Consider the following 144,179-nt stretch of genomic DNA (forward strand, 5'->3'; position numbering starts at 1 on the left):
TAAGGCTTTTAAATAAAGTAGGCAAGCAATTTTTTGGACATGTAGCAAGGTGGGGTTGGGAGTTCTTAGTATATATTGCGGTGTACTAAATTGAAAAGTGATTTCTGACATGTACTGCCAGTTGTGTCGTTAAGGAGGTTTCCCTGCCAGATGTGATCAAAGTTTGGTTAGCCATAGATAATTCAAAGATCAAGGGCTGGTGCAAGCCCACAATAAAGAACTGCTCAAAATTTAAGGAATGTGAGAATGCACCTTCGTGCCATGTGTCATAGCAAGGCACTATGAAATGAACATGTGGTGGGACCTCAAGCAACGTGGAAAGATGACTAATATTAAAAAGGGTTTTGCTTGTTGCCGGTAGTGTAGAATTTCCTGCATCATCAATGCCTTGGACCCACCACTCATTTATAAAGCATATAAGGGATTCTAAATCGTCAGATCAAGCATAAATCGACGATACTCGCTAACTCGCTATGGAAAGATGTGTGAAAGTTATGTATAGCGAGGTAGCAAGTGAGGGACCCACCATTGTTCTCTCAAGGGTTGTATCAAATGTCTACCACAGGATCAAAGTAAAATCAATGGTTATTGGTAGCTCGCTATGAAGAGTTTCTCAGAGGATATGTATAGCGAGGTAGCGAATAAGGGCCCACCACTTTTCTTCTAAGAAATGTGGTAATGTGCCATCCATAGGATCAAGATCAAATCAATGGCTGTCATTGCTCCGCTATGGCAAGGTGCTTGTTCTATATGTATAGCAAACTAGCGACCTGTCAATACATGTCCTCAATCGCCAATGGGTTCAGATGGAAATGTCATGATCAAAGGAGCATGAGGCCGCAGTCAAACAAATGAACTCACATATTGAAAGTGTGCAAACTGTCTCCAAAGAATAGGGAGCTCCACTCTCAAGCAAAGATGTAGGTAAAAAAGAGAAGGCATGAAAGAGGAAAAAGCCAGCAATCACCAATTGAAGTCATAGGAATCAGCTGCAAACAAAGTAGGAATCTCATGTAAAGAATGGAAGCAGGGAAAACCCACTGCATGAAAACAAAAGGGAACAAGTTGCAGGGATGACTTGACCTGACAAAGAAACAAGTTTCCATGCTGAATCATAGGGCAGACCAGCGTTAAGCAGGAACCCATGCATTAAAAAGAAGAAATCCACATTGTGACCAAAAAGAAACCACACATCAGCATGAAAAGATCCATAGGTGTCGAGTGAAATGGTAGGGTTAGAGGAACTAGTATGTTAAAAAGCAAGAATGTTATGCTATAAAAGGCCAAAACAAAGACCAAGCCATGGATTATAAATAGCGGAGTTTAAAATGTCGAGTCAAAGTTCAATCTCATGTAAAGAACAAAGGGGAAGTCGTTAAAATGCAGAGGATGCATTGCAAGAAAATCTCCCCCAAAACTAGGTGAATTCAATTCATTGCATTATATTCACAATGATTTAGTAACTGGAGCTCAGTTCCCTAATAACAGTATTTGGGATGCAACTGAAATTAAACAGATAAGAGAAGACTTTAGCATATGGATGCTAGATAGTGAGGTATAATCTGTTGATCACTTTTGTAGAAGGATAATTGAGATTTTATTTCTATTTTTTTGGAATCTAACCATGTGAGGCAATTTACAGGCTGGTATATTGCTTGTAAGAATTGGAATAAAAAGGCCACCAAGAAGGTTTTCCCTGAGACTAGCTGATGAAACCAATTCCCATGAACTATATGAATTAGTGATTGATGCCCAAGTACAAAGGATTTCAACAACACTTTTTGATGATTTTGGGGGTTTGGTAAGCATTTCATGGGCAGGAATGTTGCGATGTGACACTTCGCTTGCATGTACTCTCACAATTTAGTGATGAAAATGGCTATGTAAATCTTATATCTCAATAGTTTTAATCTATATGATGATGTTTAAATCAGGGAATCCATCAATGGTTTAACATTGGTTTTCACCTTTCATTTGTCCATGCAGATGGTTCGATTGTTGAACATTTGTTTCACTGGCATCATGTCTAGTTTACATGGAAGACTCGATTACTTAAATTCAATAGTAAATCTGCCATTAGTGACAAGGTCATACAATGAAAAGCATGACTTTTGGGAACCTCTCATTGAACTTGTGGATGGATTTTTGAGGTATGATTCTATCTATCAAGAATGAAAAAATTCTTTAATCATCTTGCTTGCATGTCCTTAGAAGCCTTTTTCACCTTGAGCTATCATTTCTACCATTAGAGGACTGTGTTCCCTGCTATTTACCAATGAAATAAATGGTTTTCATTTTAGTTTTGAATATTGTTTTCTTTCCTTCATAGTGAGGATTCTGAGGAGTTCCTTAAAAATTCATTGAATGAATTGTAGAAAAATATCAAACAACACCACATTTGCAAAATATGGGAAGTACATGCTCTCCTAAGATAAACTAATACTAAAAATTCCTAACTATAAAGAAAGAGTACAAATTCCTAACTATAAAGAAAGAGTACTCAAACAATGGTGGCTCTGTCTATTGCATTTTGAAAAGAAAAGGTGTATTTTTGGGAACTAGGGCTATAGGCTAGAAAACAAGTATAATGTTATTTTGTGTCTAGGCACACAACATGCCCTTAAAGAGACTCATCCTCAAAGCTAGTAAAAGTCAAAATGTTGAGTAACACTTTTAATATACAACTTCACAAATGTATAAAATGGGGCTTCTTTCTTAAAATATTGGCTCACATGAATGTTTTGCCACAATTTTTGAAGTCTTGGCAGATACTTCATAATTGAGTAGTAGATCATCTATTGCAATCGCTTTTACTTCACCTTCCAAAATCAGATTGTTATCTTTAGCATTAGTTTTGCCTCTTCAGTAGCAATCCTTCTAGGTTTTAATATTACTATACATTATACATTTGTTATTGGGATTTTCTTCTAATTTACTGTGTTCCAACCTCTTGCAGACTTTCCTAGGAAGACACCACAGATCCTTTGTACTACCCCACCAAGGAACACTCAGAACATAGGGTCAAACATGCATGAAAAACTATTTCATTTTCTTTTAAATGGGAGAATTTTTTTTTCTTTAATTAGGATTTTTGTTTGGAGATTGCAGGGTGGAAGAGTGTGCTCATTACTTGGAGATAATCAAAGCATACGCGAAGAAGCCAGTTGATAGTATTCGAGAGCATACAGACAATGACTATCTATCATGAGTATTCTTCATACCTCTGTTGAATAAAAGTTGTGCACTGTTCATGTAGATTCAAAACTTAGAAATATTCATTTCTTTTAGCTAGGAATAATAAAGATAAAATGATTGAAAGAAGAAATAGATTTTGAAGAACCTCTTTAAATGAATATAAGACATTTGTGTTAAATTGTTTTGTGTTTTGAATAATTTGTATTGTATTTCTGAATGATCAATGGAAAAGCTTTCTTATATCTGCATCCTTGAGTGAGGAGTGCCATTGTATGGGACATGTCTCGTGTCCCTTCATTTCCTTTGCTAATCGCACCTTTCCATTACAAGTCTTCTAACAATAAGATCAGTTAGTATAACATTTTTTAATAATGAAGATTGTATCCCTTCATGATCATTTCTAGACGCACCTTTTCCTTGTTAGATTTGCATCCTTTCATTCAATAATTAATCATCCTTTACTTATTGATTATAATATTCTCCTTATTGGATGCCAATAGTAATAATCTCACTAGTCAGTGTGCATGAGCTAGTATAATAATATGGTTCATTGGTTCAATAAATCTGAAAGTTTGTCATTTTTTCACTTAATCATTATCATAACATATTGTTGTTCCTCCACATTGGTATTGGTTATGAGTGTTGTATGCTTATTACTGCTCATTCATATGTTGATTGATGTCCTCTTGATTATTTATGTTTATTGATACATCTTCTCCTAATTTGTGTATCATCCTATTGCATAGTAATCATGGACCATCATTGGATATACATATGATCATTGATCAATTATCACTTGGTTTTTGGTCTTCTTAGTAGCTATCATACTTATCAGCACTTGGGAACCAGAATACCCATTACAAATTCCTCATTTGCTATTCGATATCACTCCATATTGATTTAGTAATCAGTTCATTAGCCAAATCACATCTTCTCATGATGTTGATGTGTATTGACTGCTCTTCAACTTCTTCCATGTATGATGCAAATTGATATCTTAGCTACTAGTGAAAATAGTTCTAAATGACGATTTATCCATAGTTGTGATTCTCTAATATGAAGATTTATCCATAGTTGCGATTTATCCTAATGGTATCTATAGACCATTCTGTTGGTCAGATTTTTTACATATTAATTTTTCTTAGAATCATGGTGAAAAAATTAGATGTGAGTTCTTTTGTTAGGTCCTAGGGTTTTAGGTTTTGGTCTCATATTTTTGATATCTTTTAAAATCTGTGTAAAACCCTAGGTCTTGCCTTTTAAATCTTATTTTGGCGTGAAAGTCTTAATAGAAACTAAATATTCTTTCCCACCTACATCGAGGTCATTGTTGAGTCCTTTTGAAAAATCTTATCCCACTGTTGGATCTTGTTAGAATCAACAGATGTCACGTACTTGCTATAAAATGTTGCAAGGTTGTTTCCTATAGCGATGTAGCGACCATTGGAGAACTATGTCCTGGTACTGGAAAATGAAGTCCGACACCAAAAAAGGTGTGTTAATATCAAGACATTATGATCATGTGCTATGTCCCAAGATTGTCAGTATTAAAGAAGGCTTTAGTGAACTGGCCTAGGATTGTTAGTATCAAAAAAGGACGCACGAGGAGGAATTCACAAATGGTGTCACCAGAATTGAAGTTTCTCTAGCAACTCACTAAGTCGCTATCAAAAAATCTATGCGACCTATCGGTAGCGACATAGTGAGTGCCCAAATTTTAAAGGAAGCGACAATTTGTTTTAAAAACTAATGTGATCACAAAAATTGCCATGCAAGTTCATAAATATGCATGACCACCTTCTCTGACACCAGTATTAATTGACAAATTTTCAAATAATGTGTTTTTGTTCTCCATCACCAGAGTTTTGACTCCACTGGAAGTTACTATCTCACTAGCCGGGAATTGGTGTTTTCACCAATAGCAAGGTAGCAACTAGTTGGAAGGTTGTGATGTAATGGAAATTTTAAAAGAGATGGGCCCCGAACAAGCGATTCGTCAGAAATGAGTTGTGCAGATTAAATGACATGGTGGCATCCTACTTAGCATTTATAGGTCGAAATTTTTGACCCTGCTGGAGCTCGCTATGTTGCTACCGGGAAGTTTATGTTTTTCCCTAATAGCGACGCAACGACATGCCTGAAAATGACAAACACAGCAAAGTCAAGGAAAAATGATGTCATTCAAAATTAAATAATAAATATGTGTATCAGCATGTTAAGCCAGCTCAACGAGAGCAATATCTTGGACCCACTCCCCATGCATAGAACATGTAAATGATTCTAAATCGTCAGATCAAGCATAAATCGACGATACTCACTAACTCGCTATGGAAAGATGTGCGAAAGTTATGTATAGCGAGGTAGCAAGTGAGGGACCCACCATTGTTCTCTTAAGGGTTGTATCAAATGTCTGCCACAAGATCAAAGTAAAATCAATGGTTATCACTAGCTTGCTATAGAAAGGTGCTCGAAAGTTATGTATAGCGAGGTAGCGAGCTGATGACACATGTACTCAGTCATCCGTGGGCCCATTTTGAAATGCCAGCATTAGAGGAAAGGTACAAATGGAGTTATTTTATTGGGTTGACTACCAGCGTGCTAAGAGGAAATGTGAGTCAGCCCATTTTTCATTTCGTGATCGTAGGAGTTTTCGAAGATCAATGGCACAAATTTAAAAGGAAGTACGGTGCCACCCTATTTCTCTATTTTGTGCATTTATGATGAATGAAAGCTTCATGTGTGAGAAAAATAGAGTACAATACAGGAGATTTCATCACTTCCAATCTCACTCAAACAAAGATTTTGCATTTTCTAAGCACAAGAGCCTGTTGATTGTATTGTGTTAAGCCTAGTAAAGATGTGAGGCGATTTCTTATTTGTTCGAAGAACAATTGCAGAGGTTCAGAGAAGAAGTCTGGCAAGTCAAGTAAGTATTCACATACAACCTCTGTAGAATTCTAGTTCCTATTATTACAATCAAGATGCCTCCTAAGAAAGCATTTTCTAGGAAAATTAATTATATGGATAGAAATGTCCATGATGATTTGCTAGAATTACTCCCATAATCCACCACCGAGCCTGCACAAGTCAAAAGGTTAATTTCCTTAAACCCTAGGCTTAAGATTCTTGATCACCTATATGACAAGGGGAACTGGGTTACGGATGCAACAACTACGCAAACTGGTCTTTTCTTTTTTAAAAAGTGGTTTTTAGAGAGGAATTTGTTTGCCCCACATGCTAACGTCTGGAATTTTGATTTGGGAAAGCTAGTAGTCCCAAGTGTTTTCATGGATTATGATTTGCTTGAAGCCATTGCCAAGAATTATGACCAAGCTATTAGGGTGGTAAGAAGAAATGATGGTGTGCCTCTGATCTCGATTAGTCCTGAAGAAATTAGAGAGGTTTTTCACCTAGAACCATTGTCAGATTACCATGTGCCAATAAATCTACCAGAACTAGAAAATGAATACAAAGCAAAGAAGGATGTGATTAGGGGAGGTGCACTGAGAGCACACATTGGTACAATAGGAACTCTGTCGCTAATTACCATAGCCTCTAGGGAACCTTTTAAGAAGAGTCTTTTCACTTCTTGGGCTGTAGAAATATGCAAAACCTTGTGTCGTGTATTTGGTGAGGATGAGCAGGATTTCTTGCCCATTGGCCTTATATATATGATGGTTTAGATTTCTTCTTTCGGTGTAGATGTTATCTTTGATTTTGCCTCCTTTTTGGCTAAGGAAATTCATAATAGCTTAGTTGGAATTGTGAAGGGCAAAGTGGAGAAAACTTTTGGCCACTATTCTCTATTGATGCATATGTTCTTGTTCAAGAGGGTGACATATTTGGGTAATGATATGGAATTGAATAGAGAAGAGAATGGGGAAGCACTGCCAGTCCAGTTGTGGAGTGCAGATATGACCTGGGATGCAAATAATGCCAATTTTGTCAAATTTGATAGGTATTTTGCTTCTAAATTGAGATGTCTCATATTAAGAGACAATCTCAGAATCCCTAAGGTATTAATGGACCTCCTCAGACCTATTGACAAACCCCATAACTTGAAAGTTTCACATAATTGGGGAGATATCATTTCTTATCCTATTTCTACAGTTTTCAAAATCTATGGTTTTAAAGGGAGTCCTTATGTCTTGCCTTACCAAGTACCTTTGAAGGTAGGAATGGCTGAAGTTTTGTGGCAATTAGGAGTAGGAGAAATGTTTCTTTTGAAAAGGCAACTAGGGTCAATTTTCCCTACCTGTACAGTGGCCCATCAATTTGTGATTACCAAAGGGGGTTGGCTCTTTTTGCATAAAATTTTGGATTAGTATATGATGGTTGTCTCCCATCCCCATTTTTGTGATTCTGAGGGATTTTTTAATCAAACCTTGAGGCATAGAATTAAGTTGGGATAGGTCAAGCATGATTCATATTATCCAGAGGACATTATAAGGAATGAATTCTCATTGCAAGAGTAGGAAACTCAAAAAGAAAAATGGAGAGTTTATTCCTGGGTCCTAGAATTCATTCATTGTTTTGATCAGAGATATAGTCCTTTAGATAATGCTAATACAGAGGCTAATAGAATAAATAAGCTCATGAATAACTTCCCTAAAATAATGGAAGCTATGAATGAGAAGAAAAAATTTTATATTGATTCTTATCCTGATAAAGCCAGAGAAGTCATGAGGAGGTTGGCTTTCACTCCTAATATAGGAGCTGGTCAAATAATTGTACAAAAGAAGCCTGGTTACACTATAATTCAAAATAATAGGGCTCTTGTAGATAAGGGCAAGCACATAATGAGATCCACCAGTACAACCCAAGAGGAGAGACCTGATGAACCTAGTCCCAAGAGGCAGAAGGTAATGAAAGAAGAGAGGCCTCAAATTGAGGAATATTCACCCACTCAAATCCCCTTTGAGGATTGGAGAAGAACAGCTCACTGGTGAGCAGATTGAACAGATGGGATCACAAGGAGATATTTTTATTACTCAAGAAGAATTAGATGAGGGCAACCCTCCAAAACCTCCCCTCCCAAGTTTGGATCTAATAGTAGCAGACTATAGAGGCAAGGAATTGGACCCTGTGTCAGAATAGGCAAGTCATCAATTTTTGGCTGATGATAGTTTCGTGAGATCTCAGGCTTTCCAATAGTTTGCATGGAGAGAAAACATGGATATTTTTTAACAGAGATGCAAAAGCTTAAAAATAGAGCATCCAGAAATGGATGAAGCTTCCATCTAGAAACAAACTAAAGAAGAAATGATGAAAGAATTTCAGAATATAAGCCCTGAGGAGGGGAGGAAAATGGTGAAGGCATCTAACATTTTATTGTTACCAAATTGGGATATTATTGATGCCTTAGTTTTCAGTTCTGTTTCAAATAAATTGAATTTGCAAGATCACGATGAAAAGGATTTCAGGGGCATTGCATTTGTTGAGGATCAAGCTACATTGGTCAGTTGGTCATTAACAAGAGGATCTAGAGCCACACCATCAAAATTAAATGAGTCTGGATTGATGGGAAACATAATTGTAAGAAGGGTTGTTGATACTTCACATGTGTAGGCAGCACACTAGAATGTGGATTCATCCAAATTTCTTTTGGCCATTACTACGAAGGAGGAACAAGCTATGTTCAAGTTACAAAATAAATATGAAACAATTCTTGAGGCCTATAATAAGGAGGTAAAAAGGAGAATTGAGCTTGAAGACAAGTTAATGGGGAAATCTACCAAGCCAAGAATAACATACCCCCGTCCTCCAGTGGAACCTTTTAAATCCACCCCCCTTGTAGAAATACTAGACACACCTCAAAGGCTAGAATATTACATAGCTAAGGATTTTGAAGAAGAGAAAAGCAAGCTATGGGCCTTACATATAGAGTTAAATATGCAATATGAGGATAAGTTTAGAAAGGCCCTAATGTATTTAGTAGATAAAATTGAATGGCCCTTGTTCTATGATCAGTTGGCAAGAGTAACAAGTATATGGCAGGAACTGAAAACCCATGATGAAACCCTCAAGCCTATTGTTAATAAGTAGGGGAAAAGGGAGAAATAAATCACCCTTTTATGTTATTCAATTATAAGGTCTTCCCATGACCATATTGAAAAAATGTATGATGTTGCTAATGACTTGTCAAATTTTGATAACAGGAGAATTGCTCTACAACTGAAAATTGTTTCTTATTTAAGCAAGTACAAGAATCAAAAATTTGATTTGTTTCCTTGTGCCTTGGATAGAAAAAGTAAATTGAAAGATAAAGATGCATGGAGTAAAGAACTAGATGACTTGTTATGCATAAGGATAAATAAAGTTGTAAACAAAAAAGGACATGCCTAGTGGGCCATCACGATAGAGGAATTGGTTAAAGTCTAGTTATTTTTTGATTCTTTGAGACAAGAGGTTGTTGGTCTCAAAAATGAGGCTAACTATATATTAAAGAAGAAAGATGATATCCTGCAATTCAGCTAGCCTGATGATGCACAGTTTAACACCTAGATGAAAGATATTACTTCTGATGAGTAGTTAGAAGAAGGCAGTATAGATGATGATGAAGAACTAAAAGGTGAGGTGCAGATCATTGACACATCAGCACCAGATCTGACAGAAGAGGAAGGTGAAAAATTAATATTGCCTATTCAAAGTGAAAGCAGTGAAAATCCACAGGAAAAAATTGATTTGGAGGCACCACAGGATAACCCTTCATTGGCTAGTTTGGTAGCCACATATTCTAAAGATCCAGAATAGTAGGGGACAAATCAAAAGTTGATGATTTGCAACAGTAACAGAAATGGGCCTACCCAAAGAATTTTTTATGTGCTTGGCATTCTATTATGCTCGTTTTTGTCTCTTGTTATGATGTTTTGTTTCTTGTTTGGAAGGACACTTGTCAATCACAATTGCCCTTTCCTTGTTGCAACTCATGTCTATATATATGAGTTTTCAAGGCAATGTGATGGTCTAAAAACTTGTATATTTTTTGTGTTTCTCAAGAAAAGTACAAACAGTCGGTCCAATAGTATGTAGTTGTTTTGGGTTTGCTTCCACTTGTACTCTCTAGTGATATTGAAATGACAGAATCAGCAAGATGTTCTGGGCTTTTCTTTGAATTCTATTGGTTATTGTATTAGTCATTCAAAAGGATAATACAAAGGGGTTTTAACACTATATTTGTGTCACCAATTTCTGTCTCCATTTTATGAATTTGTTTACTTTGAAGTCACTTAAATAAGGTTTAATTGGCTAAATGCAATTTGGATGGGTTGTATGTTGGTTTTATTGTTGCTTATAATTCAAGGAATTATGGAAATGCTTCAGTGAATCAGTAGGGTTTGTGAGCTTATAAAAGGTATATTTCATAAGAAGGGAAATGGGTGATTACAATTGATTTATTCATTTGCAAGTTATTTGAATTAGATCTCCCGCCAATAGTCAATTTTCTGCCTAATGGATAAGGCACTGGTCACATGAGTCAGAAATGTGCAAGGGTGAATTTTGCTACTACATATCAAATCACTTTTAAAAAATCAAAATTATTTCATTCCATTTTGTTTAAAGTTACAAATGTTGGTTGCCACTTGTTTGCATATAGTTTTCTGAGTCTTAGATAGCCACTAATTCTAGGAATACTTGTAAACTAATAGGAGATTTATAACCAGATCTGCTTATAGGGGATGCATATAGATTTGAGAAGCTTTTAGAGAAAATTGATAAACTGTGTATGTGCCTGAGGGTAAAAGATGAGAATCAAAATGAAACTAAGATAATTTCATACCACAATTTGCATTAGAATCATCCCTAGGTATACCCGCCTTGGTTTAGTAGAGCCTAAAGAGTAGAAAACAATTTTTGGTTTTGTTGAAGTTGGGTCAAAGTGGTTTATTCATGTAATTGCTACTAGGAATTGGCTAATCCTTAGATTGTGTGAGTAATTTCACTGTGATATTGAGCATTTTGTTGCTCATTAGTTTCAAACACCAACACATTCAATTGAACTATGTATTTGTTGTAGCCTTCCTCCAGGAGGAGGATTCAATTGAACTATTCATCTAGGATTCCACATTTTGCATGCATGTCTACCAGGGTAGTTGCAACTTAAACAAATATAGTCTCTCAATATATCTATTTTTTGCATATCCAGCAAACATGGCTTTTGATGACCACATTACGTTTAGGCATCTTGTCAAACAGTTCACATGACTTATCTGTGCTTCCATTTTGCAAGCATGTCTCCCAAGACAAATGCTACTACTTCATCTACACCATCTGAAAAAATCCTTTATGCTTTGATGGATGCTCATAGCTTATCCCAAAGCTCTCATTCAACAGTTATGAGATGATCAATCAAGAGGAAACAATTGAGAGCTTAGAGTGACACAATTTTTAGATGATCATATGAAATGAAATGGGTGTGCGAGTAGAAAGAAACTAGAAAGACATTGTGTATAGATGAAGGCATGAAATGGATGGTTTTGGAGCACTCAGCATAGACACTCAGCATTCAGTACATCATCATTCGAGATCAAATGGGTGTGTGGGATTATACGCATAGTGAATAATAAAGGAGGAAATTGAACCCTCCCAGAGGCTCACACTTGTGGAGGTCCACTTCAGCAATGGCCCTTCCTGTGAAATTGTTGTCTAAAACCTTTCTAATGAGATAATGTGTTATGAGCTCTTCATCAGTGCGATGGAACGTGAATCTAGGAGGCAGTTGTGCATCACCCATATCATGACTGTAACTAAAGTTAAGAGCCTCTATTATTGAATTTTCTTCCTTATTTCCCATAGCAAAGGAAATGAATATGGGTGATAGGGAAGAGAATTCAATAATAGAGGCGCTTAACTTTAGTTACGGTCATGATATGGGTGATGTACAATTGCCTCCTGGATTCACATTTCATCCCATTGATGAAGAGCTCATAACACATTATATCGTTAGAAAGCTTTTAGACAACAATTTCACAAGAAGGGCCATTGCTAAAGTGGACCTCAACAAGTGTGAGCCTAAAAATATTTTCGACCAATGCTTGGATATTCTCGACCAAACACTGGTCAAAATTTTGACCAATCCTTGGAATTTTCAACCAAGCATTGGTCAAAATTTTGACCAATGTTTGGTCAAGAACATCCAAGCATTGGTCGAAATTTCAACCAATGCTTGGTAGAATTTGGGCCAACATGTTTGAAAGTTCTCAACCAATGTTTGGTCGAGAACTACCAAGTATTGGTCAAAATTTTGACCAATGTTTGGTCGAGAACTACCAAGTGTTGGTCAAAATTTTGACCAATGTTTGGTCGAGAACTACCAAGTGTTGGTCGAAATTTAGACCAATGCTTGGCAGAACTTGGGCCAACATGTTTGACAGTTTTCGACCAACGTATTGGTCAAAATTTTGACCAACTAGTAGTTTGGTCAAAATTTTGATGAGAAAAACTTTGACCAATGGGTTCGTCAAATTTGGTCAAACTTTGGTCAAAAATTGAGTCAAAATTTCAACCAATTTTGGTCAAAAAATGGCCTCAAATGTACTAGTGCTTGGAATTGTATTTGGAATTTAGTATGTTTTCAGATTCGAGATCATTTACATCCTTCTGTGGTTAGTCGCTTTGGTTGTGATCTTTGTGATCCTCGTATGTTGTATGTCATGTGCATCCATACTTGTTCAAAAAAAAAAATATCTTAACTTATATTTATCCTTGTTCCAAGGATCTCTAGGTGGGGCATTACATAATGCATCTAGTGTTGTAATTCACAAAGCAACCCCTATCGTTATTATTGAGGAAATACAACTTGAAGAGCCAAAATAAGATGTGCACAAGAACTGTGTTCATAGGAACTTAGAAGAGATTCTTATGTTCAAAACAAGAATCATTTTAAGAAAGTGTGATGAGATATATGAAGGTTTTGTATGGTCAACCACATGTTGTATTTCTTTAAGAAGAACAAAAATGTGTTGTCATAACTTGAAAGGGAGTGGAAGCCTTCTAGATTAGAATTGGGTAGGCTCTATGAAGTGACAAAGAGAGATCCAGATTCCCCCTCCCAAATTAAGGTCATAGTTGATATCCTTGACGCAATATCAAAAATCTAAGTTGCTTGGACCAAGAACACCAAAAATAGAGCAAAAGTTGGTGCCTATTATTTCCTCTTATTGTTGGGTCATTCCTTCTATCAATGATAGTGATGGGAAAGTTAAGGATTTAGAAAGTTGGAGGAATGAATTGGCAATGCTACCACAAAAGGCCATGGATAAGTTCAAAGGGGAGGATGATTTATAGATAGATGCATTCCATAAACTACTAGACAAGATGATTTCCATGGAGAATAATTTCACCAAATTTCAAATGACATAAGAGTCTAAAGGGAAGAAATGATTGAACTTGCAGACATTCATCCTAGAAGTGTCCAAATTGATATGGCCAACACATACCCAAATTGCAAAATGGGTAAATGTTTACATTACTATCCCCGGGGTGGCATCAATGGACATAGTAAACAATAAAAAAGAAGACATGGATCGGGTTGAATAAGCCATTACATGTTTTTAACATTTTAGTATGATTACCTATGTAATTAGATAAGATATTTTATTTTTCCAAAATGTATTTACCTTTGCACCCTTTCATTTTTATGAGAAGGGGTGCCAAGACCTACACACACACACACACACACTCATAGCTACATGTGTGTGTGTGTGTGTATACATATACATATACATATATGTATATATATACCTATATGTACACACACACACACACACACACACACACACACACACACATATGTATGTATGTATATATGTGTGTGTGTGTGTGTGTATAAAGTTAGTAGATGTTATTTAGACATAGCAATGAAAATACTTTTGTAAATGAAGCTGAATGAATTGGGATCTTAAGCAATTTCTTGTTGGTATGTGCAACTACTACCACTTTATTGTACTTCCTTATATTAAAGGCAATATAAAAGACACTTTCTTTAAGTTCTCAACTTATGCATTGGGCTTTATAATTGCTTGTATTCTTATTTGTCCTCTTGGATTCATACTATTTTTTTACTGATTTGAATTAGTACATGATCTTGATTATGAGATATTTCACACAATGCAGTATTTGTCTAATTGGTCTCCTTAAAATGGGGTCAAAGTCATTTTGACTAGGGTTTGTATTTTGAGTCTTTTGTCCAGTATTTGATGGTGTGCACATTGTCTCTAGAGGGTTTTGATAATAAGATCATGCAAGTGTTGACTCCATTTTACCAATGTTGGATTAGGGACTAATATTTTCTTGTAAGTTGATATATAGTTGTAGATGGCGAAGTTCATTGCCCAAGATTTGTGTAGAGGCATACTCATTGACATTCTTCAAATCACATCTCATAAAGATTTTTTTCATACCCTTGATTTCTCCTTGAAAGATCACTTGTCATTTTCAAGAGTGTCATCTAGAAAGCCTGCATTTAGAAGTATTTAAGCATTTTGAAAGGTCATATTGAAGGTACACCCACCTAGGTTTTGCAGTGCCTAAAGATCAGGCGTATTTGGTTTTTGCATGATCAAACTCATTTGTTGGCCAATTTTGTTGAATATCCCAACATTGAGCGGCAAGCTTGTAGGATTTCAACTAGCAATTTAAGGAACCAATAGATTGTGGACTCTACTAGAGAAAGTTTCTCGCGATGCTATTGTGTAGTTACCTAGAGATTTCAATTTTATTGTATAGAAGAAGTGAAAACATTTTGTTCAAAGTGTACTTTGTTGGAGGGAGGAGTCCAAAAGACCCAACAATAGTTTCCTCGAAAGGGATGGTGACTCTGTAATGATCCGTGACTCTACTAATGGAAGAGATTTGGAAAAGAACAACATATTCTCTAGTTGAAGACTTTTTTTTTTTAATGCATTATCCATTCTAGGGGAAACCCCTAATTCCTAATGGCATTAGGCCATTGGACCTTAGAAGATTCAATTATAAACCAAAAAGTTAAGTTTAGATTTATTCAACATTGTACCTAAATTATATGGAGAATGACACAAATCACCAATATATCACCTAGACACATTCTACACCTTTCTTAAATAGAATTAGGTCTATGAGTAACATAATTTGATGATACTTGTTTTTAAAACCTTAAAGGAGGATGCAAAAGGAAGATATGAAGCTTTACCCTCATGAGGTATTTCATCATGGAAACAATTTTAAATATGGTTCCCACAGACCTTTTAGGATAATTTAAAAGGAGATGGTTACCATACACAAAGGTTTGACTACATCAACTCTATATACCCTCCAAAGACACCTTCAAATAAGAAGAAAAGAAAAAAATTATTTACATCCCATGAACCCACGAAAATGGCACAAGTTTGGCTAAAAAAACTTTGGATATGAAACCACACTCAAAGGGTATCCATATGAAAACCACACTCTAAGGGTATCCAAAAAACATTTATGATCTTGAGGTTGGAAATGATTATGATTTGAATTGCTTGAAGAGACAAGTAACACTTGAGAAAAGGGTAGGTACAGATATCAAAAGAAAGAGGGTCCTGGCCAAAGTATAGTAGAATCAACTAAACTAAGGGATAAAGTGAACTAAATTTTAAATAAAGATGAAATTTCAAAACTATTGGAAAAGGAATATCAGAAGGACATCAAAGAAAATCATCAAAGCTTTTTTCCAAATTTGTGTTCTAACAAAGATGCACCAATATATGAAAAAAATATCTTAGATGAAGGAGGGGAAAAGATCCTCACCCTAGATATCTCAAGATACACCATGAGTCTTACAAATAGTCTCATTTATGATGTTAAAAAACATGGGACAAGGAGTGAGGCATATCCTACAAACAAATATGCAGAAAATAACCCTCACCATATAGTTTTACATAAGGAGATAGAAGTGTTCAAACCATGGCAATGCAAAAAAAAAAAAAAAGTCCTTAAAAGATATATAGCACAAAATCCAATAGATATGGTAGAAAATATTGTAGATAGTCAGAAAAGAAACATATATAACACCATGTGCCAAAATAATATGGTAGTCAAGAAACACAAACCTTGTGAGAAGGAAACTAAGCCAAATTTCTACAATGGGCATATAAAGATCTCTCCCTTGTTATGTGTAGCCAAAGAAGACAATTCGTAGAATCCGCCGTGACATCTAACATATATGTCTTTTCTGAGGTACATAGATGATCAGGAAAATGTCTTTGTAGATACTTTACAGACTAAGATGAAGGAAACGTTGAAAAGTAATTTGTGTCAAAATCCCAAGCATCATCAGAATAGTTGTGAACAACATTATTATCTACACATGAACTAGATACTACTTGTGGGGGAATATCTGTAAACAATATTTTCTGAAGATGGGAAGCAAATATGATATTCCTAGGATAGGCATGTTTCTGCATCTACAACACATAATTTTTTATAGAGGACGAAGACAGTGACACACTTTAACCATGATATTGGGCTTCTCTTCCAGAGAAAACTGAGATCTTTTTATGCTTAGAATAAGCATATGTCCCTAAATAGAACCACTGATAGACATTGAAATTTCCTTGCTTAAAATTGAGATGAGTTTAAGATTTCTCAACCAAAATTAAGGAAAAGTTGTATTTTTCACCATATCGTAGACCAAGTTGAAAGGTACTTGTGAAATAGAAAAAATTCATCGTTTAGGGAAAAGCAAATTGGATACCATGTGAAATAGAGATTTTTCGCTATTTTGGAAGAGGTGATTGGTAGAACATGCAGAGTAACTGACTTTTTCGCTAAATTGCGAGCATCATTGTTGAGCGGTTGTGAACTTCCAAAATTTTTGAGTTTTGGAAGGCACACCAAAGACGAGTGACGATAGTGCGAAAGTTGTTGTTTTGGATTTCCAAAAGAGTTAAAATAAATTAAAACATCAATTTAGAGCTCTTGAAGTATGGGATATTAATTAGGAAGAATGTTTGAATTGATGGCTTAAGGAAAATTGTGAAGTGGTTGCTCGTGCGAAAGCCTGAACTCATGAATGCTAAATTAATAAGAAAATTAGTGTGACTAACTATTAAAGAAGTTTGTTTGTTTCATTTGAAGTGGCATTTAGAGTTGAAAAGATCTCAAAAGGCAAGCAATCTACAACAAGGAGTTTTTTGTGATTTAGGAAAACATTAAGTTCAATCCTCTACCTTACATTGAATTTCTCTTTTTTTTTTAAGACCAAAATGCCAATTAAAAAGGAAATTAGTGTGAGAAAAACCAAGGAAGAAAACATGAAAAAGGTTATTCATAAAATGTTCCTTGATATATTTCTTGGATCTTCATCTACTGGCACCATGGGGGCTTTTACTGATGAATTAAGGGGATGTAAAGATGCTAGAATTTTAATTTATGGTAGATCCCTATTTTGGTATTTTTATGCTAGTAAAGTTGAGGAGGGTCCTATAAATAATCCATGGATGTTAGATTTGGGGAAAATTATCGTGCCTAATGTGTTTACAGACATTGAGCTCATGAACATTTTAGCACAACACTAAAAACCAGCAACCATAACCATAAGGAAAGCGGATGGAATGCCCTTGGTACTTATCACCAAATCATGCATCGAATAATGCTTAGACTTGAGTACCTAGGCACTCACTAAGATTGACATGACACAATTCAAGGTAGAATATGAAAGGGTAATGAAGTTTTCTAGATATAAGGAAATTGCACATTTCATGAAAAGAGGCCAGAATAATAGGTTGATGCCAGTTCACCATATGGGCCCTCATCCAATTGAATCTTTCATGGGTTTCTTTAAGAATGCCTATTATGCTTGGTCTTAGTTATTTGGTGAAGATGGAAAAAAAAGATCCCTTTGGACTACATGTATATGCGCACGAGGACTCAAAACCCTCATAATTACCTAGAGTTTGACTTTGCCAATGAGATTGAGAGGTCACTTCATGTGTCTTTATCCCAATGGAAAACCTCAAAGACTTTTGAAAACTATTCTTTATTTTGTCACTTAATTCTCTTTCAAAATGTCAACCAATTTAGAGAATCCCTAAAGTTGACTGCTTGTAATGAAGGAGGCAACAACTTGCTTAAATGTGGTGAATGGATTGGCATGTACATGGTAAGTATGGAAGTTGTAAGATATTCAAGGATGTGTATGTACCATGGATCACAAGGTTACTTGGGGGGACTATTATCGGGATACCCTAGCAAATCAACTTATACTGAAACCTAAAGATTTTATGAGTTCAACTTTGGAGACTAGATATGCAAGCTAGATTACACACTAATCATATTTTATGGGTGTAGACATGCACCCCATAGGCTCCCATAGTTTGTGTCTGAATAGGTAGGTTTTCTTAAACTTTTTTGGCAATTATTATGGATAGAAAAGGATATAGCTTAACCAAGAAGGAAAGGGAACAAAATGCCTCACTTCATAAAGTTTGATGGTTTCATGGTGGGATACTCTATGCTACGGAAGTCAAAGAGTATATCATGAACAATTTCTAGTTTATCAGTGATAAAGCTAGGCAATATGATCCTAACAGACATAGTAAGTCTTTCATTACAAGCTATACTCATCAATTTAACATGGAGGATGATAATATCTGAAATTGTGATGATGCCTTACATATAATCTAGAGGGTGAAGAAACGAAGTGTTCTCTCAAAGATAGAAAACCAAAGGTTGAGTAAAGGCCTCCCTTGTTTCTATAATGCGAAAAAACCTGAGGTAGTAAGGGTTGACAAATGTATTCAAGACTTTGACAAATTGTGTCAGGAATACATGAGACAAGAGAAAGGAAAAGGTATTGAAGAACCTTAGCCCCCACTAGCAAAAATGAAGACAAGACTAGTGCTAAAAGAATTCAATTCATATTCCTCTCCTAAGCCACAATCGGATGTACCTAAAGTAAGTTGTACCCCTCTAGTTTCCTATGAGGATTTAGATAATGAGGGAGAATCATAAGAAGTTTTTGACATTTTGAGGAGTCTAAAAGAAAACAAAGTGACAAAAGAAGCATCACATCCCCCAATCTTCCAAGAAAAGGAACACGGCTACTATGCACAAACTATGGAGAATGATGAACCTATAAACACTGAGGATGAAAGAGACTCTCTTAGGTTCATTGAGAAGGAAAATTTCACATAAACCCAGGAGTTCCAGAAATTCAAGATTAGATATAAGATGAAAGAATTTGATGAAAGGAAAAAGAAAAGACTATAAGGTGTAGATTTATCTCAGCATGGAATAATTGTACTGCAAATGATTGATGAGTTACACCTGGATAACATTTCTTGTACTAAGGAGGAAGCAAGAGAAATTGTATAGAAAAGTGATATGCTAATTTTTCTTGTGATGTCCTTGAAAGAATTGTTTTTACTTGATCAAGTTAGAAAGCAGGAAGATACTACTTTTTTGCCAAATCTTGAAACTCTCGAAAAGGTGCACAGATTAGGGTTTGACCCCAAGACAGAGACTCTTACCACCTTGGTTATCTTCAAAGGTAACAAATCCAAGTTGACTGATATTTCCAAAGTTGCAAAAGGCATGGCATTGGTATAGACCATTAATAACACTAATGCGTTGATCATTGCTATTGAGATGACACATAAAGCAATGTTCAACCAGGCCCAAGTTAGACATCTGAAGGATATGGTTCAAGAATTGCAAATGAGGGAAACTGAGATGAAAAAAATAATAAACAAAATCCATATGAAGGCAAGAAGGTTAGAAAAGGAATTGCATGAGTTTAAAAACCACTGAGGCGTCTAGTGTTGTAATTCGCGAACCATCCCTTGTCATTACTATTGAGGGAAAACAAAATGAAGAGCCAAAACATGAAGATGTGCAAAAGGATTGTGTTTGTGGAAACTTAGAAGATGTTCTTATCTTCAGAAAAAGAATCATTTTATGCAAGTGTCATGAGATATATGAAGGTTTTTTGATGGTCAACCATACGTTGGATTTCTTTAAGAAGAAGAATATTGTGTTGTCAGAAATTGAAAGGAAGTGGAAGCCTTCTGGATTTGAGTTGGGTAGGCTCTATGAAGTGACAAAGAGAGATTGAGATTACCCCTCCCAAATTAAGGCCAAAATCAATATCCTTGATGCAATATCTAAAAATCAAAGTTACATCGATCAAGAACACCAAAATATAGAGAAAAAGTTGGAGCCTTTTATTTCCTCATATCGTTGGACCATTCCTTCTATCAGAGAAAAAGATGCGAAAGTTAAGGATTTGGAAAGCTGGAGTAATGAATTGACACTATTGCCACAAAAGGCCCTGGCTAAGTTCAAAGGGGAGAAGAATTTCCAAATAGACACATTCCATAAATTACTGGACAAGATGATTGCCATGGAGAATAAGTTCACCAAATTTCAGATGGACTTAAGGGTTGCTAAAGCGAGGAAATGATAAGACTTGCAGACATTCATTCTATAAGTGTCCAAATTCATATGGACAACATGTGCTGAGATGGAAAAATGGGCAGATGATTACATGACTATCCCTAAGGTGGCATCAATGGACACAGTAAACAATGAGGAAGAAGACATGGATCAAGCTGAATAACCCATTAAATGTTTTTAATATTTTAGCATGTTTTTAAATGTTTTTAATATTTTTAACATAATTACCTCTTTGAAAAGGTTAGTTGCACCCTTTCATTATGTGTGTGTGTGTGTGTGCACGTGCATGCGTGCTTGCGTGCGTGCATGTGTGCGTGTGTGTGTGTGTGTGTGTGTGTGCGTGTGTGGGTGCGTGTGCATGTGTGCATGTGCATGCGCGTGCGCGTGCGCGTGTGTGTGCATGTGTGTGCGTGTGCATGTGTGTGCGTGTGTGTGTGCGTGTGTGTGTGTGTGTGTGTGTGTGTGGAGGCAAAACAAGTATGTACAACTAGATAAGGAAGCCTGTGTGTGTGTGCGCACATGCATGCATGCGTGTGTGTGTGTGTGTGCGCGCACGCATGCATGTGTGTGTGTGTGTGTGTGTGTGTGTGTGTGTGTGTGTGTGTGTGTGTGTGTGTGTGTGTGTGTGTGTGTGTGTGTGTGTGCGCGCGCGCGCATGTGCGTGTGTGTGTGCGTGTGCGTATGCATGTGTGTGTGTGTGTGTAGATGTTATTTAGACATAGCAATGAACACATGAAGTAGAACAACTAGGGGTTTTAAGCAATTTCTTGTTGGTGTATGCAATTGATACCACTTTGTTGTACTTAATTACATTGAAGGCAATATAAAAGATACTTTAAGTTCCGAACTTGAGCATTTGGTTTTACAACTGTTTGCATTCTTATTTGTCCTCTTGGATTCATACTATTGTCTGATGGATTGAACTCAGTATGTGCTCTTGACTACTACATATTTCATGCAATGCAATATTTGTCTAATTGATCTCCTTAATTTAGGTTATAGTCATTTAAACTAGGGTTTGTATTTCAAGTTATATGTCCAGTAGTTGATGGTGTGCACATTGTCTCTGAAGGGTTTTTATAATAAGATCATACAAGTGTTGACTCCATTTGTCCAATGTTGGATTAAGAATTGGTCTTGCACATTTCTTTTAAGTTGATATAGAGTTGTAGTTGGTGAAGCTCTTTGCCTAAGATTTGTGTAGAAACATGCCCATTAACTTTCTTCAAATGACATCTCATAATTATTGGTTTCATAACCTTGATTTGTCTTGGAAAGATCGCATGTCATTTTCAATAGTATCGTCTAAAAAGCCTTCATTTAGAAGTATTTAACCATTTTTGAAATATCATATTGAAGGTACACCCTCTCAGGTTTTGCAAGGCCTAAGAGAAAGGGTATTTGATTCTTGAAGGATCAAACTCATTCGTTGGCCAAATTGTGTTAATTATCTTAGTATTGAGTAGGAAGTTCATAGGATTTCAACCAACAATTTGAAGAACCAACAGGCCCCATCCAAGACCTTATAAAGATGCCCGATTAGAGTTTGATCCCCCTCTACCAAGCAAAGAACTCTAAATGAGAGCTTTGAGACCTAGAATTGAAAAGTAAACACAATATATTAATCATTAGAGTTACAATTAGTGGTGAAAGACTTGCATTTAACCAAAAAAAAAAAAACCTTTTGAAATTTTTATCTTCACATTTTTTGTAGTTCTCTATGCAAATTAGTTATTGAAGATAATGCATGTAAAACTTTATCCATCAAGCTTCTTCAAATAATTTGAGTCTAACTATGTGTGCCTCACAAATATTTTCTTCAAATCCTTAAAGAAATAAGAATACTTTGTAATGTTAAAAAAATTTATTGCAAACCTTGTTACTTTTGCTCTTGCCAAATCCTTCCCTTGGTTGTGTTCTCTCATCACGCGAGGAACTCAAGGGAGATTGTAGATGTATTTTGTGATCTTTCTTACATCCTCTACAACTGGTCTCAGTCAATATCCTTGATGCAATATCTAAAAATCAAAGTTACATCGATCAAGAACACCAAAATATAGAGAAAAAGTTGGAGCCTTTTATTTCCTCATATCATTGGGCCATTCCTTCTATCATAGATAGGGATGCGAAAGTTAAGGATTTGGAAAGCTAGAGGAATGAATTGACACTATTGCCACAAAAGGCCCTGGCTAAGTTCAAAGGGCAGAAGAATTTTCAAATAGACACATTCCATAAATTACTAGACAAGATGATTGCCATGGAGAATAAGTTCACCAAATTTTAGATGGACGTAAGGGCTGCTAAAGGGAGGAAATGGTAAGACTTGCAAACATTCATTCTATAAGTGTCCAAATTCATATGGCCAAAACGTGCCAAGATTGCAAAATGGGCAGATGATTACATGACTATCCGTAAGGTGGCATCAACGGACACAGTCAACAATGAGGAAGAAGACATGGATCAAGTTGAATAACCCATTAAATGTTTTTAATATTTTAGCATGATTACTTATGTAATTGGTTAAGATAATTATCTTTTTGAAAAGGTTTGTATTTTTGTTGCACCTTTCATTTTTATGAGAGGGGTGTGTGTGTGTGTGTGTGTGTGTGTGTGTGCGCGCACGCACGTCTGTGCGTGTGCATGTGCGTGTGCGTGCGTGCGTGTGTTGTAGATGTTATTTAGACATAGCAATGAACATATGTTTGCCCATGAAGTAGAACAACTAGGGGTTTTAAGAAATTTCTTGTTGATGTATGCTGATACCAATTTGTTGTACTTACTTACATTGAAGGCAATATAAAAGATACTTTATTTTCCCAACTCGAGCATTTGGTTTTACAACTGTTTGCATTCTAATTTGTCCTCTTGGATTCATACTATTGTCTGATGGATTGAAATCAATACATGCTCTTGATTACCAGATATTTCATGCAATGCTATATTTGTCTAATTGATCTCCTTAAATTAGGTTAAAGTCATTTAAACCAGGGTTTGTATTTCAAGTTATATGTCCAGTAGTTGATGGTGTGCACATTGTCTCTGAAGGGTTTTTATAATAAGATCATACAAGTGTTGACTCCATTTCTCCAATGTTGGATTAAGGATTGGTCTTGCACATTTCTTTTAAGTTGATATACAGTTGTAGTTGGTGAAGCTCTTTGCCCAAGATTTGTGTAGAGACATACACATTAACTTTCTTCAAATGACATCTCATAATTATTGGTTTCATAACCTTGATTTGTCCTGGAAAGATCACATGTCATTTTCAATAGTATCATCTAAAAAGCCTTCATTTAGAAGTATTTAACCATTTTTGAAATATCATATTGAAGGTACACCCTCTCAGGTTTTGCAAGGCCTAAGAGAAAGGGTATTTGATTCTTGAAGGATCAAACTCATTCGTTGGCCAAATTGTGTTAATTATCTCAGTATTGAGTAGCAAGTTCATAGGATTTCAACCAACAATTTGAAGAACCAACGGGCCCCATCCAAGGCCTTATAAAGATGCCCGATTAGAGTTTGATCCCCCTCTACCAAGCAAAGAACTCTAACCGAGAGCTTTGACACCTAGAATTGAAAAGTAAACACAATATATTAATCATTAGAGTTACAATTAGTGGTGAAAGACTTGCATTTAACCAAAAAAAAAAAAACCTTTTGAAATTTTTATCTTCACATTTTTTGTAGTTCTCTATGCAAATTAGTTACTGAAGACAATGCATGTAAAACTTTATCCATCAAGCTTCTTCAAATAATTTGAGTCTAACTATGTGTGCCTCACAAATATTTTCTTCAAATCTTTAAAGAAATAAGAATACTTTGTAATGTTAAAAAAATTTATTGCAAACCTTGTTACTTTTGCTCTTGCCAAATCCTTCCCTTGGTTGTGTTCTCTCATCACGCGAGGAACTCAAGGGAGATTGTAGATGTATTTTGTGATCTTTCTTACATCCTCTACAACTAGTCTCAGTCAATATCCTTGATGCAATATCTAAAAATCAAAGTTACATCGATCAAGAACACCAAAATATAGAGAAAAAATTGGAGCCTTTTATTTCCTCATATCATTGGGCCATTCCTTCTATCATAGATAGGGATGCGAAAGTTAAGGATTTGGAAAGCTAGAGGAATGAATTGACACTATTGCCACAAAAGGCCCTGGATAAGTTCAAAGGGGAGAAGAATTTTCAAATAGACACATTCCATAAATTACTAGACAAGATGATTGCCATGGAGAATAAGTTCACCAAATTTTAGATGGACGTAAGGGCTGCTAAAGGGAGGAAATGGTAAGACTTGCAAACATTCATTCTATAAGTGTCCAAATTCATATGGCCAACACGTGCCGAGATTGCAAAATGGGCAGATGATTACATGACTATCCGTAAGGTGGCATCAACGGACACAGTCAACAATGAGGAAGAAGACATGGATCAAGTTGAATAACCCATTAAATGTTTTTAATATTTTAGCATGATTACTTATGTAATTGGTTAAGATAATTATCTTTTTGAAAAGGTTTGTATTTTTGTTGCACCTTTCATTTTTATGAGAGGTGTGTGTGTGTGTGTGTGTGTGTGCGCGCGCACGTCTGTGCGTGTGCGTGCGTGCGTGTGTTGTAGATGTTATTTAGACATAGCAATGAACATATGTTTGCCCATGAAGTAGAACAACTAGGGGTTTTAAGCAATTTCTTGTTGGTGTATGCAATTGATACCACTTTGTTGTACTTACTTACATTGAAGGCAATATAAAAGACACTTTATTTTCCCAACTCGAGCATTTCGTTTTACAACTGTTTGCATTCTAATTTGTCCTCTTGGATTCATACTATTGTCTAATGGATTGAAATCAGTACATGCTCTTGATTACCAGATATTTCATGCAATGCTATATTTGTCTAATTGATCTCCTTAAATTAGGTTAAAGTCATTTAAACTTGGGTTTGTATTTCAAGTTATATGTCCAGTAGTTGACGGTGTGCACATTGTCTCTGAAGGGTTTTTATAATAAGATCATACAAGTGTTGACTCCATTTTTCCAATGTTGGATTAAGGATTGGTCTTGCACATTTCTTTTAAGTTGATATATAGTTGTAGTTGGTGAAGCTCTTTGCCCAAGATTTGTGTAGAGACATACCCATTAACTTTCTTCAAATGACATCTCATAATTATTGGTTTCATAACCTTGATTTGTCCTGGAAAGATCACATGTCATTTTCAATAGTATCATCTAAAAAGCCTTCATTTAGAAGTATTTAACCATTTCTAAAATATCATATTGAAGGTACACCCTCTCAGGTTTTGCAAGGCCTAAGAGAAAGGGTATTTGATTCTTGAAGGATCAAACTCATTCGTTGGCCAAATTGTGTTAATTATCTCAGTATTGAGTAGCAAGTTCATAGGATTTCAACCAACAATTTGAAGAACCAACGAGCCCCATCCAAGGCCTTATAAAGATGCCCGATTAGAGTTTGATCCCCCTCTACCAAGCAAAGAACTCTAACCGAGAGCTTTGACACCTAGAATTGAAAAGTAAACACAATATATTAATCATTAGAGTTACAATTAGTGGTGAAAGACTTGCATTTATCAAAAAAAAAAACCTTTTGAAATTTTTATCTTCACATTTTTTGTAGTTCTCTATGCAAATTAGTTATTCAAGACAATGCATGTGAAACTTTATCCATGAAGCTTCTTCAAATAATTTGAGTCTAACTATGTGTGCCTCACAAATATTTTCTTCAAATCCTTAAAGAAATAAGAATACTTTGTAATGTTAAAAAAAATTATTGCAAACCTTGTTACTTTTGCTCTTGCCAAATCCTTCCCTTCGATGTGTTTTCTCATCATGTGAGGAACTCAAGGGAGATTGTAGATGTATTTTGTGATCTTTCTTACATCCTCGACAACTAGTCTCAGTCAATCTAGATTGCCTTTGTTCTCCAAAGGTCAAGCACATGCATTGCACAAGGAGTCCAAAAATGAGTACAATATTTTTGTTCAAAGATCTTACCCACTACCACATATGCTGCTACATTGTCGATTATGATTTGCACCACATTAACAATTCCCAGCTCCATTGCAACTTGTTATAACATTACAACCAAAGTTTCAACAATCTTGACCCAGTTGGAGGCATCCACAAATTTCAAAAACACCACATCATCCTTGTAAGAAAGTATAAAATTAATGATGGTGTGGTTTTTGCCTTCCATCCGTCGATTTAAAAGAATGGTGCAGACACATGTTACCATTGTAATTTTTTCTTTTCTACCGCTTCTTTGGCCTCCAAAATTGCATATTTGAGAAAACTACAAGTAAAAAGTAAAATTAATGTTAAGTACACAATTTAGATCAAAAAAATATCTTGCATTAAAAAAAATTACTATAAAACTAGAAAAAAATATAGCTTTACATTCTTAAAAAAAGTCAGCATAAGATATCAAGATTCAAATCTAAAAGTTTAAAAAAAAAACATTTAAAAAATAGAACAAGTGAACTTATCTCACTCAAATCTACACGCAAAGATGGCTTTTAGCCTTTTCCCATGACAGTAATTTGAATAACAAAATTCAACCAATATGGATTTTCTGCAGCATTGAAGAGGATATTGTTGAAGTACTAGAAATCAACACAAGCAATGTCTACTTCCCAATGTACATCACTATTCCATGTAGCACCCTCCATTAGTGGTTGTGCTCCAAGTGTGTTTCTATGCACAAAAAATCTATCTATAGAAGACGATTGCAGCACTAATAGTGGTGCTCTACTAGAAGCAACACAACTGGTGGTCGAGGGGATACTGGATTTGTGGATGCATGGGCCACAAAGAGAGCACACTATGCCCTTAGCTATTGCTTCTTCAAGATTGACTAATGCCTTGAGATTCAACATTGATTGCCCTCATGACTAGTTTTTCCCTTTCCCTTTGCATTTTTTTATCTTCTTGGGCAATGAAAAAGTCATCCATTTCTTATTTTATTTCTTTTGTGACTACATCATGAAGTGGTATTTCAAGTAGTGTATGCCTCCACTAATTAGTTTTTCATATTTTATGTAGATTACACTATTAATTTTAAGTCCAAATGCATACTTCCAAGTCTTATCTCTAGTCCTTTTAGGGCATGTGCGTACACATCTAGATGAACATGTGTTCTTTGAGGCATTGATAGACCTTGTAGCTAACATCTAACCCATTTAAACCTAGATCAACAAAGAAAACAATTTCAAATACCTCTTCAACTCTGCTTCAAATCCCCTAAAAATTTCTCTAGATCCCTACATATTACCTTTCAAAACCTTGGAAGCCTTTTTTTTTTGCCTAAACTCAAACTGCATAATAGGATTTTGTTTTGTTGTTTTCACCTATTATGCAAATGTAGCCAATAAATAAAGTACTTATTGCCAACTTATTGACGATACATTGACAACTCTAATTAAGTTAACGTATTGGCAATGAAGTGGCTTTTATCCCCACATAGAATTTATAGTGATAAATTGACTTATCACCAACAAACTGGCGATACATGCATCTATGATATATGCAACATTACACTTTAATGGAATAGACCGTGAATGATGGCATCAAGGGATTATACGATTGGACATTCCAAAATCACTTCCTTTGTAGAGTTCACAAAAAGATTAATAAAAAGGTTTGATAACAAAGATTCCAAATTACATTTCAAGGAACTAACTCAAGTCAAACAAAGGAGCTCAATCAAAGAGTATATCATGGAATTTCAAAAGAAAAAAAATGTTCTTGTCATTGACACATCGGAAAGAGGCTTGGTTTTCTCTTTATTGATGGTTATTGGATCCATTGAAAGTTTCAATTAAGGCACTCAATCCCCAACTCCCTGTAAGAAGCCATAAAAAGAGGCACAAGATATGCAATCAGGATACACCTAAAGAAAACCTACATCCAAGGAGATATCAATCCCCAATAAACCAACTAATGTAGATAGTAAGAAGGAAACCACTAGTCAATTATAGTTAGACTTTGAGACAAGACAAGAATTGAGGAGAAATGTTTTCTTCACAAATAAAGAACCTCAGACACTACAACATTGATGCTTATATTGAGATAAGTCCTAATAGTGAGGATGAGGCAATCGATATCAATAGTGATGACAATGACCAATTAAAAAAAACCACCCTTAGGTCCAAACAAAACTGGGACCTTAGCCACCTTAGAAGGGTCTCCTCAAATACCTTTCAAAAAAGTGGCAACCTAGAAGGAAAGAATATAAACATCCTTTTGGATAGTGCCTCCAACCATTACTTTATTAGTCAAAATCTTAGTGACCTCACATGACATACCAAGCCATGAACAAGAAGTTGTTGAGATTAAGATGGCCATGAGTTTAGTGTATTATAATACCATAACACCCAAACTAATAATCGTCATGGGAGACTATTCTTACACTAAACATTTTAAGGTAATTAAGCTTGAGGATATTGACATAATTCTCAACACTTAGTGGATGAGACTGATGGACATCTTTGAACAAAATTTTTGGACTTGACCTTCACTTTCAAGAGACAGGACCAAAACAACCTTTTACAAATTGCTAGACAAGGATGTCCCAACAATCACAACAAACAAAAGATAAGTTACAAGCCAAAATCACTTCCATTCCTCAAAACTAAGTACGGTAACATCCTTCCCTCTCAAAAAGACTCAAGGAAAATATGATAAGACATTCAACAAATGGAACTACCAACCAGCCAAGAAATCAATACCACAAATTGAAGTTTTCAAGGAGAAAGATGGCGGAACTAGACAATGTCTCAATTATAAGAATTGTCTTATAGGGGAATAAAGTCAAATGCTTATGGGCAAGCATTTTGAAGGAGGGGAGAGTGTAATCTCCCTAACTTTAAAACATCTACCTTATGCATTAAATAAATGCACAAAGGACAAACTAGACCTTGTCTCTTGTAAGTAAATTTTCTAATACATTAGAAAATAAATGAAGTATGACAAGGTTCCCAATTCTCTAAGTGATTGATGCAGTTAGACAATCACCATGGCATCGATGCTCCATGCAGCTAGTGTTGGAAATTAAAATTGGAACAATTGTTATGTGGTCATTGACGTCAAACCTATTGGTGAGACATTTACTAACAATGTAGAGTGTCATATTATTTGATTGATGAAGAGGATTTGAAAAGAGGAGATAGCAAGGTGAGTTAGTCAAGTTGTTGAAGAGAGAAGTTAAGTATTATGGAATTACAATGAGCACTTGATAAGCTCATCATTGACAAGATAATGTGTTGTTTAATCATTATATGAAGTAAAGAAGACGAGTGAATTGATATATGAGAGAGATGACAAGAAGTTGAGAAAAACTCTAAGCTTGATTGAGTATCAGTGTTGGTCGGTCAATGAAGCAAATGAAGCATAAGATTAAGAAACTTAAGAAGAAGCTAAACAAATAGTATAAGTTGACTGATAGTTATTGTCGAGTAAGTTGATGAAGGAAATGTTAGTATCGACCGAGTTCCAGTAACGAACGAGCAGGATAGTGAATGTTAAGTGAGACAGGACAATGACTGTCAAGCTACATAGTGATGAGAGAGGAGAAGAAATTAGTGATTGTCGAGTGATAAAAAAAGTTACACTTCATGAAAGAATCGAATTTGAGGCCAAAATAGTTGAAATTTTGAACTAGTTAAAATGCGAGGATGATTAGGATTGATTAGCTGGCATATTTAATGTATGAAGAGAGCTTGTTATGCAATCAAAGGCAAGGATTTGATCAGGAAGTTTCTCGAAGGAGAAGGAGAACAAAATGATGGAAGGATTCAATTAATCTAACCTAACCCTAAGATTTATGGTGAAAGCGGAAAAATATCAAAATTACCTATTTAAGGAGGCATAAGAGATGTTTTCTAAGGTTGGTTCATTGTTGATTGGTCATCTTAAGGAGAACTTGTGAAGTGTAGAGCAGTAGAGGAGTAGTGAAGAGATTAGTGAAGTGTGATTACTTGAAAGGATGTCAAGCAGATCAATGATGGAGATGATAATGGAGTTCAATCAATGAACCAACATATGAGTGAATGGAGATCTGAATTTGCAAAGTGAGTTGTATTTTATAGATCAAACCTATTGTTACATTCTAACCATTGTGGCAATCAAAATCCTTTAATCAAGGTTGACCTAATAGTCATTTTGTAAATCATTTAATCAAAGTGACATTCTAATGGAACGATCCAAAGTCCTCTAACTAGGCCTCTCCTAACCTGGTGATTAAATCATTTAACAGGGTCACACCTAACAACGTGTTTTGTAACCTTTAATAGGGTTGGCCCTTAACCGAGCTCACTTCAGAAGAGTGAAAAAGCGGTAGCATGTTACTTGGTGGTTTTTTCCAAATTGGGTTTCCACGTTAAATTCTGGTGTCAAAGGGTCATTTATAGACTGAGTTGTTTAATGAGATTGTTTATGTTGTTTGAAGTTGTTGAAAGTTGAATTGGTACATCTAAATCATTCTAACAGCCAGTATTGTTATGATACAATCCAACGGGGATCTTTACTACGATCACTCTAAGATGGCATTGTACCATCCTGACTTCATGAAGGTCACATGGCATGATGGTTAGTTGAGTCCACCCATCATCATGTAACCATTTTTCATTTTGCATCAAGTAGCTAAATAGTGACTGCATTCATATGTTGTCATTCATAATTGCACCACACAACATCCCATATTTCATAGCTGCATTATACATTTATATTTCATTTCGCGGTCATTCATTATTATACAACACTACCACACCATACCACTTTGCATTCACATCTAGCATATACACATCAGCCACATACCTTACATAATTGCATGCATACAATGATACTTGTGATCAACTAAGTCAATTAATATCAACTTAGTCAATAATGATATTAGATAATGTCAACAATGATTATTGTAATTATGATGGGATGCATCTCTTCCCTGTGCCTTGTCGTTTGACAAGCAATGAAATATGGAGTTCAAAGGCATTGCGTAGATATTAACTCTTTTCTTATTATCCTTTGGATATGCTCTATTCAGAGCCAGCCACTTAATTGGCCATTTGGGTGCAAGTGCAAATAAAAGATATCAAAGAAGGCATCTAAGGTAAGACCAATTTTATATTGCTCATTGAATACAGCAGTGAAGTGCAAATTATCATTGTTGATCAGACACAGAACTAATTGTTTCAAACGATCAGTACCAACTGCACATTATCCATTGATATATATTCAGACATAGCTGCATTGTTGATAGCACATTTCAATTGTAAATCAGATATAGTCTTCGATCTATCACAATCTGTTATAAAATCCATTGCGCACAGTGTACAGGTCTATTGCATCTGGCAGTAAAACCATTAATTGTACACAACTTGATTGTATAGATACATTCATACATATGTTCCACTACTTGCTTCAGTACATTCATTTAGCATGTAGGAAGAAAGTTAGAGTAATTGGTCCAACATCATTTCAATACCAAAATGGGGCCATTAGACATCCATATTCTGGGATTGTACACAATGGCATGGATATATTACTAAGATTTACCTCAGTTGCATGATTGGTATTTTGGTAAAAATATGGAAAGGTGTAATATGTTGTTTTAATTGAATCTTTTGATGCAACACTTTACTTGAACTAGAGATCAATAATTTTCATCACATGCTTTTTCAAAGTAAAAACCAATCCAAGGTGGACAGAGTTAGAGACTTGTAGGTTCTTTCTCATTAAACTAAGGCTCATTGTGCGGTGGCATTAGAATCAGTAGACCTATCTCGAAGGCCCTTCCCAGCACAAAACTTCTACCAAAGAGTCCACTAACACAATACCCATCAACCTATAAGATGGTGTATTACATACTATCTTTCAATCTATAGAGTAATTGAGCTCCTAGAGGACTTCATAGTTTGATCTGTCGCTTGTAACATATTTGGATGCAGAATATGAAATGATGGTCCCATCTAACATACAATTCATTTATGAAATGAAAAGTTTGAATTTTTGTCTACTATTTCAAAATTTTTAATTGTAAAAGGGGATTATAATAAGCACACTATTTGACTTCATATAACTTGAATTACCCCTATAAATTGATCAAATTGCTAGTACAGTTTTCTTATGCCTCTTTACAGGTCCAAAGATTCCTGACCATGTAAAACTCAACATCAGAGCAACAGCATTAGCCAACATGGCATGTCTAAGATATTGCTATAAACACTAAATGTTTGATTCCCAACTCTTTTTGCAAAAAGACATACGTAGAATATTTGGTCTCAATTAGATTGCTTATCCAAAATTTCCCCTGATTTTATGAATCACTCAATCAAAAGATTTTGTTAGTCCAACAATTATTAATTTTTCTCTACATACTTTGTTGCTACAGAACTATCGACTAATTCACGCCATTGCTTTTGAAAAACTGATGGCTGCCATCATTCTCATTAAGGTATTTAATTTCATTTTAGTTCAAACTATCTTGCCTGATTATTTGATGTAACAACAGGTGCAAGCAATTTCTGTAGGCATACTGGCAGCAGGATGTTCGTAATCTTATTTCTTAAAATCCTTTGTATTGCAATGAATAATGAAGATCAATCAAAATACTAAAAGCTGAATTTGTTATGCACATCTGATTAAAAGATGAGGATCAAAATCCAAAAGAATGAATAACAAATCCAAATAGAGAACATAATATTTTTATAAGTCATATCAAATGGTGTGAATTGTAACAATGGTGCCAATTTTTTTAAATTTTGAGATATATAAATAATAAAGTTCGCATATATACAGTTTGTTGAAAATGGTTAAGTCAAGAAAAATCTCAATATGTTGATAGCAGAAACTATATGACACCACCTTATACTGCATATGATGATATATATATACAGTCACAGCAACGGACCATAAAACTGATTTCTTATAGCTGGGTCAATGGATAACACCAAGTAAACCCATGCAGTTCCAAATGGCACTGTTATGCTTACACAATAAAGGAAACAAAAAATTATTAGTTCAGAAAACCATTTGTACATAAATGACGATTTGATCTTTTATTTTACAAAGATTCCCAATTTACAACATAATCTGCACATGCACTGGCTAAGAGCACAGAATCAGGTTGGTCCAAATTTACAAGCTGCAAAATTGACAACTTGGTGCTTGGAAATGTACTGCCCATAGAACAAACTCATTCCAATCTGCGTCGATACATCAAAACCTAGCAAAGCACAATGACATGTATTAAACTCAAACTCTGCAATATAAAGAAAGCATTTTCATTACTATCACTTTTGCAAGTGTTATATTTTTTTTCAAGGCTATGAACCTCACTAGTTACGCACAGACAGACACATAATAACTGCTGCTTCTATTCATGCGAGTCACTTAGAGAGGGTGAAACCTCCAATAGAAGCTACTTTGAGGGGCAATCTTCCCAATTAAATAAAAAATGCATACAACGCATTATGTTCTGAGCAGTATTTTTTTGACTTTGGTACAATGGAGGAATGGCCATTAAAACTAATATTTGAAAAAAATATTATGAAAAGAAGCTGAAATTTATACACTTTTGTAGTCTGACAATGACTTAATTACGTAATCAACAAATATTTATAGTCCATCAAATTCAACATAAAATTACAAATTAACAAACAGAACACAACAGCTGGTATGACTGATTGTCCAATGCAAATTTCATTGCATAATATTCATTGAAACTGGTACTCGTCCACTCCTACAAATGAGCCATGACCAACCTTATATGCACAGCCTGATCCTCAGTAATGTGTTCTCAAACTCTACATTCCACCATGTTGTTGGACTCTTCTTGTATTCAGTTGACTTGTGATCCATGAAGAATAAGGTACAGTGTTCAACGACAAGCTTGACTACTCTCTTGTAGATAAGCCCATTCTGCTTGCTAGTGTGAATGGAGTATGCAGATCAGTTACTCTTAGCATCAATGATGGAGGTCCATACAACTAGAATCAACACAATGGTTTTCATATGTGAAACTTTTCCTATATATCTTTTCCAAACACATGTAGCTCCTCTATTTGGTAAATCTGGTCCACTTGTGTCAGATCAGTGTGAAGTCTTATGTGCTAACATTGTAATTGCCTTCAAAAATCCCTCTTCACCTCCACATCATCTATAGGGATAAATCTACCAAGCCTTTGCATGTATCACTTTCAGTTCAATGCATGAGTAGCAATGTGCAAAGAAGTGTTTAGCTTCTCCCACCTTCATTTGGTTAAGTATCCTATTAATGCATTCATGCATCTACCCAAGACTGAGAGTATGAGAGTCTTAATATTTGATCACCATGAAAACTAGGGGGATACAACAAAAGCTATGTACTTGGCATCTAAGAGAAAAGTGTTCACTACTTCCCTCACCCTCCAACCCTTGCTCTATCTTGGAATCAGTGGGCAGTTCCACTCTTGCGTCCTAATCATTAATTCAAGGACTCTTGTAACTCAATCATTCTCTCCAATAAAATGAAGTGGGATGCCTATATGGTTTCAACAGGTTTGAAGACAACTCCTTGAGCAATCAATTATCCAGACAAACATGTTTTTTTATATTTGCAAATTAAAGTAACAGTTCCACTCCCTCCATTTTTTGGCAATTAGATGCTTTTAACACATTTGGGTCACATTTTTCAAACCTAGACACATTGTGACACTAATGTGCATGCCTTCACCATGTATGAGTGTTGGTAAATACTAGCATGCCACAAATAGCATTATACTACCATATATGTTATCCTCTTATGCCACAAAGGGTTTTGTGTTGACACAATAAAGTACATCTAACAAAGAGATACAAGAATGTAGTGTGATATCCACACAAAAAGTTGGGCATTGCACATAAGGTTGTGTCATATTGCACACTACAGTAGTGGTCTTGTTGTACCACACAAATATTTGACTCTTTGGTTGGGGGGAGTGGGGTGGGGAGAGGATGGTGGAGAGAGTTTTGTAATACCTCATGAGACTCATTTCTTGACCCGCATATGAGTTATATATAACTTAAATGGCTTTAAATACACCATAACATGCCTACATAAGCTAAGAATGGGATAAGTATCAGCAAGTAAAATGTATAATTGTGGAAAAAAGATGGGAGGATTATGAAAAGGCATAAAGAAGTCATATAAGGGAGAAGTCAAGGGTGAGACTAAAGTGAAAGATATATGAGAGAAGCCAAGCTTATGGTTGGAGAATATCGGAAGAGCATGAACCATAGGAGCAATAGGGATGACTAGAGTGCAAAATGAATAAAAGCGTTGTCTTAACAGATGCAATAATGATGAATAAGGTTCGGTGCAGGTTTGATGACAGGAAGATCAATTATTGTGTTGTATTGATGATAAATTGGTTACTTACTTGTTGACTGTGTTCTTGATATACTGCTTGGTAGTAATTGATGTTGCAGTTTGTTTACAGTATGAATTTGTTGCTATGGTCATAAAGTTTGGTAAAGGGATGTGTTAGTGATGTTCTGTATGATTGCACATGTTTATGAGAAAGTTGGATTGAGTCATGATTGATTAAAGTGTAGCAAGATAGACTGGAAGCAGCACAAAGAACACAAAGTGATAGCTAGTGAATGATTTGATTGGCCTATCAATTCCTTATCAATTAAAGTGATGTGGTCATAGTATGTTTATCTTAACTTGTTTGTCTACGACATTCTATGATTGTTGCAGGAATGATCTACCACAACATGTCTGTTTTCGTTGTAGAAGATCAATGAGTGAAGAACAACAAAATGTTTGAGCAAGTATGAAAAGGTGATGCCAAATCGATGAGCAGTCATGATTTGATTGGTTGCAGTGGATGTTTGCAATTCCCAATTCACCTAATGACATGGCTAGATGATCTTTGGTGATTTTTTATTACTACAATGATCGAGGGGAATGGATTTTTGAAGGTTCTGGGTGTGCATTGAAGAAGTCAGCAAAAGACTAACTATTTATGTATTTGATCGATGTGCGATGGAATCTATGGCTGACTCATGTATGAATCAATTGTTTTAGAAGTCTAATACATTTTAGGGTTTGTTGATTGAGCAGGAATGATTGCAAATCATGAATTAAGGTGGTTGTAGCCTATTATGTAATGAAATGTATAAATAGGGATGTAGGATGAAACCCTAAGTGTAGATCATGGGTGAAAGGATTGCAATCAAGTGTAGTTATAGAAGTGATTGTGTACTCATTGGAAGTCTATTGGGAAAGTGAGATAGTGAGAGAGGGGGGTGAATCGAAATCTTTAAAAACTTTTATCTCCTTGAAAAAAATCAAATGCATTCACCTTTAACCCATCTCATATCAGCATCATGAATCATATAACCATAAACTGAAATAAATCTAACTATTCATCACATCCATAAACATGAAAGTAAATGTAAACACATAACACAAAAGATTTGGTTACCCAGAGACCCTCCAAGGTGAAGGTGATGACACCCACAAATCTTCACTACTACTGCAATAAAGTGTGCATGTTAAAGCTACAATGTTTGATCACTTCCGGTGATCTACCCTGTAAAGGGTCTGCCCTGCTAAGAGCTTACAAGACTTATTCAGTCTACCTTGATTAAAGGATTTAAACTTACAACTAAGTAAGCACTCTATTAGGAGATTTGTATATGCCTATTAGGACCACTCTGTTAAAAGATTTACCCTGATTCACTTGCTAGAATGTATCAGTACTTGATCCTTTGGTTAGCACTCTGATGCTTGAATACGGATCTCCTCTCTCTAATTCTAATATGATCTCCTATTTGATAAACTCTATTATGTCCTTCACTACTAGGTTGCTCTGCCTGATCTTTGCTTCTAATCATCAAACATAGCCTCTTTCGCACATACACTTCTATCTTCGCTCTCTATCTGTCTCAATGATTTAGGGTTTGGATCCTCCTTAAATAACCAATTGAAGAAGGTTTTAGATCATAATCAACGATCCAGATTTCTCCCTTTTGCCGCTTAATCCTTCCATTTTTTTGATTGGTTAGTTTGCCTTGCATAGGGATTAATGATCTCTAACAAAATGCGTAAACAACTCCTTAGCTGTCTCAACAATCATTAAATCGTGTATAGAAGTCGGCCAAAACGGTTTACATAAGTGTTTGTGACATTCCAAACACATATACCAAAACTGGTTTACTCGGCATATGAATATTCTGATGTTGAGTCATGACTAAGACTCATGTTGTCACTCGGCTTCTAAATGCTCAACACTAATTGTGTAACTCAGCATGAACTAACTTTGTTTAGCTCAACGTCTGCTGACTTCTTCACTGAATCGGCATAAACTGTCACTCGGTACATACTGGGGTGCTCAGCAACCTAAGACTTGCTTGGCTTAGAGTGAAATGTGAACAAGTCCAAATACATCTTTTGGCCTTCATTGGGTGGCTCGGTCACAGTGATTACCGACAAACTCTGCCTAGGAAATGACTAATTGTTTGACACTGATAGTCAACATGACTTGGAGATCAACATTACTAGTGTATTGTTGAGCTAAATTGGATTTGATCAAGCAAGGGAGTGTTTCTATTCATAGATCATTGTACTTGTTGATCCCTAATAGTTTCTACAAGAGAATCCTGTAACTGGGTAGATCCTAATAGATCTTTCTTTTAAATCCTTTAATAAGGCAACCCATTAACTTGGGTTTATATCCCTATATTGGGTTGATCCTAACAGATCAAAACTTCTAAGAAGACTACGGTAAATCCCTTAATCAAGTGGCTCCTAAGAGGGTTTGTTCTTAACCGAACATTTTAGTAAGCTCCTAATAGGGTCAATCCTTTTACAAGGTGCATTTCAAAAGAGTGCATATTCATGGTACCAACTCTCACTGTGATTTTTCCCTTATTCCCAAGGTCCCACAAGAAAAATAGTGGTGTCATCTTTGCAATTGTGTGGATTGTTGTTTAAGTTGGTTTTTTGTTGATGTTTTCATTTGCAAGTTTGTGTTGATGGCGAATGATATCAGTTAAGTTATTAAGTTTGGTTTTAATCTATGGATTTGATAGATTATTGATTCACCCACCCTTCCCCCCAGTAATCTTAACCTAATCGATACTAACAATTAGTATCATAGCTCTGGGCCTCTTTGGTGGAAAGCCTAACAGTTGGAGGAAAACATCAACATGATGAGGAAGTAAGGTCCAAAATTTTCAAAGGATAACTACATGATTTAGAGTAATTGCATGAGGATATGCCTAAAAGGTATGTAACCACAATAGTGGAAACATGTGGAGAATAGAAATGAGACACCTAAAGGAGAAATTGATGTAGATGAGATAAAGGAAAAAAACGATATACAAGTAATGGAAGCCATTGTAAGTACCCTATCTGATTTAGAGCATTTTAATATTCGTATGAAACTGCCTATGATGTTTGAGAAAAGTTAAAGAAAATTTATGGTGATAATAAGCACGTACGAAAGGCTAAGGTTAACAACTTGAAGGGAAAACATGATAACATGAAGATGGTAGGAGAGAACATTGCTTAGCATGGTAAAAGGATAAAAGAGGTTGTAAGAGCCATAAGGAGTGCTCATGATGAAATGCCAAAGGATCATGTGGTAAGCAAGATCTTGAGAACTCTACTACCTATTTATGCCATTAGAGTTTTTGCTATTCAAGAACGAGGGACACATGATGATGTTGATGTTACCATTGACTCACTGGTTGGGAAACTTACTTTTGAGCTTATGAATTTTGAAAATAGTGTTCCTAGAGTTAAGGAAAAAATTTCAAGAAAGCATGACACCATCTGATAGGAGAGGAAAGCAGAACAGCCATGAATCTTCTAGCTTATTTAGTTATGCTAGAGAACTTGAAGCCATTTTGGAAAAAGAAACGGAACAAGAACTTGAGGCTTTATTGGCAAACAGACTTTGAAGAGGTTTTGGTGAGTAGAAAGGTAAATTGCCTCTGAAATGTTTCACTTGCAACAAGATTGGACATATTGCAGCCAGTTGTCCTAATCAGAGTAACGAGAATCGCCATAAAATCGCCTGAATCGGCGATTCAGGCGATTCAGGCAAAAAATCGCATGAATCGCCTGGAAAAATCGATAGGAATCGCCCGCGGCCAATAAAGTATAGAGTTGTAAAATTTTAAAAAATTGCTTGTTTTTTTTACTTTGTTTTTGACCTATTCTCTTTGTTATAACCCTAAAGGGCCTTCTATTTGTTTAACATGAGTAGAAGAGAGGAAAAGTGAGAGAGAAGAAGAGAAAAGAAAAGCCATAGGTTTCTAACCGACAAGAAGAAAGAGCACAAAAGAGATCAGCAATCCATTTGGGGAGGCCATCAATTGCATTGGGAGCATTAGGGAGCCAATCTCAACACTCCTCAACTCATTTGCAAGAGTTAAGTGCTCTTTTTTTTTTTGCATGTTAGTGTATTATGCATTTTTTGTTAAATTTTTATAGTTTTCAAGATTTTTAGTTTAGATCTTGAATGTTCTTTATTTTTACTAAGTTGCAAACTAGGGTTTGTTGTTTTGTAGCTTTTATTAGCTTCAAACTTTGATATTTTACATATAAATTTTTATTGCAGCAGCCTTTGCTTTCATTTTTTGCAAATTCGCAATGGGTAGAAAAGATGAATGTTGGAAATATAACGAAGAGTTTCCTGGAAGAACCAAATATCAAACAAAATGTATTTTTTGTAAAGAAAAAATAACTTCTGGGGGTATTTATAGATTGAAATACCACATTGCTGCTATACTTGGACACGATGTTACAATTTGCACTCACCAAACTCCTGAGGTAAAACGCACTTGCTTAATGGCATTAGAAAAAATTGAAAAAGACAAAGCCAATAGGAAAATGCAACTTGAAGGGTTATGGGGTATTGGCTCCCATGTTCCCGCATCCGCATCTGCAGCCGCATCCACATCTGCATCTGCATCAGCTTCTGCATCTGTAGGTTGTGTTGGAGAGGGTTCTTCTAGGCCTCCTTTTTATCCTAGTTCTTCTGCTCGTGCTAGTGCTAGTCGGTCACATACTGAGACAGAGTCCCACACCAACCTATTGCAGCCTAGAGTGCGGAAAAACAGAATGGATAGTTACTTTGTGCCCTGCACTACTCCTGGTTCCCAACCCACGCTTGAGGGCATGGGTTTGAACAAGGAAATTCATGATGCTGCCAGAAAGGAGATATGCAAATTTTGGTACTTTTGCAACATTCCATTTATTGCAGCCAGGTAATTGATTCTTTTTTCGTTGTTTTCTTTAAAGTTAAAATTAAAAGTAAAAGTAAAACTTTAATTATATTTACTTGTTTTATAATTTGAGTCTTTGACATCCAAATTTTTATTTGTGACAGGGCTCCTTATTGGCAGAACATGATAGACGCGGTTGCTATTTGTGGTCCGAGGTTTAAAGCCCCAACTGAGGCTGAGTTGAGCGGATACCTCTTGGATGAGATGGTAGAGGACATGAGGGCTGAGCTCAAGGAGAACCTAAAGGAGTGGATTGCAAAGAGTTGCACCATCATGACTGATGGTTGGACAGATAGGAGGAATAGAACACTCAATTTTCTTGTATCCTGTGGAGGTAATTGATCATTCTACTTTCCTACATACATAATTGTAAATTTTGATTTGTTGAATGCTAATTTGTTGATGATCCATTTAATTTTAATATTCTAATTCGTTGTTTTGTTACTTGTAGGATATACCATGTTCATCAAATCCATTGATGCTTCCACACATGTAAAAAATGCCACATACTTATGTGAGGCTATTGAGGAAGTCATAGCAGAGGTGGGAGAACAAAATGTGATCCAGGTGGTGACGGATAATGCAGCAAGTTATGTTGCTGCAGGTAAACTTTTAACTTTTCAAGTTTTGAAAATAAATTTATTTGAATTTTGAAATTTGAATTTCTAATTGACTTAAAATTGTTGTAGGTAAACTTTTGATGGAGAGGCACCCCACCATATTTTGGTCCCCTTGTGCAGCACATTGCATTGACCTCATGTTGGAGGAAATTGGCAAACTTGAGTTTGTCAAGTCATGTGTGGAAAGGGCAAAAAACATATGCAAATTCATTTATAATCATTCATTTGTCCTTAGCACAATGAGGAAGTACACAGAAGGCAAAGAGTTAGCTCGCCCAAGTATCACGAGGTTTGCCTCGAATTTCATCACCTTGCAGTCCTTGTTGACATCAAGGGATGAATTGAGGAGCATGTTTGTTGGGCGGGAGTGGATTTCCTCTTCCTATGCTACGACCACTGTAGGGATAGATGTGGCGGATTGCATATTTGATGAGGATGGTTTTTGGAAACCCGCTAGAGAAATCCTACAGGTAAATTTATTGCAATTTAACATTTAGTATTTTACTTTTACTTTAAGTTATATTATTTTATATTTAAGTTTTGACTCAAGTTTTTTGTTTTACTTTATATGTAGGTCACTGAGCCCCTTGTAGCTTTGCTACGAACTGCTGATGGGGAGAAGCCCTCTATGGGCTACATTTATGAGGGCATGGATAGGGCCAAGGAGGCCATCAGAGCCCAATATGCAGGAGTGCAGGAGAGGTATGGCCCTATTTGGGACATCATCGATAGGAGATGGCAGAATCAGCTCCATCGACCCATCCATGCAAGCAGCTTACTTTCTGAATCCGGCATATCGTTTCCATCCTGAGTTCAAGGCGGATGCGGAGGTTCTCACTGGCTTATACACAGTGATTCAGAGGTTGAGTAGCGATGAAGATAGCGCTGCTGCGATTGTTGAGCTAGACCAGTTCAACAATAAAGAGGGGCCACTTTTCTCTAGCAGGATGGCCATAAATGCTCAAACAACACTACAGCCAGGTAAAAATTAAATAATATATTCAATGTTCATGAATCTAGATTCTAATCTTAAAGTTGATTATGTAATTTTAGAGTTAACTTGTAATTTGTAAATGAGACTAATTGTTTCTATTTTCAATTTTTCCCTTATTGCAGATAGATGGTGGCAAATGTTTGGGGCCACAACCCCAAAACTTCAAAAAATTGCCATTCGTATTCTGAGTCAGCCAAGCAGTGCTTCTGGATGTGAGCGCAGTTGGTCCATGTTTGAGCACATCCATTCGAAGAGGAGAAACAGGTTGACAGTGCAGAAGTTGAATGATATTGTCTTTGTTCATTACAACCTCCGTCTTAGGATCAGACAGATTTTGGGCACTGACTCCACTCCGATCATTCTAGAGGAGATTGATCCAGAATCAGAGTGGCTCACAGAGGTTGTGGATCCAGTCTTCACTGAGGAAGACCGTGTGTGGGTTGACCAGGTGGATATAGAGGCTGAGGCAGCTAGAGCACGTTCTTCAGGCATTGGTAGACGCACACGTGCACGCACAGGCACAGGCCCTAGCGACGTTCATGAGCCCATCTTACATGCGGGAGATATGGCTCGGCAGTCCTCTAGGACCTACATTAGACGCCTTGCTACTAGGCAGACTGGATACTCAGAGGCTGAGGCTGAGGCTGCAGCCGAGCTTCAGGATGATGTTGAGGATGATGATGATGACTATGAGTCTGAGGCTTGAGCTGGAGCCTTGTTTTTATATTTTGTTTACAGATATTGATACTGAATCATTGATAGACATATGTTTCAAACTTTCATGGATCTTCATCTTAGATTCTTACATACATTTATGATTTGATGTCTTATGGATCATCTTACATACATTCTATGATTTAAATCATTGTGATCATTTGATTTCTATTTACTTCAGCTAGCCTACAATTTACATTTTAGATAACATAGTTACATATGTGATGGATTTTATGTTCCATGTTTATGTATGTTAAGTTTTAACTTCTATTTGATGATGTTATAGTGTGTTTAAGTTATATTCAATAAAGGGTGCATGAAATAAGTTTTAAATTGTTAAAATCTTTAAATTTAAAGGGTTTTTTCAAATTTGCCGATTCATCGCCGATTCATTGCCGATTCACGATTCGATTCGGCCTTGCCGATTCCGATCCGATTCCGATTCTTGTTACTTTGGTCCTAATGGTGAACCAAAGGAGAACATCAAGAAATTCAAAGGCAAAGGACAGAAGCAATGTCATGTTGCAGTTGATGAAGGAGTAACTAATGATGAATTAGATGAAAAAAATGAAGAAGTTGTGTTTGTTGCAGTCAAGGAAGAAGCCACTGAAGGTGAGAAAGCTCTAGTATCACATATGGAACCAAATAACACATGGGCTATTGATAGTGGTTGCTCACACGGTATGACCAGTGACAAAAGTAAGTTCACTAAACTTGATGAGTTGGACAAGTTAGATTTGGTAATAGTATTCCTTGTATGGTGAGAGGAAAAGGCACAAATTCATTGAACAGTAAAAGTATTGATGATGTTTACTTAGTTGATGGTCTCACACATAGTTTGTTGAGTGTTCGTCAGCTAAATGAAAAAGGTTATCATCTTGAGTTCAAAGGACTTTGCAGGATACTTGGAAAGTCAAGACAAACTAGAGGTAACTTATTCCATTTGAGCAGTACTGTAGGAAATTGTTTGGTTGCTACTTTTGAAGATGGTTATGGCATAGAAAATTTTGTGTATGTAAGGAATGTTGATTGGGTAAGATGACAAGCTCCACATTTAATAGAAGTCCCATTCTTTTGAAAATATCTACGATCTAGTTCAACTAATTTCTATGGGCCCATCAGAACTAAAAGCTATCATGGTGATACGTACTTTATGTTATTTTTTGATGACTACTCATGATTTACGTGGATTACTTTCTTTAAAGAAAAATGTGAAGCCTTAAGTAAGTTTAAAGTATTCAAAGCTCATGTTTATAATGAAATAGGGAAAAGTCTAAAAATTTTGAGATTTGATAGAGAGGTGAGTTTACATCTTTGGAATTCATTGAATGTTGTGAAGAGAATGATATTAAGAGACAAATGTGTGCACCTAGAACTCCACAACAAAATGGAATTGCTGGATGGAGGGAAAGATCCATAGTTGACACAGCCAACACCATTATGATTTAAGGGATGTTCCTAGATCTTACTGTAGAGAAGCAATAAGTACTGCAGTTTACACACTGAACTAGGTACAAGTAAAAAAATATGAGTTATGGTATGGGCGCACACCTAATGTTAATTATTTCAAACTTTTGGAAGTAGGTGCTATAAAGAGAGATGATTTTACTAGAAAGTTTGATGCAAAAAGTGATGAAGGTATCTTCTTAGGTTATTCAACTAAAAGTAAGGTATACGAGTGTTTAAATATAAGGACTAACAAGATGATTGAAAGTGCCAATGTGAAAGTTGACGAATACCCTTGGATATCTGATGTATCATGCAAGGAGATTGACAACATGCAGGAAATCTTCTATGTTCAACCACAGGAGCATGGGCCACTTGAGCTAAACAATGAAGTGAGATCTGTAGAACCAATTGTACAATTGGTTGTACAACAAGATGAGCAGCAAGAAAGGATCAAAATGAATCAAGCTGTGAGACACTGATGCCAAGGTATGTGAAGTTAAATCATTCTACTAATCAGATTATTGGTGATAAGAATGCAGGAGTATAGACTAGAAGGAAGATAGAGAGAGTACCCATTTGATTTCAAAACTTGAACCTAAAACAGTGAAATAAGCATTGAAGAATGATGATTGGATAATATCCATGGAAGAAGAATTGGATCAAATTGAGAAGAATGACACTTGGACACTTGTTCCCAGACCACCAAACAAGAATGTGATCGATACTAAGTGGGTCTTCAGGAAAAAACTCAATGAAGAAGGTGAAGTGGTTGATAACGAGGAAAGGCTAGTGTGCAAAGGTTATGCACAAGAGGAAGGACTAGATTTTGGAGAGACTTTTGCACTTGTTGAAAGACTTGAAGGGGTAAGAATCCTACTTGCTTATGCAACTTACAAGGAATTTAAGATTTATCAAACGGATGTCAAGTAAGCTTTTCTAAATGGAATACTTGAGGAAAAAGTCAACATTAAACAACCTGATGGTTTCGCATTGACCAAAAACAAGAACATGGTATGTAAACTTCATAAAGCTTTGTATGGTTTGAAGCAAGCACCTGGAGCATCATATGAAAGGATACACTCTTACTTGATTAAAATTGATTTCATTAGAACAAGTGAGGATAGTAATGCCTACCTAAAAGCTGGTGGAGAAAAGGTACGCATTGCTGAAGTGTTTGTAGATGATATCATTTTTGGAGGCAATGATAGTATGAGTTTAGCCATTGCAGAGGAGATCAAGAAAGAATTTGATATGTTTATGATAGGAGAGATCAAATTCTTTGTTGGCTTGCACATATCACAGTCAAGAGATGGTATCTTTATCACTCTATCAAAGTACATAAAGGATATATTGAAGAACTTTGGAATGGAAGATTCAAAACCAATTGGAACACCGATGGTAATAAGATGTACATTGTCCAAAAATAATGAGTTAAGTGTAGCAGATGTGACTCTCTATAGATCAATGATTGGTAAGTTGCATTATGTAGTGCACAGTAGACCAAATAGTGCACAAGCAATTGGGATAGTTGCAAAATTTTAGCCTAAGACTAAAGAGTCTCATATGGTAGCAGTGAAAAGGAGACCAAGACATCTCAGAGGGACTGCAAATTATGGTTTATGATATGGCTCAAGATGATGATTTCTCTTTGAGAGTGTTTACTGATGTAGATTGGGCAGGAAATGTTGATGATAGAAAGAGCATTACAATTTACAATAGAGGCAAAATATATGGCAATAGCAACAAATTATACACAGATTGTTTGGATGACGCAAATCTTGGAAGGTATTAAGGAGAAGGTAATTGGACTGGTAACCATTTACTGTAACAATACCAATGCAATAAATATTTCCAAAAATCTTATTATGCATTGAAACAATATACATATTTCAATCAAATATCATTTCTTGAGAGAGAAAGTATAGGAGAAGGCAGTGAAGCTGGAATACATACCAATCAAGAAGCAGCTTGCAGATATTTTCACAAAGCCATTCCCAATAGATACTTTTGTGTAAGAGGTATGTTAGGGGTCATCCCTCTATCTAGTCAAAACTAAGATGTTGTTGATGGCATCAATCCAATGAGCTTAATGCATAGCTCAATAATTGGGTTGATGTTGTGGGGAGCACTCCTTAGGAGGAGAAGTCTAGAAGAGGTGTTTTGATTCTGCAGTAGATGGTGTTTTTGCATCACCTTTGGCATCATTGTCAAAGGGAGAGAATAAGTAAGAAGACAAGCATTACTTCAAGGGGAGAGAATTAGTAAGTGATAAGAGAAAGAATAAGTAAGAAGAACAAGGATGTACCAATTAAGGGGGACCGGTTCAAATCAAGGAAGGTATCAATTATTTTGGTGTTGCCACCAATGCCAATGGGGGAGATTGTTGGCATAAATGATGCGGTACGGTTTGATATAAGTTTGATGACAAGAAGTTCAGTTATTGTGTTTTCATTTATGTCAACTTGGTTATTTACTTGTTGACTGTGTTCTTGATATATTACTTGGTAGTATTTGATGTTGCAGTCCTTTTACAGTAAGAATTTGTGGGTGTGGTCATAAAGTTTGGTAAAGGGATGTTTGAAGCGATGTTTTGTATGCTCACATATGTTTATGGGAAAGTTGGATTGAGTTATGATTGATTTAAGTGCAGTAGGACAGACTGGAAGTAGAGTGAAGAACACACGGTGATAGCCAATGAATGATTTGATTGACCAATCAAATCCTTGTTTGTTAAAGTGATGTGGACAGTATGTTGATCTTGACTTCTTTGTCTATGACATTCTATGATAGCTGCAGGAATGGATTACCACAACATGTGTGTTTTGATTACAAAAGATCGATTAGTGAAAAACAAAAAAATGTTTGAGCACATATGAACAAGTGATGCCAAATTGGTGAGTAGTCGTGATTTGATTGGTTGTAGTTGATGTTCGTGATTCCCAATTATCATGATGACATGGTTGAATGATCTTTGGTGAATTTTTATTACTGTAATGATCAAGGTCAATGGACTTTTTTAAGGTTTTGGGCACACATTGGAAAAGTCAACAACTATCTATTTATGTATTTGATCAATGTGTGATGGAATCTATGGCCAACACATATATGAAATTGATTGTTCTAGAAGTGTAGTATGTTTTAGCATTTGTTGATCGAACGAGAATGATTGTAAATCATGAATTAAGGTGATTGTGCCCTATCATGTAATGAAATGTATAAAAAGGTATATAGGATGAAACCCTAAACGTAGATCGTGGGTGAAAGGATTGTGGTCGAGTGCAGTTACAGAAGTGACTATTTATTGGTGTATTGTTGAGCTAAATTGGATCTAATCAAGAAGAGGATTGTTTCTATTCATAGATCATTGTACTTGTTAATCACTAATAATTTCTACAAGAAAATCCCATAGTTGGGTAAATCCTAGCAGATATTTCTTATAAATCCTTTAACAGGGTGACTCGCTAACTTGGATTTAAATCCCTTTGCAGGGTTGATCCTAAAAAATCAAAGCTTCTAACAGTGTTGAGGTAAATCCCTTTACTAGGTGGCTCCTAACAAGGTCTATTCTTAACTGGACATTGTTGTAAGATCCTAACATGGTCAAGCCTTTAACAAGGTGCATTTCAAAAGAGTGTATATTTGTGGGTACCAACACCCACCACAATCTTTCCACTACTCCCAAGGTTTCCACAAGAAAAATATTGGTGTCATCTTTGCAGTTGTGTGGATGGTTCTTTAAGTTGGTTTCTTGTTGATGTTTTCATTTGCAACTTTATGTTGATGGTGAAGTATATTAGTTAAGTTGTGAAATTTAGTTTTAATCAAGGATGACATGCTAAAACAGTAAATAGTTTCATGAAAATTAGGAAACATGATACAACCTGAGGACTCTATTTCTAAAATATCTAGTCTATTGAAATTCATTTAGAGAGTGTATGCCATATATGGGAGATGTTAGAAGAAAAAGAAAAAATGAGTAAGTAAAGGACAAAAAACTAGAACCCCTAACTTCAAAAATGGATCAAATGGTTTGTTTCAAGTTTGAACTGTTGTTACAAGGTGAGAGTTGATGGAAAGGCATTCCCAATCTATAAGGATGTGAAAGAGGGGGACACCAAAATTGAGTCCTATTCATGGAGATGAGGAAAGTCATCAGATAAAAATGAAATTGAGAAGTTAGTGGTGGGATTAGGACAATGAAGTTAACACAATAGCTACCTGCATATGACGATAACAAAAGAGTGTCCCCTATAACAAGAAGAAATGTGATTTGGTGTAGCCACTATTCTATTGCATTATATTGATTCTATTGGAGTTTGGTATGAAACCAATAAACCTAAGACTATGTGGTATAGACTTTGCAAAGAATGGGATAATCATATTGGAAATGAGTGCTCGCTGCTAACAAATGGTGGGAAAATAGAAGTGATCCATGGTCTGATGGGTAGCCTTTGAGTGAGGTTGAACATTGACAAAGATGTAGCAGATCTCCAAATAACCTAGCAATATTTCTCTAAGGAACCACAACTTATCCCCTACTTGAGAAGATAAATCAATGAACAACGTGGTGCTATAAATTCAAAGATGCGAGGCCCTCTACAAGTCATCATGGAGAACTATACATATAATAAACAAGGGTAAATATCACATCATTAGCAAAAAGGGTTACAATAGAGGAAGAGGCTAGAGAGGTGAGAAGATTTTATTTAATTTTTTCGATTGCAATAAGGCAACATGCATAGGGAAGATTATGAGAAAGAAATCATGCAGGTTTTGTAGTCCCAATTCACATGTGAACTTAGTTGTCTAATAGTAGTGAAAATAATACAAGAATGGACCAGCTCCAAGTACAAAAAATGGGGTTGTCTAGACTTAATGTAGCATGTGATGCAAAAGTGATGATGAAGATCCCCAAGAAAGGTCCTAATGCCAAGTGGTATGAGAAGATGAGTGGAGAAAGAACAACGAAGATAGGGAAACCCACATAAAGGAAAGAATATAGAAAGGACATATAGAGAGAGAGGAAGGAGAGCCTTAGAAAGAAGACCATTAGAGACATGTAAAAGAAGGGAAGTGAAACTACGAAATTCATTTGAGTACAGATTGACACCAATGAGAAGCAATAGATGTAGAAGGTATAAAAAGAAGATGATGAAGAGAAAAATAAGCCAATAAAGGAAGAGATGGTTTGGCTATGACCAAATCTAAGGAGATTATTGAAAAGAGTAGAAAAAGGAGGGGAAAAAATGCTTTCTTTTCTGCATAGGAGGTATAGAGATTAAAGGATTTGAATAGTATAGTGGAAGAAGAAAACATGGAGAAACTTAATTAACTACAGAATTTTGGGGTTGTTGGTGTTAGCATGGTATGACCTAACTTATTTCATATTAGGTCCTATATACACTTGTATACTTAAGCTTACTAAGGTCAGTTACTTATTGTTTTTCAAATCATAGGATTAAGAGACTTGCCATGATCTTAGAATATCCTAGGGTTTTATTCTTGTCTATATACCAAGAGTATCCTCAATATAGATTGCATCAATTTATTTATACATCTAATGAATTCTCTAGCTTTATAACATTTCTATTGCTTCTCTCTTGTGTGAAAGGTTGTTTAGGTTGCAAGTGATCCTTGGCTCTTTTGGCATTGATCAACAACTCTTAAATGGTATCAAAGCACCATATCTGTTGTTCCCTTCCCTCTATTTGGAGAGTTTTAACCAAGACCTCCACTCATGGTTGAGCTCAAAAGGTCCAAAAACCAAAGAAATGATATAACCTAAAAAGAGTTGGTGCTAACAAAAAATTGAACTTTATCCAAGGATTGTAAAACTTGCAAGAAGATTTCTATACAACTATATGGATTCATAGAGTTCCATATGGTAGTATTACCATCGCACCCACCATTATTGCACCAAAAATCAGTGTTACCAAGAGATGCATCTCCCCATGCAAGAAGTGTCTCTGAGACTTTTCAAGTCTCTAGAGTCTTCAAAAATGCTTTGAGACTTCATGTCAAGGTCTCCTGAAGTTTCCGAGTCTCCAGTCACAAAATTAGAAGTCTTTGGTATGTCTCTAGAGAAAAAGGCAAATTAAAAGTAAATTTTTTTATTTTGACCATTATTTTAGGCATCTGGAAGTCCAACGACTTTCCATTCATAGCACAACTTGCCTTCTCTCTCATATTGACCCCACATACATTGAGGGTCCCGATGGTGCTCTAATTTTTAGCCTCCATTTGTGAAATAACGTTGGAGATTTATGATGAAAATCTGAAAGATGCAAAGCAAAGAGGAAAGTGGAATCAAGGAATCAAACTTCTATGATGCTGAAAAGGCAAAGAATCTTCTCGTTAAAAAAACCCCAAATGGTTCAATATGGTAGAGCAAGATATTATCAATTAACCTATTGTTTCACATGTTGAAGATATTGCACAAAGCAGATATTGGATATGGGAAGATACAGAAGTTTGACACAATTAACATAAAGTGTATATCCTGAAGTTAAAAGTGCCGTAAAGAAAGTCAACCATGCACAAGAAATGCATAACAGGTTTATATTGCTGCTAATGAGACATGATGACTCTGAAATAGAGATCAATAATGAAAAAGCCATCCCAGATTCGTGCTACACATTGTCATGACCATTTTAATATGAAAAGAATGTTACAAACCAGGTTAACAGATGCATAGTAAGGGCAGAAACTAAAGGCACATGAACAGCAGCATATGTTTGTCCATACCTCTGCAATAATAGAGAGCAAATACAGATTTGTATTGTCCGATGTAAATTCACAGCGCTGCACACCTGATAAGAACAAATGAATCCGTCAACCATATTTAGAACATGATCAGTTTGATGATACTTTGTCAAGATGGTACAACGCAGTTGATGATTTTTTTTCTATACTAATCTATGTTACTATCAAGGAAAATCCTCCTCAATTACATTCGAGCCTTTTGAACATCCAGCGATAAAAACAACTACTGATTGAGTTGGGAATTAAAAGAGTGATGCCAATAATATCTTGAGTGCAACATATTCTCCTGTTGTTACTGAAGAATTGCTATCAAGTTGTGGCATGTTGGTGGAATTATACTTTAATACTGCAGAGTCCATTCAAACTATTATATGCAACCAATCCAAGTCATGTTCCAAGTGATGGCAATGAATGAAAAGATGCCTAGTAAAATTGAAGGATACTTCAATCACACATTTACGAGCAATCAAGAAGGCGAGGCTCTTGGCATCAATGATGAAAAGAGACAAAGGAAGCGGCATAAAAGGAAGAAGCTTCTAAGTCATTTGCCGTGGTCAAGATTTCCATGAATTTTTCTGCACTTCCATATTGGCTCACTCAGAGGAGTATCTGAGTTATTGAAGACTACAAATCATCGGGTATGTGAGGAAGCAAAATTAAAGCCCTATATGCAGATAGATTTTCGATAAACTTTTGAGAGCCAAATATCCCACTCCGGGCATTCCAGTAACGCAGGATGAAGCTTCAGACTTGTGTTATTAATAAAAATAAGGCTAGAATGATTAGAAAGCCCTTGCAATATCGACAAGATGGTATAGGAAGAGTATACGAATGAAAAGTTAAAGACACCCTTGCAAAATCAACAAGATGGTATAGGAAGAGTATACGAATGGAATAAGTCTCCAGTCGTGGCACTATACAGAAAGGAATCAATATCTTCAGGCCCGTGTAGGAGAATGAACTGATATGATATGATATGATATGATAGATTTTAATGACGTCCACAAGACTAAAGTAGTCTCTGGGACCCATGCAATCACCCTCCCGAGTCAGGAGCGAAACTAGTCAATTGCAAAGTTTTGGTTAACTTGTCTCTCCTTCTCTGAAGTTTGATAATCAAATCCGCTGTTCTCTTCACTTGATCTTCCTCGAATAAATAGTTGAAGTCCTTGTTCTGCAGTATTTTTGTATAACTAGATCTGATGTCGTTGTAAGACAGGCACTCCTTAACAAAGTGTTTCTCTGTCTCAACTGTTCCCATATTACAGAATAAACATGTTCTGTCTACCCACTCTTCCTTTGGAACTTGCCATCTACCAGTTTCACATCGCAGCTAATGTGAACTAGTTCTAAGTTGTGCCATCAACATTTTTGCTTTCCAGTTAATAGGTGCTCTTATATAGGCCTTTTCATCATGACTAGAAGTGGGATTAAATTCTTTAATGTAATAAGATTTTTTTTGCCCTATGTGTCTTGTCCACAGAATATTGCAGAATTTTTCATTGGCAAACTTATTTATTTCTTTAACGTTATCCGGGCAAGTTTGGCTGTTGATATCCCATTTTCGCATCCATTTGTCATTTTGCTTCATCCATGTGCTTTTCTGCCTCACAAGTTTTTCCTCTATGACCAACTTGGGCCAACGATGTGTTTCCAAACCTTGGGTTTTCTTTAAATAGCTTAGCATTCGAACCAATGCGACAGCTTCTAATGGAAAGGAACCCACCTCCGCCAAAAGAATCTCATACGGAACTGTGGTTTTGACTTTAAGATTGCATGTGATGAAGTGTTTTTGAATTCTTCCTACTTGCCACCATTTATGTTCGAACATACTACCGCCCCACACTTCACATCCGTATAGAATAACCAGAGTGACCAGCAAACCAAAAAGAGTTTTCATGGCCGTCCAATCCCATAATTCTATGTTCCTACACTTGTTTTGTAAAGAGTATAACACCTTCCAGCCCCCTTGGATCCTTTTTGATCTGCAACTATCCCAATTGAGTTTGTTATGAAAATCGATGCCCAAGTATTTGTACTCTTCCACAATCTCAAGGGTCGTAGATGAGGTTATATTAAAACGAGAGACGCAATGCCAATAGAAAGGGAGGATAGAAAGAGAGAATGATATGTTATTATAAGGACAAATAAAGGTAGAATGATAGATAGAGTTTAAGTAGATAGAGTTTAAGCGAATTTTTAAAAAATTAATAATTATATTATTTTAATAAATATATAAATAACAATAGAAATTATATTATAATGAACTACTCATTTGTACCAATTCAATTATAAGTCGAAATATTTAATTTTTAAAAAAATATTGTTAATTACTTAATTCAAACTACCAAAATCTCTAGTAAGCTTGAGGGGTAGTATTAGTTTTACAATTTGTAAAATGGTATAAAAAAAATAGAGCAAGATTGTAAAACAGTAGCTAGTAAATTGTCAAAAATAAACATCAATGTAAAATTAATAAATATATTTAAAATAAGAAATATAAAACATTTAACTCTATATTTGAAAAAAAAAATTGTGATAATTAATAATGATAAATTTTTGTATTTTTGTTGAAGAAAATTGAGTTTTCTTCCTACCAAAAATAGTATAGTCCAATAGAGTGAATGGAAAAAGTGATTTATAAAATAATGAAAAAAATAGAAAAAGATATAAACATTTGAAGTTTCTTTTAATCTTTTAAATCTTATGAATTGATTGGTCAGTTGAATTGAAAAATTGAATTGAATGAAAGCAATAGTAACCTGCCTTTCGCAGGAACCAATAATAATAACAATAACATGATAAAAGATTCGATTATGTTTAAAGATCATGGTATAATTTATTTAAAAGGAGCCCTATAAACATGAAATAGATGAGATGCGAGGATAAGTTTTAATTATTATAAGTCTAATCAAGAGAAGCGGTGGTTTATTTTAAAGGGTAATAATAATAAAGTTAAAGAGTTATGATTTGAAATGATATAATGTTTCATTTTGAGAAGCCACATCCTTAAGAGAATAAGGATAGAACATTAAAAAAAGATATATTCGACATTCACATATTCTCAACAAGAAGCATTTTATATTTGTTTGTATGGAGGAATAAGGGTGCCCTTAAATATGACGTGTAATATAAATTCATTTATTTCATTTTAATAAAATAAAAAGGTTCTTTGTTTTTTATTTATTTTTAAATGGCACGGAGATTTAAATTGAGATGAATCGTCCTTTGTAATTATTTTTTGGAATTATGTATACAATTTAAATGTCAGATAAGTGGACACGGTCATTTAGCATATTAAACTCGATCATCACAAATATTGTGAAATATCAAATTGTTTTTGTATCTGTGTCTAGTTTGTCTCTTCAAGAGTTAAAGCACATTCTAGACTAATTTAAGATTGCATATATATTTGATCTGTCGCATCTTGATTATTTAATTGTTGACAGTATAAGCGCGTAGGGTATTATAAAGTTGTACATGAAGATCTTCACTGAAAATGCCTCTATTGCCCGAACGAGCAAAGGCACTAGTATTTTTATTATTGAAGTCAGAAAATCTATAACCTCCTTACAAGCATCAAACCCATTGTTAAAACCTTGTACAACTCATTCAATTCAAACACACAACATTCAATTTCATTTTAATTGAGTTCAAGGACTTTGCCAACCGGAGAACTCCAAGGCTTAAATTCGCTATAGAAAAGCTATGAACCAAGTAATCAAGTTTGAGGAGAAGGTCTACCTGCCTAGGTGTAGGGAAACCTAAAGTGTAGGGGAATCGAGGTGATTCTCATTCGTTGGCCAGAACTGATTGCAGAATCCTATCGGAGAAGTGGCAAGCTTTTGAATTTTCAATCTGTGATTTTGGGAACCAACATGTCCTTCAACAAAATGGGATCAAACTGCACATGATGGAGATGTTGCAACTATGGTGGAAGAAGCGGTTGAACTAGATGGCCTTAATGAATTACACCCAATTGTACTAACATCAAAAGAACCTCAGTTGGAGAGTGATGATTTTTTGGACAGCATCATTGCTGAAGAACTTGAGATGGATGATTACAATATAGTGGAGTAGATGATACTAGATAGATTTCTGATTTTTGTTTCCAATTTTGAGTTCTTTTTTTGCATATCAGCGATTAAGCATCAAACAATATATATTTGAATTTAAAATTTCAATATGTAATGATAATCTCAATGAGTAATCTGATATGCTCATATGTGACACTCAGAAATCAGATATGAAATGTGAGTTTTGAACTATTCAACTCTATATGACACTATAAAATGAGTAATGACATTACTATTCTCTAACTCTTTAGTATTTGTCTTTGGTTTTGATTGTCAATGTTCATATATAAAACTTCCATTGTTCTTTTTTTCAAAGCAGTATGTTAGGAATCTATGATATTTCTTCATTATTATTAAATAATATTAAAAATAATTGTCGTATCCAAGTACCACTATCTCCTATTTTTGAACAAACAATCACACTAGTGCCAAAGACTTCAAGTTTTCCCATCTATAGATGACCTTGCCAAAATCAACATATTTTTCAAAATATTCAGCTTGCACAGTCATTACATTATCAATAGTGTGAGTAGATTATGGTGATAGCATGGCTAGATAACACTGAGTGTTATTGGTAGCAAAAGGGATATTTATACTCCTGGTCATGTTAGGGAGTAGAGGTTAAGTATTTTTCCACAATATAAAAGTGATGGCCTTGGTCCCATGGGGAGCTCCAACCACACCAAGGAGGTTGTGTTTGCACCTCCTCTGTCTCTGCCAAGGAATAGCTTAGCTCCATCCTACCCATTCCTACCATTGTCATTCAACCAAGACTAATAGTTTTGCCCATACCTAATTTTTCCCAAAGTAACAATCCTACAACACAATGTGTTTTATATTTTATATTTTATAATTAAATCATATTTTATCTATTAAGCTTTCGAACGTAAATAAGCAATCAAGTTGAATAACATCACATACTTAAACCTATAGCTTCATTGTTAATAATCAAACATAATTGGGTTTGGAGAGGAATCGACGATAGCATGCCCAAAACATTTGTTGTAACTAAGCCCAAGGGTGTGATATAACACCCCTTGGCCCACAGGTGGCAAGACTTTTGTCCATTTGACATCGGGGTGGCCTACTTAGGGGGAACCTATATTCTCTCTCCTGGTCATGTCTCCATATTAACCCATACAAAATTGCTTGTAATCTTTAGTTTCACTTCCAAAAACCAATCATCATAGGGATTGGATAGGAACACACTATAGAGTACCTAGAATATTCACCAAAACTAAGTCTTAACATGTGATATAACACTCCCTAACCCACAAGTGGAAGGATCTCTTATCCATCTAACATTAGGGTCGCCTACTTAAAGAGGGGACCTATATCTGCTCTCCTAATCTTGTCTCCTTACTAACCCATACATGATTGCTTATATTCTTTAGTTTTGTTTCCAATGACCAACTATCATAGGTATTGGAAAGAGAGGCGTGATAGGATGCCTGGAACATTCGCTGCAACTTAGCCCAAGGGCATGATATAACTTTTAACACCCCTTGGCACACAAGTGGCAAGACTCTTATCCGTCCAACATTGGGGCGGTCTACTTATAGCAAGAGCCCGCATTCACTCTCCCAATCATGTCTCCTTAATAACCCATACATGATTGCTTGTAGGAGAATAAATAAACTAAATCGACAATTGAAGAACTGATATAAACTGCTAGCTCCTTATACTATTTTTTGTTTGGTTTAATTGATTTTATCTTTGAGAACTAGACAGAAGTTGTAGAAAGGGTTTTGTGTGTTTATTTCATAGTGCTTAAGTATATAACAATATTTCTTGCAAGACAAACAGTTCTGAAATAACATCAACTATTACACTACTAAGAGTTGAAAAAATTCAGATTTCACAAGACTCCCAAGTTGCAAGATTTTTCAATAAAGAGAATGGCTTAAAAATAATACAATTCAAAGCTAAGTCTACCCAGAAGATATCTCTTGAAACTTCATGAAAAAGGGCTCCCAATCTGCTAGCTTGTAAGTCTGTAACACCAAAATAGCAGCTACTTAGACACTCCGAAATTTATTTGCAGCTCCTTCAAATCTGTCCTCTTCAACCTGAAAACTGTCCCACCCAAGTTTGCTGACCTAGGAGCCAAGAAAGGACATAAATAATGCTTCAAGGACTGGGTGCTTTCTCCTTGGAAACCCACGGCCAATGGGTGAGAGCTGTATGGTCCCTTGAGGTCTGCAATTTGCTGGTAGAGATCTCTTACACCCCTGAAAACTATCAAAAATACTATCTTCTTCACTATCTAAGGAAAAGCATGCAAAGTACACAAACCATGACAATGGATTCTTCCAATGAAATATTTTTTTCTCTGCTCTTTTCAAACTTACGAAAAAATCTTCTATTTATTTAAAAGAAATCGATTCACACTAACAAGATATTGAAATCTCAACTCAATAGATAAAGACCAGGGCAAATCTGATCATTAATTAATGAATTTTCTATAAAATTCAAGGAACTAGCAACACAGGCTGGATTTATAATTAATCAACTCCGGATTGAACATACCAGAGAATTCGACCTGTTATCTATTACAAGGTTTGTCTCAGACATTTATAGTCTTCAGAAATGAAGCTTTTTCACATAGACCCTCATGCTTGCTATAATTTCCAATACCAAGTGCTGCGATAAATACCAGGGCCGCTACCATATAGAATAGACCAAGTGAGTACTTCAGACTGCCAATGATTCATTTGACTTTCTTCCATACCAGACCCATGCTTGCTTTAGTAATTTTTCAGAGCCTCCTGGGGTTGTGTCCAGAAGGGTTCTTCACAAAGTGAGTGTCCTGAGAATGTTTATTGAGAAAGGAACTTGCGGAGATAAAAAAATCAAGCATAATAACATTATGAATGGGTCTCAAACCCCAGTTGAATCATATATAAAATTCTCCAGCCAAAAAGTATTCAATCTCCTTATTTACTTCCTTTGAACTTAGGCATTTTATGATAATGATATTGCCTTTTATCAATTAAATGGCCACGAAGGTAAACATTCTAGGAGAAGCTAGCCATAACTTAAATAGGCCCCCTTTTATATTATAACTGAATAATTAAGTAGCACAACTTAAGATTTTTGCTCTTTGTACTTAATTACTCTCATTATTCCCTTGTTAACTTAATGCTTTAGCCTATGGAGAATAAAATAATAGGCTAGCATTATTATCCATTTGTTTATTAATGTGCTAGGAGAAAGGGGACATTACATCCAAGCTCCCAAATGATGCCAAGATGGGTCAGCCTGGCAAGGAAGCACCTCACTTAGAAATTTCTGCAAAAAGACTTTAAAACTAATACTTAAGCACAAATGAAACCCTTGCCAGAGTATTTCCTTCCACACCCTTAATAGATATTTCACTACTGCAGATGTGATGACCTGTAGAGGATTCTATCTCCACAAGCTACTCCAAACTCTCAGGCTTAGCCAAGCTCCTCTCAAGAGGCAAAGAGATAATAAAGAATGCATATTTCTAAAATGACTTCAAATTGCTTTTGTAAGCCTCCTTTGGTTTTTCTGCGCCCTAATTCAAGTTTCCTTTCTTAAGTGCTCTTCTAATGGTTATCTAAAGTTTGTTTAGCTTTTAATCTCTCTTAATAGCTCGTCTTTCTCTCTTCAAACTCATATAATAAGTGCGTTTTCTGAGAGATTATTACTTGGCCTAATATATTGGTTTAACTTGGCAACTTAAAAATCACAAAGTTGTAAGTAATACCTACCATTCCATTCTAGCAAGATGTTTGAGGCCAGAGGGAACCAACCAATTCATGGATCCCCTATCCATCCTATTAGTCCACGAGGACCTAGTGATAAACTAACTCTAATGAACTAATGCTAGCTAAGAAGGGGACATTACTCTCCTTGCTAACTATATCAAAATACATATGTGAGAATATATTAGACAATAATTCAACTCAAAATTCTTCTGTTTTTCTGAACATAGGTTTCTTATATCAGATCTGATCCTTATCAACGCCCTCACCAAATGAAGCTTCCTCTGTTTATACCTTCCAAAGTGGGTAAGGTCATAACCATTAGCCTTGAAAAGATAAATCTATTGTAATTGTCGCCCTTTCATTTTATAACTGCTTGCTTTCATGATAGAGATATTATGGATAACAAGGGCCAGTGCTTAGTGTAATCATTAAACACCCCTAAGTATAAAAGATAATTAATATTGCTCAAGGGATATAGCTGATCAGTGATGATTAATTTTTTTTCCTCAGGCACTGTTTGGAACATGGTTTAACTTAATCTATTCATATACTCTTGATCAGCCTCCCTCGGAATTTGTCACCTTGGAATTCTTTTATTCTTTTCTATTTAACCCGGTCAACTTCTTTTGGAATGTTTAATATGAGTTGTCTGTCCTACCCTAGCTTATCTATTTATGACTGTAATTTGCATTAATTAAGGGCTGCTAACACTAATTATGATTGGAGTATGATACTAATGCATGAGAATTATACCCCCTCTATCTCCACCAAGGCATAGCTTTGTTCCATGCCACCCATTCTTATCATTGCAACTCAACCAAGGCTAGCAGCTCTGCCCGGGTACCACCTAATTTTTTAAAGCATAAAGGAGCCACCTTTTTCAACAAACATCACTTAGACATATGACATCATATTTAAGTGCCAAAAAACGGTTTTGCATTCTTTGCTATCAGATGTCTAGTTTCTCTTGATTTTGCCCCAAGAACTTCTTATTTTTCTTTGAAGTCATTTTCAGGTTTTGAATTGTACATTTGATATCTTGCAAAATATGGGACCGATTTTTATATTGCAAGGATTCCAATTTCACCTGTTTTGATATATAATCCCAAGTCACAAGGTTCAAGTTCAAGTTCGAAGTCAACATAATGAAGTTCGGATGCGACATTAAATTTGCCTAATTTATTATAATATGTTCTAATAATTTGTAATAATATAAGTATTGATGTGTTTATTTATTATTAAAATAAAAAATAACAGAAAATAATATAAGTACTGATAAATAATATAAATAATATAACTATTGATAAATAATATAAGTAAATACTATTCATTATTATATAATATAAAATAATATTGACATGTTTTAATATTTGATAAATAACTATAATTTATAATAGTAATAAAACATACAATAATAAAAGTTTAAAACTTTTAACTAAACCTAAAATAAATACTCTCAAAACATAGAAAATCAAGCTGCCAATAGTTTGCTGAAAATGAAACTGCTGACAAAGAGAAATGGAAAAGACGGATAGGAATGAAAGCGTTGCAAATGCCGTTCGAAGGAGATTTTGCAGGTTATTCAGGAGACATTGAGTGAACAGAGTTATGTAGGAGAATGAGCAGCAACTCCTAGCAACTCATTTCTTGTGACAATTTACAACTTTGCAGCGACACATGACCCACAGCAACCCATGGTGATTCACAGGCAAGATCGCAGATAATGACCACCACAGATCGACCTAAAATCTTTACAATAAAAGACATTGTTTTCAGAAACGACAATTGTTGACTAGCTGTATGAATTTGTGACGAATCTATACAAATTTTTTTTACACTTTTTTAAGTTCACTGAATTTCAAACTTGGAGCCAAAAATTCAGAGAACCTTGTGACTTAGCTATAATCTATCTATGAGACTCTATCATTGTAAAATTATTATTTTTCAACTCATCCTACCATAATCACTTGAAAAATGGGAACAACAAGTCTAGCCAAGATTTGGCATGGTCTACAACAGCTAGTAAGTTACATGGGAGTTTGTGGAGACATGACTTCATGTTAGATATTGCACATCAAACAGATATATCCTATGTATGGGAATGGTGACACCTTCAACATCATTCTTATTAGTAGCATATTTTGTAGCAGCAACATTTGGTGACCAAATGAGTTGATCTTCATACATAGTGGAGTCATTTTTGGCATCTTTTGGGTGGACTACTTATCTAGATGGCTGTTACAGGAAGATGGAAGAATGATAGCCATCTATTTCTATCCCATGGTAGAATGGATAGATTGGTTTGGGATCTAGATGTTGACAAGAAGAGTGCTTTGTTTCTTATGGATCATGATGAGTTGCTTCTCAATCTGAAACATAGTGCTCTTATTTTTAAATTGGCACAACAAAGTGGTGAAGTGGTGCTTTCGAGATTGCCTTGGGACCCAGGGATCTTATTGATGAATGAGTTGCATCCGAATATTTTGTTTCATAATGTGTCGGGTTTTGATTTCAATTATTCCAGAATGTGTCATAGAGTTGCTTGCAAATTTATATAGGATCTTGGTATAATATGCAGATTCCTGATTGTTTGAAGACAAGCTATATCTAAGGAGGGAGGACTACAATGTCCCTTTTTTGGGGACATTAGAAAATTAAGTGATAACTTCATAAAGCATTGAAATGATTCATTTGGAGCTTTATGAAAATTGATGAAACCAATTTAACTTCAAAAGGGGACTTAAAAAGGGAAAAAGAAAGGAAATGAAGATGCAAGCAGTTAGAAAACGAAGGGTCGCTGGGATGTAATGTCCCCATTTTTTAGTGGGTTCCTACAGTTGGCCAAGTCAGTTCACCATCACGACCCTCGTGACCTAATAGTGGGATTTGAGGGTCTCAATTGTGTAGTTATAGGCTTTCTAGCAGCCTATGGTGTGTTTTGGCTCCATTTGAGAGACTTACTATGTATAGTAAGTCACTATGTTGGTTCCAATGAGCTCAACTGAGATAGAGAAGTTGGGTGATGCTCTCAGTTTTTATTTCGAGCTTTCAGTTTGAGCTCCAAGAATCTTCGAGGGAGAGTCTATTTATAGTAAGTCACCCCGTCAGGTTCATTCATTGTATTTCATCATCAGAATCACTTTGGTGTTGTCAAATTTCAATTCTGATGCTTCTTCAGTTGTTTTTGCAAGATGGGTGAATTTTTATTATTATTTAATATTCATTTATATATACGCTAAGGTTGCTATTTTTTGTTGGTGTTGTTGGTTGGTCACCTCAGTATCATAGCTCGTTGGAACAAGGACGAAAAGTTGTAAATCGTTAGAATAAGAAACAATGGCCTTGTGTGTCAAAACATTAAGTTATGGTGGAAAAGGTCATTTTTGGAGCCAAAGGCAATTAATAAACTATATTAATGACACTTTATTACATTTTAATGTTATGTAAGTGGAGTTCTTTTGGGAAACTAGTGTCATTTGGAGATTATAAGTATGAGGACATTTGATGAGAAAAGCATCCGATTATTGATTTGTCTATTTTATTGTCGTCTTTGTGACGTATTTTGAGGTTGTTTCCTGTGCCCTTGCTGAGGTATAAGGGTTTGAAGCTGAGAGATACACTGAATCACTGCTGAGGTGTAGTGATTTAATTCTGAAAATTGTTTTTCTCTCCTTACTGTTTTGATTGTGGTTGGGAGTTAACATTGTAGTCGAAATTGTTTGGAGTTGTTTACAATTTGCTGCTGCCTGGACGTTCCTATCATACATGTTGTGGCTAGGAAGTTTGTTGATGACTGAAGAAATTGAAATTGGTTACATCTAATCTGGACACTACTATTGTTTATTTCTGGGTGTGATTTCTTGAGAGGAATTGGTTGTCTTTCAGAACTGTGATTACTGGCAAGAGGAGCCAGCTTATGCAAGTGTAATTGTCTGATTTGGAAGGGTTTGATAACAGCGATTATAAGTTTCAGACCTGCATTTTTGTTTGGGACTGCTGTGTATGTTTGGAGGCTCCATTGTGGCAAGCAGTTCACATAATATTTATCATATCGATCTGTATGGAAGCTATTGCAATCTATCTAGGTTCCATTTAAGATCATTCAATTTAATTATGTAATTGTGAATTCCAATGTGATAAATTGTAATCGAGTGGGATTGATTGCTAATGAATAAACTTAGAGGTTTGGTGTGAATCATTTCTCATTCCAGAGTTGTCTATTTGTGAAGTCTATAGGGCAGAACTGTATATCCATATTTCGCTTTCATCTGTGCAAATTACTTAGAACCAAATAATTCCGAATAATATAAGCTCTTCATTGCATTCTCTAGTTGGTGTTTGAAATTTTAGAATTTCATTTGTACAGTCAGAATAGTGCAGCCTGACAAGTGTTTGACAAAATGACTAATTATTGAACAGTAAAGAAAATTGATGTTCGTTTGAGGTCATAACTGACAGGGTTAAAGTTATAACCAGCTAGGGGTTATTACAATGGTATCAGAGCTTGCTTGCAAAGTGTTTGATGAAATGTCAAACAACTGAATTATAAAAGAATTTGGTGTTTGACAAAGTTATAACCGGTTGGGGTTATTACAGGGATGCTCTTTAAAAGAACATAGAGAAGCTCATTTTGGATTATTCTTGGTATATGTTTGATTTTGTTCTCTTGGAGAATTCTCGGAAGCTTTGTCATTCAGCAGGTTTGATGACGGAAACCCTCGAGCTTGAAGGCAATGGACGGAAACCCATTGTCTACTGGAGATATCACTCAGGTGTCTCACTTTGTGCTTTGATTCATATTTCTGATTATACAATCTTTCTGTAATAACTGTGACTATGGTTGGATATTTTGTTGTAGTTTTCCTAAAGATTTAAACGCAATATTTATGTCTCATTTCAGAATCTTCATTTCAGCTGGGTATTTTATGTTTTACTTTTTCTGTACTTTGTGCTGGATAAGTTGAAACCAAATGCATGCAAATTATCTGTTTGTATTTTTGTGGTAAATTCTGGAAATAATTCCTAGGGGGCTATTCAAAACCACAACCAGTTGCTTCAGATTTGATCTATTTCAGAGGAAGGATGAGATAGTTTTTACAGCTGCCTGAACTGGATCTAACCTCAGTCCATTCTAACTTTAATTTTCTCATGGACCTTCTAACACCTGATTACAACTAATATTCATAAGGAAACATAATCTCATCCCTAAGACTAATTTGTTGTGGTGCCTTACTAGTGAGGAAAAAAATGCTTGCAATTCAAAAATTTGAAGAGGTGTGTAATGGTTACCTTGATTTATTTAAATAAAAAAGAAAATATGTTGAGGTTGTTTGCAAATTTGTGTGATAACATGCAATGGAAAGTAACAGATACTTCGCCAATTGGAGCAATTTCAGATTTCGTTCATTTGCTTTTCAATAGCATTTGCAAACACATTGCTTAAGGTAATGATGAACAAGTACTTCAAAGTTTCAAACAACCTAAAAAATAATTGTTTATTACTATTCATATGGCATCTGCCATGATACATAAAATGAGATGAATTTCACTCATGACAGACTTGTAGCAAATGAGTCACTCCTGTTAGCAACCAGCTTTAAACTGAAGCTCATCTTTTTATAAATCTTTACACCAGAACACCTAAAAGTCATTGCAGAAAAACACAAACTTCTTATATTATTTCAGACCTGTAAATGCATTATATATGGACTATTTGTGCACCATTAATAGTGAAAATAACCACAGATGACTCTGCTCCAGCAACTAAGCCACTCAGACTTGATTGGCGAGTTCAACAATTAAGCTTCTAGTCATCACACTTGACCACAATCTACCTAATCACCTTCCAGAAATCTTCCCAGCTCCTAAGCAATTCAAAATAAGATATTATTCTTGTCACTAAATTGCAGATTTAAACTCAGAAAGAGCATGCACATGCTTCCTTGACATGTATGGCACAGTCCTAGGGTGATTTCATCTAGGAAATTCAAATTTCAGCTAAAACTATAGTAACACAGGGACACGTCCCCCCCCCCCCTTTTGTCCCACATCCCCGAGACTTGGATGCACCGAGGACTTGGGGACTCCGTCCCCCCATCCTCAGCGGTGCCACCAGATTCCACCACTCCCACTGAGGATGGGGGACGTCCTAATGTTGACTATTTGCTGATTCGACTATTTATGTTCAATGTCCGATGTTCCAATTCCATCCAATGTTCAAGTATTTACTCTTTTACATCTTTATATCTTATATTGCAATACATCTTTTCATAACTAGCATTTAAAGCACCGTATGTATATATACACCCCCTCGGCCTCCTATCCCCTGCCACCGTCCCCAAATTAAGGCCCCTCTATCCCCCCATTCTGCTGTCCCCCCATCCCCCAAGGTGGTGTAACTATGGCTAAAACTTGTCACTAACCTATCACTTGGTCAACCAGCTATAGAAAGAAAATAAAATCAGTACAGAAGTAAAAAGATCAATATTCTTAGAATAATAAAGCAAAAAAAAAGAGAAACTTTGTGGCTAGAAACAAAAAGCCAGCCTGGAAATTTCAACCAAAACTCGCTAAATCCAAACAGCACTCCAAAATGCATCTAATTACACCAAAAACCTTTAAGGAAATGCAAAAGACTTTATAAATCTTCATTTTTTTGCAAACCCACATCACCAAAACTCAAACAAACCCTTACATTCTTTAATTGAAACCAATAAGCAGCTAGGATGGGCCTTTCACCACTAAAACCAAACCAATTGCAAAGGGTTTTTGTCCTCCCCAATTCTCAAGAACTCCTCCAAAGTTCATTTCAGTAGTACTTTACTATTTTAATATACATGCAAATTGAAAATGAGAGAATGAGATCCCAAACACATTCAAATATTATATTCCCTTGAAAAAGGCTCCCATATAACTTTTTTAAAACAATTTGTCTCCCAAGCCTAAGAATCCCATTTGGAAACACTAATTTTTAATTAATAATTACTTAAGCTTAATATTGAAGTAACTTTTAAAACAAGGTTCACCGCTTAGTGTGTTGGTTAAGTGATGGTGTTGTAGTTATTGTCCCTACCTAGGTTCAAACCTCTATTGAGCCATTGGGATTGTGAGCTTGTCCCTTCATTGATCCAATGTGCTTGCGAGTTTGAACCTCAACTTTGTTATATGGGGACAAGATCCCTCACTTGTGGCCTCACCGGTTCATAGCTCCAAGTCAATAGGGTTTCACGTGGACTTGGAGGGCGTGTTGTGCCAGCATCATCCATGAGCGAAAATATTAGAATAATTGTGATATTGTTATTAGGATTTAACTGTGTGATTTTGAGTCAAACTCATTGACCCATGTTTCATTAGAATAATTTCCATCACTTTACAAAAACTCGCCAAAACAACAGAAATCGAGAATTGAACATGTTGGAACTAGTTGAAGTTAAAAGATGATAATTAATGCTAATGCGAGCACAAGCTATAAATAGAAGTGTTCTCTGAGAATCAAAGAGAATAAACCCAAAAAGATCAATGTGACGCAAGCACTTATTAATAAGTACATAAATAGCAATGCTCTCTAAGAACTCAAGAGAACAAACCTAGAAAAACCTATAAAGTTCAATGTTATGCAAGAACTTACACGATAAATAACAATATTCTTTGAGGACCATATCAAACAAACCCAGAAAACCCAAGAAGATCAATGTCATGCAAGCACTTACTATGATTAACAACTACTGTCAAGACCCCTAAAAATTGAGAACTGAGCTCAACAAGAACATTGGAACTCTCCTAAAACATCTAGAATATTACAAAAAACCCTAAAAACTAGACAATAGTCATAAAACATAGTGTAAAAAATGGGGACATTACTAAAGGGATTTCTCCCTTGCTAGTAGATGCATCATGTGCAAAAAAGAAGAGGAATCCAGCAAGTTATATCAAGCAAGCTATTATAAATAAGTTCAAAATTCAATGGGTTTCGCCTAGGAAGATCAAGCTTTTCACTATCAGTTGAGTCCCTCTATTTCATAATCCTATTATTCACGAAATTTTCTCGCAAGCCCTTCCACAAATATGTTAAGGGATCTAGAAGAAGAAAATGATAGCATAAAATAGAAGTAGGCCCTTGGATTATTGTGTTATTGAAAATTTATCAAGCAATAAAGGAGAATGTTAATTCTTCCCAAAACAAAAAGCCAAAACACTTCCCCATAGCTATTGAATAGAAATTTTCCACCATTTGATACATACAATCCCCCATGTATAAATTTCACATTGTAAAAAATTAGAAAATAAAACTATTCTACAAACTTCTCTCGACACAAAATGAATAAAACTTAATTTTCGTGGATCGTCAAAAGGATTTAGAAATTGCTACTATTTGAAACATATAATCTGCTTTGTATATTGTTAGTACTCCCAAAAATTAGAAAATAAACCTGTTGTGCAGACTTCTCTTGACACAAATGAATAGAACTTAATTTTGATGGAATAGCAAAGGGGAACTCATTGCTGCTTTTGCAAAGAACATGGGATTTCCATCCAATAAGTGTTTGTCAAAGCCTCAATGACTCTTCTATGCTTAAACCTGTCCAAGTACTCATATATCCAACATTAAGGTGCAGGGTGACTCAAAAAAAATTTAGATATGCTAAACTTGAAGGTTTTTCCCTCGTCACTCATACAAGTTCTGAGTGAGACATGCCAAAAACCAGGACTTGTGGACTCAGCCCGGACCCAACAAGTCTCGATGCCTACAGTCAGTCGGCACCCAAAAGCATAAAATCACTTAAGAAATATAGAAGTGAATGTTTTAAGTTTCTTTTTAACTTTATATTGCCTGTACAACCCTAAAAGTGGTTCATTTCATTGTATTGCCAAAATAGGAGGAGAAAAAAGAGTTGTGAGGAAAAATAAGAGTGCATCAATGGGAAATCAGCAAGGGAAAAGACCAAAAATTCATCAAAATATCACAATGGGGAAGCATAATACTTGCATTTGGTGCATCAAGAGCTCCATACCAATGACTAGCTAGAGGTTGCATTTCCTTTCAAGTTTGTTCTAGAAGGTAAGATCGATATTTTGGGTTTTTTGTTTTGTTTTATTTATGCAAAATATTCATTGTTTTTCTTATAAAAACCGTTTCAATTATGTTCCTTTCAAACTGCAAAGAAAGAACAATCAACAAAGCCTAAATTCTTTTTTCAAAACAAGTTACAAACCTACATTATTTTTTGGAACAAACCATACCTTTTTTTTGGTACTAGTTTATAAATGATGAAGCGCAAATGTTAATTTTTTTGTAATTACGTCTTTTTGCAGCAGCCTTGAACTTTTGAAAATCATATTTTTCACAACATCTAGTTCTACTCCTAGAATAACCGTAGGTAGAAAGGATGAAGCTCGGAAACATACCGAACCTTTTCCTGGGCAAAAAAAGGAGAGGTTAAATGTAAATTGTTAAATCCCAAATTTTTGCTACATTAAATAATATTCTAGCCATTAAGTAATTTCATGTGAAATCAATTGTTGGTTATTTTCATTGAAGACAACAGTTCTTGTGAAATTGCTATAATGATAAAATTGTTGATTCATGCGAAATGGAATAGCAGTTGATATATCATGTGGATGTTAGCTAGCCGTTAAGATGAAATTGGAAGAATGAATATCATAGAATTTAAAATGATTATGCAATGTATTTTATTTTAAAATCTTTAAAATCTTGGAATATGTTATTACCAGGAATCATTTCTATTTTGTAGGAGCAAGACAACTAAGGGGAAGCATTGCCAAAATGAGAGTTAGGAAGGGGACACCCAAATCCATTGTTAGAATAACATGTATGAACTTAGCCACCAAGACCAAGGATTTGAATGGCTTGACAATCAAGGAAGTACAAGGATTACCATGAGCTAATCAATTAAACAATTATAAAAAGAAGCATTAAAAGTAACTTAAGTAAGAATAATACCTTCATTATTTCATTGCTCTGTACAGACCTAAATACCTTGATATAGAAATATCTTGTCTATACTCATACTTGTGTGGATATGAAATATATACGTATGTACACACACACAAACACACACACATGTGTGTGTGTGTGGGTGTATGTGCGCGAATTAATCATTACCGTACACATATATATGTATGTATGCAAATATATATACCTACATATTATAGGACTCAAGTAAGCATGAATATATGGTAGGTGATATTTTTATACCAAAATATGTTTAGATATATCTTTTTGCACCATGCTTTTATAATCTTTTCTTTGGCGTGGCCATGGTCCATAATTATTATGCTTTTTGCTCGATCAAACTTATTATCACCACATCATGGCATCAGAGTAATATTGTGATGTGAATATCAGGATTTAACTGTGTGATTTTGAGTCAAACTCGATGACCCATGTTTCATGAGTAGTGATTCAACATGAATCCATCTCTCATGAGAATAAATGGAACACTTAGCACTCATTGGATCTAGGTGATGCTCATAGGGGTGAAGCATCAGGACTTCTCAGGAGGTCACCCATCCCAGTACTACTCCAGCCTAAGCGCGCTTAACTATGGAGTTTCCTCCATAGTTAAACCCAAAGCTTGCAACCCCATTTGCAAAACCTTCACCAAGTGTTGTGCCTTATGAACCATTCATTAGGAAGCCCCTTAAGCTCATCAATTGATAAGTAGGAGATGATTTCCACAGCTAGTCAAATTGTGATGTGAATATCAGGATTTAACTATGTGATTTTGAGTCAAACTCGATGACCCATGTTTCATGAGTAGTGATTCAACATGAATCCATCTCTCATGAGAATAAATGGTAAGCAAACAAATCAGTAATAAAACTTTAAAATCAGAACTTAAGAACGAAAGCTCATGGTAATCCATTTGTATTTTTCTTCTTGTCAAGTTGAGCAATGGGTGATCAGGCACATGCGTAGCATATCTGAAATCCTTGGCCAAGGTAGTGAATGTCGTTTGCCACCATGATCATTAGAGGTCAAAGTGCTAGAAATTGCAACATAGGCTAGTTAGAAAGTGTCCACAGTCTCGACAATTGACTAGTTGACACTCTAACACCAGGATGCTTAGTGGCTAGATAAGGGTGTCCCAGGCCAATTCCCAAGGTAGGGAGGGCCTTCTGCATTGGAGATTGTGAGGGGATACTAAGGGTCCATGATTGGGAGGTTAAACCCATGGCAATGCTTCTCCTCTCTTCCAGATGCCAAGACTTGCACAACTCTGATTCAACTACTGCTTTTTCTCTGGTAATCCTTTTAAGTTTCATTTATATTCCTTGTAAAGAATGTTGTTTTCCTTTAAGTATTTTTATGATGGAAATGGTAGTTAATAACTGAATGTCATGTGAACTAGAAGTTAAACATTTGTTATTTCATATTTATATGCAAATAAATAATGTAGTTAGTCTGTATTTTCCTTTTCAAGTGAAGTAGTTGAATAACTCTTTAACTGTAATCTTTTTCCATTCAGTTAAGAATTAGATCTGTTATCTTTGATTAAGAATTAGTTTCTGAAATTTTAGCACGTTACATAAATATTGTAAAATATTTATTTATGGTGGCATTAATAGATTGAGATATTATATTTTCCCAAAAATGTGGCCATGATGCCAATCCATGTACATTAGTAACTGTCGAGGCTACTCATGAGTGCCAATTGTAATGTCCCCAAGTAAGTTCAACTAGTAATATATAAATGAATCTATGTTTACTATATTTAATTCATATCATAAAGATAACAACTTAGGTATTATGTGTGAATTGAGAAAATCATGCTATTCCAGTTATTATTTTAGCTCAGGAGAATGTTGAGATGCAATAGGTTGCTTAGACACCAAACTCAACAACTTCCCTCAAGGTTTTGTAGATCCAAGCCCTTAAGCCTTTCTTGGACGTGTCTACAAGGCACTCAGGGATACTAATCCTTATCCTGTATTGGAAATGACCTGTTGGCTGGATTTACACAAGCCTCTCCCTTTTTGCATTCCTGCTCTTCTTCTCTAGCTTAGAAATAATAACTGATTTAAGCATGCATATTGGGATTCCCTATTCCTAATAGAATTATGTAATTTATTATTTAGCTCTTAGATATATAATAGTATAAGTAGTAATACTATGTAGCTCATATGTATGTGTTGGTGCAATTTTCTATCACACAATGCTTTCAGTATTGTAAATCTTTACTTCCTTGCTCTTCCTTGAAGAATATTAAATACATTTATAATTTCTCATCATCCGTTTGATTGCCAAGAAATATATATTTTTTCTAATGTTTGATTGAATTTTCTTCTTAACATATGCTCACATACATACATACATACATACATACATACATACATACATATATATATATATATATATATATATATATAATTTTTGATTTATCATTATTAACAAACCTATATAACTAACAATCTCTTATATAGATAGATAGATAGATAGATAGATCTTCTATCTGATTTCATTGTTATGAATATATATCTAATTTCACTTTTATATATATATATATATATTTGATTTCAATGTTATTAAAAATATATTTTACACGTATATATCTCTGATTTAACACTATTATATAGATATATATAACCAGTCATCATTTCCTTTAATGATCTAATGCCACTTGTTAAATATTATTGAAATTGTCTATGTAAGTTCTTATTTAGACTGATCTTCTGATGTTCTCACCATCAGCACTGAGTGTATATTTCTTTTTAATATCTGGTTTTTCCTGACTGGTGCTTTATTGAATGGAACCACTGCCTCTTTATATTCCCTTCTACCAATAATCATGCCTTTGCAATTCAATGGTACTGGTTGCTAATTTATGTGTCTCTTCTGTGAAACGACGTCGGTTAGTATATAATGTCGGTTGTTTGAATTGCATTAGTATTGAATGTTATATTTGTTAATATTTTTAATAATAATTATATTTACTAGCATTGAGTAATAATGAATATATCATTTGTTTTATATAAATGTGTTAGTACATATTTACTATCAATGTAGTCAATATTTACTAATCTTAATTAATTTACTAAGAACATTATTTACTAATCATTGTTTGGTTAGTTACTATTATCAGTATTATTTATTATTAAATCACATTTTGGGAAAGAGGACATCACACCAATCGCAATCAGAAACATTTGAAGCACAAAACGAAATGAAGAAGAGACAAAGGGAGGAGTTGGCAAGTATTAGTTGATATATGTTTGGGATATTTGACATCATGGATCTCATAATCTATAAGTTATGTATATATTTGACAATATTTATATATCTACATTTACTATTTCCTTTAGCTATGCTTTGCATTTATATTTATGTGATCAGTGTATAATTGTTTATGTGATTAAATTTGCTTCTATTTGATGATGTTATTGTCTCTTTAAGGTTTATCTAGAAAAGGGTGCATGAAACAAGTTTTGAATCCTTAAAAACCTCTAAATTTCTTGGGCTTTTCACTTTGCTGAGTCATAGCAAGTCCGGATCGAGAAACCCTTGCCAAGTCCATGCCTCATTTGTATGACATATGAGTGCATGTGTGTATAAAAGGCCTAAAAATTTAATGACTTCAAATTTAAACCATAAATATTCCCAACAACTGCAAGCAGCAAGAGAGAAATACAGGAGCACCAAGAACAAAATAGACATTAACAGTATGCTGAATCAATTGTTATCTTCTTCTCTACTGTATTAAAACAAGTTCAAGGATCTAATCTATCATCTCGAAGGGATAAGCCTGATGAAATAGACTTTACCCAAGAGGTCAGAAAAGCTAGTCATGAATTTTTACTCGAGGGGTGTATGGAAGATATTCCCAATCTGAAGTCTGTAGAAAATGTTCTGTGATTGTCTGTGCCTCCTTTCAAAGAATGTTTAATCATAATGCCTCTTGTTCATTGTCTTCTGACTCATCAGACACAATGTAAGTGGAAACAATTGTGGTTTAGTTCTTAGGGCACACTTTTATGCTCATAAGTCAAACAAAGTACATGGAAACAAGTTAAAACCTCCTTAGTATGGTCATGAATTATTCCAAATGAATCTGTCTGCACATGCTTTGGATGGTTCCACAAGTTAATCAAACCCAAATCTAATTCCAAGATGAATCATACCCAATACATCTAGTTTTTATGTTGATTCAATAATATAGACCATTAAAAACTTGCATTGAGTTTGCAATATGATAATGTAGATCTAATCAATTTAATTTACACTTTTTGATGTAGTGGAAGAATGAAGAAGTTCAAAAGAATAGTTGATTCTACTTACAAATTAGAAAACAGATCACTATGAAATATAATTGAAATGTTGAAAAACCAAACATAAACTTAGATCAGAACAGTACAACTCAACAGCTTTATTGTCAACTGTTCAAACCATAGCTGAGATAATATTTCAATGAACACATACTCACACATAGAAAACAAGCATAAACCCATCACCAATCCTTTCAAGCAGACCATATCCCAATTATACTGATGCACAGGAAAAGAAACTTGCTCCTTACTTAGCAACAGTCGTATTAATTCCAATGAATTACATTTTAATTGCTGCTACAGAGTTTCTCAAAACAACTAACATTTTGAAATAAATAAAAGAGTTCCAATTGTGATCCCTAGACTATTTGAACTAGCATCCTCTAGCTATTGCATCATATAGATACTAGCGGTGACATTTTGTTGACACAGAAAACTCAAAACAGAATGCCACCTATACCATGAGACAAACAATAAAATAACAATTTATCAAACAGATTTTTTTTTTGCAACCTCGGCAAATGCGGTTTTCCTTCTTGGCAGCTACAAAATGTCTATCCTAAATACCATTGGTGGTATCTTATGCAACAAGAGAACCTCTTTACATCTGGTTTCGGTTATAAACAACATGAGTAGCCTTATGCGGCATATTGGTTATTTTCAACAATTCAGCTTTAACCTTAAGCAGCACAATGGTTACGTTGGACAGCTAAATAGATGCCTTATGCAGACAAGTTGTCTTGTGCAAAGTTGATGAGCTTTCACATCAAGTTGATTGGCTTACACAGAAGGGTTATTGGATTGCATAGCATAAACAAGAGCTTGCACAGTATGGTCAGCTGCTATGGAAGAGCACACAAAAAACGACTATAAAACAACTTAAGCAAACCAAATTCAGCCTACTGATTCGTTCCATATTTTACTCAAAAGAAATCCATTCACCCATAGAAATCATAGTAAGAAACAAAAATCATTATATAGATATATATGACTGAAAATGAGATTTTTAGAAAGGTTTCATGATACCCAATAAAACCCATTTGTAGGAATATAACAAGATGTGTAAAAATATAAATTAACAGAGCTTATTAGCCCCTGTGGGAGTGTCATCGAGGAGGACATTGTGGGTACATTTGTCCCTGCACTGCAGGGCATGTCCTTGGAGAGCACTGCTCTATTACAATTGGATTAACTTATTGTATAATAGAGGTAAAATGCATTGCATAACAACATGAATGTGGGATAAAAGAAGAATAAGACAGGTAGAGAAGGGTGATTAAAGAAAGAGTAGAAGAATATCAAATATATGAGAATGTGTCTTTATAAAATCATGTAAGCACTTTACTATTTTAAACTAACAATAAAAAAGAAAAATATCCTACAAAAGCAAATTTTCATAAAAAAATTACGTTGTGGAGGCAATTTGAAAAGTGAAGAGCGCATACAAGGCTACCCCGGCATCCTATACAATCAAAGATGTTTGTAAGTGTCGCTTCTTGATCAAGCACCTCCATTGCTTCTTTATTCTCTGAGGCATCAAGTATGCTTTTTCCCTTTCCCAGCATGCTCAAACGTGGTAGTTTAGTTTCTAATTCCATTTCAGTTAGATTTCTTTTTCTCTCCATAACAATTTCTAAATCTTCAGCTGGTATGGAAAGCTGAAGGGCAAGTAGCTGAACAAATACATACGCATAGAGTGAATCTCAAGAAATGAATCTTCTTCAAAAAAGACTTTCAGCATTTTTCTAGCTAGGCTCTATATTTTGATAAAACAAAATTTCTCCGAAGACTAGCAAAAATATAGATATCTCACTTTGCACAAATGTTTGACAGATACAGTTGGGCGGCAGCAGAGATATGGGCTCTCCAAACTTATAAGATTTTCATCATTGTTAAACGGCAACAATGTCACTTGTATGTCAAACTGCAAGCACAAAATCAATTCCAGTTAGCAAACTGTGGTCATCATTGTCATTAGATAACAAGCTTAGAAAGAAAAAATTCCTTATGACAGGATCCCATAAATCAAAGAACTGTGAATAGTAGAATACACTATACTAACTAGAAAATTGAGAGTTTGTTCCAAAATGGGAAATTAGGTAGAGTTTACAGCTGAACATGTTTGAATCAGTTTCTCTGTGGCGTGACATATTATAACTTTAAGTATTCTCAAAAGTTGTAAAATAGATCTGTACCCCAATCTCATCTTCTTCATGAGCTTTAGACAAAAGATAATCCACCATCTTCACTATGCGTGTGCCTCGTGCATGCTTTCCATTTGATCCATTTATACTTCCATAACGCATATGGCTCCGTGCACCATTTTTACCCCAAACCAAACCCTCTGTGCTTCCTCTTCCATTACAGGCAAAAGTACTTTCCCTGTTCACTTCTTCTGGGCAATGATCTACTTCATCATGACCTTCACTGCTATTATCAACATTAGCTGAAGTTTCACATAAAGATCTTGAAACTCTTCTTTTGCATTTTATCTTCATGTATTCTTGAGATTCTTCTTCACCAGAAGAAGAGTGCTCCAGCATTGTGTTCTCTTCATCAGCAGTAGGTGTATCATTCCTTTGTCGTTTGCTTCTACTTTCTCCTCTGTTGCTTATATTTTGATTCTGAACATTTTGAAATTTTCCATGTTCTTTTCTGACTGTAACTGCTGCACTTGCTTTTGCAGTGGTGCGGCGACTTGCAACAGCTTCTAATTGTCGCTGAAGTGTTTGTGCAATACTTGCTTGGATCTGCCATGAGACCTCATGTATAAAATCAAAACCAGGGAAAGGGAAACAAGATTCTAACCATCATGGGTCTCTCTTTTTCCAATAAAACATAATGATTGAGGAAACTAAGATGCATGATTCAACAAGTCCCCACCTGCTTGTTACGATATTTCTCTTCTTCATGCAAAGTAAACTCCTACAAGCAATTCAAAAATATAGAATACAATTGTTATGATGACAACAGATTATAATCTGATAAAAAACCATAAATCAAACAAGTGCTAAACACTCTTACAATATCCATAATTGTTGAAATTGTGGAGAATTCAAACAGAGAAAGAATAGCAGAGAAGGTACTGACTGCATACCTCTTCTTCATACTTATCCAGGTCAGGATAAATTGCTGCAATCAGAGCATCATATTTTGGATCATCTCTTAATGATCTGCGGCTGGCACAGTGGGTACGACATGCAGGGCACTCATTGTTCCTACAATGACCACAAAATGCATTTTGGGTTTAATTCAAACCTAAGAATAAAACATCGATTTGTCAAACAGGTTCCTGTATATTCCCAAATAAAAGAATGTCAGATACTGGCTAGCTCTGTAATAAGGCAACCACATAATATACAACTGTCACACTCATGTGTAGCAGTCTGTTAAACAAAGTTTCTAAAATCTGTGTATGTTATTCATTATGTGCGTCCATATATGCTTGAAATGCCAAGTAAATATGTTTTACGAATATACCCCAAACGCATTGCCTTGTCAATGCATTCTCTGCAAAAGCGGTGAAGGCATTCCATTACCGTCCTTGTTTTTCGGATAATCCCTGATCATAGTTCCAATGTAAAAATTGCAAATTAAAGTTTGGTATGGAAAGGTACAATTCAAGAGATACAGAAAGGTACATAATAAAAACAACTGTTCAATGTATACGAGAAAAATGTATAGCATGAAACTAACAAAAAAATGAAGAAAAAGTAAAATCGATCAATGAACTCAAATCTTTAGTGAATATGTTGGATTCTTTCCTTGCAGTCAATATTTCGATAATTGAATGTGTTTATGACTTATTTTTTGAAAAATTATGAAAAAGAAATTCAAAATGACTTCAACTTTCATTTTGACCAATATTGAGCAATCCACAAATGTAAATCTTTGACTTCACTTACATTCTCATTATATATTGGATCTCAACGTCCATGGAGAACTAAAATGATTCTTGTAAAATACTAAAATAGTAAAATATGAACTTTAAGAAATGTAGCAATAGTAGTTTAAGTCACCCTGTTGACATTTTTATCAAATAATTGTACTAAGATACCAAGATTGCTTCAAGAAAAGTTCAAGAAGTCTTTAACTTGAGCATAGGCAAAATCTAATATGGCCATCACAGATATATAATCAAATTTTTTATATGTAACAAATATCTTCAGAGGAATGCAACCAACGCATAACTGTCTCATAGAAAGACACAATGACAGACTTCCAAGGTGCAACCCTCCAGCTGCAAAATACTGTTTGCAACACCTAGTTGTGAACTAGAGAGACAGACAGAGATCACAGAAAAGAAATAGAGATGGAGAATTCAAATATCCTCATGTATTCATTTGCAATTTAGATATTTATCTCCATCGCTTTTCTCATGACTAAAACAGGCAACCATTTTCTCATATCAATCTTCAAGAACATAATATGTTGGACTTTAAACATTTGCAAATAACTAATCTGAAATAGTTCTGACAAGATTTAAGATTGACATATCACTGAAAAATTTACAAAACATGCAACAACTTGTTAGTTGTTGTTCAGTACTCCACATATGATTTTATGTGGCTATTAGTAATGTAATTTTCACATACGAAGAGGATAACTGATATCATGCTATTTCTAATATGAGAATATTGAAATATTTCATCATACCCAAGCAAATAGGACATTGCAATTCCTTGCGGATATCAGACAGTTTGACCAGAACATATCTGTAAAACAACAGCAAGGCCCAGTCAGTATGTAGATTGGAATTCCCAGGAAATAATGATTAACCATCAATAATTTATCACAAAATAGAGTCATAAGAGTTCAGCAGTGATTAATTCCCGTAAATAACAAGAGTGTTAACTTGCAGTTTAAGAACAATTTTCTTTAACTATTATCAGAGAATATTTAAACAGAAATAATGGGATTTGATAGAAAATTCTGGAAAATTTTGACACTCTAAAATGTATAGGGTAAAAGTAACCCTACTGATCAATAGTTATACTTTTCTTTGAGATAGTTACTGGGCATAACGATGATGGGTTTCTAGGTATGAAAGAACCTTGGAAATCTAAATAGCATTTTTTTGCAGGTAGCTTCCTCTGAGATTGCATAAAGCTCATAAACATGAAATAAATTTTATGTGATAGTTCAAATAGAAGCTTCAACATTCAGCACTGTACAGAATTTATAAATCATTTGTCAGTAAACAAGATGTTTTACAAAGAGCCCTTTTCTATTCTTCATATGCACATGTCAGATAGAACAACTTTAAAGTTTATACTATAAGTATATATACTAGTTGAAAGTGTGATAAAGCTTTTAAATTTGTTTATTATCAAATCTTACCAGAGTTCAGAATAAACCATATAGAGGTTAGAGGCCTAAAATGGGGGAAATGGAAACGGTAACTTGAATACACTAAGTTTCAGAAATAGCTCTTCTGAAAATTCAGGATACCAGAGAAACATATTGAAATAGATATGCCAATAATTTCAAATCTGAAAAATTTAACAATAATATCATAGCAGATGCAAAGGACCTTAAATAACATAGCCAAGAGTGTGACTAAATTGATTAAATGACAGATCTCTTTTAATTCTCTTTTGTTTCTTGATCTAGTTTGGTTCTACCATTTTCAGGATTATAGCATTTTAAGATCTATTCCCTTGTGTTTATGTATTTTCCATAACCAAATGTCTAATTCATTTTCCTTATCATCACTGGTCCATGAACCAGAATAGCCCACTTCATTCGGATAGAGAATGTTTCCAAAATGCAGACTTTTCAAGTGCTCTGAAATAGTTTCTCCTGTACTCTCATTTCACGATAATTTTGATTTTCCTAAATGAAGGCAGGAGTTAAAGAAAAATCGGCTGGTCAACTTTTAGTAAATTTAGTTTCTTCTAAATAAAAAAATTTGAAAAAAAAATCTTGCAAAAATTTTCAGGCCATTACTATATATAGGCAAAATCATATGTTAATGGATTTTCTTGCTGCATTCTATGTTGTTCTTATAAACTCCAGCCCCAGAAACAGTAGACCAAGAGATGAATTACCTTGAATCTCAAATACCAAAAATTCTGAAGACAATCTCCCTACATATCTGTGTGGTACAGAGTCTAAGTTGCCAATTCAAGTGCGGATATGGATGTGGACGCGAGATTCGAGTGCCTAGATGCGTGAATTTGTTTGGGGGGGAATGCAGATGCATTTGGAATATATTGTGACATTAATAAAATGTATATTATAATATATTTAAAATAACTAAATATAATAAAAAGAGACAAAATATAATACTTCATAGCAATAAATAAATATTAAATACTAAATAACCTTGGTGGTGGGCAATGGCAGGTTGCTATGGAATAATGCAACCATTCTCATCCAACAAACATATATACTTGATGAAATGGGGGATAAAAATGGGAAGGCTATATCCATAGTTACACTGCCCTGGGAGACGAGAGGGCGGGGGGACAAGTTTCCGAGACGGGGAGACAGAGGGGCCTTGATTTGAGGAAGGCGGGGGGGGGGGGGGGGGGGGTGGCAGATGGGGCAAGGGTGTATATACTATACATATGGTACTTAAAATGCTAGTTATGAAAAGATGTACTACAATTATACAATATAGGATACAAAGACGTAAAAAACTTAAACATTGAACATTGCATTGAAGTTTTCAATTGGAACACCATGATTCATGATCAAATGACAAACAAACAATGAACACTGAACATTGAACATTAGAAAATAATAAATATTAGTCTATATATCAGTCTTCAGATCAATAGTATGGGTATCTAAATTCTACCATCTAATAGCTTAGTTACCGATTCAGGATACGAATCCGATTCGGGCACGTGAATTGGATCCGTGGATTCGTGATTTTTTTTTTTTCCCGATTAGGATTCGTGAATATATATATATATATTACTGATCTTGCCCAAGCCCCAACTAGTAACAGATATATATATATATATATATATATATATATATATATATATTTCTCTCATTTATTAGTATATATAATGCATAAAAAGGTCATTTTAGGACTAGAAAGCCAAAAAATATATTTAAAAAAGTCATATTAAATAACTTAGACTCACTTAAACCTGTTGATCCTTGAGGATTCACGCTAGATCCTTGAGATTCATGCCTGGATTCATGCAGATCCGGGCAGGATCCTTGTTTTACACAATGGATTCGTCAGGATTCGTGGGCCATGAATCCGGACGAATCCACTGTGTAAAACAAGGATCCTGCCCGGATCTGCACGAATCCAGGCAAGAATCTGGATCCGGATCGGACCCGAATCCGGATCCGGCCTCTAGGGCACGAATCCGGTAACTAAGTCTAATAGTAATCAATGATCATATGAGTCATGACATAAAAATGATTACAATAAGTATCATGTGCCATGAATCATGATATCAAAATAAGTATATAATGCAAACAAAAACTACAAGTCTCCAAGAGTCCAAATCAAAATGTCAAATCAATGATCAATGATCATCCCCTGGAGGCTGGAAGTTGAAACTCATCACCACTGGAACTATCAGTCTCTCCAAGATCAAGAGCCAAAAAGGGAACACCAACTAGCCCTATGGCTAGATCTAAAGCATCCTCCTCCTCATAAATATGCGATGGCTCCTTAGGCTCTACATCCCATTGTGATGTTGGACTCTCCTTGTACACAATTGTCTTGCGGTCATTGATACACAACACACTGTGAACAACCACTAGCTTCTCTACTCTCTAAGAGGTAAGTCTATTCCTCTTAAGGGAGTGGATGAAGCTATATGTAGACCAATTCCTCTCAATGAAGGAGACGTCCTAGCATCCCCCCGCAATGAAGGAGACTGCTTCGCATCCCCCTGCACCCCCACAATTGAAGACGTCTCACCATCTCGAAGACATCCTGTTGTCTTGAATACAATGAAGGAGACTCCTTGGCATCCCCCCGCACCCCACAATCGAAGACATCTTGCTGTCTTGGAGACATCTCCCCGTCTTAGAGACGTCTCGCCATCTCCAGCGGTGGTGACACTCTAAGTGGCACCACCCGAAACATCGAGACACTATCCCCCCATCAGGAGGACGTCCTCGTCTCCGAGACGGCCCAATTCTTTTTTTTGGGGGGGGGACGCATCCCCATGTTACACTAGTTATATCCTTTATGCTCTGAGATCACTAATATAAGTAGCAAAATATTTATTGGGACATATATCCCATGAGAATGTCTATACATTGCCAGGAATAACATGTGACATCTACAATAGTTAGTCGCTACTGATGATAGTGATTTCTCACTTTCCGTCAGGCATCAAAGAAGAATTGATCAAACATGAAAACAAACATTACAGAGGAGAAATAAGGGATGTGAACAGGGATATTCAACAGAGAGGGGAGGTCCATTCAGTGCTAAGAAAGGCAAAAAAAAATAGAATTTACAACATAGGAAACGCTAAATACAACCAATCCACCTTTGAACAGTTTTAAACTCAGCAATGTACACAGGAAGTGCATCCCCAGGCATTTGGAAGCCCAGCATGTGCTTCCAAGAGGCAGCCACAAAGCTGGCGTGCCTGCTTCTGCTTCCCCTAGCATCCGCTTCGAAATATGCAGCAAACAAGGGCACACGGGTATCTATGCACAGAGTACATGATCAGAGTTTACTTCATAAATATTTTTTGTATTCAATAACAACAATCTTTTTTGGTAGCAATTTGTATTTCTTGTGACAATATTATCAAATCTAGCATAATGTTGATGGTTTCGATGCTAAAAAAGGGTGTAGAGAGGAAGAGAAGAAGATTGCACTAATTTGAGCTCTAATAAGCATGTAAAACCACACATAATAAAACGACATCTCATTGTCAAGCTACTATTGTTTTAAATTTATAATGAGCTCCCATCATGTCCTAGAAGGTTCATGGATATCTGGACCTTGAGTTCTCTCTGTATAGCCTATCATTAATTTGCTTCATACTTCTGATTAGGACTTGATGGTGTACATTTTCTAGTCATTTCCTTTTTTGACAACAATTAGCATATTTATAAAATAGGTAACTCTCCCTAGGCATATTGTAATGTCCCCATTTTTAGAAGGTTCCTGCAGTTGGCCAAGTCAGTTCACCATCGTAACCCTCGTGAGCTGATAGTAGGATTTGATGGTCTCAGTTGTGTGGTTATAGGCTTTCCAGTAGCCTATGGTGTGTTTTGGCTTCGTTTGAGGGACTTACTATTTATAGTAAGTCAATCTGTTGGTTCTGATGAGCTCAGTTGAGTCAGAGGAGTTGGAGGATGCTCTCAGTTTTTATTTTGGGCTTCTGGTTTGGGTTCCAAGAATCTTGGAGGGAGCGTCTATTTATAGTGAGTCACCCCATCAAGTTCATTCATCATCAGGATCACTTTGGTGTTGTCAGATTTCGATTCTAATGCTTCTTCAGTTGTTTTCGCAAGACGGGTGAATTGCTATTATTATTCATCTAAATACACTGAGGTTGTTATTTTTGTTGGTGTTGTTGGTTGGTCACCTCAGTATCATAGCTCGTTGGAGAATTTTCCATTTGTTTAAGCTATAATCGGTCAAGATTATTATAGTGGTATCAAAGCGGTTTCCTACCAGCCTGCAGGAATTGGGCTCAATTTTTATTTTGTTCGATGTTGACTTTGAAGATTTTTAGATCTAATTTCTAGAGTGGCCAGCACTTTATTTTCTCCAGCTATGGATAGACATAGGAGTGGCAGTTCTAGAAGTCAGTGGAGTAATAAGTAAGTTAGCGTGAAAATGAATGCCTTGCAGGAGACTTTGGAGAAACTGAAGTTTCATCAACAGAGGTTGGCAGAGAGCTTGTCGGATCCCGCAACAGTTGAGAGGACAACGAGGTATATGGTTTCCACCTTTAGAAGGCCTAAATCGAGGTTGTAGGGAAGGAAGCTTGAGTTTTCCTTGACAAGTGTCCATGATGCTAATGTACCTATATTTACTACGACACCTACTAGCCCCATCCGCAGTGTTGATGATGGACTCATTTCATAGAGATCAGTAGATTTGTAAGTATCCTTGGTGGATAGCAGATTGAGCTTCAGTAGGTTGAGACTCCCAGAGTTGTTGCAGCTAGTGCAGAGACAGTTGATGCAGTTGTTACTACTGACACTTCTAGCTCTCTCGAGGGGATTATTATTGGAGATTTGTATGTGAGTTGTCATAGTACTACTCCAGTATAGGAGGCAGGTGGGACCACTGCATGTATGGAGTCACCCAGCTGCGATGGCGATTTGTATGTTACAGTGGAGTCAGTAGATGTGGGTTCATGCTCTAGTGTTATTGATTCACAACTTGACATTGAGTCATATGTACAATATCAGGTGTCAGCAGTTGAGGCTTTATTAGGAGATGTGGATGCAAATAGTATGGACACATTCGATGATGCTATGAGTTGCACTAGGTACGACATCCCTTGCCAAGTATTAGTTGATGACTCCAAGGAGGTTTTGGATGGGTCCCAGGATCAGTGTTTATGGGATCTATCCTTTGAGGTGGAAGCTAAGACATGTGGGGATATTGATATTGTGAGGGCTTGCATTTCTTTAGATAAGGAGTTGATTGAGGTACGTAGTAGTTGTATCTCGGATGTAGAGTTGTGCAAGGTCGATAACACACATGCAATGAGTGGTCTTGTGGTGGGTAGTTTTGACTTGGTTTCCTATAACAGTGCAGTTAGCGAGACAGAGAGCTTGCATAGAAGGCAAGGGTTACAGAGGCATCATGTGACTTGTCAACTGAAGATGAGTGATAATGACATTTCTTTAGCTCTTGAGCATTATGATGCTATTCGTTAGATGCTAGCTACATTTGGTTGGGGTGCTCCTGTGTTAGATGAGCACGGTGATAGTAGTCTTTCCCTAGCAGAGGTTCATACACTTTGAGAGGCTATCAGGATCTTGAAGCATAGTTACTCTCAGTTAGTTGTTGACAGGGATTACCTTCCGGAGTGGGGTAGCACCTGTTATGAGGCGTTGTTAGGGAAAGAGGAGGAGGTAGCTGAGCTTACCTAGGAGCTTGAGGTGACTGTGGACCCTCTTCAGTATATTCAATTGGCTCTTTAAGAGTCACAGTCACAGTTGGATAAGGTTACTGTGGAGTTAGAGTGGGTACAGTCGACATCAGCCCCAAACCCTGTTCAATTACATATCGTGGTTGGTGGTGAGTTTGCTTCCACGATTGGGGATGAGGAACGTAATGATGTGGCTAACACATTTGTCCAACATATGGGTGCAGTGGGTACTAAGGAGGTGAGAGCATCAGGGGAGACGAACTCTCATGGTGATTTGCTTCCCTCTATCGAAAGTGGATCTATTTCTTCATTTCATACAACTGGTACCATTGGACAGATGGTAGTGCCACAATTTCAGAGGGATCAATTGTGGGTCGTAGGGGAGCAGGTTGATGATTCCACATATAATTTCTATTCCACAAAGTCCTTCATAGAGTATCTATTGGAGAGTTCGGATGTGAGGGAGGATTCGTAAAATGTCTGAGGGTACTCTCATCCAAGGTTCTCGTGCTATTCAGAGGTTGGTGGGAAAGATTGTAGAGACTCTGTCTACATGCTTCCCCATAGAGATTTTGAGGTTGGGTTTGTTGAGAGGATTGCCCAGAATCCTGGCTGACTAATAGTTCGGAATCAGAGATTTGAGTCATCTTCTGATTCGCAGACTGATACTGATGAGCCCATGATAGAGATTGGGAGTTTTTATCGACATTACATTGTGAGGAGTGCTCATCACTTTTATTTTGACCCATATGTAGAGGATTTGGTTTCACGTCGGTGTGGGTTGGCTCCATTTTCATGCCATCCATTATGGGATGGGTTAGCACTATCTTTTGCAGATGGGATTGATAACTGCAAATTAGACCCTTTGCAGTATCTACACTCCTAGGACAGTTTGGCAGAGGTTGGAGTTGGTGGTAGTGTTTCAGGTACCTATGGTTGTTACCATCTCCACAGTGCATTTGGGTGTGAGTATCAGTTTGATGGGGGCTTAGGTTTGGACAGAATTGGTATTTCAGTTGGGTTGAGTTTCGATGAATTGTTGCCTTCATCAGCGCTTCGGGTCAGTTTTCAAATGATTCTGATTTTGATGTCCTTTATTTGGTTGTTGGTGCTACAGGAGTTGCTTGTACACAGCAGGAATAATACGCAGTTCTACCTTTGGGATCCCGGTGGATTGTGATGTCCATTTTGCTCCAGGATTGCTTGGAGACGAGCAATCTTAGGGAGAGAGGACTATAATGTCCCCATTTTTAGTAGGTTCTTGCAATTGGCCAGGTCAATTCACCATCACAACCCTCATGAGCTGATAGTAGGATTTAAGGGTCTCAGTTGTGGTTATAGGCTTTCCAACAGCCTATGGTGTGTTTTGGCTCCATTTGAGGGACTTACTATTTATAGTAAATCAATCTGTTGGTTCCAATGAGCTCAGTTGAGTCAGAGGAGTTGGAGGATGCTCTCAGTTTTTTTTTCAGGCTTCTAGTTTGGGTTCCAAGAATCTTGGAGGGAGCGTCTATTTATAGTAAGTCACCCCGTCAAGTTCATTCATCGTCTTTCTTCATCAGGATCACTTTGGTGTTGTCATATTTCGATTCTAATGATTCTTCAATTGTTTTCGCAAGACAGGTGAATTGTTATTATTATTCATCTAAATACGCTAAGGTTGTTATTTTTGTTGGTGTTGTTGGTTGGTCACCTCAATATCACAGCTCATTGGAACCGGAACGAAAAGTTTTGAATCATGGGAACAAGAAACAGAGGCCTTACATGTCAGAATTTGAAGTTAAGGGGGAAAAGGTCATTTTCGGAGCCAAAAGCAATTAATAAATTAGTTTATAATGGCACTTTATTATGTTTTAATGTTGTGTGTGGGAAGCTTCTTAAGTGAAGTTCATTTGGGAAACTTTGAGCCATTTGGAGATTATAAATATGAGCCCATTTGATGAGTAAAGCATCCGATTGAATATTATTTTCTCTTTTGTTGCCTTTATGGCTTTTCTGAGGTTCTTAATTTTCAAAGCCCTTGCCAAAGTATAAGGGTTGAGACTGAGTTCCAGTGAAGTGTTATTGCAAAATTGTTGCTGTTGTAAAACAATTTGCTCTCCTCTCCTACTGTTATTATTGTGGCTAAGGAGAGATAGAGGTTGACTGATTTGTGAAGTAGTTGTGAGTTTCCAGCATATCTGTGTTTCATAACAGGAGCACACGTGGGTTTGTTTCAAGCAGCCATTAATCCTATAGCAGTGTTGGGCATTATTTCAGAATTACCATAGCTAACTTCCAGCCCACATGACCATCTAGAGGCATAGAGATTATTTATCTACCACCTACAATATATTCCTAGCATTGGCGTTTGGACTAGGGAGCTGAACTTGGGATCAGCACTGCATTATCCTTTGTCATTTCCGCCCAGCACTACCTGGCGTTACTTAATAGAATTTCCAATCAGTTATATGGGCCTGTGATTTGTGTTTCAAGGCTGCAGTCAGGTTTCTGAGGCCACAATTTCATGCACATCACAATTCATTCATTGCTGCCAACGAGTAAAGAATTCACCAGGTTCATTTCATTTGTGAGAGTTTGTAATTATGCAGCACAATATCCCTTAAATAAATTGCTGAATGTATTGAGTTTGATTGGATTCATAATATTTATTTCTGTGAGGGGAGATTCATTGAATCTTTTACTAAGTCTGAATTGAAGTGGAATTATGTTCATTACTTTAATAACTAGACTGATCATGGGTATTTACGAGGTGACTCTTAATCTTGAGATAAGTTGTAAACCCATTTGCAGAATTAACCTTTGAAGTTCAGAGTTTGCTTACAAATTGTTTGACAAAATACTAAGTTACACGGGTACCCCTCCCCCCCCTCCGGACCTCGAACTGGTTCGAACCGGTTCGAGATTCTGGTCCGGTTCGACCAAGGTTCGCCCAGGGTTCGATTTTCGAATCCTGGTTCGAACCATGGTTCGAACCCGGGCGGACCAGGCTGGGAAAATCGAACCAGGTTCGAACCCAGCCAAGAACCCGACCACGGACGCGGAAATAAAGTTATATATTTGCATTTTTTAATAATTTTTGGGGTCCACGTACCCTAAAAAGGTGTTTTGAATTGGTTTTTTGCTCTCTCATAGTCATTTGTTGTTTCTAAACAGGTTGTTTTGCCTTGAAGGAGAGCACATAAGTTTTTGAGCAAGCATCCGGTTGTGCAAGGAGGAGTTTGAAGATTGACTTGTTGGTGTTCTTGAAGTGTTTGTGCATCATTTATACACATTTGCAAACTTGCAATGGCTGGAAAAGGACCAAGAGGTAAGATCTTATTCCATTTACTATTGTTTTGTTCTAGTTTTTCCATTTTTTTTTCATTTCTCTTTCAATCTTCATATGTTCTAAGTTCTTGAATCTTTTCCATTATTTCAAAATTCGTCATTTTCTTACATATAGATTATGAACATATATCTAATTAGTAATTTCTTGCCATAGGGAAAGGTTCGAAAGTAATGTCATCTACCTCTTCATCAATAGGCAACACCGAACAAAGAATGGAAACCAACTCTGATTCTCCTCTATGGAAGTATGTAGACATTATAAAACCCATTCCAGGAGGTGGTGCATTCCGTTGGAGATGTCGAGGATGTGATGTAAAAAGAAATAGTTCTTATTATCGTGTGGTAGGCCATCTATGTGGTTATACTGGAAGAGGAGTCAAGAAATGCCCTGGCAAAAATGGTGTTCCTATACCAAATCACACCGTGTTAAAATATATTGAAGAGCATGAGGCAGCAGAAGAGAGAGGAGGAGACAGGGCAATAGACCTCGGTAGTAGTAGCAATAAAAGTAAAAAAGCTAAGGGAATGCAAGCCCCCTCAGATGTTATTGTACAAGACCATCCCTTCTTCAATACTACAATGGACACTGACACTGAATCTGTCCCCATTGTACATAAAAGAAAGGGGCCAATAGAAACTTCTTTTCAGAACAAGGCCTGGGATATTGCTGACATTAAGGTGGGAAGATGCCTCTATGCAAATGGGTTGTCTTTTAATGTTGTCCGCTCTTCGTTTTGGAAGGACATGTTGAGGGGTGCCAATGAAGCTCCAAAAGGGTATTGTGGCCCCGGTTATGAGAAAGTGCGCACCACCTTGTTGGATGATGAGGTCCAACAGGTTGAAAATCAATTGAAGCCCATAAGGGACTCATGGGTTGAGACAGGGGTGACAATTGTTTCAGATGGCTAGAAGGATTCTAGGAACCGTCCCTTGATCAATGTCCTTGCGGTGTCCCCTAAAGGCGCAATGTTTTTGAAAGCGGTGGATTGTGAGGGCAAAGTAAAAGATGGGCCATTTATTGTTGATATCTTAATTGAGGCCATTGAACAAGTGGGTGCAAGAAACATTGTCCAAGTCATAACGGACAACGCAAAGAATTGTAGAGCAGCAGGTTTGTTGGTTGAATCACGATATCCACATATCTTTTGGACACCTTGTGCAGTCCATTCACTCAATCTTATGCTACAAAAGATTGGGAACCAAATTGAGTGGATCAAAACAGTGTATGAAGAGTGAGTGGATCAAAACAGTGTATGAAGAGGCTGAGGACATACAAATGTTTGTCACAAACCACCACATGACTCGATCTCTTTTCAGGAACTACTCAAAATTGGAGCTATTGAAGGTAAATGAACTTGAACTCAAATTAGTAATTTAATTTTTAATATTTGACAATTTCTGATTTTTCATATTTTACTTGTGCAATTGCCAATGTGTATACTTTTCTTAGTTTTCTAAAATATGTATCTAATAGTTGTTTTTTGCTCTAATTTATGTCACAGGTTGCTGAGACCCATTTTGCATCACATATAATCGTCTTAAGACGACTTGTGCAAGTGAAAGATGCACTTCAAGGTATGGTAATCAGCAACAATTGGGGTGTATGGAAGCAAAAGAGCACTGAAAGGGCAAACAAAATAAAGGATAGGCTATTGGCTGACTCATGGTGGGAACGTGTGGAATATCTCCTTAAGATCACCGAGCCCATTATGAGCATGCTTAGGTACACTGACATGGATAGGCCTTGCCTTGGAGAGATCTATGATGGCATAGACTCAATGATTGAGAAGATCAGGCAAGTTATAAATGAGCAGGAGCAAGATCCGCAAGAGACCTTTTTCAAACAAGTGCAAAAAATTATTGATGAAAGATGGAACAAAATGACCACTCCATTACATTTGCTTGCCTATGCCTTGACCCCCAAATACTATAGCTCACAATATTGTGATCTACCAGGAAGGTTGCCACCATACAGAGATATGGAAGTGTCTGACGAGTACCAGGCAGCATTTAGAAGAATATTTCCTGATGATGATATAAGAGATGTAATCATGGATGAGTTCATAGCATTTGTCAATGCTACAGGTCTAAGTAATGATGCTCTTCGTCATCGGTTCAAGAAGCATGCTCATGGTTGGTGGTACCTCCATGGCCAAAAATTCCGAACATTGCAGCCCCTTGCAATCAAAGTTATATCACAAGTAAGTTTTATTTTTTTTTAAATTAGCTCACTTTATCTTCAAAAGAATTTTTTAATAAGATTGAATTAATTCCTTTTTAATTGCCTACCCTATGTTGTCTATATAGGTTGCTAGTTCTTCTGCATCAGAAAGAAATTGGAGCACCTATTCTTTCATCCACTCGGTGAAGCGCAATAGGTTGCAATCAAAAAAAGCCGAGAACCTGGTATTTGTGCATAACAACTTGCGCCTTCTTTCACACAAGAGTCAAGAATACAAAGAAGGGGAGACAAAGAAGTGGGATGTAGATGCAGAGATTGCGGACTTGGATGCTTCCACTGCTGCGCTTACAATTGATGATTTTGATAACTTTGATGCCAATACCATTGTTGATTCTGCTGCTGATCCCATTGGCCTTGGTGCAAGTAATAGCGTAGGCGAAGAAGGAGGAGATGAAGAAGAAGATGAAGAAGAAGAAGATGAATATGAAGAAGATGAAGATGAAGAATGAAGAACTTAGAACTAGAAATTCAGAATTTTAATAGATTTTCATTCTATTAGTTACTGTTAAACATTGAACGTGAAACAATGACACTTGAACTTGATATTTTAAATGTTTTGAACCTTTCATCTTTGATGTTGAAGTTGATTGAATTATGTTACTATATGATGGTATGCTCACCATGATACATTGATATGTTATTGTTTATGCCGTTTTAAAGTTTTAAATGTGTTTATGGTACTATGCTACATTCTAATTTTAACTCATGCTTCATAAAAATGTATATATATATATATATATATATATATAATTTTTACATGTTTTTGTACTAACGAACCCAAACGAACCCAAACCCCTTTCCAAAATTTCGTCGAACCAGCGAACCGGTTCTCAAACCCAAACCTGGAACCGAATCACGAACCGGCAACTTAGACAAAATATCATGCACTAGAATAGTGAATTCAATGATAGAAGAATTTGGCATTTGTTTAAGCTATAATCAGTCAAGGTTATTACACATATATCCCTGGTCGGTGACATTGGAGACCCATATTGCATGTTCTAGGGCATCAGAAATTTCTCACACCTTAATCATTCATTTGGCGAGCCCCAATAATAATTTATGTGCATTTTCATGGGTTTTTGTCTCAATTGCGGCATCTCTAACAGAATTTTTTTGAAGAAGTACAAAGCCATAGTGCCACTGAATTACAATACCACGAGTGTCCTTTTGATAACATATGCTTTCACAATACAAATGTGTAAACAACTAATTTGCTTCCTTATACTTCAAATGTTCCATATTTTAAAGGGCTCTTTCATCTCCTTGTGAGCTACTACTGATGTATTATTGCTCCCTTGTGATCTACCGTATGATCTACTACTGATTTGTATGATACTTGTCATTCGCTTCAACCAATTTAACAGATATTGAGGTTTTAAGCCAATTCCTAGAGCTAAAGCTCTCTCACTAACTTAGAGAATGAATTTGTTTACACAATCCTTCACTTAGCTCCATTTCTCATCATTGGATCTATTCTTCACTAGCTACTAACATCTACACCATCTAGATTTAAAGTTCATCTAGGCTCTGTGAAATCCCAAGCATCAAAACTAGAATAGTTGCATATACCCCTTTCATCACCAATTCAATGGTTTTGTATCCTCAATGTTCAAATTATACCTCACTCCTTTAATTATTGAATTTTGAGTAAATATTAGTGGACCTTTGGGGTCTTAATGAAGTGAACTACATATACATTAGTGCATGTATACAAGGTCTCGTTGGTTTATGTCTTGATGATGGCTGTTAATCTATCTAGTTAATGATGGTTCTAGGAATGGAAACAATGTCTTCTAATAGCATATCCTATAAACTTTCTGCCAAAGGAAAACTGAAAGTACTAGCATATCTTAATAACATGGCATTTAACCATTAGAATTAAATATAAAAAAGAAATAGAAAATTCCAAAGGCAAGCCCATTAGTACTACCAGAGATATCAATGGGAAAATGGATCAGAATACCTCCATTTATGAACAAATAAACCAATCAAGGATACGCCTTACAAATGATAACTAAGATGATAACTCTCCCACATTAGGGATGTTATAGTGCAAGATCCATTAAAAATATAATATGAACTAACATCATCGCATTGCCATTTCTGAGAAACCATGTCAAGCAAGATGTGCCATGTGAGCTCATCCAGTCACCTTTGATCCTATTGTGAAAATGTTGACCTCCGTGAAATAGCTCAAAAGAAAAGAATGGAATGAGATAAAATTGTGGACTGATAATTACACTATCAAAAAGAAAATGCTAAGAGTCTTTTTAGGCCCTTCAATAATATATAGTATGCTTATGTTTAGTCAAATCGTAAATAGGGGAAAGTGATAAATAAAAAATGTCTAGAAACCCGAGCATGGGGAAAATGTTGATTGTTTGGATGAATAATCACCAGACTAATATAAATGCATGTAATGTCCCATTTTTTTTGGAGGAGTTAATTATAAAGTTATCAATTAAAAATATATATATTACAAGGTAACTTTATATATTAAATAAAAAAAAATCTTCTAGAGGTTGCTGGAAGAAGCGGAGAAAAAATTAAAAAGGAGGCCGACCTATCAAGGAAAAAAAGAATAAATAGGCATTGAAGGCTCATTGCCTATCATCGAGATTTATATTGATATTTTCTGATGTGCGTTGTGGAGCCTGGGGTTTCTGCAGGTAGTCACAATTGGCCATTGAGAATGAAAACTCTCAATTGGTACGCAATTTTGAGGGTGTGAAAGATCACCTGAATTATTACAGTGGTGGGAAGGATATTTCAGTCCTTTCACTTGTGCTCAATTGCTGGTTTGGAGTTTCAGTTGGAGTTGCACTTTCATCATATCATCTTCAGCATTCAGTCTCCACCATTTGATCAATCCAGGTTCTTCATTTCAATCTATAGTTGCAACAAGTTCTCAATTGTATACAGCCAGTTAGGGTTTCTCTGTAATGTGCCATGTCATAATGTTTTGGTGCTGAAAACTGCCATATCATTTGTAAAAACATTTGGTTTTCATTGAATGAATACATTGGCACTATTATTTCTTTTATTCAGCAATATAATTTCAGCAGTGTATTAAATTTAGGGTTTTTTTTAGTGGCCTATTGGAAAGGGTCATTACAATGCAAATCAGTTCCATTGCTAACAATATCATGGAGATGTATTGTATTTATATGAAATTGGGGAAAACACATTAGGACTCTTCATAATTAAATGAATAGCCACAATCTATCCTCCACTCATGTATGGAAAGTTAAAAGAAAACTTAAAGTGAGTATGATCCATGTGCAATTCAGTTGGATTCACAATCTCAAAAAAATCATCCTGTTATTCACAAGGTTCTTAGCTCAATAACATGATATTAGAAAAAGAAGCCTACTTTGAAAAAGTTCATTGCAAAAGCTTTGGAAGTACAAAGAAAGTACATTTTACTACAACTTCGTGACCAAAAGATGTTTGTGCAAAATCCTACCCTCTAAAGTACAATCATGACACAATAAATTCCACTTGTTAAGACAAGAAGTACCAATCATAGACAAACCATTCAAATGAGTTCTACAAAATCAACACATCTAAATCTCTACGACACAATTTGAAACTTTTGTAACCAACAGTGTAGGATAGCCTCCTAATAACAATGATTGAATTGGATCCCAACAAGTTTTGGCTGGAATACTTCTACTCTCATGACCATCTCCATAAATTGGAACATAGAGCTGTTAGAACTTACCGTTTTCAAGCATATATCAGTCCAAAGCAAGTGATTCCATGCCATGCGTCTCAAATCCTAATATTACGACTGCTTCGTAGTCCACTTGGGAATCACCAACCTGATGGAGTTGTGTCTCAACACCATTGATCTCCTCAATCTCTTCTACATAGTTAAGGGCCTAATGAAATGAGTCACCCATGGCTCCATTTCTACATGTAGGCATAATCGTAGTGGTTAGTCCCTAGTTGTATGCTCAACTACCTCATCTATGTCCATGACTAGAGCCACCAAATGGCCCTCCAAAGTGACTCATGATCTCTACGATGCAAGATGTGTGTATAATCGGTTATTTCAAAATCATACCTCTTCTCAAGCCCATGCAAATCTGAAAGTTCCTCGCACTTGTCCATCAAAAGCAGGTCTCCCTTCAAACCATGGGTACCACTTTCATCCTCAAATGTTGTGGCAGCCATAGAAGACTAGTTTTTTGTTGTGAAAGGCGATGCTTGAGCCCAGCTCAATTCTTCACCAAGCTCATGAATCTGAATTGTTAATTCTTGAAGGACCCTTTGAGTGTTCAAAGAATTTTGGGTAACCTTAAGCTATTCAGTAAGCTTATCTACTAATTCTACTTTCCCTTTTAGTGCATCAAGAGAGATCTCACCAAGCATGAAAAGGTGATCTCTATCAAAAAGTAACTGTACATAATTAGTCCTCGTTACCACTAACGCTTCTATAAGTGCTTGTAAATCTACAAAAAAATAATCTTCTCCAAGGTCCATATGTATCCCTGAAAGTTTTTTCCATCAGCTTATGGGTGTCATCAAAGGGTTTTAATGTTGCAATAATTTTTTCTTCATTTACTTTCAAGTGCACTAATGTCAACCTTCATCAATATCATCAATGTTACTAATGTCAACCTTCATGCACAACTATGTAGGTGAAGTTAGAACAACATTATGGTCAAAAGTAGATCCATCCCAAATAGGATCCATGACATATGTAGGGTCTGTCTCACCCAAGCCAACATAAGCATCAGCACTCACATAAGATGTGGAGTTATCATCATTGGCTGATTGGAAAGCATCTTCATATATGCTTTCGCTATGCTTATCATATGTACTAGCATGATCAACCTCATGGATAGCTCTACCTCCAAGCTTCCTACCAAGAAACTTGTGCAATCCTTACCTGAAATAACATCTATCCAATGACTGAAAATTGCATTTCCAAGTGAAGATTGTTCCTCGGATGTAATTGCAATAGATGACTGATTTCCTTATTTGGTAGCTTCTATGACAACATCTCCTTCAATCTTCATGTACTCTTCATCTATAGCTTCAACAGGTGACTCTCCTATGTCCTTGTCCTGATAGGGTTGAGGTGAACTAGTGACTGTATTTTCTTTAGAGTTTAGAGTCCCAACTCCCATGCATGTTGACTGATTTTTATGCTCTCCAAGATCACCTATAGGCTGCAAGTCACAAACGAATGCTTATTCTTCCCTCGCTAACCCTTCTTCAAGGGTACTTTTTGATTTTTCTTTCATTATTCTTCTAATGTGATGCAGGAGCATCCTGGGTGTAAGAGCAATCTTGCATCACCCAAAAATACTTTCTTTTCAGTATTTTCTATTTTAATAAGGACTAGTAGACAGGGTGGTTACTATTTATGGGAACTTGCTATTTTTAATAAATTTGTCATATGAGCTCGGAACATTCTCAATTTCTATCTGAAGGTTCATTTTAAAGTTATAAGCCTACCATAAAAATCTCATTGCTCCAACTTAAGTATCGGCGAAGTTATTGCGAATTTTTAGTGGAAAAATTTGCAGAAAAATCTTTAGACTCACCGTTGGAGGCCTTAGAGTGTCTGGATGAGGTCCGAAAACTCAACGGAAGGCCGCTAGCGTGGTTTCAAGCCTGTAGATCATGAGCTGGCATTTCTAAAAAGTGGTTATAAAGGCCAATCGGAGCAACGATTCGATAGTTATGGCCTTCCAAAGTTGGGCTACCCGAAATATCTAAAATAATTGTCAAAGATGTATTTGGTCGACACCATATGTATTGTTAGAGTCTATCGGCCCTAAGTATTGAGTTCCATTGTCTAGAACCTTTCTGGGCGGCATAAAATTGCCTATTTACGAAAGACCCAAACATTGTCTAGGACAGCTCTGGGTGATAGTTCGCAACATTATCTTGCAGATTATTGTAATGAAGGCACCCATTTGGGTTAGCATATCGTAATTGAGAATTCTGTAATTTTACATTTGCAGCAATAATAAGAAGTCCATATTTTGTTCTCACATTTGCGGTTGTTTCTTTGTTTTCTATTATGGTTTATGGTATTAAGAGGAGCACCTTTCGTCAAGTGGTATCAGAGCTAGAGTTCCTGAGTGTGTGGACAAATCGCCAACTGTGAGGCAGTTTGCACCAGGACCGTGGTTTGGGCTAAGCATGTAGATAAATCGTCAATTGTGAAGCAATTTGCACTAGCGTTTCAGTAGAAGCGCAAAAATGCCTCCACAAAGAGAGCATGGTGGAAGAGTCAATGGTGTTACACTTGAGGATTTTAGAATCCTTTAGAGGCAAATGCAAGCGATGCAAGAGTAGATTCGTAGAGAAATGAATCTTGCCATAGGAGATGATGAAAGTAAGGATGAAAGAGAAGACGAAGGAAACGCAAACCCAAATGCAGTAGAGAAAGTTCTTAACCCAGAGGAGGCGAAGCTTTTTAGGGTCATTTCCAGTATTGGAAAAAGACCTAAGTTCGAAGTTCCCACATTTTCGAGAAATCTCAACGCAGAGGAATTGATCAACTGGATCAATGAATTGGAAGAGTACTTTGAATATGAAGATATTGAAGATCCGGATAGGGTCAAGTTTGCGAAGGCCAAACTGAAGAGTCATGCAAAGATCTAGTGGCAAGAGATCCAATTGGATCAAAATAAAAGAGGAAAGGACAAAATCACTAGATGGGATCGGATGGTAGCTAAAATGAAGCGACAGTTCATTCCCGTGGATTATGAGCTTGATCTATTGAAGAAAATGCAAAAGTTGAAGCAAGCGGGAAAATCTGTTCAAGAGTATACTGAAGAGTTCTACCGAGTTCTTATTAGAACAGGCCATGTAGAAGTTGATAAGAAGAAATTCGCCCGTTATCTTAATGGGTTATGGCCAAGCATTTAGGATGAGTTGAGTCTTGTTCGAGTGACCAGTATTGAGAAGGCATATCAGTTTGCCCTAAGGGTTGAGGAGAAATTAAGCAAAAAGTTTGATAACAAGAATAGTGGAAGAGGTCGCGGTGGAAGATCTGGCGGACGATCTTATGAAGGCCATAATGATGATCAAAAGAACAAGGATGAGACTAGAAGTAGCAGTCAGAATCAGAGGGGAAACAATTCCAATCATTTCCATGACCAGAACAATAGAGATCAGAGAGGAAGAGGCAGAGGACAAGGATTTGGAAGAGGAGGTTTCCATGGGAAATGTTTTCATTCACAACAAAGAAGAAGGGCATAGACAATTTGAATGTTCCCAACACCAAGGAAGGACAAATCGAAGAACAGAAGGCCACACTAGAGTTGCACATGTTGATGAAGATGCCAAATCATCACATTCTGAAGATGCTAAAAGGGGACAAGTCCTAGTTAACAGAAGAGTCCTGTTGAGTGGTTAGAATGAACCTGATCAAAGAAGGAGCTTGTTTCGCACCAGGTGCAAATGTGAAGATAAGTATTGTGATGTGATCATTGATGGCAGAAGTTTTGATAATCTGGTGTCAGAAATGATGGTCATGAAGTTGAAGCTGACGAGACAGAAACACCCGTGTCCATACCGTATTGCTTGGGTGCAAGACGACCACAAGGTCATGGTCAGTGAGCAGTGCCCAATAAAGTTCAAGATTGGAAGCTACCAGGATGAGGTACTATGTGATATCATACCTACCTATGGACATATGTCATATGTTGTTGGGTAGGCCATGGCAGTTTGACAAGCATGTTGTACACGATGGACAAGCAAGTACCTACACTCTGACCAAGGATGGAGTGAAACATAAGTTGAAGTCGTTGAAGAAAAAAGACGAAAAGGTATGTAGTGTTGTTAGAATATTTTTTGTTGATGGAAAAGAGTTTCTAAAAGGTATGAAGCGTAAGCATATGTGTTTTGCTATAATTCCAAAAGATAGTAAAGAAGAAGTAGAGGAAGCGCCTATAGAAGTTGCAGATATATTGGGAGAGTTTTCTGATATTGTATCAGATAATGTACCTAATGGATTGCCCCCAATGAGGAAGATCAGTCACCAAATGGATTTGGTTCCCGGAGCTAGTTTTCCAAACAAGGCAGTGCATAGAATGACACCAGTAGAAAGTGAAGAGTTGAATAGACAAGTTCATGAGTTGTTGTAGAAGGGGTTGATTCGAGAGAGTCTAAGTCCATGTGCAGTACCAGCTATATTAGCACCAAAGAAGAATGGAGGATGGAGGATGTGCATAGCGCACTATCAACAAGATCACAATCAAGTATAGATTTCCATTGCCAAGGATGGATGATATTATGGACTGTTTGAGTGGAGCTGAGTATTTCACAAAGATCTAAAGAGCACGTACCATCAGATTCATATCAGAGAAGGTGATGAGTGGAAGATCGCTTTCAAGACAAAAGGACTGTACGAGTGGTTAGTCATGCCTTTTTGGCTAACTAATGCACCAAGCACTTTCATGCGACTCATGAATGAGGTACTTAAGGAGTTTTTGGATAAGTTTGTCATTGTTTACCTAGATGATATTTTGATCTTTAGTAAGACATTGGAGGAGCATTTGATCCATATTCGCAAGGTGTTTGATAAGTTGAGGGAAGAAAAGTTGCTAATAAACTTGAAGAAGTGCAGTTTTGTAAAGAAGTTGGTGTACCTGGGATTTGTAGTCTCAGCGAAAAGTCTAAAAATGGACCTAGAGAAAGTGAAGGCTATCCTTGAATGGCCTACTCCAAGGAGTGCGACAAAGCTAAGATCTTTTCATGGACTGGCTAGTTTTTACAGAAAGTTCATTAAGAGTTTTTAGCAGTATTTGTGGACCCTTGACTGAAACAATGAGAGGGGATAGGAAAGAATTTAAATGGATTGTAGGAGCAGATAAGAGTTTTAATCTGTTGAAACAGAAATGTACTGAGCAACCTATTTTAGCGCTTCCTGATTTTAACAAGGTGTTTCAAGTAGACTGTGATGCTAATAGTACTGCAATAGGAGTTGTTTTGAGCAAAGAAGGTAGACCTGTTGCTTATTTTAGTGAGAAGTTGAATAATGCAACAAGAAAATATTCTGTTTATAATCAGGAATTTTATGCTATAGTTCAAGCATAGAAGAAGTGGAGACACTATCTTCTTCCTAAGGAGTTTGTTTTGTATACTAATCATCAAGCTTTGCAATATTTGAATATTCAAGGAAAATTAAACCAAAGGCATTTAAAGTGGGTTGAGTTTTTGCAAAGTTATACATTTGTTTTGAAACACAGTAGTCTAATAGAGTTGCAAATGCTCTTAGTAGAAGACAACTTTTGCTAACAGAAATGCAAATAGAGGTGGTTGGGTTCAAGGAACTTAGTACTTTGTATCCAGATGATCCTAATTTTGGTGAAGCGTGGAAGGCTTGTATAGAACTTGTTACACTTGACAGGACAAAGTGGTTGGATTTCATGATCCAAGATAGTGTGTTGTGTTGGTTCCCAAAACCGCAAATTGGAATCCTACGAGCCTTGCCTGCTCGATGTTGGGATATCCAATTGATTAAGGCCAACTTGACGGGACTGATCGATGCGATCCAAATCCCCTACGCTTTCGGCTTTGCAAAACCGAGGTGGGTTTACTTGATCTTGGACAACAACCTTAAGTCCAAGATGCTTATAGCAGATAAATTAGAATGAGAAATGCAACAAAAGCTTTTCAAAACGGCAAGAATTATAAAAAGCTTTTATCTTGCAAATTATGAACTGAGAATAAAAGTAAATGATTGTATAAATGTGATAATGTTTTAAATAAAGAATAATTATAAATTACTGCAACAAATGAATATATTAACTCTTCAAAGGAAAGAAATGAAATAGTTACCAGCAAATGGATTATGAATCAAGAATAAAAAACCAATGCTTAATTAAATGGGCAATCAGAGTCAATATTATTAGTTGAAACATACAATTTTATAAAATTCATTGTATTTAAACTATAAAGAATTTTAACTATTTAGACGCGACATATGAATTATATAAACGCAATTTTAAACTAGTCTAAGATGCACTTTAACTCCTGCAAAGACAAATTAGACATAAATACGGAAACAATAAAATTTCACAATATCTATGCTCATCAAATTTAAATTGCAATAATGACCCAGTCCACTTGTCGGAATTTTAAAATATTTATAGAAAATAAATAAAATGTTTATAAAGGACACAACTTAATAATAATTTAAAACTCTAATGCAAATAAATTAAAATAAATATTTCTTACTGATCCGGAAATAAAATTATACTGGAGACACTCCTTACGAATGATCCATCTAATACAGTTTGACTCCAGAATTGCACAAGAATTCATTCGATAATCCACCAGTCACAAGCTTAGTTCAAAAAATCATTTCTTTATCAATAAAAAAACAAAAATATATCATTGAACCTAGGCTAGGTAAAAAACATTTAAAATAAATAATGAATTATCTCTTGTGTTTTACATCTCATATATTTATAAATGCGAAAGGGTGCTAATGTAAACCAGCACATCTCTCGGCACATGCTAATCACAACTGCCTTTCTAATAAAGTTGCAAGCTTAATATTTCTAATGAATCATAATATGACTCAAAACTATCGGAGATATATATTTGTCTTGTTAACTTTATTGGATAGGGTCGAACAACTGCTCTTGAATTGGGTAAGCTCCCGTGTGGAACCAAGGATCCCAACATCTGTCTCATTTCCGTTACGCGTCCATACCAGGCTTCCAAACAACTGTCCTTACTCTACAAATTCGAATGGTCTTCTCATTTCAACATGCGCCTTCATTGTACATCGGTCCCTTACTATCTGTGAGCAGCGTTTTTCATATTGTCGTCTCAATGAAATTCCGTTCTGTAAGTTTCCTTCATCAATTTGATAGCCTGGTTCGAATTCTATGCCTCCATGGTGATTCTTCTTCCTGCAAATAAAAAAAGCACAACATTAGAGGCCAATTACTAATGATAAATAGTATGTTTCTCATGCTTGGAAGGCCTTGTAAGACTTTTGACGGCACTCATATCTACGACTTCATGATTTTATCGGGCTCTTCAATTCCTTGGATTGTCTTTCAAACACTGTACATTTACAGTTCTACAATCTTTGATATGTCCTTCTACGTCAAGGTCACTATTTTTCATCACTGTTAAATCACGTATAAAATCCCTTGTATCCTTATTGAATACAGAAACTCTTTCCTTCATCGTATTTTGTTCTTCATTGATGTGCAAATAGTTCGTGCTATTTGGATTCAAATCAATTGCATATACAATGCAACTTGTCTGTGTTGTAGGGATAGCAAAGGGCCCTATACCAACAAACATGTCATAGAGGATCTGCCCGGGTTGGAATTGTGTTACCAACCTGTTGTATTCATGTTCTAATCTTGAGTTCCAGTATACCAGCCCATAATCCATCTGAAACGTGGCTCCATATCGTTGACTGTATGCAGAACAACTACCTTCCAGTAGATATCTTGAAGTTCTTGCCCAACCACCCTGCTACGCCTTGGCAAATTCAATGATTTTGATGTTTCTAATCCCTTTGCAACTTCCTTCTTGGGTGGCCCAAACCCACTTTGTTTCTTTCCCACACCATATTTGCAAGTGTAATAGATGTAACATTCTAGTTCATCATTTTTACGAGAACTTCACTTGATCACTAAGCCAAGTAGTGCAAGCAAGATTTTGATATCTAGAAGAGGATATGTCAAACTTGCAACTGGAAAGTGCTGAATACCAATGAAATCCCGCATATTTTTTAGATCAAAACTCCAATATCATAAATGGAGGCCCTAATTTTTGCCAAAGAATAGGGCTCCATCATGTTGTTCAAAGGAAGCCAGTTTTTGCATTCCCAGAAGTTCAATGAGAGAGAATCTCATCAAGGAGAAGCATAGTGGAGGATTGGCTAGACATTTTGGCAGAGATAAAACCATAGCTTTGGTTGCTAAGAATTATTACTAGCCACAGTTGCAGCAAGATGTGAAGAAGTTTGTACAGAGTTGCAGAGTATGTCAGATGGCGAAAGGAGTGAAGCAGAATACAAGGTTGTATTAGCCATTACCTGTACCAGAGAAACTGTGGGAGGATGTCATCATGGATTTAGTTCTTGGATTACCAAGGACACAACGAGGGCACGATTCTATTTTCGAAGTGGTTGACAGGTTTTCAAAGATGGCGCATTTTATTCCTTGCAAGAAGACTAGTGACGTTGTTCATGTGGCAAAGTTGTTTTTCAGAAAAGTGGTGAGACTACATGGTCTGCCAAAGAGGATAGTTTCAAATCGAGATACCAAATTTGTTGGGTATTTTTGGCGTACATTGTGGAAGAAATTGAAGATAGAGTTGAAGTTTAGTTCATCACATCATCCACAAACTGATGGACAGACAAAAGTTGTGAATCGTAGTTTGGAAAATTTACTGAGATGTTTGGTTGGAGACAAGCCAAAAGGATGGGATATGATTTTTCCATAGGCAAATTCGCATATAATAATTCTGTCAACAGGAGTACTAGTAAATCGTTATTCCAGATTGTATATGGAAGTAGTCCCTGAAATGCTTCTGAATTGAGGCAATTGGATAGAGGAGAGATAAGTAGTGCTGAAGCAAAAGAATTTGTTGAACATTTGAAGAACATCCATGAGGAGGTGAGGAAGCACATCATAAAGATAAATACACAGTACAAGGCTAAGGCAGATGTAAAAAGGAGGTATAAAGAATTTCAGATTGGAGATGAAGTCATGGTTCATTTGAGAAAGGAGCGTTTTCTAGTAGGTACATATAATAAGTTGAAAAATGAAGAAGTTTGGATCGTGCAAAATCATGAAAAGGCATGATTCTAGAAATGCTTATGAAGTGGAGTTGCCTCCTGAATTAAATATTTCACCAGTATTTAATATTTCGGATTTGATGGTGTATTATGGAGGCGATGGAGAAGAAGTGGTAGAAGCACCTAGTTCAGCTACAAAGGAGATTGAGGAGATACTGGATAGTCGTGTTGGAAAATGTACAAGGAACAGAACTTATGAGGAATACCTGGTCAAATGGAAAGGGAGGCCAGTCGAGGATTCATCATGGCTAGCAAGGGACAAGGTTAATCGTCTTGGTTTTCCTCTTAACACCTGAGACGTGACGGAATCACTTCTCAAATTACCTCGAGTGTCTGATGCAAGAGCATCTTGGGTGTAAGAGCAATCTTGCATCACCCAAAAATATTTTATTTTCAGTCTTTTCTATTTTAATAAGGACTAGTAGACAGGGTGGTTACTATTTATGGGAACTTGCTCTTTTTAGTAAGTTTGTCATACAAGTTCAGAATGTTCTCATTTTCTATATGAAGGTTCATTCTAGAGTTATAAGCCTACCATAAAAATCTCATTGCTCCATCTTAAGTATCAGAGAAGTTATTGCAAATTTTCGGTGGAAAATTTTGCAGAAAAATCTTCGGGCTCACCGTTGGAGGACTTAGAGTGCCCAGACAAAGTCCGAAAACTCAATGGAAGGGCGGTTGCACGGTTTTGAGCCTGTAAATCATGAGTTGGCGTTTCTGAAAAGTGGTTATAATAGCCAGTCGAAGCAACAGTTCGAGAGTTGTGGCCTTCCGAAGTTGGGCTACCTGAAATATCTAAAATAATTGTCAAAGATATATTTGGCCGACTCTATATGTATTGTTAGGGTTTGTCAGCCCTGGGTATTAAGTTTCATTGTTTAGAACCTTCCCGGGCGGTATAAAATTGCCTATTTAATAAAGGCCCGAACATTTTCTAGGACAACTCTGGGTGATAGTTCGCAGCACTATCTTGCAGATTACTATAATGAAGGTGCCCATTTGGGTTAGCATATTGTAATTAGGAATTTAGCATATTGTAATTAGGAATTCTGTAATTCCGCATTTGCAGCAATAATAAGAAGTCCATATTTTGTTCTCGCATTTGTTGTTGTTTCTTTGTTTTCTGTAATGGTTTATGGTATTAAGGGGAGCACCCTTCATCATAATGTAATTCATCTAGCTCATTTTACCAAGTTTGAAGAATACAACCACACTTAATAATTCAGCAAAGGGAACTTGTTTTTCAAACCTGTCCAGCTTGCTTTGGTACTCTTCAAGAGTTGAATAGTTTCATGTTCATAACTCCTCTTTTCATTTGTTCATAACTACTCTTCATCGTTTGAAGTCCCATTATCTTGGGTTCTCTCTCTTTCAAGAAGATTATTTTGACAGTAATTGAGTTCTTGATTCAAGATCTGATTCATTTTTTCTTTTTTATTACATAGTAACTATCAAAAGATTCAGTAGCCTTGACCTTCTCCAATTCATTTGAGTATCCATCAAAGACTATGATAACCTCCTCATGCACAAGTATAGTATTGCTCCCTGAAATATTAGAAGACTTTTCATCTTTTGATATTTTTTATATCATCTAGCAATTTTAGAGACCAAAGTTTCATTATCCCTTTCTTCCATTTCTATAATCATTCTTGAAATCCCACTGGCTTGCAAGGTTTTGGCTCTGCTACCACTCTAAAGACCTCAAGATTTGTATGATATAAATCTTTGCTTTACTCAAACTACAAAATTTAAAAACAAACTACAAAACATTCTCTTATACTGAACTACAAATTTCTTATAGATCATTCAAACATTCAACAGTGCTTACACAAATTCACTAGAAGCTACAAATTCTGGAACCAGTTTATTCATAGAAAACTGACATAAATCTCTCAACAACAGCTTGGGTTTACAAATTTCACTTACTTTGTAGAGTTTGAACTACAAAAACAGAGGTAATTCATGGGATTTACCATTTTCATCCCTTTACCCAGCAGTGCTCAACAAAAAAAATAATATTGAGCATAACAAAAAACATTTCAGAGCGACAGAGTCATCTATATATACCTACTTAGGGCGTTTATTGAATTGTGCAAGGAAACTAAATTTTGCCCCTTTCTAGAAGTTGATAGAAGATACAAAACAAAATAAAATAAAGCAAAAATCTGATTTTTTTGCAATAAGACAAAATTGCACTGTTGGCAGCAATTTGATGTTTCCTTCTAGGAGACAACTATCACTACAAGACAAAACTAGGCTTCTTCAAGAAGTTGATGGTTCTTACTAGAAGAGTCAAGACCAAAATCTGATTCTTTTCTTCCTACACAAGATAAGACCGCATGACTGGCAGCATCCAATATTTTCCTTATTTTTCTAGGAAAGGACGGAACTACATAGTTGGCAGCCAGCACTGCTGTACATGCCAGGTGGCCTCACTTTATGGGTTCATCACAGTGGCATTGCATTTTCCGCTACCAAAGATGGTTTTATCCATTCAGAGGGCTTCTAGGATAAAAAGTATGCTTAGTTCTCTAATCACAGTATTCTTTCCTTCCTGACTAACATTTATTTTGATTACAAATACCACAGCCCATTTTGTATTAGTTCTTAATTTATACTGCTAGTTCTGGAAAAGATTCCAAATCGTGCGAAGTCTTTCACTAATCGACAATTAAGGCCACGGTCAATTTCGATGTATCTTGAGAGAGTGTGATTGCATTTAGGCGCTGGAGTTCAATATATTAAGTATATTCTAGCTTGTACATAATTGATGTTTATAGTTGATTCTTATGTTGAGTTTTTCCGCATTGATTTGCACAGGGTAACTCTCTTGAATTATAATACAATTGTTGTATTAAGCCAAGATCCCACAAGGTTATGATAGCTAAGAGTTAAGACACATGGGCTTTGGATAAGGTAATGTCTCTATCTCTATTGATTTTCATCCTCCATGTTGCTCAATTTTAAATTGGAATCAGTGAGCAACAACACAATGAATAGAAGATACATATTGATTGCAAAAGGTGTAGAATATCCACCCTAATTACAAATGACTTAGCATATCCTCTTATGGAATATTTCAAATCATCAATATGGAACTACTTTCTACCAATACAATAGCTTGGAAACTTCTTTGACTAACGTCTATCTGCTAGAGTTCTCAAACTAGCGGCGAGTCTGGCAAGTCTAACGAGTCTAGCAAGTCCAAGCAAGTTGTGGGCTGAGTCAACATAGACGAGTTAGAATGACTCTAACTCGGACTCAGTTGAGTCAAACGCATGACTCATCGTGACTTGTCGAATCCGAGCCAGGCAACTTGGCTGGCATCAATCTAAAGTTGGCATTTAAAAAACATGAAAAAGAAATTTACATTTTGTTTGACTTATTTCTTCCTTGCAGCCCTAAAACATTCAATTTGAGATGCAAAAGTCACATTTAGAAGCAAGTGGGTCACTAATTTTCAATAACATCATCAGCTAGAAGCTACATGAATGCCACCCTTTCCTACAACAGCTGCAATTTCCTGAGTTCTTGTGCTTTGTTCAACAAGAGATTTGGAAATTGCAATTTTGGGCTTTATCAATGTTTTTTTTGGCATCTTAAAAATTCAACAAAATGACGCATACTATAGAGATTTATGCAGTTCTCAAGGAGCTAATTTGGTCTTGGCAGCAAAGGTGCTTCCTCTCAACCATGCCCAATACCATGACAAGTACCACACCTAGGGCACTACCGCTAGACCCTACAAGGTGTGTTGCCCTCAAACCCCTGCAAGGGGTGCTGGCCGTTGACCTTGTTGGCGGTATTGCCTCTAAACCTCCATTTTATTTTTGAAGTACACTACAACTTTGAGTTCGTATAGTACGAGTCATTATCTACACTCTTGTCATTAGTCTTCTTGGATACTACTTGATGTATACCTGTCATCTGGAAGACAACTTTCTTTTGGGGGACATGATGTAGTCCTCATAAATGCCTATTGTTGTGTTTGATAATATTGGTTATATGTCAGTGTATTAATTGCCGTCAATGTATTAATTTGTGTTTGTACTTATGTGGTTGGTGTATATTTATGTATTTGATCAAATTAGCTTCTATTTGATGATGTCATTGTGTCTTTAAGATTTATTCAAAAATGGGTCCATGAAACAAGTTTTAAATCCTTTCAAATCTCTAAATATCAACAGGTTTCTCGCTTTGCCAAGTCATTACTAAGCAACGAGTCGAGTTAGCATTGCCAAGTCCAAGCCAAGTTCGAGTCCGAGTCTAGGAACTATATTGTGTGCCTTGTTTCATGTTCCTAGGAATTAGAAAGTAGTTCTCCTTAAGCCTCAAGATTATGACATAATGCAATAACAAATTGGTGTTATGTGGCTAGTAGTTGTTTGGTGTCTCTTCAGTATAGATCCTCCCTTTTGTCAAATCATTTGCAAAAAATCAAAGACTGGTCCTTCAAGGTGCAAGGTAGTAAGCTGAATATCTGGAAGTATTGCATAACGTACAATGGGAATAGGGACAACATGCCTATCACCCTAGTGTTTCATGATTAAAAAATAACTATATAACTTGGGAATAAGAATCTTCTAGATTAAACTCTAATTTGTAGGATGATCCAAGTTCCTTAAGCTTTATGTATTTATTTATGTACTTATGTATTTGATCAAATTAGCTTCTATTTGATGATGTCATTGTGTCTTTAAGCTTTATTCAAAAATGGGTCCATGACACAGGTTTCAAATCCACTTAAATCTCTAAATTTCAACGGGTTTCTCGCTTTGCCAAATCATTACTAAGTCACAAGTCGAGTCAGCATTGCCAAGTCCAAGCCAAGTTTGAGTCCGAGTCTAGGAACTATACTATGTGCCTTGTTTCATGTTCCTTCTTGAGCCTCATGATTATGACAGAATGCAATAACAAATTGGTGTTATGTGGCTAGGAGTTGTTTGGTATCTCTTCGGCATAGATCCTCCCTCGTTTTTGTCAAATCATTTGCCAACAATCAAAGACTGGTTCTTCAAGGTGCAATGTAGTAAGCTGAATATCTGGAAATTCTGCATAAGGTACAATGGGAATAGGGATAGCATGCCTATCACCCTAGTGTTTCATAATTAAAAAACCATATAACTTGGGAATAAGAATATTCTAGATTAAACTCTAATTTGTAGGATCATCCAAGTTCCTTAGGATTATATTGTCTCTTCTATCATAATTTCTACTAAATGGATTAGACACATAATTGTGACATTCAATCTCCCTTCTCTATCAATTAAGTCTTTACTAACCAGCGTCTTCTATGCTCTTGCAATCTGAAAATAGATCAAAAAATTACTTGGTTCACATTATAACTCCATGAAGAGCCTCAAAATTCAAGAAACACTTTTGGCTGAAAACAAAGATTTTGGGTTCCATGAGAAATCGTCAATTTTGACAAGGGATTTCATAATCACTAATTCCAAGAAGCACCGGTTTCATCTTATCTCACAAAAATAGTTGTCATTCCAATATCCATGATTTCCTTCTTGTCTCATTCAACTTCTATCCAACCTTGTACAAGTATAAATGACCATTGCAATTGGAAATAGGCAATGGGGGAAGCAATCCCAAGCATCCTACTAATTTATAGATTGCTTAATTCAATCACTGAATGGGCATTTATGAATATATGTATGTTTGTTATACAACATGAGATAAGTGTGAGAGTTAGTGATTAATCTTAGGAGAAAATAACCATGCATTCTTTCTTATTGTATGCTCATGAGACCTTAGATTGTTATAGGATTGGTGATAGTGGTGAAGGATGCCATTAGACCTCGCTCTTACTAGAAATTTCTCCCATAATTTAAGTTTCTCTAGGTTAATCATTTTTTCTTTCATTCTTTTGGTTTTGTCTTGTTCGTTCCTGACTAAATGCTTAATTGAATTATATAGTAATTCAATTGTCTTTCGAATTTGTACGTGGAAAACTATGGTACGGCACATCCATCCTAGTATATGAATCAAACTGGTTACAAAGTAGCTGTATCCATTGGCAGGAAGTTGTTGTGATTGACTTTCCAGGTTGATGCCCACAATAAGATCAAGAGGTAAAGTTATTTTTGTTTCTACAAATAATAATTGCACATTCTTTCAAACAGTTTCAGCAAGCCATTTTTTCCAGTCTACTATGCTCCAAGTGTGTTCTAGGGTACCAATAGTTGTATGTTTGGGTTGCAAATGAAAGGAATGTATTTTTGTATAGCATGGGAAATGTTTGGTATTATGCATTTGTAATAGATCTCTCCATGGAAGTTTGTAATGGTTCAAGAAAATATACAGTTGCAACTGTATTTTTCCTTTCACCACATTTGTAGCTGCAACTATAATATAACTTTGATGTGTGCATGAAAACATCTAATGTATTACCAATGCTATGTAATGGTCATTCTTTTATTGCATATGAGTCATTGCAGTCATATGACGGACCATCAAGTATGTCCATTACATTTTATGTAACCTTTGGTTTTCATTTTAATGGAGATCTAGTTCTCTTGATGCTCTATTGCATATTTTCCCATTTCCAATTTAGACATGTATCAGATACAGCTTGGATACACATCAAATAATGTACCCATGTGTGCCCAAATAAACTTTATTTTCCAACTGTGCCAAATGCTATGTGATTCAATATTTTTTAAAATTTGACATAAATCTTCCCAAATTTAATTTTAAAAAACTTCATTGATACAATTATTTTATTAAAAAATACAGTATAAACAAAACCTACACCAAATGAGAAAGACAATTGAAATGCTTTTCTATTTCACTGACCTATTTTTTTGGGTTGTCTTCCAATGCTATACTTTACGTATTGTAAAGTGTTGAAGTAATCTATAATTATTTTTGTAGTATTTATGTGCCTGTATTTCTTTTGAAGTAATGAAAATATCCTCTATTAACTTAGAATTTTTTGTTAAATATATGTGTATGTGTTTTTTTATTATACCGTATCAAGCTGTATCAAATTAGGGGTATTAAAAAAGGGTTGTATCCATATCCAATATCGTATCTGTATCTGTGTCCATGCAACTTTGGTTTGGGGTCAATCATTTTTGATTAAACACTATTTCTATCCCGATTGAGAAAAGATTAGTTTTATTCTGGATGATGTATGGTTGTTCATGATTTCATACTGTTAATCGGGAAATATTTTTAAGCTATCCTAAATGCCAAATATTTAGAGGACCATGTTCAGGACATCTGCACCTTGCTACTGTCCATGAAGAATTCAAATATATCACTGTAAGGGATTAGAGTAATGTTGTGCATGAGCAAGGTAAATTATCAGCTATAATAGAGGTTTTATGTGGCTAGTTGATCTTGATTTAGCGACAGAAATTGGTGTCAAGTATACATCTGAGTATAATGACCAATTATTAGAATCTTATCCTATATTATTTGATTTAAAAATCTATTAAGGAGACCTCTAGGAACACACTTCTGAGTCTAAGCTAAAGTCAGAGTGTGGGAGATATTACCCACTCTTAAAATGGGCCCTTGTCATCCTCAATTTGTTGATAAACCTCTATTTCACCCTCTTTATGACAACCCCTGGCCCTGAAGGTGTAACAATAGTTCTAGGATTGTTGACCTACAGTTTTGGGACCTAACATATTTGTTGATTTCTGTTACCAAATTAACTTCATTTCTCAAGGGTTGGATGAAAACCTGGGTTTAGAAGTTGTTCCACTTCGAGCACTCCAAGTCATATTCTTTTCTTTGGATCAAGAAGTGTGCTGATTTGTTAATTACAAGGCAATATAAATTGACCTTTGGTGTCCCAAAATTTTATTGATGAAGTTCTGTAAATGTTGTTTCATTTGGATTTTTGTGGAGTTGATTTTGGCAACTCGTAAATGAATGAAATAAGTGTTGTTTACTAGAGATAAACAAAAGAAATATCACTTGATCAAGGATAGTTATAACTTCACTTTGCATGCTCACAAGAGCAAGTCCAAGCAATCTTGGGTTCATATCTTCAAGAAAGGAAGATGGTTAGCGGAAGCATTGAACCATTCCCCTTGAGTGGAGGAGTGTTAGCATAAGCACTCCATCTACTTCAATGGCTATGACAATCCAAATATTTGGACAAATGCAGACAAACACTTTTACGATTTCGGTTACAATGGTGTACCGTTCAATGGTAGCTGTGTTATCCTTTGAATGATTTGTCCCTCATTTTCTAGGTCTACCTTGCTTTTGGAAACCAAAAGCACTTACATTGAGGAGTTGTGACCTAAAAATGGATCAGAATATGGGTGAAGTCACACTATGAGTCCATTAAGAAGAGGTTCGCTACTTCAGGGTCACTTTTGATGAAGGGAACAAGTGTCCTGAGGTGGACGGTAGATGGGATTTTGGCTTTTCTGCAAAATGACTACTTCCGATAGGAAGCAACCAACTCCAAGGAGTAGCAATTTTGTAACCACTGGAGTTGTTTTCTAATCATCAGGGCAATTTCAAAACCGCTAGTCTGCTGCAAGTGATGGTTTTGTCCAGTATCAGAAAAACAATTGTTGGCTTTCCGCATTCCACATTTCCTTCTTCCCGGAGTCCTTTCAGCTTCAATTTGGGCTTTGACAACCATAAAAATCATTATAATTGAATAGTGTGAATGGGGAAAGCAATGCCAAGCATCCAAGTGATGTACAGATGTAGAACTTATTCATAGAGTGAGCATCTGTGACTTTATGTAGACTATAGCAGAATACAGAGGGAAGTGAGAATTAGTGAATAAAAATTGGAGTATAGCATTGTGTCCTTGCTTGGTATAAACCCAAGAGGCCTAGCTTGAAATTGAATAGGATATAGCAGATCATGAGGCCATTAGATCTCACTCTTGTTGAATTTCCCCCAAAATTCAGGTTTTTCCAGGCAATCCTTGTGTCTTCAATGCTTTTGCCATTCTCTCTTGTTCATACCTGTTCAGTTGCTTATTTAAATGCTACAGTGTTTCAATCGTCTTCTGCAATTGACAAGCTACAGTATAGAATATTCATCCTAGCATGTGGATCATTTTTGTTTACCCATCCTTTTTTGTTCTTCTACATGATTTATATTCACCAATAGAAACATTTTTCACCACTAATGCATTCAAAAGTATTTGATAGTGAATGACATTTGCAGCAAGCACAGGAATATGACATTGCTACATGTTAGAATTCCAACAAAGAACCAAAAGCATAAATTTACTAGAACTGCTGTAAAGTCTGAAAACTAAAAGCTGCTTGAAACAAAAACTCTGAAACAACTAAAAACTGAAATTTGTTGCAGCTAAAAAGGTAAAATTGAACCCATACATGACTGCAAGTGCAATATCAAAGTAGCAGATTTAAATCTTCTATACTTGCAAACATATCATTGATGAATTTATAGAGCTTATCTTCCACTGACAAAAGGTTCATGTAGCTCTAAATTACTACATTTTATATATCCGGCTTCTTTGGATATGCCCTAAAAAAATCCAGAAGCTACCTCAGGTGAAAAGTGCAATCCAGGACAGTTTGGTCACTGCAATGATTGAAACACACTATCAGACCTGTGCACAAAGAACAGCTCCCCCATGAATCATCCCCTGCTTTGAAACCTACTAACCTATTTCCAGATAATTTTGCATTTTTCTCTTTTGATGCATGCTGGGTAGTTACAATTCTTTCCTAAAGTATACCAACCTTCTAATACAAACCTGTTTATTTCATAAATAGCATTTCTATGGATAGTATTATTACTAGAGTCTGACGTTTAATATAATTAATTTTGAAAGGACTACAAATCTCACTGCTCAGCAGAAGATAAGGTTTCGAGTTGAGATGACAGCTATATCAACAATTTATTTGTTGCAAACTCTTAAACTATGCACACTTGGAACAAAGCTGCTAATCTGTTCTAATACTAGAATTTCTGCAGAATAATTTTGATAATATCCAACAGCAGCATAGAGATCAAATCTACAGCAAAGGGCATTTCTTTGAAATTGACTAGAAGTGTCATTCAAGCGACTCCCCTCCCGTATCAGCCCAGAAACAAAGGAAAAGCTAGCGGCAAGCCTAAACTAAACGATGATAAAACATTGGCATCTGCTTTGAACTCTTTAAAACAGGAGTTGGTGTATACAATGCCTAAGTTCAATGTTCTGTGCTAATTAAGTTTGTAAGCAGAAAACTTCCCGAGCACATTTAAATGATATCAGACTCAATTAAATCAAAGCATTGCCCATGAATTTGTAGTTTGTGCACAGACATTCCCCTGTTTTTAGCGGAGATGAAGTTTCTTCAAAAACTAAATTTGAGATGAGGGAAAGAGCCATTTAGTAGATATCACTTGTTAAAATACCGAGGAGTCCTTGGACAATCAAAACCTGCGACAGGATCCTTGTCAAGGCTGCCAATGGCACGTTCCTGTGACGTGGGGTGTTACCTGAGTTAAGGATCTCATGCGAGCAACTCTTTTGTTATCCACCTACGAGAAATTACACGACCAGGGTGAGAAACTAGAGGGCCACTGGTGACCGGATATAAATATGTGCCCCGCGTTTTACCTACGAACCTAACAATGCAGCACAAACTGTAGGAAGCCAACCTGTATTGCCGGGAAAAAGCTAAGCAGAAAGGTGCCAGTAGTAACTCAGCAATAAAGCACCCAGCATGAGGATGGGAAATCCATCAAATTCTAGCTGGTTTAGCTTTTCAACATTGAGAGAGCAAATTCCGACCCCGTAGCGACTCCCAATATCAGCCACTTAATAGACTACATCGCAATGACAGCAAGTCGCTCGACTAACCATTACAATTTTGAACAAGACAACCGACGGCCAAAAATATCAATCCTCCCAAATCCTTACAGGACGTGACTCAATCATCCATGGCGGGTCTTTATGACCAAATTGCGGATGTCTTCCATACGCTTCATTGATTTTTGAAATCTTGCTATCTTCTTTTACAAACCAAATCCTGATCGAAACTTCTGCCAGTGACAGAACCGAATCTTGCAACAGAATAGATGCTTTAACAAAGAATGTTATTCAAACTAAGTCAAACACTAGAGTTTTGCAGCCTCGCATCTCAGACATCCTTCCCCAAAACACGAGTAACATGTAAATTCAAATGGGTATGATCGTGTTCCTCATCCCATCCATTATACACACATCAAATGAGCTTACGTGTGGAAATCCAAACGTTTGATGCTTTCACAAATGGGTAAATACAAAATCTGAGAAAGAAAGAAAAAGAAGTAATCAGAAAGAAAGAAGAAAACAAGTACTCGTTTTTTTCACTGCTGAACGATGGCTCGCCTTCTAAATCTGTCAAAGCAAACACCAACATGGCGACATTAGTCTAATTGTAATCCAAGTGTGCAGTGACTCAGATTCTAACATTTTACAGAGTGCATCATCTTTATCATACCATCATCTTTCATTTGTGCTGGCATTGTTGCCCTCAATTCACAGGCTCAGCACCACCAATCTGTTTCCTTCAATGGCGATCGTTGAAGGTGGTGTCGAAGGTCAATCTAATGAGAAGACAAGAAGTGCTATTACATGAAAAAACGATGAACTGCCTGGCTCCTCCGTGCTTCCTTCGACACCCTTTTCAATAATAAAATAGTGTTGGATCACAGGCGAGAGAAGAAGATGATCGGCAAGAAGCTAGCAATACGCATTTAGGCGATTAGAGCGAACAATAACAATGGGTTTCTCTTCTACTAAAAATGTCGCGTCCATCAAAATCTTTCTCCAAAATACATGCAACACCCAAAGGAAACAATGGCGTACAAGAAAGGAGCAGCTTCAATTTATCGTAGAATGGCAAAAGATAAAATTAGTAGACCGAAGCCTGACCACTTTTGTGTAGTAGATTTGTTTTTAAATTGATGGAAATAAGTTGAAATACATGTTTGTCAACATTTATGTTTTAATATAGGAGATTACTATAATTTGATAGTAAATTACTCAAGCATATTCTAAATGATAAGTCATCTTTGCTAAAGAGTTATACGGAAAGAATTACATAGAATTAATAAATCATATTTGTTTAAGTTTAGAGGGAACTTCTATACTATCTATTATGATATTTGATCAATTAAAGTACAATTTTTTAATAAATATTTTTTTTTAAAATATCATTGACTCATTTTTTCTTTAAAATAGAGAGATTAACCTAATTTGAAAAGATTTTATTAAGATAATTGGAAGACTCATTCTTATGTAGTGATTACGAATGAGTTAGGATTTATATTTAATGGGTAAACTAGATGTTATAATAAATGTGATATTAATAGGCAAGAGCCTACAACACAACAGTAAATTGTGAGCCTCTTATCGAAGAGGTCTTGGGTTCAAATCTACTCACGCTTAATAAATAGTAATAATTAATCACAACACAATATAATTAATCTTGGCTCCGGCCTCTTATCGTGTGTGTGTGTGTGTGTGTGTGTGTGTGTGTGTGTGTGTGTGTGTGTGTGTGTGTGTGTGTGTGTGTGTGGGTATTTAGTTTCAAAATGTATAAAAGCAAATGTATGGATATTTAGTTTCAATTTTGATGAAGATGTTGTATAAGTGTCAAATATGTGTTCATCTAAATGTCTTTATTTAACAATTCATTAGAGGGATTGTTTTTTGTAGAACACTAAAAAATCTGCTTACAACAAGGTTTTTCACTAATTGTTCATCTAAGCCAATTGAATGATTTTATTGTCCAATTAGAAGTAATCTTATTCTTCTACCTCCTTGTCATTAAAAAATTATTAATAATAATAATGAGTCTTTTCTAAGGTATTTGATTAATTATCAGCATTCAATCACCCTAATTGATTTAATAATTGCCCTAATTATTTAATCCTCATTTAACTTAGTTAACTATTCTCCTAAAGATTAATAATTCTTTGAGTGTTATGTAACAAGCTTCATATTTATGGCCTATTTATGGACCTCATTGGGCTAACTAGTTTCTTTGGATTACAAGTTTGTTAAGTGGGTCAAATCAAAAGGGGCATATCAAAGTGAATTTTGATGGTGCCTTGAAAGGCAGCTTAAGTCCTTCTAGTGTTGGAATTATGGCAAATGATAGCTCAGTGAGTATTGTTTCTTTGGGTGCTAAAAGAATCCAAGAAGGGACAAATAATGAAGCAGAAGCACAAGAAACATTGTGAACAAAAGATGGTCAAATTATTGTATGTTGATTCATTAATTATTGTGAATGAAATACTTAAAGGAAAGGTATTAGGATGGAATTTAAACAAATTTATTAAATTGATTTGCAATAGTTTAAATACATTCAAGGATCTCAAATATCTCATATTTTAAGGGTCTAAGTAATGAGTTGTTGGATACACCCTCCCAAGTAGTGGTGGCATTAAATGAGCATAATGTTGAGGAAATGTGGGAGGAACACCACGATTTAAATCTTCATCCTCTTTGTATATCGTAAATCGTAGATGGAAGACAATAATGCAACAAGGTGACAAGCAAGCCATTGTTTCAAGGAATTTTATTGGAAAGGTTGATTTATTTCTCCAAGGTTTGCAAAGAAGCCACGAGAGGGTGAGGAGAAAAATTATAGTAAGGTGGTGGGTAGTTGAGAAGTAGATAATTTGGAAGGTTTTTAAAGTGGAAGATGGAGGTTGGTTTCATTCTTGTCACACAAAAGTGACAACATTCCTATATTGGAAAAATATTGAAGAAGGTGCTAAAGAATATTCATTGTAGATATAGGAACTAATATTTTCATAGATGGACAATATCTTATTGGGAGAAGAATTTGCAAGGATAAAGTATATGTATAAAACCAATATAGATAGTGTGTCCATGTTTTAAGTGTGAGGATTAGAATTGGACAATAAAGAAGAGGCAATCTATGTTGTGAATGAATGTGTTAGTGGCTAAATGGAATGGCATCTCTCATGGAAATTCTTTTTCAAGTAAGGGTCTTTTGGAATAACATGAGGATTGGTTTTGGTAAAAATGAATAGTCCATTAGCCCATACATCATCTGGAGTGTGTTTGGGAACAAATATGAGTGTATGTACAAAAATCTGAAATAAGATGGGAGGCATTAAATTTTTCTTAGGGAATGAGAGGTGGTAAGGCATACAACTAAGAACATGGCTAGGAAGAAGGAAGAAAAAACTCTAAAGCTTGATCTAGAAGACTACTATATCAACGGGTCCCTCAAGCCAATAGATAAGGAAAAAAGTTCTGATGTATGTTTGTTATTTTAATGTTCCTTTATGAGTTGTGAGATTTTTTTCTCTTTTCTTTGAAGAATATATAGTCCATTAGTAGCTTCGGTTACTACATCTTGGTAGTGAAAATTAATGGTTTTTTTGCAATGTCGATTATTTGTGAGGCTTTTATCATGTAGATTTTGATAGAGTAATGACTCTTTGTTATGTGGGGTTGGGGAAACTTCTTTTAAATATTTTCTTTTTTAAATGAGTCCAACATTGAATGAATAGTTATCAAATTTTTATGTAGGATATGCTTGATCTTTGGTGTGCAATGAGGTGGTTTACTTGTAAAGTAACAAATGATATAAGCTTAATAGATTTAGGTTATCAATTGGTGGAGTCCTTGAATGGTAAGGCCTATTAAAACTATGCTTATGTAATTTTAATATTTGAAATCAATAAAATGTATATAAACTATTACCAATAAAAAACTGCTAAACATTATTTTTACATTGTGCTAATAAATCCAAAGTTTTCACTTTTCCATATATTTTAAAACTTATCAAATCTTTCCATATGTGCATATAAATTTTATTAATAAAAATAATTTCACTTTTCTCTCCCATATAATGAAATGTAATAAATAGAAGAGAGGGTTAGAACTTACTGATTATTTTTTTTTCACTATGTTGTTTCTCACAAACCTTGGAATTTCTAGGAGAGGGAGAGAATGTTAGATTCTTTACCTTGAACAACAGACCTGGTGGTGCCTTGTGCACTTTCCTTTTTCCTTTTGGAAGGGGTCTTACCCTTTACAAGGGTGCAAACATTGGACTAAGCCTAATCTTTGTCTAACTCTGGTGTTTAGAATTTATATAGCTCTTAGTCAATTTCACACTACGAGTATCTCTTAACTAGATTGACCATATGCCTAAAGTGTGTAATTGATTCATGTGAGCTAATGGACACATGAAATGCATTGTGTCACCCTAGATGAGGTTTAAAGGATGCAGGCATGATTTACATGTTGTTAGTATTCACCACTCTTACTCAAATTCTATATACATTAGAGATCAATTAACTCACAAGTTTACTAACCAAAAAAGCTAATTGTTGAATGTTGACATTAATGGGCATTTATGGCCTTCATGTAATTATTGATATGGAATATATTTAACATCTCTCTTTTTTGAATTCTTAACATTGACATTTTCCCCTTTCAATTGAAATCATAAATTGTAGATGAAAGACAATAATGCAACAAGGTGACAAGCAAGCCATTGTTCCACGAAATTTTATAGGAAAGGTTGATTTATTTCTCCAAGCTTTGCAAAGAAGCCACGAGAGGGTGAGGAGAAAAATTATAATAAGGTGGTGGGTAGTTGAGAAGTAGATAATCTGGAAGGTTTTTAAAGTGGAAGATGGAGGTTGGTTTCATTCTTGTCACACAAAAATGACAACCCTCCTATATTGGAAAAATATTGAAGAAGGTGCTAAAGAATATTCATTGTAGATATAGGAACTAATATTTTCATAGATGGGCAATATCTTATTGGGAGAAGAATTTGCTAGGACAAATTATATGTATAAAACCAATATAGATAGTGTGTTCGTGTTTTAAGCGCGAGGATTAGAATTGGAAAATAAAGAAGAGGCAATCTATGTTGTGAATGAATGTGTTAGTGGCTAAATGGAATGGCATCTCTCATGGAAATTCTTTGTCAAGTAAGGGTCTTTTGGAACAACATGAGGATTGGTTTTGGTAAAAATGAATAGTCCATTAGCCCATACATCATCTGGAGTGTGTTTGGGAACAAATATGAGTGTATGTACAAAAATCTGAAATAAGATGGGACCCATTAAATTTTTCTTAGGGAATTAGAGGTGGTAAGGCATACAACTAAGAACATGGCTAGGAAGCAGGAAGAAAAAACTCTAAAGTTTGATCTAGAAGACTACTATATCAATGAGTCTCTCAAGCCAATAGATAAGGAAAAAAGTTCTGATGTATGTGTGTTATTTTAATGTTCCTTTATGAGTTGTGAGATTTTTTTCTCTTTTCTTTGAAGAATATATAGTCCATTAGTAGCTTCGGTTACTACATCTTGGTAGTGAAAATTAATGGTTTTTTTGCAATGTCGATTATTTGTGAGGCTTTTATCATGTAGATTTTGATAGAGTAATGACTCTTTGTTATGTGGGGTTGGGGAAACTTCTTTTAAATATTTTCTTTTGTAAATGAGTCCAACATTGAATGAATAGTTATCAATTTTTTATGTAGGATATGCTTGATCTTTGGTGTACAATGAGGTGGTTTACTTGTAAAGTAACAAATGATATAAGCTTAATAGATTTAGGTTATCAATTGGTGGAGTCCTTGAATGGTAAGGCCTATTAAAACTATGCTTATGTAATTTTAATATTTGAAATCAATAAAATGTATTTAAACTATTACCAATAAAAAACTGCTAAACATTATTTTTACATTGTGCTAATAAAATCCAAATTTTTCACTTTTCCATATATTTTAAAACTTATCAAATCTTTCCATATGTGCATATAAATTTTATTAATAAAAATAATTGCACTTTTCTCTCCCATATAATGAAATGTAATAAATAGAAGAGAGGGTTAGAACTTACTGATTAATTTTTTTTCACTATGGAGTCTCTCACAAACCTTGGAATTTCTAGGAGAGGGAGAGAATGTTAGATTCTTTACCTTGAATAATAGACCTGGTGGTGCCTTGTGCACTTTCCTTTTGGAAGGGGTCTTACCCTTTACAAGGGTGCAAACATTAGACTAAGTCTTATCTTTGTCTAAGTCTGGTGTTTAGAATTTATATAGCTCTTAGTCAATTTCACACTACGAGTATCTCTTAACTAGATTGACCATATGCCTAAAGTGTGTAATTGATTCATGTGAGCTAATGGACACATGAAATGCATTGTGTCACCCTAGATGAGGTTTAAAGGATGCAGGCATGATTTACATGTTTTTTGTATTCACCACTCTTACTCAAATTGTATATACATTAGAGATCAATTAACTCAGAAGTTTACTAACCAAAAAAGCTAATTGTTGAATGTTGACATTAATGAGCATTTATGGCCTTCATGAAATTATTGATATGGAATATATTTAACATCTCTCTTTTTTGAATTCTTAACATTGACATTTTTGCCTCTCAACTGAACATGACTTTGCCACCCTTCTAACACCTTGAGTGTTCTATAGACCAATTGTTAATTTTGATTTAGAGATAACTTAATGAATGACTTATCATAGTATCATTTCCATGATTAAATTTTTATATATTGATAATAAGACTATTAAGCCTCTACAAGTAACTGTGAGAATGCATACCAAACTTATCTAGGTCATACAACCTCTAGAAAAAGATGTATGAGTACTAAAGAAAGACTATTCTTGTAGGAAAAATGACAAGCATATATAGAGACATACTCAACTCAATTAAGACTCCATGTTATTGTGCATGATATAGCTTGTACAGATTATATTTAATTTTGTCTTATAACTTCTTCATTATTATGTTTGATTGTAACTTAACATATGTATTTGCAACTATTTAGGGGTGAGATGGAAGTGCTTCATAATATGTGTAAATATAAGGCCTTTGCTTTCACGTTAACATATTCGATACAAGAGAAAGAGGGGCTTCCAAACATAACTCTTAGTATAACTCAACTTAGATTAGCAAAACCCAAAAGGATAAAGGGATGCAAATGCTAAATTTAAATTATATTAAGCAAGTACACAAGCAAGCCCTCTTTCATGCAATGTGAATTTGATTAAGGTCATGTATGTAGAGACCTAAATTTGATTACATCATTAAGTAATCATTTTTCAAGACATTATTGATTAAATATTAAATATTTTATTAATTAATCATCATCCCCTAGTTAATTAATATATTTAATTAACTATAGTCTAATTGATAAAATCAAATGACAACCCAAAGTTAAATTATCAATTAAATCCCTATTCTTCTATTAAATTAAATAATTGCACTATACCTATTTAATTTAATCCCACACCCCCTTTTATTAAATAAATTATTTAATAAATCAATTCCCAACCCCTAACCATTTCTAAACACTATCATTATCCAAATCCAACCCATTCATCCATGCTAACCTCACTTAGCTAGCTAAATAGCTTATCTTATTAATGGATCCTAATCCCCTCGTAAGCTAAAGCCTAATCCCCCTCCTAAATATGTGCACAACTTTAGATAAGGGTTAAGACTTCCTAACCCAAACCAAAGTCCACGTCTTATCCCATCTTTCTTACATTTCTACCCAAAGGACTTTAAGGCTCTTACATCTCTCTTCCATGCTTCTCACTCATAACTCCATTTGACCCTTTATTTTGATCCTCTTCCCCCATCCAATCCCCTTATGATACTTGTCACAAGGCTCTAGATTTGAAGAAGCACAATCTATGTGCTTCCCCTTCTTTAATGTCACTTACATCCTTCTTCCACGCTCCTCACTGATAACTCCATTTGACCCTTTATTTTGATCCTCTTCCCCCATCCAATCCCCTTATGACACTTGTCACAAGGCTCTAGATTTGAAGAAGCACAATCCATGTGCTTCCCCTTCCTTACATCCTAGCCCTCCCTCATCCTTCCTCCATCCTTGCATCCTAGTCATCCATCTCAACATCTGTTAGCCTATAAATTGGACCCTACCCCTCTCACAATATATCTACTTCTTATGCAAAGTTATAATGTTATTTTGAGAGCTCACAAACTATCAAAATACCACCTATAATGGAAAAATACATCCATGCTCCCATTCTTAAACCCTTCATTCGCCCTCATACTTAACCATGATCCACCATTTGAAGCTTGAGAATGTTTTGAGCACACATCCAGCACCATTTGGACACATCAAAGTATCAAGTTCGTACCTGGGGAGCTCACCATACTTGGTTTTCTTTCTCCTTACATGTCTCCTTCATCCTCCCATAAAGTTTGTTGTGTTTCTTTAGTTTGTTAATGTTAGATTCATTTTAATATTCTTTACATACTAGGATATTACTACATACATTTTGGCATGCCTGGTGGGACCCTACATGTAGGTTATTAATTAATCATTTTGCACTTATGCCTACTAATCTAAAAACTAACATATTGTGCCTCTTGTTTTTCATGTTAGGTTTTTAACCTTGTTTGCAGGTGTATCAATCTCAATACAAACAACACGCTCTCAACCATCTCATCCAATTTCTAATAGCAAGACCTAAAAACACTTTATTTTTGCAAACCTATAGCTATGAATTAGAAGGAAACATTTTGTGGAAACACGAACCCATGAATGTGAGATTGAGTTCATCATCTAACCTACCTACCACATGGCCATTTGGGTCCCCTTCTTCATTCTCGTCCTCCTTCTCTCCACAACATCGTGTGTACATGTTAGTGGGTTCACTTGCAATACATGTAGGATCACTCTACCAAAAAAACTAGTCCTAGAAAACACTACTAAACTTTTTCCCTCAAACTCATAGTTAAACTTGTCGATGGGAATGCTTAACAAAGCCACAAGATCACTCTTTGGCAAGATCTCTCTGTAAGTATTTCTTCTACAGCCCACAATTTTTCTTTTTTTCACCAATTTTTGGACAACGATCTTGCTACTATGACCATGTTCCTTCTTTGCAAGATTGCAAGTTGACTCTTGCGGGTTCGCTGGTACTTTTAATGATTTGTGTTAGATCCTTATAGGAGAATCAATGTGCAAGTGTTGCCTTATCTTATGTTTCCTTAACAGTCTATTTGAAAATCTTACTTTGGTTTTAAAATAGACAACTCAAACTCATTCTCAAATGCCATAAGAAAAACTTACAATGCTTTCAAATGGAATGAATGGTTGAATAGAAAACAAAATCTTGAATGTTAAAAGTTAAAAAGAATGAATGGGATGAACATTTGATTTGGGTATTAAAGAACATTATGGATCAAACATTTCAAATTAGTGCTTAAAACAAATCCATACAAGTTTTGAATGACTTAAGGGAAAAATTGTTCTTATTACCATCCTTTTCAAAGTTTTCACATGCACAATTTCTTATGTTGACTCAATTTATTATGTTGACCATGGTTGTCAAGTTGGAATAAACCTTTCATTCTAATCATGAGTATTTTAAAGTCATCAATAGGAAAGACAAACTAAAAACTTCAAAAATAGAATGAACCAAGTGTCTTACGTGTATTAAGATTGTGCCCTTTGGAATGTCTTTGAGTTCTCTCTTTCTTGCAAAATAGAGTCATTTAAATACATGGCACATGTACCAAAAGTTGTTAGCAAGATCATTGACAATAACCTAGGACTGCTTCTAGCGAGTTCATCATCCTCTAGGAAGTGTGTCCCCTTTGGATAGAAACTCAAATTGGTAAAATCCTCTAGTTGGTATATAAATGTGAAGAAGGGTTAACCTTCTTACTCCATCAGGAAAGTTTGAGCTATGAATTTCTGGGGGTAGCCTGAGGTGGGAAAACTTTCCCACAATTTCAGCATGTCCGGAATAGATTCTTAAGTGAATCACATATGTAACAAATGATTGACTAACTCCATAGATCTAATTATGAACCAACTTAGTAGCTACCCTTTTATCCTTGGTGTGTTACTCATGGTGCAAGAGAATATTAGGCTTCTTTGAAGTCACTAGACATATGTGTTTTCCTTGGTAGAGGCATAAGGCCACTTGGTTTTCATCTTCAAGAGTCATTATCCTTGTAGAAGGGGATTTCTATTTACCATATCATGAAGGATCATTGATGTGTAAGTTTTTCGATCAACTCTTGTATCGACTCATCTCTTTGATTGCAAGGAAATATTGCACTAGATCTAGAAAACATCAAGATGGGCTCCTCCTAGAGACCTAATGAGTAACACATCGAAACCAAATCGACCTCAAGGATAAAAGTGTGCTTGAATTGTCTTATTTGTGCAAAAAACCTCGTGAAAAACATTTTCAAAAATATACACAATGGTTGCTATCAAATCCTTTTGTTAAAGAGATCACTTGTCTATCTGTCTCAAAGTTGCTTTTTCCTTTGAGAGATTGTTTTCTCACAATACACTATATCCATTTTCAAAAGAGTCGTATGCTTGTTTCAAAATGGTTGTTAGAAGTTCATTCACAAAAACCCTAAGTCTCATTAGTTTTACTTCATCTCTTTACTTAAAAAAAAGTTGTTATACTATCCTTTGATAAAAATTGTTCCTTGTTTAATTAGACCCATTTATGATCGAGAAGATCCATGTTGTCCAAACTAAAGAAAAAGGTATACTTAGTGTAGTCACTACTTTAACCCACGATTGAGATAAACCTAGTGTAAGCCTCATGTCAGACCAAGCAAAACCCAAGTTTTAAAAAGTCAAACTTCCACAAACAAAAATTCATAGAGAGATAGAAGCAGAACATAAGAAGTACACACCTAATCCAAGACTTGATAAACTAGATCAAATTGAGAAAGAAGGTATTGAAGTTTCTCTACAAACTGAGTGGGACCATAAAGTTCAAAACTTTACTATAAGATGTGGAGTCAATCAAAGCCTTATTAACTACACTAGTTATACACACTTTGATTAAGTTTCTCTTCTTCCATACACAATTTTCACGTACCATATCATAGATTTAGGTTTTCATATAGTTCTCATCCTACTTAGGCATTTTATAGACTCATCATCTTTAGGTTATGTGCTTTATAAATTCAACCCCATCCAAATCAAAAATCATAGATCAAGAATCCCCTATCATCTCCATCATACTTAAGCATTGGATGTCACTTTGTTGAGAACTGTCTATCCTACATCCTACATCCATCACACTATCTCAATTATCCCTTAACTAAGAACTGTTTAGGGTAATCTATCTTTGTCACTTGTGTCCCTCATCACCTTGAGAAAAAGGTTGGGCTCCACACTTGATCATCATTTATCTTCCACAAGGTCACAAGTTTACCTTAAAGTTGACATCACCATCACATCTTGAGCTTACATATAGGATGAACATCCCCTCATTCACTTTGACATCACATCACTCATCCTTTAGGCTCCCTAGATATCATATCAATAGAAGTAAGATCCTGCCCACACATCTATCATATGTCTTTTTGTATCTTAGAAAATCCCTCCATCATAGCTATTATATCCTTAAGAACATTTAGCAAAACCATCCACCCACATATACTTGTACTTGTTGTCCTACCATCTTGCATTTAACCCTTAGGAACATCATCTTTTCATGTCACCCACCACACATTTTAGTAAGAAAAAACCGAAGAAGAAAGACATGTATCCTAGTCTTAGCAGTAGTTCAACTAGTGCACAACCATACCCAATGGCATCTGCAATCACACATGATCCACCACCACAAAATCTAGAAGATTTGAGCCCCTCAATAGACATAGATGCCTTTATGAATCAACCAGTCCATGCAACCATTATCAATGCCATCATAGATAAGAATAGGGAAACCACTATGCCAAACTTCTTACTAGACAACATTGGTGTCTTTGGCTTTGGAAGACCACCATGTTTAGAAATATCTGATCTTGCCCATCCCTTGCTTGGCAGACCACCACCACCCATTGGCTCATTTAATCCTAGTGAGCCCTTTTTCATACCAGAAAGAGGACATCAAATGATGCAACCAGAACCCATAGATCCAAATATCCCATCAACTGAACTCGGTGCTCCTATCCCACAAAGTAATCAACCCACCGTTGCACAATCATTAGTTCACACAACATCTTAGCATCCTACCATCACACAACCTACATCTATGACCACTTCCAATATTTTTGCTGTTGCTACTTCATAATTCACATCCATTCCATTCAACATTTTAGGACCTTCCACGTCCCATATCACTACTCTCGCTCCATACATACCCATTAGCAATGCATCTGGCACATTTCAGTAGAGTGCCCATTCAACACCATAATTCACTACAAGGATGCCACCAGTAGGACCTACCAACCCACCATTCATCACCCCTAATCAATTTACATATTTTCCAAACACTGTCACCTCATTTCCACTTGGTCATTGGAGTTTTGGACAATCACAAGGGTCGATCACAAACTTCCCCCTTAGTACTTCATCCATGCCAACTTTCTAAGCACATCAACCCCTACCACCACCAATCAATCCATTCCTACCCATCACCAACTATTTTTCTATGAAACTCTTAGGAAGTAGCCAAACAATCACATAACAACAACAACCAATGATAGGGATAATTCCCTACACCAACTGTTTGGCACCCATCAACACCTAGTTGCTTTCTCAAGAAGGAGCGCAAAAAATATATGTTGGAAAAAATGTTTAACTTCAAAACATAGCCCCAGTATTCCCACCACCACCTCTCCAGTAGCAACCACCAGAACAACAATATGCCCAAGCACCCATACAAAACCATCCATCTGGATAACAATCTCATACCTATCCACCCCAACAACAACTATAGTACCAGTAGTTTACCCAATCGATGCAATAGTATGTCCAACTACTATCCCAAAAACCAATAAATCCCATCCAAATTGCAATTCAATCCATATTCCACCTACCACAATACTCAAACCAAAATTATCCATATTTGATCACCCAATTTGAAACATACCCTACACCGGGGGCACTGGCATTAAAACCTGTCAAACCTGAGTGGGAAGAGATAAAAAGTACCCTAAAAGCACTCAAAGATGGAACAAAATCCAAGATGTTCAAATTTGAAACCATTTGTCCATATCCATTTGATAGAGCAATGACAATGACACCCTTTCCTAAACATTTTGAGGTCCCTAAGTTTTGATAAATTTAGGGCAAAAACATGTCAAATAATTTTACATGAACTTCCAAGAAGTGGCTTATAGTGATGTGCTTCTTATGGACTTCTTTCCTAAAGCTTAAGAGGCCTCACTCTTGAATGGCTCTATCAAATACCCTACGAAATAATTAAAATCTTTGTTGAACTCTTAGAAGCCTTTGTGGCCCAGTTTGCCCACCTAGTTGGGATTGAGTTATTCGTAGTTGATTTAGTCCATACCAAACAAAAAGGAGGAGAAAGCCTTACTGATTACTTGCAAAGATGGAAAACCCTCACAACCTAGATTTCTTGTACTATACCAAAGTGTCACCTTGTCAAATGTTTATCGACAATGCTCATCCCAGTCTCACCCATCCTATGATAATGAATTGCCTCCGAACATACAAAGACATCAAATAAAAGGGCATGGTTCTTGAGCAAGGACTCATCAAAGATGGAATTTTCAATATTTACTAAGAAAACACTCAATAACGGGGGCAATACCATTACAAACTGTGGTATTGGAACAAAAACAAAAATATAGTTACTGATGGAGCCACAAACACCCAAAAAGTTCATGCAGTCAAAGTAGCATCTAACACACCAAATACTTCTTATCAACAAATATTGTAACAACAATAGTCATCCTATTAATAGAGTACATACCAACAATCCTACCAACAACCTCGATCACAATACAATCAACATAATACACTAGCACCCAATCCTCAAAATCAAAGCAATGCCATTATTATCACCATTGGGCCAAGACTGTGTGTCCAAAGGCAATCCCGAGTATACACCCCTTTGGGGGAGCCCTTTGATGTGATTTTTGATAAATTAGACAAGAACAATCTTATCTGACATCCACAGGATCAACCATTAGATAACAATCAATTAAGGGCATCCTAGGACAAGTAAAGTGAGTTTTGCAAATTTCACTGTGTTAAAGGGCATCCTACCCTCAAATGGATTCAACTCAAAGACTATGCATAAGATCCCATTGAGCAAAAGGAAATCATAGTAGGGGCACACACCTCTTTGAATGCAGGATTATTGATCTATCCTACACACAACAAAAATACATGCAAGGCCCCTGTAAACATTACCACCCCCAACAACACCAACAAACCCAATAATGTTCAAACCAAGCAAGGTGATAACCGTAATAAATCATAGAACTATACATCAACATACTTAGAATATGGTAATTTGATTGGTTGTATATCTCAGATAGAGCCTTCTATAAATGTGATAAATTTCAAAGGCCCAGATAACCAATGTGCAATTACCACGAGAAGAACTTGACTCAACATAGGTGGACCATTTGTGCCCACCCTATTAGGACCACAATATAATATCCTAGAACACCTTGAGAATGTGCCAGTCCAAATATCTATTCTAAATCTTTTGCGCACTAGTCCAATTTACAAGGAAATCCTTGATAGTGCTCTTAATGAGTCTCATATCCCTACTAATATCAATAGCATAGAATTTTGAAACTTGGTAGGCCAACTCTCCACATCATGTGTATTATCCTTCAAAAAATATAGTTCATCCTAGTTGTTGAACCAGATTATATCCTCTAACTCTGCATAGCGTCATGATTTCTAACTTTGTTGTCAAAAGGGTCATGATAGATAATGGATCAGCCTTAAATCTATGTACTTTGAAGTTCATTAAACAGGAAGGATATATTGAGGCAGATATCATAAATGAGGTCATCATTATCAAAGCCTATGACAACTTGGAGTGGACCACAAAAGAAACTATCTTGTTGTTGATCAGAGTTGGCCCCACTACTCAAGAAACAATGTCATGTAGAAACAATATGTCATGTAGTTGATCTTAATCTACCCTTCAACATCCTCCTTGGCCGACCATGTATTCATGCCATGAATGGAAACCCCTCCACTTATCATCAGTGTGTCAAATTCTTGCATCATGGCACTGAGATAACCATCCACATTGATCCTAAACCCTTTGCTTATTGCAATGTGGTAGAAGCCTCATATGATAACCATTGTCTTGGAATCGAGATTGGAAACACCACAGATAGCTCTTCTGATACTTGTCATGATCCAAACACCATTCTAGCCTCCACTCTTTCTATGGTTAAGATCAACTACCATGGTTGTGATGAATACACTCATTCATATACCTTTGATGTCAATACTTTACCTCTTGACCCACATACTCGAGGGTGCCTGACCTATTTGGGACTGAAGCCAGATGCAACTCCTTAGCTCAAACAACTCAACCCCACCATATTTGTTTCCAAAAGAATCCTCAATGGAGAGGAAAAACCCCTTGATATTAACACATGGTTCTACAAATGCCCACCTCTAAAGGGTAAAGAGCTCCTTGAAGACATCAAACAGAAATATCCATACTCACATCACCTTGCTACCTAATAGTGGGATTATCAAGGAGGTCACCTCAGATGTGAAGAGATAGGAATTAGAAAACCTATAGAATCATAGAAGGAAGAAAAGAAGAAAGGTGTAGGCTATGGACTCCTTGTGATTGGAGGCACTACTAAAGATGGTCATGCCTTTTTAAACATCCAAATTAACCTTGTAAAAGTTGAAGACATCCCTGAGGAAGTTGAAAAGAAAGCCTACAATGATATTTTCCTTGACAAACTTATCTTAGGAGACTCTATGCTCTATGAAGTATCCATCAACCTCATAGATCTTCCCCTCATTTATCTTGAACTCATTAATTGGTACAAACCAAGTGTTATCCTTGTTAACAAGTTATCTATGGAGCATGTGGTCCTTAGATTCATCAGAGTTGAGATACCACACAAAAAGCCACCACCACAATCAACTTATGTCTACAAATTGGACCCTAAAGGTTACTTTAGGGAGGAGGAAATCTCTAGTCACAAAAATGATCAAAAGAAAGAAAATAAAAATCAAAAAAGAAAAGAAAAGGTATCCCTTGGTGAAAACTCTTCTAAAGAACCATCATATCATTCAAAGAATGAAATATAAATAAAGGATGTATTCAATGGTGAAAATCTCTTTGAGGCACCTAAAGACGAAGATTTCATCCTTCCCCCACAAGATCATAGGCTTGTAGTATCATCAATCCTAACTAAGGACACTAGACTAGTCAACGTCAATCTAACAAGAAGAATAAGTAGGCCTTCTCATTGAGGTACTTCAAGAAAATATTGGTCAATTTGCATGGTCTTATTAAGACATGCTGGGACTAAATCCTAGGTTAGTAGTACACCACTTGGCTGTAGATCCACAGGTCAAACTAGTCAAGTAGAAACTTTGAAAGATGCATCCCAAATTTGCTTTACTAGTCAAAGTGGAGTTAGAAAAAATGATAGATGCAAAGATTATCTGTCCAATTGATTATTCAGATTGGATCTCTAACATGGTACCTGTAACCAAACCCTCTAGTGATACCAAGATTTACACAAATTTTAGAGATCTCAATAAAGCTTGTCCTAAAGATGATTTCCCTTTATTGAATGTAGACATGATTGTCAATCTCATAGCAGGCCATGAGCTATTATCTCTCAGGGATGGTTTCTCTGGATATAATTAGATACAAATAGCATAAGAAGATCAACAAAAGACACCACTCACCACCCCTTAAAGAACCTTTTATTACAACATGATGCCATTTGGGTTAAAGAATGTAGGGGCAACCTATCAGCAAGCTATGGTGGTCATCTTCCATGACCTCATCCATAAAACCCTTGAAGATTATGTGGATGACATCTTGGTCAAATCTCTTAATTCTCTCGATCACCTCTCTCACCTTGAGGAAGTGTTTGATCTATTAGGATGAAACCATAGATAGAAATAACAATTACATCTAACTATACACAATATTAGAAAATATTATATTACACAAAAGAATACAAGACACTATGATTTAACGTGGTTCACCCAATCACTAGGCTACATCCACCAAATAGCAAGTCTGATATTATTACAATCTAGTGATTACAATCTGTAATCCCTTACAACTCAATACTACTGCAAGAACCAATTTTCGCATCACAACACTGAAATAATCCCCAATCCTAAGCCCTTTTATATAAGTATTTTTACCACTTTAGGGTTATAATTAATAATTACATGTCAGCCCAAAATCCTGATAACCCAAAGAATTTATGAAGTATTTATAGTACTTTCATGATCAGTCACCACAAGCTAACATGATTGATTGGTGAAATATTGTCTTATGCTCAACCCCAAGAAATGTGTCTTCAATGTCATATTTGGAAAGCTCCCAAGTTTCATTGTATCACAATGTAGCATTGAGATTGACCCCTAGAAGGTCAAAGACATTATGGATATGCCTCCTCCAAAAATGTTGTGACAACTTCTCTTCCTCTAAGAAAAGTTGCAATTAGTGAGAAGATTCATCTCATAGCTAGTAGATAAATGTAAGCCAGTCACACATATTCTTAAGAAGGGTTAGAGTTTCAGATGGGATCCTATTTGCTAGCATAGCTTCAAATAGATCAAGCAATACTTGGCCAACCCGCCCATCTTGGTTCCACTAGTGGGAGATCATTGACATTGTACATAATAGCTACACCAACAACATTAGGCGCACTTTTAGCACAACTTGACGATAAAGGGAAAGAAGGGGCTATCTACTACATCAACTGCACTCTAGTTGGCAATGAGCTTAATTACATGCCTATGGAAAAATCTTGTTTAGCCATGTTTTTTGCCACTCAAAAGCTCCACCATTACATGTTGAGTCATATTGTATAACTCATCTCCAAGATTGATCCTTTGAAATACATGTTATCATGCACATCACTCACCAATCATCTATCAAAATGAGTCATGCTTCTTAGGGAATTTGACATCCATATGTCAATAGAAAGGAAATCAAAGGGCAAGCTATATCAGATCACTTGGTTAATGCACCCTTAATCATTAATCACCCTCTAATCATGGAGTTTCTAGATGAACATCTTTGCATGATAGAAGAACAATCATAATGGAAGCTATACTTTGATGGATCTTATACCTTCCATGGTTCTAGAGTAGGCATATTGTTGGTCACCCCTCAAGGTGATAACATTTCTAAGTCTTTCAAACTTTAGTTCCAGTGCAAAAACTAGTATAAAGCTCTCATTGTAGGACTCAAGATAGTCGTTGAATGGAACATCATAGACCTACAAGTATTTGGAGACTCATAGTTGATTGTCAAATAGGTACTTGATAAATACCAAACAAAGGATGATAAAATCCAACCTTACAAAGAATTAGTGGACCAATTAAAGCAACATTTCACTCAAATCCAATTCACATAGGTACCAAGGCAGCAAAATAAGGTTGCAGATGCCATGGCTACTATTGGTTCACTCTTGGAAATTCCTCAAGAGGCTACACATATGAGTTCTTAGTCGAGTAGCTACATGAGCCTATATACAAAAATGAGGAATCAACATGGGTATAAATCTTGGTTGGTCCTTAATCCTTGTGGTACCACAAAATTCATGATTATCTAAAAATGGTATCATATCCCCTCATCTCAAAAGAACCTAATGCCAAAACATAATTTGAAGAGTATCTCGTTGCACTATTGTAGCTAACATCCTATATCATCAAGGTTATCATGAGACTCTCTCTCAGTATTTAGACCAAAATGAGGCTGCAATGGCTCTCAAAGAGGTACACATCAAACCTTGTGGTGCTCACACAAGCGGTATGGTCCTAGCTAGACAAATACTTAGAGCTAGATACTATTGGCCTACCATAGAACATGATGCTTGTGAGTTTGTAAAAAGATTTTTTTCCTTGTCAGCAACATGCAAATTTAATATGAGCCCCGACTCAAGATCTTCAACCCATTGTACCACCATGGTTCTTTGCATGCTAGGGGTTCAACCTTGTTGGTATTATTGCACCCATATCTTCAGAAGGCCACAAATGGATCATCACTGCAATAGTTACTTCACCAAGTGGGTGGAGGCAGTCCCAGTTGTCACTGTCATAGGAGTTCAAGTATCTAAATTCATCCTCTATCAGATTATATGCCACTTCGATATTCAAGCTACCATTTTTACAGACCATGGATATAAGTTTGAAAATCTCAATATGGAAGAGTTGTGCACCTCCCTTCACATTCATCACCATTTTTCCCACCCCTACTTCCCACAAGGTAACAGTCAAGCTGAGGCAACTAACAAAACCCTACTCAAAATTCTCAAGAAAGTTGTCAATGATTTTGAACGTAATTGGCATCTGCAAATCAACCCCACCCTATGGGCTTACCACACCTCATTCTATACATCCACAAACACAACTCCATACTCCCTAGTCTATGGTGTTGAAGCAGTCCTACCTATTGGGGTTGAAATCCCATCTTTGCATATCTCTTTATGGGGACAAATATTAGATGAGGATTACATAGTGGTCAGACTCATACAACTAGATCTACTTGATGAAAAAGGTAACAAGCCTATGACCATCTCATGGTCTATCAGATTTGCCTCAAGTGTAACTTCAACAAGAAGGTTCACCCATGAAAATTTCAAGTAGGTGACATTGTCCTCAAAGAAAACATGAAAGTCCAGGCACACCTAGAAAAGAAGGGCAAGTTTGAGCCTACATGGCTTGGTCCATATGTTGTCACCACATCTTTCAGTTTAGGAGCATATTAGCTATCAACTCTAGAAGGTTAAATACTGAATGATCCCCACCAATATCATTCACCTCAAGAAGTTCTATTCCTAAGCCTTCATTATATCTCGCTAATCTTGCAAAAAGATCAAAAAACTCAAAAAATTCAAAAAAAGCAAAAGAAAAATGTAATATCCCCTCTAATAATAATCATTTAATAAAACTAGCTAATTTATTGATAAATATATATAATAGAAAAATAAAAAATATTAGTATTAAACTAAACTAATAATTAAATATTATCAATTAACATTAATAATTATTAATTGATTAAATAAGCAATATTAAATCTATATTTAGTAATTGCTTAATTCATATTATTGAATAACAACAAACATAATAACAAACAAATATATATAAAACACAAACATATCTAATAACAAGTGCCACATAGTGGCATGTATTTGCCATAATTTATAATAGCTTAATTAGATAGAGTAATTAAGTTAAAAATTTGATAAAATTTAATAAATTTTTATTAATATTTTAAAATTTTAAATATACTTTTACATTAAAAATCTAATTTTTAATTTAGAAAGATTAAAAAGTCATTATTTTATTTTGAAAATTTAAATATTTAATAAAAAATTATAATTAAAAATAATTTCTAATTAAATATAAATGTCATTGTACTATTATAACTAATTAAGTTGTATCTTAAAGTATTAATATTTTATTAAAACTAAAAATATATATATATAAAATATTATTCATAAAATATAATCACATGATATTATAAAAAAAAGAAGATATTATTAAAAATAATTGTACAATATATTATTTTTTGGAATATTCAAATAGGAAGAATGCTTCTGAGAAGGGGGGGGGGGGGGGTGGGGGGTGAATCAGAAGTACTGTATTTTAACCATTAAAACCTTTTAACTGAAAGTAGATTGCATGCATATGAACATATCAGATAGTTATGAAAAACACATAAGCATCACCACATAACACTTGAGATTTTGGTAACCCAGAAACCCTCCAGAAATAAGAAGGTAAAACTGGGGTGGGGATGATACCCACAAAATCACTGCAGTAATAATATTTAACCACTTCTGATGGTCTGGCCTGTTAAAGGCTTTACACTATATCAATAGTGACCTGGTTAAAGGATTTACAAACACTTTACATGAAGTGTCACCCTGTTAAAGGATTTAATCACCTATTTAAAGGATCTATGAAATAGTTATTAAGCTAACCTATCACCATAGGGTTTTTCATTCTAATACAATTGCTAGAGAGTAGTAGGTACAATAAACTTGATAGCTTGCAATCCTTCGTTTGTTGAATACAGGCACTTGATCTGCTTTCTCTAATCTTGATCCTCTAAGATCTAATACTCTTTACTATGAAATAATGTTCCTTCCACACCCTTGTACATCCACTTCTCTTTCTAATGAGATTTCGTCTTCCTTATAAAGACATTAGAAGACTTAGGGTTAGGTATGGATCTACGATCCATATTGAATCTTTGCTTCCCACTTCATTCCTTGCACTTTTCTTATTGGTTGCATACCTTCTCCATTTTTCTAATTGGATGCATGTAGATTGCATAGGAAATACAAAATATTCGATCTTATCATTTAATCCTTCAAGATTCGTCATATGTTGGCCATGAAAATGGTTTACATATGAATCAATGAAGTTACAAACTCATATGTACATTCTGTGTTACTCGGCACTTACTGATTTCAGATGCTTGGCACTAATAACAAACTAGCTTACTCGGCTCCTGTTGCATTTCTGTATTGCTCGACATCATCTGTAACTTGGCACTTAAATATCACTCAACACTTGTATCATGCTTAGCACCTAAAGTCATTCGGCATTTGAACTTCACTCGGCACCTGATCTTCACTTGGCACCTGAAGGCTACTCAACACCTGAAGATCACTCGACACCTGAAGTCTTTCCTGACTCGGCTCATGTTGTGGCTTGACATACATGGTGTACTCGACTCCAATATAGAAAGTGGTTAAGTGTATTGACACTCAATTGTGAAAAACCATTATGAGGTTAACAATCTCCCCCTTTGACATGAGTGACAAAAACACTTAACTGATCTTATGAGTACATTAACTAATCTGCTTGATATATACAGAGGTTTTAAAAATCTTTAATCAAAATTTGTGTAACTTACAATATATATACCTCAAAATTATTGTAACTACCCCTAAGTTGGTTGTTTGTACCATTATCTGTATATCATGCTCCCCTTGGTTTCCTTAGTTTTATTTCCCCCATTCTCTCATTCATCTTATAATATCTCCCCCTTTGTTAATAAGATATATATCTCCCCCTTTTTGACACTTATGTCAAAGGATTTTAAGGGTTAAGACCATATTTTTCCAAAAATGTGCCGTTTACCTCCATAATCATTTTGAGAGCTGCATCCCAATTGTTCAAAGCAATTTCTAGTGACTTGTGCTGGATGGCAGTCTCTGCAGCAAGATGAATAAGTCCATCTGAAGTAGAAAGATTGGGATCTTTCTTGAGAACAGTTTCTACATAGACTTGTTCCTTATGGAGTATTTCCAAATGTGGGGTAATAGAGGACTAGAGATGTATCAATTTTGCCTTGATATTGGCCTCATCTACTGATAATACAACTATTTCTTTCTGAGTGTGAAGCGATTGAGCAAAATGCTTCTCACTTTGAGAGCTAGATCGTTTGGTAGCTGCATGCTTGAAATATTTAAATTTCTCTCCAAGCTCAGTATCTTTTGTCTTGTCTCTTGTGTGAAGTATGAAAAGTCACACAACTTTTTGTACAATGAGAATATATTCTCAAGTACCTTTTTCACTTTGTCTATTAGCTTTGGCAATTCAACATGGGAGAGTGCAATTTGACTTGATACTTGCTCATTTACTTTTCCCTCAAATTTTCTTTCAGACTATTCTATAAGTTTTGCATTTGTCTCTTGGTCTTCATTTGTCACCTGGTCAACAATATCTGATAATTGCTCTATGATATGCTTTGACTCATCTGGTGACTGCAAACTGAAGGCATCCATAAAGATGTCCTTAATCTCATGTAGTGTTTACTTTTTTTTATACTCCCTCCTGAGTATCTCTTGTCTCTTTCTCCTATTTAGTGCTTCTTGCACCTCATTGATTTGATCAATGGTTATTGTTTTTGAGTCATATCTTGGTATGACTATCTCCTCATCTAATTCAGGATCTCCATAGTGAAGTACCCTTGCAACTTTTGTAGTACTGGATCCTGGTGGAGATATTTGCAATGGCTGTTGTGAAGGAGTTTTCGAGGTAGGCAAATTTATCAATGTTTGTATTGTCTCTTGCTCTTTAGGAGTTTCCTCTATTTTCTCCTCCTGCTATCTACTTCCTTGATCAATTATGGTAATCTTAGGAAGTGCACCTTATGTTTGTGCTGTAGGATCAGATGTAATAGTCTGTCCTATTTGTTCTGTTTCTTTTTCTACAACTGCACTCAGCTTCTATATTGAGGTGTCAACTATGCCTAATGAAATAACTATGGGCATTTGAGGTTGACCACTAGTAGCTGTAGAAATGATGGAAGGTGGTTCTTGTGGATTCACCTTTTCTCTAACTATGCTTTCTACTAGTTTTTGTAATTCATCCATGCTGACCAATACTAGATCTGTACACAATCTTTCTTGCTGCGTAGATTGGTCAAGGATTCTTTTGAGGTCTTCTGCAGTTAACGGATTGATGTTCTGACTAGAAGTGTCAAGAACATCTTTTATAATTATAGTTTCTGCAGGTGTGATGGGTACATGAGGAGGGCTAGAGGGTGGCAATTGTGTGTCTTGCACACTCTGGTCTGGTTGCTGCTCTTGCTCAGCTGTTGCTGTTACATCTTGTTCTTGTGTCTCTTCCTCCTCTCCATGTTTCTTTTCTTCTTCCTTCTTCTCTTCTTCTTCTTTCTCTTCTTCCTCTTCTTTCTTTTCTTGTTCTTCTTTCTTTTCTTCTTCTCCCTTCTCTACTACTGTCTTCTCTTCTCTCCTTTTTCTTCTCTCTTCTGGTGGAGCAACTACTTCTTCCTTGTATTCTTCTTCAAGAAAATCTTCAATCTTTTTGTACAAGTTTTTCCATGATTTCATTGTTCTTTGAACAATTTCTTCCATCATGTTTTGGAGAATAAAGAATGCCCTGTACTTAGGTGTAAACCTAGTATTATGCCTTTTGACTTCTTTCTTTATTTGTTCCTTAGTCAAATCAGGCAATACGCTTGCTAGGGTTGATTCCCTCATCTCCTTACCATTTTCAAACAAAATGTCATCTGTCTTCTACAATTTTAGATAGTTCTTTTGGTAATTGTCCATCTAGTTCAAGAGGAGTGTACTTGAACTGTGCCATCATTCCATAAATTATTTCCTCTATCCTATTCTATTCTTCTTTAGTAAACTTATTGAAATCAACTTTATTTAAGTTGCTTAAATCACCATTTCCAATCTTTTTACATAAAGTATCAACTGAAAAATGGCTTACCTTTTTAGATTGATCTTCTTCATCAGTATCAGGTTGAGCCACATATCTTCTTCTTTTCCTCAGCTCTTCTAGTGTTTCCTTGATTGGTTTCTTCTTTGTAGCTTCCTCTGTAGCCTTTTTAGTGGAGGCCCTTGTTGCAGCTCGGGTTGTTGGCTTTTGAGGTGATGGTATAGTAGATTTCTTTGGTTTTTGCTGAGCTAGAGGCTGTTCTATTACCTTCCTTTTCTTTGACTCAGCTTCATTTGGTGCTTCCTTGGCTTCTTCTTCCTCTACACCTTTCTCCTTGTCTTCACCTAGGCCTTGGGTCAATTCCATTGGGCCTTGTTCTTGTTCATCTTCATCATCATCATTGTCATCTTCATCTTCTTCTGTTTCAGCCTCAATTCCTTCACCAAATTTCTTTTTAATCTTCTTCAACAATTTTTCTTTCTTCTTTAATGTGGAGGCAGTCTTTAGCTCCATATTTATCTTTGATCTTACCACATCATAAGTGCCAAAGTATGGAGCACTTTTATCTGTCTCTTCTACCAATAATGTAGTTTTTGCTATAGAAGCTTCATCTATATTGATTTCATATCCAAATGGCCTTAGCCATCTCACCCTTGGAATTACTGCTTGAATATAAGTAAAATCAATGTCAACTAAGAAGCACAAATCATTAGTATGTTTTTTCACTAAGGAAACTGGTATTCTTGATCTTTGCTTCATGGATTTCTTGAAATCCTCAAAATAACTTGTCATCAGTGTATCAAAATTTTCTCCCATCTATTCTATATATTCATTGATTTGGGCAGTGATAGTCTTATCATTCCTCCATGTAACTTTGTCGAAAGAGGGAAACTCATTTTGAACATAAAAGAATATAAAAACTAGAATCGCTCCAAATTTGCATTGAGCACCCTTCATCCTTCTTATGGCAGCTAGGTTTTCAGTAATCTATTGTAGTTGCAGTTCTGCAAGATCATAAGTATGATCCTTTTTCACCAATTTGTAACCTACATCTACTGCAATACATGGCACACTGTTGGGTCTACTAGATTGATATAATTTATGGGCTATGACTCTAACAACAAACTAAACTAGAGGATCCTGGATGGTGTGAATTGTCATTCCTCTTTTATTCCACTGAGCACCAATGTTCTTTTCAATAAACTCCTTCGATTCACTTCTCAAGGTTTTGAACCGATCTAGGGTAGGATACCCAATTACCCTATGTATGTTTCCTTTGGTTAATTTGATGGGAATATCTTCCAACCAAAGACTTCCACCTTGAATTCTACTTAACACAAGTTTAACTCATTCTGTCTTGAATACGGTGGGAAAGCTTAAAACTCAGATCAAACCCTTTCTTTCAGCAATTTTGAATTCATCTTTTAAGACTCCATCCATGCACAATTTTTCATAGGCTTGCCTTATCTCCATATCTCCTAGGGATCCTATCTTACAATTGTAGCATCTTCTCACGTCTTGAACCATTACAACTTTTGGGGGTATTTGGGAGAGAGCTCCAACTGGGTCATTTTTGTATGCAACTTCAGAGATGGGATGAAACTCAAGTTGCTTGACCTCATTTGACACTAACTAAACTTCAAATGACTCTTTCTCCTTGGTTTTCTTGGAACTTGATGCCATTTATGCAAACTAGGGTTTCCTTTTTACGAAATATGAAACTGCGTAGCTCGGCACAAATGAAAATACCTCAAGATCGATGAAAATAGGTTGAGAGATGTTGTAATCTGCTTGAAATGCTAGATTCTCTACTATGAAGTCGCTCTACTCTCTTTCTCTTCTTTGCTTCTTGATCACGATGAGGAAAACTGATTGGAATCATGATAATATACTATATTTTCATCGCATTAAATGCTCAACTGCCAACTTAGCTTCTGATGGATTTTAACATTACTCAGCTTGTACTATACTTCCACTTTACTTGGCTTGCATTGGAGTTAACCAACTCGACATTAGTTATCAACTTGGTCGCTGTTAGGAACTCAGCATGTGTTGGAGTTTAGCTCGGCAGCCAAAGACAGCTCGACAATATCATTTAGATTTTGTCTTGAAATCTTGTCTCATGTAGATTTATACTTTGTATTGCTTCTTTGTCTTGGGACTGATGTGTGATATAACTTTGTATATCAGTCCCATATACTTCTAATGCTTAGTTTGATGAAGTCTGATCACTTGACCCATTGGGTGAAGTGATCCCTCCACTTGATGTGTTGCACTCATCTTTCTTTTTCCAAGTCTTATTCATTTGCCCCCTTATCTTTTCAAATTCAATCTTTTGTTTGCCCTTATTTTCTTCAGTCTTGGGTGCCTTTGACCTTATAGAATAGTTTATGTTGGTCTGCCCAGTTTTCAGACAACTGAAACATGTAGTTTGGCTCAACCATCTTTTATAGTTTTCCTTGAAATGTGTTCTTATGCAATTTTGGGGTGTATGTCCATATTCCTGACAATAATGATAGCTATACTTGGTGTTGTAATTCCAATGATAGTGACTTTCAATTCCTTTTGATTTGGTTGGTTGATTTGACGTCCACATAGGCTTTGATCTGCATTCAAATGCTCTATGTCCATACTTCTTGCAATTATGACAATGTCCATCAAATCTTTGAGTCCTCGTGGCATTGGATCTGCAATCTTGTGTTATATGTCCTTACATGTTGCACTTGTGACAGTAACTCTTGCTCTTGGGTGTATTTGTCTAATTGAATCTCCTACTCTTGCAAATATTAGTAGTATGTCCCTTTTTATTACAATAATGACAAGTGGGTTTAGAATCTGTACCTTTGTCACTTCTTTGCTCAAAACTCTTTGACGATTCTCCAACTTTAGTGCTATTGTATCCAAGTCCTGATGTATCATGGGCAGATTTTGGAGATTTCAGCAACTGTTCAAAATACTTGATGGCTTCACTTGACTTGTTGAGATTCTCTGTTACCTCTTTTTCTCTGTTTAATTCATTCTTTAGTTGTTCATTCTGCATCTTCAAAGTAGAGATCTCAATATCTTTCATAATGAGTTCATGATGAAGGTTCATCATTTGGGCAAGTGTATCCATCTACATGTTTGAGATCCTTGTTAATTCAATACATTTTTCTTCAAGTCTATTTGCAAAATTTCTTTTGTCATTTTCCATCATGACTTTGTTGTAATATCCTCCCCTTATTTGAACTTTGACTTGCAGAAATTTAACTTAAGGAATATTGTCAAACACTTTGTATGCAAACTCATAAAGTTGATTTCCTCAATAAATTGCTTTCCAATGAGTAGATTTATGAACAACTATGAAGTGACATTAAAATGCATAATACACATCATAACATTTTCACAAACACTTGGTACACATTCAATAGTATATGAAAAATCTGGAAACTCTTTAAATCTGCTAATAAAGGGTGATTTTTAAATGTAGATGTGCACTTACAGCTGCCTTAAAGGCTGCAACAACTATTCAGACTTGTATTCAACAATTATTATGCAAAATATCAATGTTTGACAGAAGAAACTTGGAATTAGTGGCCGTAGTATTTTGTAGATGCAGTCGGCCAGCCCTCCAAACTTCTAATCAGCTGAAAAAATAAGTAAACTTGATACCAACACTGTTCACGCCATACTGTAGCAAAATACTGTTCATGCCAACTATAGCAAAAACTAACTTCAGATTTGCACCTCAAACCCTTGTAAATTTCTTAATGCAAACGCCCCAAATGAAACCCAGTGTGTTTCCTGAAGTGAAAACACCCTTGATCCTCCTGACTGTGTCTTCCAACAGCGAAGAGAATGCTAGCAAAGAGGGATTCTGTCCTCCAAGCCCAATAATCAAATATCCAGCAACATAACATTAATCTTCATCCAAGCATACCAAAAAAAAAGCTCTTCCATTTCTTTTATAGTGTTCTCACAAGAGCTCAATCGTTCATTTTCTCAATGTGGGATAAAACATAACTCCCTTTATGTACCTTATGTCTCCAATGTGTTATAAAAATAAAGAGAACTCTTTTAATTTAAATATTTCCCACAAACTATAGTCTATGCATTAATAAAGTTAAATATTTAAATTTAACTTTATAAAATGGCTTTATCAATGCATAACAAATCTTATCAATGATAAATAAATCTTCTTGTCGATTTTAAACAATTACCGTCGACATACCACTATGACTGAATGTCCGGCCATGTCCAATATTACTTACTATAAATAGTAAGTATGCCCAAAGTTGCCTTAGAACCCCTCAGAAAGACCTGCAACTGAAACTGTCTAGGCCAAATGGCCTCTAAGCCCCTTTAATGTCCTAGTTAGCCTACGGGACTGTGGGGAAATAGGCTAACGACAACATCATGCTATGAATGCTAGAAAGGGGACATTACAGTCTGCCCTTCCCAAAATTGCTTGTCCTCAAGCAATTTCAGCTCTGGATGTTGCAATATCTGCTCATTTTCCCAAGTAGCATCCTCAACAGGTAGGTTCCTCCACTTCACTAGATACTCCCTGATAGTCCTCCTGCGAAGCACCCTCTCCCTAGAGTCAAGTATGGCCTCGGGAACCAAGATAAGCTTCCCCTCATCATCAAGAGGTGGCAATACTACTGAAGGCACCACATTGTGACCCAATGCCTTCTTAAGGCGTGACACATGGAACACATTATGCACTTTACTGTCTGCAGACAACTCCAACTCATAAGCTACTTCACCCACTCTCCTGATTACTTTGAACGGTCCATAGTAGCGTGGTTTCAATTTCTCTGCTCCACTCTTCTTGAGAGAGGACTGTCTATACGGTTGTAACATGAGGTACACCATATCTCCCACCTCAAAAGACCTCTCAACCCTGTGCTGATCAACATATTGCTTCTGCTGATTTTGTGCCTTTTGCAAATTTTCCTTGAAGGATCGCATAATGTCCTAACACTCCTGCAAAGTATCCTTGGCCTTAGGCACCCTGCTGTCCCCAAATAACAAATCCAAAAAATTAGGAGCATCATACCCGTATAGTGCCATAAAAGGGGACATTTGAATAGACATATGGAAAGAGGTATTATAGCAGTACTCCCCTTGATGTAGCCACTTCACCCAAGCCTTCTGCTCTCTTGCAATGTAGTTTCGAAGGTACCCCTCAACCCATTTGTTCACTATCTCTGTCTGCCCATTAGTTTGGGGGTGGTAGCTGGTACTCAGAGTGAGCTCTGTTCCACATAACTTGAACAACTCCTGCCAAAAGTGGCTCATAAATCTAATGTCTCTGTCACTGACTATGCTCCGTGGTATCCCATGTAGTCTGAATACCTCTCGAAAAAATAGTTCTGCTGTTTGTGCTGCTGAATATGTAGACGAAATTGCAAAGAAATGTGCAAATTTCGTCAATCTGTCTACCACAACAAAGATACAATCTCGACCCTGTGCCTTGGGGAGGCCTATGATAAAATCCATGGAAATGCTATCCCACTTCTTCTCTGGTATGGGTAGGGGCTGTAGTAAACCACCCGAAAAAGAATGTTCCTGTTTGTTCTGTTGACACACAGGGCATTCCCTAACAAACTGAAGCACCTCTGATTTGAGTCCTTTCCAAGTGAAGCGCTCTCTCACCTGTCAATATGTCTTAAAGAATCCGGGATGTCCTACCATTGGTGAATCATGAAATGCCCTCAAAATCTTCTGCTTCATAGCAGACCCGAGTACTAAATAAATCCTTTCCTTGTAGATGATTAGATCATTTACGACAGTGTATCGACTATCTTGAATAGCTCCCTCAATAATGCTAGATGCCCAACTATCCTTAGCATATTCTACCAAGATCATCTCTCTCCAATCATCCATGACTATCCCAACAGCAAGCAAATGAGGCCTTCTAGATAAAGCATCCGCAACAATATTTTTCTTCCCTTTGACATAGGCTATGCCAAAATCATAGGCCTATAATTTACTCACCCATTTTTGTTTCCTGTCAGTAAGGTCCTTCTGTCCAAGGAAATGTTTCAAGCTATTATGATATGTTTTTACTGTGAATTGGCTTCCCACTAAGTACTGCCTGAACTTAGCTAGCACG

General features: G+C 35.9%; 3 protein-coding genes across 6 annotated transcripts; 2 read left to right on the top strand and 1 right to left on the bottom strand.

The window, feature by feature from the left end:
* Positions 1-25,830: 25,830 nt before the first annotated feature.
* LOC149542571 (putative E3 ubiquitin-protein ligase RING1a) lies at positions 25,831-114,855 on the bottom strand. Of its 4 annotated transcripts, XR_016355477.1 has the most exons (11): positions 114,377-114,737; positions 114,234-114,273; positions 78,164-78,222; positions 76,988-77,069; positions 76,605-76,725; positions 76,391-76,432; positions 75,703-76,257; positions 75,321-75,431; positions 74,953-75,180; positions 26,398-26,911; positions 25,831-26,119 (listed from the first exon to the last, which is right to left on the bottom strand). XR_016355477.1 is itself a non-coding variant. In XM_089797473.1 (10 exons), the coding sequence occupies exons 1-10, from the start codon at positions 114,399-114,401 to the stop codon at positions 25,997-25,999; spliced, it is 1,386 nt and encodes a 461-aa protein (XP_089653599.1). In that variant the 5' UTR covers positions 114,402-114,549; the 3' UTR covers positions 25,991-25,996. The 4 variants fall into 4 exon arrangements, 3 of the variants coding, with proteins under 3 accessions (XP_089653599.1, XP_089653600.1, XP_089653601.1); XM_089797473.1 differs by lacking the exon at positions 26,398-26,911 and having other exon boundaries at positions 25,991-26,119; positions 114,377-114,549; XM_089797474.1 differs by lacking the exons at positions 25,831-26,119; positions 26,398-26,911 and adding an exon at positions 33,302-33,838 and having other exon boundaries at positions 74,917-75,180; positions 114,377-114,855.
* Positions 40,439-42,435, top strand: LOC149542572 (uncharacterized). The gene is made up of 5 exons (XM_089796514.1): positions 40,439-40,857; positions 40,980-41,209; positions 41,327-41,479; positions 41,565-41,965; positions 42,070-42,435. Exons 1-5 carry the CDS (start codon positions 40,439-40,441, stop codon positions 42,304-42,306), a joined length of 1,440 nt encoding a protein of 479 aa, XP_089652640.1. The 3' UTR covers positions 42,307-42,435.
* LOC149542573 (uncharacterized) lies at positions 89,899-90,685 on the top strand. Its single transcript, XM_089796213.1, has 2 exons — positions 89,899-90,092; positions 90,199-90,685. Exons 1-2 carry the CDS (start codon positions 89,943-89,945, stop codon positions 90,580-90,582), a joined length of 534 nt encoding a protein of 177 aa, XP_089652339.1. The 5' UTR covers positions 89,899-89,942; the 3' UTR covers positions 90,583-90,685.
* Positions 114,856-144,179: the final 29,324 nt, after the last annotated feature.

The sequence above is a fragment of the Cupressus sempervirens genome, chromosome 8, assembly GCF_028749045.1.
Source record: "Cupressus sempervirens isolate cs-2001-9-10 chromosome 8, ASM2874904v1, whole genome shotgun sequence".
In the NCBI taxonomy this organism is placed as follows: Eukaryota; Viridiplantae; Streptophyta; class Pinopsida; order Cupressales; family Cupressaceae; genus Cupressus; species Cupressus sempervirens.

What these genes read in the sequence shown, in the direction of transcription:
- LOC149542571 (XM_089797473.1), bottom strand. Translation starts at nt 114,401, where the DNA reads ATGCCAGCACAAATGAAAGATGATG. An exon ending in TTCAGCAGTGAAAAAAACGA is followed by an intron (nt 78,223 to 114,233) that starts GTACTTGTTTTC and finishes GTTGTTTTACAG; the next exon opens with ATATGTTCTGGTCAAACTGT. An exon ending in AGAAATATCGTAACAAGCAG is followed by an intron (nt 76,258 to 76,390) that starts GTGGGGACTTGT and finishes GTCTCATGGCAG; the next exon opens with ATCCAAGCAAGTATTGCACA.
- LOC149542573 (XM_089796213.1), top strand. Translation starts at nt 89,943, where the DNA reads ATGGATGAGTTCATAGCATTTGTCAATGCTACAGGTCTAAGTAATGAT. An exon ending in CAATCAAAGTTATATCACAA is followed by an intron (nt 90,093 to 90,198) that starts GTAAGTTTTATT and finishes TTGTCTATATAG; the next exon opens with GTTGCTAGTTCTTCTGCATC.
- LOC149542572 (XM_089796514.1), top strand. Translation starts at nt 40,439, where the DNA reads ATGGCATTAGAAAAAATTGAAAAAGACAAAGCCAATAGGAAAATGCAA. An exon ending in TTTTCTTGTATCCTGTGGAG is followed by an intron (nt 41,210 to 41,326) that starts GTAATTGATCAT and finishes TGTTACTTGTAG; the next exon opens with GATATACCATGTTCATCAAA. An exon ending in CCGCTAGAGAAATCCTACAG is followed by an intron (nt 41,966 to 42,069) that starts GTAAATTTATTG and finishes CTTTATATGTAG; the next exon opens with GTCACTGAGCCCCTTGTAGC.